General features: G+C 40.8%; 3 protein-coding genes across 8 annotated transcripts; 1 reads left to right on the forward strand and 2 right to left on the reverse strand.

Moving 5' to 3' along the window:
* The first annotated feature begins 33,814 nt into the window (after positions 1–33,814).
* SQSTM1 (sequestosome 1) lies at positions 33,815–40,564 on the forward strand. Of its 4 annotated transcripts, none has more exons than XM_075210022.1 (8): positions 33,815–34,100; positions 35,387–35,482; positions 35,780–36,009; positions 36,394–36,553; positions 37,243–37,338; positions 37,844–38,055; positions 38,849–39,035; positions 39,685–40,564. In XM_075210022.1, the coding sequence occupies exons 1-8, from the start codon at positions 33,914–33,916 to the stop codon at positions 39,840–39,842; spliced, it is 1,326 nt and encodes a 441-aa protein (XP_075066123.1). In that variant the 5' UTR covers positions 33,815–33,913; the 3' UTR covers positions 39,843–40,564. The 4 variants fall into 4 exon arrangements, with proteins under 4 accessions (XP_075066123.1, XP_075066122.1, XP_075066125.1 ...); XM_075210021.1 differs by having other exon boundaries at positions 33,818–34,100; positions 38,846–39,035; XM_075210024.1 differs by having other exon boundaries at positions 33,818–34,100; positions 35,780–35,994.
* MRNIP (MRN complex interacting protein) lies at positions 40,324–54,559 on the reverse strand. 2 transcript variants are annotated; one of them, XM_075210027.1, is made up of 7 exons: positions 54,455–54,559; positions 54,074–54,133; positions 51,361–51,458; positions 49,051–49,126; positions 47,068–47,186; positions 46,406–46,502; positions 40,324–41,788 (listed from the first exon to the last, which is right to left on the reverse strand). In XM_075210027.1, exons 1-7 carry the CDS (start codon positions 54,479–54,481, stop codon positions 41,336–41,338), a joined length of 930 nt encoding a protein of 309 aa, XP_075066128.1. In that variant the 5' UTR covers positions 54,482–54,559; the 3' UTR covers positions 40,324–41,335. The 2 variants fall into 2 exon arrangements, with proteins under 2 accessions (XP_075066128.1, XP_075066127.1); XM_075210026.1 differs by lacking the exon at positions 54,455–54,559 and adding an exon at positions 54,238–54,408.
* Positions 54,560–63,692: 9,133 nt separating this feature from the next.
* On the reverse strand, positions 63,693–121,492 carry TBC1D9B (TBC1 domain family member 9B). Of its 2 annotated transcripts, XM_075210028.1 has the most exons (22): positions 121,218–121,492; positions 112,458–112,568; positions 109,204–109,322; positions 106,775–107,003; positions 104,915–105,173; positions 102,872–103,079; positions 99,963–100,193; positions 99,258–99,407; positions 98,548–98,698; positions 97,804–98,018; positions 96,572–96,689; positions 94,969–95,254; positions 88,010–88,139; positions 87,778–87,876; positions 85,213–85,281; positions 84,441–84,681; positions 79,758–79,823; positions 72,834–72,905; positions 71,606–71,656; positions 71,042–71,101; positions 68,085–68,191; positions 63,693–67,256 (listed from the first exon to the last, which is right to left on the reverse strand). In XM_075210028.1, exons 1-22 carry the CDS (start codon positions 121,333–121,335, stop codon positions 66,558–66,560), a joined length of 3,789 nt encoding a protein of 1,262 aa, XP_075066129.1. In that variant the 5' UTR covers positions 121,336–121,492; the 3' UTR covers positions 63,693–66,557. The 2 variants fall into 2 exon arrangements, with proteins under 2 accessions (XP_075066129.1, XP_075066130.1); XM_075210029.1 differs by lacking the exon at positions 71,606–71,656 and having other exon boundaries at positions 121,218–121,491.
* Between the last annotated feature and the right edge of the window lie 1,140 nt (positions 121,493–122,632).

The raw sequence follows: 122,632 nt of genomic DNA on the forward strand, positions 1-122,632 counted from the left end.
GGAGCAGCACAAGAGAAGCCTTGTAGGCAGGAGTGAGAGGTGGGATTGGACATGGTTGCACAGGGGAAAAATAGATACTGGGAAATTGTAGAAAAAGGTGAGGAGATACATGTGATAATAGGGGCAAAGAGACACAGACACATAAAGGGGGCGAAGGAAAGGACAGACACCCACAATGCGAAGACAAAGAGACACAAACACAAAGGGTATAGAGGTGGGGTTAGAGGGTGCACATCGTATGTATATAAAAAAGCTGTGCACTGTCTATATATGGCATTGTGCAATCCTTTGGGCAGAGGAATGGAGGTGGTCCTGCTGGTGCCACCTATGCGGTCACCCTGACTGACTGTGCCTTCAGCAGCTAGTGTGTATTACAGAACTGGCAGAGCCCCAGAAACAAAAATATACATATAGCAGCCCTGGGAGGTAGTGCAGCTCTAAAACCAACATTTTAAGAATATCACCAGCCCCAGCTTACATACAACCCTGACGGATTATACAGATCATACAAAGCTTTAAATACCGGAGACCAAAAACTTCATAATAATCAATATCAATAACAAGTTTATTCTGACTTATAAAGTAAAGCAAAATAGATATAACTGTATATTTCAATATCTCAATATATCAGTTAAGTTCAGTGCTAAATAACCATTATAAAAATGAGCTAATCAGTTAATTCTATTCCTTAGTGTTTGCTCATATATAAAAAGAATGACATTTCCAGATGGTTTTTGTGGAGTATATTACAGTCCTCTTTTTTTTTAAGTTACCTTACCTGTTGTATGCTCCAGGCTTCCTCCTTCAGACACTGCAGGCTGTCCTCAGCAGCATATAGGTCCACCCTGCCATGTACTTGGCACTGGAACGCCGGCTCCCTCACTTTTTTTAAAAATCGGTGCCCAGTTCCTGGACCGTGTCCTCTGTAACTCTCCCCCCCCACTCGCGGCTGCACGCGCAATCGCGGGTGCGCCACCTGCTGGACAAAAAAAAAGTACTTTTTGTTTTTACGCTGCTTGCCCCGGCCCATTTAGCCATCGGCCGTTTTGGCATTTGCCAGAAGTGCCAGATGGCCAGTCCGGCCCTGAAGTGAAGTATGTAAAGAAGTTACAAACCACTCTTGTCTTTAATCATAAACAAGTTGTTGACTCCCTCCACAACGAACCAGATGCAATGTCATACCTTGCCGCTCTGAGATTTGTTCCTTATTAAAAAGTTCCTGAGGAGAGGAGCACTTCACCCGAGGTGGGAAGGACCATACCAGGTACAATTGACTACACCTATAGACGTAAAGGTAGAAGGTAAAGTTGCTTGGATTCATGGATCGCATTGCAAAAGGATAATAAAAGAACAAAAGGGAAGTACTGACAGGTCTGATCACACCCCAATCCCCACACTACCATTTAACAAGGAGACCATAATAACGCCTGGTCTATGTATCACTACCTAAGACGGAATAGAGTACTCTCTACCCATGAAGATGAAATTTGTTATTCTGATTACAATGCTGGTTACTTCTGCAGCATGGACTGAGACTGGACTGAGTACACCAGCTTCATTTTTCTACTTTAAATGTGACTAATCAGGCTGATTCTAGGGTGTGTACTCATCTACCTACCACTGCAGAAAGGGCTATTCCATTGTATGGTATTCTTGTAGCGTTAGAAGAAATTATGGTTAATAATGGCATAATCCATTTCAGGAATACTATCTTATGCGATGCAAAATTATATTAGACTGGCAGGCAAATTGGGGATAGCTAGCATATGTGGACAGTTTAAGCGTCCAGTGGGTGGGGAATATAGATATAAATTTCAAAATATTATTAGAGATGTCAGATTAAAAGACAAAAAGGTAGGTTATTCCAATTGCTCACAAGCTAACATTTGGTATAGGGCATCTGAGAAAAATAATGACCAACTTTCATTTGATTCTAACATGACCTGTAGGTGGAAGAATGATGACAATTATACATGTAATTTTACACAATATCCAGACCTAGATAGATGGATGGATGGATGAATGCAGGAATAGCAGTAGGATGGGGTATGGCATATATACTTCCTAGAGGATTATATTTTGTATGTGGGAGGAGAACCAATCATTGCTACCACCTGGTGCAAATGGAACCTGTTATTTAGATAAGGTAATACCTGGAACAGTGATAAGAAAAACACTTGAAGAGATTCCTAGAAATATCCATGAACATTTGTTAACCAGATGTGATATAGTTTTCAAAACTAAATATAAACAATTTCTGTTCTCTTTGTTTCCACAAGGAGATATAGGAATACTATGTGATAGACTTCAAGAATATTCTCAAATATTAGATAAGATAGACCTTTGGATGGTTAGGTACAGGAATATCCCATATAATTACAGATTTTTATCCAATATATGGTTATTTTTTATTGTACTACACTTTATTATATATGCATTATTTAAAAAAAAGTATACCAATGACTTCCAGGATATGTAGAAAACCATATAATGTGAAAATTATTCCAGACTATATATGTATATGGAAGAAAATTTGAGAAGACAGGATGGTAGTGATTCCTTGTAGTGCTGTATGAAAAATTGTTGCAATCCTCTATGGGATTGTCCATGTACCCTTGTTTATACATCATCATAAGGCATTTGTTTTTTTTTTATTATATAATGTTATTAAGAGTGATCAAAGGGAAGAATAATGTGGAAGTCAACCTGATTGACAATATTGACTGTTTATAGTTAATATTGGGTAAATAAAGCAATACAATATACTTATATTTTAGTGAGATAAATAAATGTGTCCGATTCTGTTCAGAATTCAGCTGGATGGGTTCAAAAGTTGACATGGTCTGAACAGATGTATTCTTAGTGACAGAAGGACAAACTTATTTACCTTTAGGTTTAAAGGACAATGAGAAAGGTCAAGCAAAATAAGATGACGTGAGATATACGATGCCAGCACATATGTTTTAAACAAAGGTGATGTATGTTGTTTCTTTATCTCTGCACAAGTACACATTTATCTCTGCTTGAGAAGTGTCCATGTCTGATGTGAATGGAATAAAGACTTCTATTTACTTCAGAAGACTTTGTAAAGCTGGGTACACACTACACTGTTTTCATCCAATAATCGGCTCAAACTGCCGACATATGACCGCTCATTCAAAAGTCGGGTCAGTGTGTACAGTGACACGATGGTCGAAAGTCTGCCCACGTAGACGATTCTAACCTCATTTGGTTGGTCGTACCGTTTAATATTTTCGTTCCAATCTCGTTTCCGCTGTGCAATGTGTATAAACTTCCGACCAATCCACGGCAATCCTCCGATACTTCCTGGACCTGGGGGGGCGTGTGTATGTTAATTTTTATGTCAATCCCAGTCCCACGTGGTGCGGAATCCGCACATCAATGTGTTTTGTTTCGATGTATATTGCACCTGTCTGACTGCAGACCATTACACTTGTGTAAAGCACGTGTGTTATTACCCTTTGCGTCTATGTCGGCAATGTATTCATATTTACTCTTTATACACTTATACCTTTATAACCTATTAAATTTATATTAACTTTTATTAAACTATAATTGTGAATTACCCAGAATAAACCACACAGTGTTCAAGAAAGATTTTTATTGCAAGAAAAAGGTACAAAAATTGTAACACACACAGTTGTCTGTAAGATCCGCATGAGAAGTGAGCGCGCCCAAACCAATCACAGAGCTGAATACTGCAGAGTATTATTTTTAAGTTATTTTTAAAGGTGCTACTGGTTTGTGGCAGAACAGGTCTTGATGTCGTTTCTATTCCCTTTGATTTCGTTATCTACAAAACAAGGAAATAAAAAATGTTTATCATTTAACTTCTATATCTGTAATTTATAATCTACGACATAAATACTCTCATTTTCTCACCATTCACACTGCTCGAGATCAGTTTATATCTATATTTTGGTCCCTGTGGCGAAATCGCAATAGTAGCGGGCTTAACCTCCGAGCATTCTGGAAAACAGGCGCCATTTTGGTTATTATAACGGTACATGTATGTGCCCAAAACATTTAGTCTACACATGTTCACTAAAATACCTTCGTGTAGAACTTCTTTAGTATATTTTTCTTGCTCAATTTCTCCTTGTTTGCTAACATTAGTGGTATCAGTGGTATCTAAACAGGCCTTCTCACCGTTAAATCTTCGTTCTGACATAAAAAATTAGGTTATAAATTAGCATTTTCTATTGCTTTATGTGATACTACATCTACTACATCTACATCTACACTACAGGTACACTACATCTGCTACTGACCTTTTTTAATGTCGTTGTCGTCCTGGTCCAGTACTTTGACCATCATCTCCACCTCTCTTGGGCTCATTGGATTTGCTTTTTGCTCTTCTTGAGTATCTCCATCCCCCACCTTAACTTTTCCAACATTTTTTGGCCCGTCCAGCACCATCTCTGACTCTATCTCCGTCTCCGTCTCCATAGCTGCAACCCCCACTGGCACCTTCTCCTCACCCGCAACCCCCACTGACATCTTCTCCTCACCCGCAACCCCCACTGATACCTTCTCCTCACCCGCAACCCCCACTGACATCTTCTCCTCGCCCGCAACCCCCACTGACATCTTCTCCTCACCCGCAACCCCCACTGATACCTTCTCCTCACCCGCGACCCCCACTGACATCTTCTCCTCACCCGCAACCCCCACTGTCACTTTCTCACTCGCCATCTTCTGACGCTCCTCGGCGCCAAACAGGTTCCTCTGTCATTTTATACACTCGGACATGGGCCTTCGTTTCTGCTGTGGACCAATCAGCGATGACGCACGCCGAGAATGGAGCATTCCATTACATACGAAGGGGTTTTATTATTAGGGAATATTCATTGCATTCCACTTTAGCAGTTAAATGTTTTTCTAAATGTAATGTATATTACTAAACTTCTATTTTGTATAAATGAAGGGAGTTAACTATAGCTAAAGCTCTGCCCCTTTATGCTAATGTCTTCGGTATCTCGTACATTTCCCCGCAAATGTCGCTGCAGTGTGTACGAAATTAAAATCATTGCTCACGACAACATGGCTTTAAAAAGTCGCTAAAAGGACTTCCGCTCTTCCCTTTATCATTCTAAACAAGGCTAGTGTGTATGCAGTCCATGGACCGAGCGATCGGACCATCGATCACATGTAAAATCGCTCGGCATAAAAAGTTGGTCGAAATTTCTGTAGTGTGTACCCAGCTTAAGACTTGATGCCTTATCAGTTAATAGTTTTGTTTCATAATCTTTATTAATTGACAAATTTACTTACAAACAAAACGTATTTTATAACTAGATTTAATTACCCAAATTACTACATTTTGTACATGTAAATTACATATAAATAACCTATATTTTATTTATTATTGGATGTTACATATAACTATATTACAGGGAGAAATAAAAATATGGACTTAAGTCCAAATTTTATAACAATCTTTAAATAACATATTAACAAGTCTCTCAATCAATGTTATTTAATTTTGTAATCAGATAAGAAGATAGACCAACTGCAGAACCTGCCAGTGCAGCTATGTTTATAGTCTCAGTGCTTTGTTATATGAGTTTAGATTTGTTTCTATATTATATCTAGTTTCTAATATGACTTTTATCCTCTAAAAGACTTTTTATAAATATTATGGGCAAGGTGCAGTCAAACACCTTTTCAATCTAGTTGGAGCGGATGTCAAATTTCAGGGCATGAACAGGTAGAAAACTAACTCCACCTGGCTTGCAACATCCCTCTCCTCAGCCAATAGATTCTGGGGTGTGCGTCGTTAGGATTAGGAAATCTATTCTGAAGCCCCTCTGTCATTTCTTGGCTAGGAATTTTATACACCTTCAAGACCACCTGATTTTTCCATCATCTTCCATGTTCCTTTTCTTTTTGGACCTTGGGAACTTGCACTTCTGTAATTTATTTTCAAATGGACAACTGCTAGCCCTTTACTATCAGTCCAGCACAATTCATTTCACTTGTGTGCAATTAACCACTGGAACATTTACAAGGTAAGAGTCTCTCCAACTCTCACTTCTGCATATTGTGCTTCCAGCTCTACTATTGGATGATATACAGTATATATCATATAAAATATTAATATTAAATGTTAATTATATACAAAAAAGGAGAATCATATCATATAATCATCTAAAATTAAATTCTAAAGTTTCATTAAGCCCCCTGGATAAAGATTCCGTAATTTGAATATCTGTTATATCTCCTTTCACAGAGATCACGGAACCTATCCCTACCTCAAATATTCGGCTTAATATGTTCTATAATCATAACATTCAAATGAGTGGGATCTGCATTATGTACCTCCATATATTGTTTTGATACACTATGGGAGCTAAGTCATGAGCCAAGTTAAAAATGACATTTAAAATATCATGTAGTTCACAAAATAAAAGAAATATATTAAATGTATCTCTAACATCAAATCAAACCAGATTAAGAAGCAAATAAAAATTACTACTTATTAAAAAAAGGACCACATTTTAAATAATGTCATCTTTGACAAACCAAAGATTATTTTTAAAAAGAACAGAAATTTGAAGAACATGCTCATTCCAAGTTTTTTGTTAAAAAACAAGAACCTATCTTCCTCTTTGGGTTTTTAGAAAAACCCAAGGGGAATTATAGCTGTAATAAAACAAGATGTACTATGTGTATGTAAACACATGAATAATACATATAAACAAGTTACTTAATTTGTATCAAGAGAAAGTTTTGTATCACTGGTTCTTTTAACTGCGATTCAATGTATGTAATATATGTTCTACACTGCCCTCGTGGCCTTCAATATGTCGGTAGGACGACTAGAGCACTAGAGCACCGAAAGTCAGGTTTATGGAACATAGATGAAATGTTATCAATAGACTTAGCTACCATAGTGTATCAAAACACTATATGGAGGTACATAATGCAGATCACACACATTTGGATGTTATGATTACAGAACATATTAAGATGACTGTTTCTAGGTGGGGACAGGATCCGTAATCTCTGTGAAAGGATTTTCAAATTCGGGACACTTTATCTATGTCACGGACTTACCTGATCCCCGCCGCTCCGTCCAGCCGCACTTCCTCATTCAGGACCATGTGACCGCACCTGGAGGCGGTCACATGACCACAACCCTAGAGGCGGGGATTTTGAATCTCCTTCAGTATAAAAACCTCACTCTGACACTCGCTGAGTGTCAGAGCAACACTTACCTGTTCCTGGCTCCTGCTCTTCGTGGATTGCAGTGTCTTCCAGTTTCCAGTGTCTCCTGTGTGCTGATCTCTGCCTGTTTGACTTCCCTGGCTCTCCTATCCCTGTGTACCGACCCGGCTTGCTGACCATTCTCCTATTCTTGTGACCCGTGTACCGAACCTGGCTTGTTGACTCCGAGTTGCCTTCTGATTCTGCCTGACTCCATTCCTGTGTACCGAACCGGCTTGCTTGACTCCGCTTCCACCGCTTCACTCCGCTGTACTACATCTTGAGGTGAACCTGGGGACCGCGACCTGCGACTCCTGGCAGCAAAGCCCACCCCGCCTTGCGGCGGTTCTTGCTGAACACCGGGGAGATCGTTAGACTCCGCACCTCAGGTAAGCCAGTGCTAATCAAGATTAGTAATATAGTATCCAGAATCTGTTACAATCTAAAATGACATTCTAAAATTTCATTAAGCCCCTCTGGATAATCATACAATATGATTTTCCTTTTTTTTGTATATATTTAAGAAGATTTAATATTATCACTATATATATATATATATATATATATATATATATATCCATATATATATCATCCACGCAGTCATCATCTCCTGCCTCGATTATTGTAACCTCCTCCTCACTGGCCTTCCCCACTCCCGTCTCTCCCCCCTCCGCTCTATACTCAATGCCGCTGCAAGACTCATCTTCCTCTCACGCTGCTCCTCCTCTGCCTCCCCTCTCTGCCTTGCCTTACACTGGCTCCCCTTCCCCTACAGAATCTTTTTCAAACTCCTCACCACCACTTACAAGGCTCTCTCCAACTCTACTGCCCCTTATATCTCTAACCTCCTCTAAATTCACACTCCTGCCCGCTCCCTGCGCTCGGCCAACGACCGCCGCCTATCCTCCACTCTTATCACCTCTTCCCACTCCAGAATCCAAGACTTTTCCCGTGCAGCCCCCCTTCACTGGAACGACCTCCCTCGTTCCATCCGTCTCTCTCCTACTCTGTGCTCCTTGAAATGTGCACTCAAAACTCACCACTTCCTCAAAGCCTACCAACCATCCACTTAACCCCCATCTCCTCCCTTTAGCTCGTCCTCCCTTCTCTTCTCTTGCCTCAACTGGCTCCTCTTGTGCCTGGTCTGTTTACCCTTCCTTAGGATGTAAGCTCGTATGAGCAGGGCCCCCTCCCCTCCTGTCTCCATACCTGTTCTTCCGCTCCGTCTTTACTGCATATGACTGGCCGGAGTTTCTGAAGTATTAGTACTTTTTGTTCATTGTTCTGTATGGTTTCACCCTGTATAGTCTACTGTTAGTACTGTGTGCGGCGCTGCGGATACCTTGTGGCGCCTAACAAATAAACGATCATAATAATAATAACAATAATATATCTATCATCATCATCATTTATTTAAATAGTGCCACTCCGCAGCGCTGTACAGAGAACTCATTCACATCAGTCCCTGCCCCATTGGAGCTTACAGTCTAAATTCCCTATTATAGACACACACACAGACAGAGAGAGGAAGAGAGAGAGACTAGGGTCAATTTAGCAGCCAATTAACCTACCAGCATGTTTTTGGAGTGTGGGAGGAAACCGGAGCACCCGGGGGAAACTCACGCAAACACAGGGAGAACATGCAAACTCCACACAAATAAGGCCATGGTCGGGAATCGAACTCATGACCCCAGTGCTGTGAGGCAGAAGTGCTAACCACTAGGCCACTGTGCTAAGCACGTAATTGCGGCCACAAATCCTAATTGCATACCGCCCCTTGGACCTCAGTGTTTAGTCACTCTAATTGCCTGAGTAAAATAAGTGCCAACAGCGTTTGAAAAGCATTTTAGTGCATGTGTGATAGTATCTCAAAACTAAAACCTACCTATTATGTGAAGGTAATTAGAATATAGAAACAATGAGTTCCTGAAGCTAAAACACATGATAGCATAAAACTCCAATGCACACCCACCAGCTGTCCTGTTATTTTATATTTTGTGGAGGAGTTCTGATATCTTGTGTAAAGCGGAGAGCCTACCAATTTGTGGCCAAAGGTGTACCCCAAGGGGGGTTGGTCGAGTAAATAGAGACAAATCTAGATGAGAAGGTTTGGCCTGGTTAGATTTATGGCATTGCCGCAAGTGCCACCATTTCTTCCATTTAGTATTTAAAGGACAGCACATGTTTCCATGACAACCAGCCATAAGAATAAGCAGTTCCGACTAACTCATTGTTACTGGAACCCGTGGTAGGTGGAAAATGGAGGATATCAATTATATGAATATTTGTTAGCCAATGGGGAACATAGAAAAAAAGTTTAGTAAAAGTTGAGTTAATCTTTAAGTTTATATAAAGTTTACACTCCCTGTTTAGCACAAAACTTTTTGTAATCTGAATAAAACTGTTGCTGTCCACATCAGGAAAACAAGTTTGAGGCTTAAAGATTTCACAAAAGATCTGACTCACCCCCAGAGATCTTCGCCAGGATGCTAAAAGGTTGCTATGACATTTAGTTTCCCTAGTAACAAGAGCTATGCTGTGAAATATCTGCGGGGGGGGGGGGGGGGGGGGGATAGATTAAAAAAAGCATGTAAAATTCTGAAGAACAAAATGCCTCATTGAAATTTCATTAAAGCCACAACCAGATTGATGGTTAAACAAACACAATGGAATACTTTGGAATGTTTCATATTTGTATACATTTAAATAATATGTTACATTGCCCATGCTACATGGTAAATATTTTTTCTTAGCCCACCTTACTTTCTTTTACCATAATTAAATAAAATAGTCAATGTCCTAAAATAAAACAGCATTAACAAATTCTCACTTGCCAGTGTATAAGATGTTTAAAATGGCATCTAAGGGCCTGATTCATTAAGGAAAGTTAAGCAAAAAATTGAGTAAGTTTTCTTACTCAAGTTTTCTGGACAAAACCATGTTACAATGCAAGTGGTGCAAATTAGTTTATTATTTGGCATATAAGGAAAATACTGTCAGTTTTTTCATGTAGCACACAAATACTTGATAGCTTATTTGTACACTGAAATTTAAAGCTGATCTAAGACCCCAAATATAAATCTGCCATCACATTTTAAATTTACCTCCCACTTGAATGCAGCATGGTTTTGCCTTAATTACTTATGCTTAACGTTCCTTAATGAATCAGGTCCTAACTGATTTTCATTTACATGCCTGAGTTCCTGAGAGTTTTTTAAACAGGGTGCCCAAGAAATAGGGAGTCAATATACAGGAAGCATTGGTTTGTAATTCAATCAAATTTGGCAATTTGAGGGCCTCAAACTTGTTAACCATGTGACGGTGAGTTTTGGGGTGGATCGATTTGGGTTCGACTGCTGCGGCCAATTTCACTGTCTGTTTCCAGCTCACACTTAAAACAAGAAAACATTAAAATAAACTATAAAATGTTTTCTGCTCAATCTTAAATGGCTACATTTTAGAATATATATATTTTAAATGTGAACAGTAAACATTGCTGTGTTCCAGTTTGTAGTTCGGTTTTGCCATTCCAAAAAAAAAAAAAAGATAAAAATATCCAGCCATTTAAGATTGAACATAGTTGTTCCTGTTTGTTTTGCTGAAACTTAGCTACATGTTTTAGTCTATCCAAAGTATGAGAATTTATCCCAATTGGGGAGCTTTAGCGCTGTTTCAACAAACTTGATCGAGAACCACAAATTTGAGCATCTATAGTCACCAAGGTGAAGCTATACATACAAGGTTGAGGGGTTTGGAAATCATTTATATGTAAGGACTAAACCTGGGTACACACTACAGGGTTTTTGTCCAATAATCGGCTCAGCCAGCCGACATACGACCGCTCGTTCGAAAGACGGGTCAGTGTGTGCAGTGACACGATGGTCGAAAGTCTGCCCAAATGGATGATTGTCGCCTCATTTGGTTGGTTGTACTGTTCAATATTTTCATTCAAATCTCCTTTCCGTTGTGTAGTGTGCATAAACTTCCGACCAATCCACGACAATCCTCCGATACTTTCTCGACCTGGGGAGCGTGTGTATGTAAATTTGTGACGCCTGTACCAGTCCCACATGGTGCGGTATCCGCACATCACTGACTTGTGTTTTGTATAGATGTGTACTGCACCTGTCTGGCTGCAGACCATTACACTTGTGTAAAGCACGTGTGTTATTACCCTTTGCATCTATGTTGGGAATCTATTCATATTTACCCTTTATAAACTTATACCTTTATAAACCATTAAACTTATAAAGTCATATTAACCTTTATTAACTAATATTTGTAAAATAACCAGAATAAACCACACAGTGTTCATGCAACAGTTTTATTGCAGGAAAAAAAGTACAATTTTTTTTATTACAGAATATGGCAAGTGCAAAAAATTAGTATTACACTTTAAAGGTGCTGGTGGTTTGTGGCAGAACAGTTCCAAACAGCATACACATTTCAACAAAATTTTTCTCAAGGTTTTTAATTTTTTTCTTGATGTCGCTTGGGTTTCTATTCCCTTTGATTTCTTTACCTACGAAACAAGGAAATAAAAAATGTTTACCATTAAACTATATCTGTAATTTATATCCAACGCCAGAAATACTCTCATTTCCGCACCTTGCACACTGCTCGAGATCAGTTTATGTTGCGGTCCCTGTGCCGCAATTGCAATAATAGCAGCTTAACCTCCATATATTCTGGAAAACAGGTGCCATTTTAGTTATTACAACGTACAGGTATGTGCCCAAAGCATTTAGTTGTCTATACATGTTCACTGAAATACCTTTCTGTATAACTTCTTTCATAGCTTGTTATTCAAAATCAATTTTTTCCTTGTTTGATAACAGGTGTTACATTAGTGATATCAGTGGTATCTAAACAGGCCTTCTCACCGTTAATTCTTCGTTCTGACAAAAAACAATCTATGTTACAAATTAGGCGTTTACATTGCTTGGTGTGAAACTAGAATGAAATAAAGTCTTTCAAACAGGTACACTACATGTGCTACTGCCCTTTTTTAATGTCGTAGTCGTACTGGTCCAGTACTTTTACCATCATTTCCACCTCTCTTGGGCTCATTGGATTGCTCTTTGCTCTTCTTGAGCATCTCCATCCCCCACCTTAACTTTTTCAACATTTTTTGGCCCGTCCAGCACCATCTCTGACTCAATCTCCTTCTCCATAGCTGAAACCCCCACTGACACCTTCTCCTCACCCGCAACCCCCACTGACACCTTCTCCTCACCTGCAACCCCCACTGACACCTTCTTCTCACCCGCAACCCCCACTGACACCTTCTCCTCACCCGCAACCCCCACTGACACCTTCTCCTCACCTGCAACCCCCACTGACACCTTCTTCTCACCCGCAACCCCCACTGACACCTTCTCCTCACCCGCAACCCCCACTGACACCTTCTCCTCACCCGCAACCCCCACTGACACCTTCTCCTCACCTGCAACCCCCACTGACACCTTCTTCTCACCCGCAACCCCCACTGACACCTTCTCCTCACCCGCAACCCCCACTGACACCTTCTCCTCACCCGCAACCCCCACTGACACCTTATCCTCACCCGCAACCCCCACTGACACCTTCTCCTCACCCGCAACCCCCACTGACACCTTCTTCTCACCCGCAACCCCCACTGACACCTTCTCCTCACCCGCAACCCCCACTGACACCTTCTCCTCACCCGCAACCCCCACTGACACCTTCTCCTCACCCGTAACCCCCACTGACACCTTCTCCTCACTCGCCATCTTCTCACGCTCCCCTGCACCAGACAGGCTCCTGTCATTTTATACACCCAGACATGGGCGTTCGTTTCTGCTGTGGACCAATCAGCGATGATGCCCGCAGAGAATGGAGCATTCCATTACACACAAAGGGATTTTATTATTAGGGAATAATTATTGCATTGCACTTTACCAGTTAAATGTTTTTTCTAAATTTTATGTATGTTACTAAACTTCTATTTTATAGGAAAGAATGAAGAGACAGTGTTTTCTTCTCTTTTTTCATGCAGCTTTGGGTGTTAACTATAGTGAAAGCTCTGCCCCTTTATGCTACTGTCTTTGGTATATCGTTACATTTCCCGCAAATGTTGCTTCAGTGTGTACGAAATTAAAATTATTGCTCACGACAACATGGCTGTAAAGAGACGTTCGCTCTTCCCTTTATCGTCCTAAACAAGGCTAGTGTGTATGCAGTCCATGGACCGAGCGGTCGGACCATCGATCGCATGTAAAATGGATCGGCATAAAAATTTGGTGGAAAATTCTATAGATTGTACCTAGCTTAAGATGTTTTCTAATGGATTTCAGTTCCCTGTTAATCTCATGGGAATACATATGTAAAAGGTATAGTAAAAACTGTCATTTTTCCTTTTTTTGCCAAATGCTACATCACATTTTTGTCCTCAGACTACATAGAACAATAAACAGTTTTATTAGGGGGAATGTGCATCGCCCCCTAATGGCCATAAGTAATGTTTTGCTGCTTTTTCTTACTTTCCTTTAGACAATATTTCTTGATTTGTGGCAACTGATATAATTTGCCCTAAACACTCCAGCGGTTCCAACAGCAGAGATCATAGTAGTAACATTTTGTTAAATAGCTTAGGATGATTCAATTGGGTTTATTGCACTAGCAAAAGTAACCCGGCCATCTCTATTGTAGTTTCCATGGTCAGTAATCCTGTGTTCTGCCTACTCTCCAGGAGGTGGCAGCAGACTGCTGGGACAGGCTTTCTGCAATTTATATAAGCTCTTGCAGGTCACAAGCAGGAAGTGTCTGCATTCCCTCTTTGGTGAACATTTTATAAAAATGGAGGCATCTGAAAATGTACTTAAATGATTTTGATTATTGTGTTTACAATTTCACATCGTATTCTATTAAAAAGTCTGGATGAAGGATGCAAATGCCATTTTTTTTCTTTAACATTTTTCCTTTATTTTCATAAGAAAATAGAATCTTTATAATTGTTTTCTATTCTGACAGGATATTTTCTTACTTTTTATATTTGGAGTGCTGATTCAGTTGCAAAAAGTGTGTAAAAAATGCCTAAATGTAAACAGCTACATGTATATACTGTTCATTAATCTACCAATTCCCTTTCACATTTAACCTATTAGCATAAGAAGAGGCAGATGTAGAGGAAACATTGGCATACAAGGCTATTGAACACAGAGTAAAAAGATATAAACAGCTGATGATGATGCACAGTTCTAAACGCACATTAAGACCAAATTTCCAATCTTCTTTTATAGAATAGACCCCAATAATTGCAGTCGTTCCATGTTAAAAATTCACAAGTTTAATATGTTTGAAATAGGATCTAGTAGCTGGAGCCTTAGGCTATACAAGTTTAAAAAATAACTGTAGCATCCTAAAACAATGAAGACTGACCTATTGTGTGTCGAGTTATTGAGATATTTAACCTCTTGACCAATGCTTTGTAACCTTGCTGTATTCTATTGTCTTGAACTGTATAAAACACTGTGGGCTTGATTCATTAAGGAAAGGAAAGCAAAGTAAATGAGTAACTTTGCACCTTGGCAAAACCATGCTGCATTGGAGGGGGATGTCAATTTAAAATGTGGCGGCAGGTTTATAGTTGCGGTAGGGCATGTCCTAGTTCAACTTTAAGTTTCAGTGTACAAATAAGCGATCAAGTATTTGTGTGCTACATAAAAAAACAGACAGCATTTAACTTATGTGCAAAGTAATAAACTAATTTGCACCCCTTGCATTGTAACATGGTTTTGTCTAGGATTAGATGTACGCTTTTTTTTTTGCTCTCCTTATTGAATCAGGCCCTGTGTCTGCAGTCTGTGACTGCTAGTAGGCATTCTGGATTGAAGCTGCTGTGCTAGGTATCTATAAAAAGGTAACATACTTTCTCCAATAAGTCAGATAAGATAAATTTATTATAACATTACATCGAAAAAGAAAAAAATTCAAATGATGTCAATCATCATCATCTACTTATTTATATAGCGCCACTAATTCCGCTGTGCTGTACAGAGTACTAACATCAGTCCCTGCCCCATTGGAGCTTACAATGTAAATCCTCTAACATAAACACACACACACAGACCGAGGCAGGGCCGGACTGGCCATCTGGCGCTTCTAGCAAATGCCAGAAGGGCCGATGGCTAGATGGGTTGGTCCGCATGCCCGCTGAGCAGCAGCACCCTGCACGCTGCTCGGCGGTGGGAGAGTCAGTGACTGCGCCTATGCAAGTAATCACCTGGGACGGCACCATGTGACAGGTGCCGTCCCAGGTGATTACTTGCATAGGCGGCAGTCACTGACTCTACATTCACTGACCAGCGGGCAGGAAGGAGGTGCTGCTGCTCGGGATCTGATGTAACAAGGTAAGTAGGAGCGGCACCACAAAGGAGCACTCTCTGTTCAACTTCCTACCAACCTCATCCTTCGATCCCTCTGAATCTGTGTATGGACTTTACTCACCCGCAAGTATTGCGAGGGGCTGCGCACCCTCTGTCATCTTCAACTGACTATATTTTAATATTTTTTATTTTATCGTTTACCAATCGTTTTTTAGTATAGATCTATCCTTGAGGTTTACTATTGGACTTTATGTCTTATGTTTATGTTTTAGATTTTTCTATATGTTTGATTTTAGCAAGCATCTCTCACTATTATTGTCTTGCTATTAATAAATTGCTATTGATTATTTTCTTATGCGTATCATATCACTAGCTTGTGGTCAGTGTTGACGCATTATCATTCATATCCTATTTTCAGCCATATGGTGAGGATTTTCATAGTTTCATTCTGACAAACATCTGTTATACTATTGACTTGCTATTAATAGATTGATTATCCTCACATATATGTTTTTTTCTGTGTTACAAGGTAAGTGTCTGTGTGGCTATAGTGTGTGTCTGTGTGGCCCCATGTGGCTATAGAGTGCGTCTGTGTGGCCCCATGTGGCTATAGTGTGGCCCCATGTAGCTATAGTGTGGGTGTGTGGCCCCATGTGGCTATAGTGTGCGTGTGTGGCCCCATGTTGCTATAGTGTGCGTGTGTGGCCCCATGTTCCTATAGTGTGCGTGTGTGGCCCCATGTTGCTATAGTGTGCATGTGTGGTCCCATGTTGCTATAGTGTGCGTTGTGTGTTTGGTCATGTTCATATAGTGTGCGTGGGTGTGTTTGGTCATGTTCATAAAGTGCGCGTGTGTATGCGCACGCAATATTTTAATATAGCGTGTGTGTGTGCGCGTAGTATTTTAATATAATATGTGATAGAAGGGAGGATCTTAATATAGTGTGGGAGGTAGGCTATTTAATGGTGCAGTGTAGGTGGGGGCTAATTATTTAAGGTGAGGTGAAGGAACCTTTAATTTAATGCTCGGGTGGTTTAGGGCTATCAATTGAATATGGGGCTGATTTTGGGGAGGAGGGCAATTTATTAAATGTGAATATGAATTATTTATTGCCGAGGATGGTTGTAGAAGATGGCTATATTTATTAAACGTTAATGCTATTTAATTTATTGCTGGGACTGTTTGGAGGGAGGGAAATATGTTTTGAGTAAATGGGTATACTGTTAATTTAATGTTGGGGCTGGTTGGAGGGAAATAGGTCTACTTATTAAATATGAATATTATTATTGTGGGGACTGGAGGGAGGCCTAATTATAAAACATGAGTGCTACTGTTTTAACACCGGGGCTGGTTGGAGTTTTCTAACTCTCATGTACACATTTTTTTTTTCAAAATAGGGCATCCAATATTCCAGGATCAAGACAAGAATGAACTGAGCTAAAGAAATCAGCTTCTACAAGTGGTGAAAGTGACCAAGACAGGTAGGACAGAGCAGGATAGTCTTCCAACTGTCCTGAATCTGGTGGGGCATTCCTGAATTTGGGTAACTGTCTCACTTAGTCAGGATTTGGTCTGACTACAAGGACAGTTGGGAGGTATGTTTCGCTTCACAACGTACTGCTTGTGAAGGCAGAGCTGTGTGCTTCTGAAATGTCTAAAATGATAACCATGTTACATAATTGGGGCCCTGCTGTCTTAAATACCCTGGTCCCCCTGATCCTAAATCCCAGTTCCCTCTGGTTAGGGGAAGGGAACTGATAGCTGCTCCCAGTTCCCGGACAGGACACAGACTGCTGAGCAAGCTGAGGAGCTCTAATTATCACCAGAGACAAAGAGCTTCCCTGCTCACTCTACAGGAAGTTCCCACCATGATGGATGCCAGTAGCTCCAGAAGCATAGATAAGTACAGTGGGCTGGGGGTGTCATAATGTGCCTGGGGGTATGTCGTGATGTGGCTGGGAGGGCATGATAAATGTAATGTTTTATTATAATGTATGTATCAATGCTCTATGTTGGCCACACCCACAACACAATATGGTCACGCTCTTTTCGGCGCCGGTGGGCCTGTGTACTTTAAATGCCAGGGCTGATTTTTAGTCCCAGTCCGGCCCTGGGCCGAGGGCATTTTAATAGTAGCCAATTTACCTACCATTATGTTTTTGGAGTGTGGGAGGAAACCAGAGCACCTGGAGGAAACCCACGTAAACACAGGGATAACATACAAACTCCATAATGTTGCGTAAAAATGTATTCTTTACAATTCAGAACTCCCAAAGTCAGGGAAATTATGATTATCTATCCACACATCTTTCTGGTATAGGTGTCTTCCCAACACATACACTATAACATTATGTATATATATATATATATATATATATATATATATATATAAAAAAGATGAAAGAGGACATTCTACAAAATGAGAGCTAGAATCTTATTGGTTGCTATAGGCAACATCTCCACTTTTTCAAACCTGCAGCTTGATAAATTTACCACCAAGGTGGAAAGTTTTGGCTCACTTTGCTCTGGTGATTAGGTTCCTTTCTTGGATTCTTGTTTGGCTCCATTACTATACTGTACTACACTATTGTGCGCCTCCTCTTTCATCTTTTCTAGATTTTTTATCCTGCTACACCGCTTGGTTCGGAGGATTGGCAGCCGCCCTCACAGGGGAAGTGTCACACATGAAGGAACCAGTTCAAGTTATTGGACTATATTAATATATTTTTTACTGGTGTATTGTCCTAGCGCCATTTGTATCTATTTTGTATATATATATATATATATATATAAAAACACACTATATATAAGTATAACCAAAACCCTTACATAGGTAATGAGATAAATACAATAAATAACCTTCTATAAAGCCACAGATTAACAGATTCACAGATTTTTGTAATAGTAATTGCTGCTCTTTTCTTTGGGATAACTGTGTATCAATTTCCTTAGTTGTAAAAAAAACTAAATAAAAGAGCACATATCACTTAAACCAAATAAAAATACAACCATAAATATATTAAAATTCAAAAAACATTTTATTAAAAACATATCCTAACAGCACTGGGGTCATGAGTTCAATTCCCGACCGTGGCCTTACCTGGGTAGGGTTTGTATATTCTCCCTGTGTTTGCGTGGGTTTCCTCCGGGTGCTGCAGTTTCCTCCCACACTCCAAAAAACATACTAGTAGGTTGGCTCTTATCAAACTGACCCTAGTCTGTGTATATGTTAGTGAATTTAGATTGTAAGCTCCAATGGGGCAGGGACTGATGTGAGTGAGTTCTCTGTACAGCGCTGCGGAATTAGTGGCGCTATATAATTAATTGTTGATAATGATATAATATTTTATATTATTTTTTATTGTAATATGAAGTTTGTTCAGTATATGTTTTTAATAAAATGTTTTTACAATTTACTACATTTTTTCTCCCTTACTGTTCAAATCCACAGAACTGTTGGTAGCTTACTAAAGCTGTATGAAAAGAACGAGTAAAATAATGTCCTTGTGGATCAGGTAAGTCGAACAGGGGATATTGGGCTATAGCAACCCACCACCCAAGAGTACTCTTGGTGGTAAATTTATCAAGCTGCAGGTTTGAAAAAGTGGAGATGTTGCCTATAGCAACCAATAAGATTCTAGCTCTCATTTTGTAGAATGTACTAAATAAATGATGACTAGAATCTGATTGGTTGCTATAGGCAACATCTCCACTTTCTCAAACCAGGAGTTTGATAAATTTACCCCCTGTTATTCTATTCCTGCCCTCTTCAAAACTGAGACATACAGAGAAGTGGAGGATAGAGATTGATACCAAAAAGGTGTTCTGGCCCTAATCAATGGCACCTTTAAAAAGTGAGCAAAAGGAAGGCTCCGAGCCTGGATGGTTTCACTCTAGACTATTTCTCCTTCCAACCCGAGCTGTTTAACTCAGCCACTAAAGATACGTTCCTTCTGGCAGAAATGCTTGAGGCGCAAATTGTCCCCATTCCAAAACCTGGAAAGGATCCCTCGCATTGTCACAACTATTGGCCTATAGCGCTTCTCAACTTAGATCTTAAAATATTTACTAGATTGATTGCCAATCGATTAAATCATATCCTATCGCAGTTAATCCACTTAGACTAGGTGGGATTTGTACCTGGGAGACAGGCCCCAGATAATACAAGGAGGGTTCTGAACATTTTAGAGACCCACTCAGCTAGCTCTATTCCCTTACTATTATTGTCACTGGACGCAGAGAATTCACTGGGAATATATGGCTTCTGCCCTCGCTAAATTTGGCTTTGGAGGCTCTTTCCTTCAAGCCATAGCTACTTTGTACACTACCCCCTCGGCCAAGTTCTTCAGCAATGGGTTCTTCTCCTCAGCCTTCCTGATTTCTAACGGCACCAAACAAGGCTGCCCTCTCTCCCCTCTGATCTTCGCTCTGGCTATAGAATTACTGGCTGCTAAGATCAGACTGGCTAAAGATCTGGAGGGCACTGTCATTGGTAATTATCACTACAAGATTTGTCTTTTTGCTGATGATGTACTTCTATTTATCATGAATCCCGAGTCCTCTATACCTGCTGTATCTTGAATCCTGCAAGAATACTCAGAAGTATTGTATTTTAAGCTAAATACTGTTAGAAGAGAGGTTTTGGGGGTGGCCCTCAAGCAGGACGCTCTGAAGTCTCTAAAATCACTTTATAAATTTCAGTGGTGTTCCCTTCACATGACATATCTAGGCATACGTATATCTATGGACCCTAATCTAGTTATCGAGTGTAATTACCAGCCACTATTGGAACAGTTTGATAAGCTTACAAAGTCATGGGCAAACTTTGAGATATCTTGGATGGGTAGAGTGGCAGCACTAAAGATGATGTTGTTCCCGAAGATCCTGTATCTGTTTCGCTCCATCCCCTATATAGTTCCTATGTCCCTCCTCAAGAAGTTTTACACCATTGCGTTTAACTTCATCTGGAATAATAGGAGTCCTAGGCTCTCTAGAGAACGAATGTTTAGATCTAAAATGAGAGGAGGCTTAGTGACTCCTAAAATAGAAACCTATTTTGGATCAGCTTAGAGATTGTCAGGCTTCTCCTTCATCAAAAAAAAACTTGGGTAGACATTGAACAACATAGTTCCTCTCCATTCCCACTAGCAGACCTCTTATGACTGGACAAGCCTAGTAGACAAAATCCAGTAACTACACTTAGAAGTGTCAGAGACTCACTTACCGCTTGGGACAAGATGATGACCCTCTTACTGGTCTACCACCTCCCCTCCGCTAGTCTCTCTACAATTGCACTTTCACAACTGATTCCAGATCTGCACCTTGACCTATGGTATAGGCAGGGTGCTAGGCGAGTGCAGGACCTTTTGGAAGGAGGGTCTCTTCCCCCCTTCTCTCAACTACAAACCAAGTATGACATCCCTGTCCGTGATTTCTATAAATATCTTCAAGTCAGGCACTGGATACAAACACGTCCCTCACACCCACCGGCGCTGAGACCGACCCTCCCTGGTATCTAGTTGTCCCTCTCCCCTGTTTCCCATGCAGGCTGCATCTCTTCATGGTACCGGCTACTCTTAACTCCTATTGATAATCGTGATTTACTGATTCAAACTATCTGGGAATCTGAGCTAGATATTACTGTTTCAGCTGATGTCTGGGACAAAGTCTTCCAAAACATATATAAGATGTCAAAGTGTATTAACCACTCGGAAATGTTGATTAAACTTGTTCACAGGTTGTATCTTACCCCGTATAAGCTCCATAAAATCTGCCCATCAGAATCCAAATACTGTTGGAGGAGTTGCAGAGAAACTGGTACGCTTATGCACATTTTTTAGTCGTGCCCCAAACTTCAGCCATTGTGGGTTGAAATTTCACAGGTTTCCAAAATTAATATTTTTCCTTCTTCCGTTATGCCACTATTACATCTATATCCTCAACATCTCCAACGTCACAATCATTATGTCATTGGACACATACTTATTGCAATAGCACAGAATTGGAAATCCCCTTTAATTCCAGCTCTTTCCAAAATCATCACTAAAGTGCAACATAGCTACTAGATGGAAACTATAAGTCTTAAATATTCTACAGTGGTTTCCTCCCCATTGATTAAATGGTTCATATGGTATGAGTATTTTACAGAGCATAGACCAGTGTCTGAATTTTGAGCACTGTTGAGAGGTTCTTGAATTGCACACTTGGGTCAGATCCATCTGTACGCTTTTTGTATTCGTACAGGCTCCTGTCTTGTCTCTGCCACCCCCCCCCCCTTCCCCCCACATTTGTCCTCTCCTTCGTCTGTCCCTCCAGCTGTTTTTGGTGTAAGTGCCTTGTGATATAAGCTGTGTTTTTATTATTACTTTTTACTTTTACTTCATTTGATTGTCTAGGCAGTGCTGATTGATCATTATACTTGACCTTCTGATTTGTAACCTGTATTCACTGCTATGTTCTTCTAAAAACTCTATAAAAACCTTTTAAGTTAAAAAAAAAAGTGAGCAAAAGAAAAATCATTTAGCTCAATTTTTTTTTTTTACAGTTAATTTTATGCATTGGTTTAAAATTGCCCCATCCTAATTAGGGTGCTTGTTAATGTTCTAAGAAAGGGATAGGCCAGTGGTTAAATACACTGACTGAACAACAACGACATTGAGAGACTTGCTACAGATCTTGGTTTGAATCCAAGAGTCATCTGCCTCTGACCTTGGACAAGTCACTTTATCTCTCTGTGTTCCAGTCACCAAAATTAGATGAGTATTAAAGTTTCACAGAGCAACAAACTAAATACAGATAACAGACTCTAGCTTTAATACCTTTATATAACTGCTTCAATGAGAGTATGAAGCGAGTCTAAGAAAAAAAAGAGATAATAAGATATCAAAACAACAAAAACTCAAAAGAACAAAAACTTGTGTTTCCTTCTAGAGAGGCTGCCATATGAACCAATGCAGATTGTCCGTTGCTGTGCAAAAAATAGAAGGATTAAAATCAATTGTTTAATTACCTTAAATTATAATATATAGAAAACATCCTGCATGGTTTTGCATTTGACACCACATTGTCATAGTCAAATAGATCCAGGTATATGAGGGAGTTTGGATGCCAAAGTTAAATATATACATTGAGCGGGGGAAAATGCTACGTACAATGCTTAGTATAAGTTAAAATAAATAAATAAAATATTTCTCTTGGCATTGTTAGGACAATGGACGCAAAACACTAATTGAAGGTGGTCTGCAATCCCCCAATAACAAAAATGGTCTGAAAAGAAAATATGCAATAGTGTATAAGGGTCCAAATAACATTATGAATCATGAATAAATATATAAATACCAAAATTTATTCTGATAACATCAATAACCACAATCAATAGTGGCAGAACATCACTATCATGTATAATATAACATAATATAACATTAAAATAAAAAATAAAATAAATATATATATAATAAAATATATATATAATAAAAATGATGTGTGAAAATACCAAATTTGTTCATGTGGCTTTAGGAATCCAAGCCCCCATATAACTTGCTCAAAAGCAGTCATTCAGTTGGTTGGAACCGGCAATCCAAAAGATATATAGAAGTAGTTATGTTGCACTGTTGGCAAATATAATCAACAAATATGATCAACGGCGTTGTGCAGTGATAATGAAGGCATCAGCTTCCCCAACATTAAATTACCGTAATGAAACTGTACAATGGATAGTCACTTGCTTTCTTACCAGATGCTTGGAAATTTGATCCTTGGATAAATGGAGAAAGTGATAAACAGATATAGCAATATGATCCTTGAGACAAACTCCGCAGCCGTGGGGAGGAAGATCGTGAACAGATTCCTCTGGCAACAATGAAAACAAAAATTAGTCCCTACCACTTGTAGGGAGTGCCGCTGTCTGGGTGGAAATGATAGCTGTAACTTTACAATCAGGTGATTTCACCAGTTAGGTAGAACTGACTGGCCTTACACTTGTGTTTGAGATGACAGGAAACCACCCGATATCAGAGCATGAATGAGATCCTCTTCCAATACAGTATAGCCACACATGCATCACATACTATCACACAGAACTTTACCAACGCGTTTCATCGCCACTGTGCGATTTCCTCAGAGACATAATGTTACAGATTCTGGATTTCCTTTTAAACCATATTAATTTCTAATTAGCCATTCATCTTTAACACGTTAAGTTTAACATCTTCTGAATTTAGAATTAAGGAAAGAGTTTTTGAGAATGCTAATATGATTATTGCCCAAAAAATCAGGAATTCATAAAGATAAAAATAAAAACAAGAAAAAAAGTTAAGGGCAAGGTTAGCAGTAAAAATAAAGGTATAAAACAGGAATCCAAAACTATGGGTGTATTCAATTTGTCTAATAAGACATTGCCAAAAGCATAAATAGATCTACTTGGTAGGGGTTGGAGTTTTGCGCCATCTGCTGAACCCAATTTGTTTGAATTGTTCACAGAATTAAATAATAAAGGGGAGGCATAGTAGTCCAAAATTTGTTGGATTATAAGAAAGAAGCTTTCCAACAATTGAATAATAAAATTTTCCACAAGAAACTAGATACTAATCCCTGTGAAACATATAAATCAGAAATGAAAAACTTGTTAGACCTCGCCGTGGCCGATGGTGTAATCTCGAGAGAGGAATATAGTTTTTTATTCACTTGTTACCCTATCACACCAATTTTTTACCACCTTCCTAAAATTCATAAACATTTATTGAATCCACCAGGGCGTCTTATAATTTCGGGTAATGGCTCTTTAACGGTTAATCTGTCTAGTTATGTAGATTTTTATTTACAGCCATTGGTGTCCAAGCTGCGCTCATATATACGTGATTCTACCCACCTTTTAAATTTGTTACGTGATATTGTTTGGAAAGAAAAAGTTGCCTTCCTTACATTAGATGTCGAATCCCTGTATACTAACATTTCACACAATAAAGGCCTTCAGGTCATTAAAAAGTTTTCAGTTGGACAAACGGAGCTTTCCGTTAAACACCAAAGGTTCATTATTAACTCCATATCGTTCATTTTGACACATAACCACTTTTTGTTTGATGGGGATCACTATTTACAAGTGATGGGTACGGCCATGGGGACGAGGTTTGCATCGAGTTACGCTAACCTATACGTGGGTGACCTTGAGGAATCCCTAGTTTAGGGAAGCAGATTCGGTGCGGACCTCATTCTCTATGGCCGGTACATAGATGATCTTTTTTTCATTTGGAAAGGGGGTGAATTGAGGGCACTAGATTTTGTTGATTTTCTTAATACTAATGATTATAATTTAAAGTTTACTCATAAGTATCATTCCACACATATGGAGTTTCTCTATTTGTCTCTCTCGGCCACGGAGGGGTCGATCTCTACATCCACCTTCTTTAAAAAGGTGTAGCAATTATTTACATTACTCTAGTAGCCACCATCCAAAGTGGAGGCAAAACATCCCTAAGGGACAGTTCATGCACTTGCCCAGGAGCTGTTCCGATTATGAAATTTTTTTACAACAGGCAGAGATCTTGTCTAAGAATTTTTGGGATTGTGGGTATCCTTGTTATCTCATAAATAAAGCCCTGGGTGAAGTCAAGGACATGGACAGGAAGTCTTTATTGATTTATAATAAAGAGAAATATAATGAAGATGTTCCTGGTTTAGTTGGATGTCGAGTCGCTACATTTGAGGAGATGAAATATGAAAATCAAGGCTATTAATCTATCTCTGACAGTGCAGTCCAATTCCAGAACTCTGGTTCCATTCCGGTTACTTTTCCAGAATACGTACAAATCTCACCCAAGACACTGCAAAAACTTTAATTCATGCACTCATCATCTCCTGCATTGACTATTGCAATTCCCTCCTTAATGGTCTTCCCCGAATCAGACTCTCATCCCTACAATCCATTTTGCATGCACGGCTATATTGATTTTCCTTGCAAATTGTTCTTCCTCGGCTGATCCACTCTGTCAGTCTCTACATTGGTTTTCTGTTTTTTACCGAATCCAATATAAAATACTTCTACTAACATACATCAAGGCAATCAACAAAACTGCACCAACATCTCCTCACTTGTCTGAACATATCTCCCAACTCAACACTTTCTTTTTGCACAAGATCTGCGTCTTTCATCTGCACTCATTACCTGCTCCCATTTCCGGTTACAGGACTTTTTCGGGCTGCACCCACTTTGTGGAATACCCTCCCTCACACAGTAATTTCCCCTAGTCTTCAAACCTTCAAGCGGTCTCCAAAAACACAGCTCTTCAGGCAAGCTTATAATATTCCTCTACCACCCTCTTAACCTCCCTAGCTTACCCTATAACCACCCTTAACACAGTTAACACAAGACAACAACCCTTTGAACAACACTGCTATGTGACTGGATCATATGGCCCACTAAGCACCTTTTACTTTTGCAATATGGCTGGACCAATATGCAATATGTAGCACTTAATCTCATGTATCAAACTCCCATTGTACCATAGATTCTAAGCTTGTGAGCAGGGCCCTCTTACCTCTCTGTCTGTCTGTATTACCCAGTGTTGTTTTATTACTGTGTTATTGCTGGCGCTATATAAATAAATGTTGATGATGATGATGACTGCAATGCATGATGTCATTGCTTCCTTTTCATTTATTCCTGTATAATGAGGGAGGCAGTGATAGTGGAATTAGAAGTAATGCAAGGGAAATCTTCCATATTTTAACCTTATTTCCATCCTCGTTGGCGTGATCATCATACAATCCAGGAGTGATGAGTAGTGATCCGGTCATTCACTATCCAATGACTGTGTGCTTCAAGGAGCTTGCTGGCTGTGACAGGTAGTATGGACTGTGCTGTGAGTGAACTGGAGGGTGTCTGGCTATTGGTTGGATTTTGAGGATCCCACCAATTTAAAGGTGTCTTTTTAGCCTTTATTACCAATATATCGCCTCCTATGCCGTAGAGAGTGATACCTGATAGCATGCTCACCTCGCCTCATGGCAGGAACACCCACCAACTCTATCAGTGCTTTTGTATAAGCTTCAGTGTGCATCTGTGAAAGCTACAGAAACTGAAAACAGCATTGGTTCCCCAGCGGTTTTTCTTTCTCCAGAATCTCCTAGGACTGAGCATTCATAATTGCATGTAGAGAAACAGAGGAGGCAGTGTCAGATAAAGTTAATATTATGTAGCCAGTAGTGATTATTTTACAAAAATGCACAAAGATTTATGTTTATTTTAACAATGTTCCCACTCAGTGATAACAGTCACCCAGGAGAGGAGCAACCTTTGATCAAAACAGGGACTGGAATTTTGCAATCCTCAAACAAACATCATGTAAAGAGATCAACGGAAAGAGACTATCTGGGATTGTGCAGTATATCAGACCAGACAGTGAGGTGTGTGAAAAAGATGAATGTATTTAACTTCTCACAAGGTTAAACTTGCCTGTGATTCAGCTAGTGCAGGGTCCAGATAAGACCACTGAAGCAGCAGGGTTTAATTGTTTTACGTTTCAGTAGAGACACATAGAAGTGAATGGCAAGCACTGTTTCCCCATCATGTGTGGCCTTTTAGCAGTTGATGTGCAGCATTATAACATGCTGCTGAAGTATGCAGTACCAGAATCAGGGTCATGGGGGGGGCTCAAGCTGAAAACTGGACCGGGCTAATTGGCTAGTAGTGCTGTGGAGGTGTGGTTAGCATTGTGAAGTGTGTGGCTAGCACCTAACAAACTCTGTCTGCCCTACAACCACCTAGATCAATGAGGGGCAATGTGAAATAGCTGGAGGGCCACCTACAGAGGAAGGAGGGAGATTCCAGTGCACTCAATTCAGGACCAGCTGCTGGCTGAGTGGGACAGCAACAACAGACCCCAAAAATAAGGACCTGTACTTCTGGAATTGGGACAGTAGGAGTGGAAAAAATCACTTATTGCTGCAATTTGCCAATAAATAAGGGTTAATTTACCACTTTACCGGGCCTGTACCTGTATATATGCGTGTTCATGAGTTGCCTTGCAAGCTTGCCCATTTGCAATGAAACTGAAAGCCCAGATTTGAGCTAAAGTGGAAAAAAATGTTAAAGTAAAGGTTAAATAATAAATTACATGTATTAAAAAAATTACACAATAATAATTTTTTGATGATGCTGAGCTGGTAATGAGAGAACAGGTTTTACAGATGTACAAGTACTGCCGTGATACTTGTTAAACCGGCTTTCCCATGCAAAGGAAAATCATACTGCCGGTGGCGATTACCTTTTCATATATAGGGCAAGGAAAAAAATAACTATCACCAATGAAAACAGGAGTTTCAACCATTATTATATTAGTCACATAACAACACTTATTGTTGTTCAAATAAACTAGGTCCTGCAAAGGAAATAGTTATTTCCCTGGCAACGCTCAGCAAAAATGTGTATTTAAATTCCCCTACATATTTCTCTGCCACTAAACATTGTGCCTGCTTTCTGCTCTAGGGGTGCTAAGCATTTAAACACCTTAACTTAAGTTTAGTGCTTTAAAAGCTCTAGGCCAGGCCTGTCCAACCTGCGGCCCTCCAGATGTTGTGAAACTACAAGTCCCAGCATGCCCTTCCAGCTATCAACAGGTTGTCTACTGGCAAAGCATGCTGGGGCTTGTAGTTTCACAACACCTGGAGGGCCGCAGGTTGGACAGGCCTGCTCTAGGCACACCCCCGGGGGATGTGGCCACACCCACATCTGGTGTGGCCATACCCCCTTCCCGCTGCTGAAGAGACAAACATTGGGAGGTATGCATCTCATATTGCTTCATCTGCTGCCATCCCGTCATTTCCTATGTGCCTATACCATCACCATATCATTCCATCTTCCCCTATATTAGATCAGGTTTCCAAAATCATTCCACCTCCATCCTATAGTATTTATTCTACCCACATCTCTCTCTCGTCTACCATAAAAATATTCTACCCAATATTGTTCCATTGTTCCCTCCCCAATTTATCAACATTTTTTTTTTTATTTGATTTCATATAGTTAACATGTTAAGAATTATCTCCATAGCTTTAAACTTAAAATATTAATGTAGTTAGTAAATTATATTTACTATGCTAACTATACATTGTTTATAATCATAACATAGTAACCAGTAATAATAATACATAGTTTTTAATCCTATCATAGCAACCAGTGAGAATCAGTGGCTCACGCAGGGGGGGTTTTCTGGGTCTGCAGAAACCCCCCCTCCGCTAACTAAGTGCCCACCATAGCGGCACTGTACTATACAGCAGCCGTGGCGCTGTCAAAGAAGCGTCCGTGGCGGTGCTGTATTGTGCGGGCTCATGTGCAGCAGCTCTCTCGCGTGTTTTGTTTTTTTTGGGTCAGGGGGGTAAACCCCCACCCCTGACAATCCTGCGTGCGCCCCTGATAATAATACAAATTTTATAATCCAATCACTTCAATCAGTGATGATAATATATTTAGTTTATAATCCCATCATAGCAACTAGTACAATTAGTTCAAGATAAAGAGGTGCTTGATACAAAATGCAAAACCAAGTTGCCCTAGAGGGGGAAAGCGCACTGCAAATAAATTTGCTTCCTTATAAATAGTTCTAATGGATAGTGGCCTCAATGTTATGATTTCCTCCGAAATGCGTCATTTTGGCCCCAACCCGTGGCTTGATGAAGCTATTGCGGGAATTTACTGCAAGGGGCATATCTAAAATGAAGTGATTAGCAGCCCCATCATCCTCTTCATCATCAACACCATCATCATCAATATTTATTTATATAGTGCCAACATATTCCGTAGCGCTTCAGTTCCACTTGCCAGTCCCCGGAGGGGAGATCTCAAAGTGGGCAAGTATGGATCACACAAAAGAATTATAAAAAAGATGGATTTCATTTGTGTAACTTTCTGTCCAAAAGCTGATGAAACTAACAGCAACCAATCCAGGCTACATGAAACTTGTAGATAATGATATGTCTTTGGAAAGAGGCTCTGGCATGATCATGACTCATAGACACCTGACCTAGTCTGTATAAACACTGTACAGGAAATGCATTACATTTGCTGTTGTCTGTAGGAATCATTATATAAGTCAAACACGTGTACAAAATAATGAGGTCATGGAACTGAGGCCTACCATGACTCAGGTAATCTGCCTAAAGATGCTGACTGTGACTGCTGACAATGTACACTATTTAACAAATGCCATGACACTATGGGGTCTATATATGAAAAGGTGAAAAGCTATATTTCTGGCAATCAAAGGCCCACGCCGGCAGAGATTCAGCCGGCCTATTTACCAAGGATTGTGGCGTTACATGTACTCCAGCAATCCTCTTTTACAGAAAATATCAATAGTAAAAAAAATGTTTTATTTAAAGAAGATATTTTTAAATCTGAATAAGGGAATATATATATTTTTTTAATATATTTGTTTGACATGCATGAACTGGCCCTCTGCTGCGTCGGCGAAATTTTATTGGTAAATTGTAACGATAAAAGATTTTCTATCGCTGCAATAAGTGGTGAAGGAGAATCTGTGTTATCAACACTTAATAATATATAGGGGCCAATGAGTTACGTCTATACACTAGTTTTTGGAAGTTCTAGTTAATAGAGAGCAAAATATAATATAATATCAAATATATTTATTTTTCACTTAGTATTATGCTGTTTTTTTGTTTTTTTTATAAATCTGGAGAGTTAAATAAAGCAATAAAAAACTGATCCCCCCATTCATGCCCAGTGACAAAGTTCTGAAATATCTCTAAGGGTCATGTTACCCTCTTGTAGTATTTGTATTACATATTTTATAGCTGTGTCAGGGTCAGTTAGTTCCATTGATAAAAGGGTCAAGACTGTGATCTGTTGCTTTTTCCTACTCATGAAACTGCACTTGATGTGATGATATAATTTGATCCTGCTCACTCCCAGGCAGGAATCTTACTGGCTAGGACTCAGTACTGTATGTCAGCTAAGACATGAGAATGACATGACAAATACAGGCTGAAATAATAACACAGGGCCAGCCTGTTGCATAAATGTTGCCTGAAGTGATCATGGGAGTGTCACATGATTCTGACAATACCGAGAGGGCCCTTCTAGGGGGTTCCGAGTTCTTAAACTTTCCTATTGTTGAGTCATCCTAGTGAACTTGTATAATAAAACTTTCACGAGAGCCATTACGTAGCAACAGTTGATAGTCGAGGCCTAACAAACATGACTAAGTAGTGTAAACTGTCACTGTCATTCCACACAGTAAAACCTCCATTTTTAAAGATTTTATATATTTTTCTTAAAGTTGGTTTCACAAGAGAATATGGTTCAGAATGAATTTCAAATAAAAACAATGCTACTGTCACAGGTACGATTAATTCCGTATACGTAATTTCTGTTTTATTACACAGTATCTGAAATTACAACGCAGAACTCATTAAAAATATTAATTAAAGAAAACTCCAGTGCCTTCTCTTTCTTTAAATGCCATAAGTGCTTAGCTCACCACTGGCTACCATATGTATGTGAACATCCATTTCCTATCTAGCATCAGGGCTGCCAAGAAGAATTCAGGGCCCGGGTACAACAAATTCATGGGGCCCCCCCTCATAGTCAAATAAGCCCCAAAAATTTTTTGCGCCGCCTTACGGCGGCACAAAAAAAATTTAGGTCTATGGTCATGCATTCAGGGGCGTAGCTAGCCAAACGGCGGTGCAAAAATTTTGGGAGGTGTGGTCATGCATTTTGGGGCGTGGCAAACGTGCCATTGGGGCGTGGCTAACATAAAAACCACTAGGCTCTCAATTCGCCGGAGCGTCACATATGTTCAAGCACTCCTGACTTTCAGGACATCTACCACCACAGTGTAGTATACAAACAATGCAGTGTGTACACAAACAGTTCAGTCTTGGCCTACACCTTACATTGGGCACAACATTCACCAAAAATTGGTATTGTCCCTACTAGAATCACAACATTTCACATACTGTCCTGCTCTCTCCTACCTGTTCTTCTCACTTTCTCCACCTGTGGCTGCATGTTTCTTTAGTTGCGGCTTGTCTGGATCCTGGAATGCTGGGGGCCCTATTTGGAAAAAAATAGCTACATTTAGATAATTCCAAACAACCCTGGCGTTAAATCAATACCATCCACGATTAATAATTAGGCCTTCCTCCAGCTCCAATATTACAATAATGTGCCCCTTCATCATCGCCATGCCTTATGATCACACTGTGCCCTCCATGCTGTTTTTGCCCCCTTCATCTGGCTCCCCTTCATCAGACTATACTATGCTGCTCCCCCCCTTTTTCAATCCCACTGTGCCATGCCTCCCCCCCCTTTGTAACCCCACTGTGCCATGCTGCCCACCATTTTTTAACCCCACTGTGCCATGCTGACCCCTGTTTATTAACCCCACTGTGCCATACTGCCCCGTTTTTTAACCCATCTGTGCCCCTCTCATTTTTTCACCCCCTCTGTCATGCTGCCCCCCCCCCCGTTTTTAACCCCTCTGACATGCTGCTTTCCCATTTTTTAACCCCTCTGTGCTCCCCCTCAATTTTTAACCCCTCTGACATGCTGCTTTCCCATTTTTTAACCCCTCTGTGCCCCCACTCATTTTTTAACCCCTCTGACATGCTGCTTCCCCGTTTTTTAACCCCTCTGTGCTCCCCCTCATTTTTTAACCCTTCTGACATGCTGCTTCCCCGTTTTTAACCCCTCTGACATGCTGCTTCCCCGTTTTTAACCCCTTTGACATGCTGCTTTCCCGTTTTTAACCCCTTTGACATGCTGCTTTCCCGTTTTTTAACCCCTCTGTGCTCCCCCTTATTTTTTAACCCCTCTGTCATGCTGCCCCCCCGTTTTTTAACCCCTTTGTGCCCCCCTCGTTTTCCTCCCTTCACTTACCTTTTCTCCTCTCTTGGTCTTCTCTGCTGCTCTGTGCTCCATTGCTCCAGACTGACTGAATGCTGGGCATGACATGATGACATCACACCCAGCATTCAGACAGTCTGAATAGAGCACAGAGCAGCAGAGAGGAGGGATGCCGGCTCCGCGATCAGGTGAGTATGTTTTGTTTTTTTTTTAAACTAGCCTGCTCCCCCCACCAACGACCGAGCCCCCCCCCCCCCCCCTGCCAAAAAAAAAAAAAAAAAAAAAAAGAAAAGGAAAAAAAACGTTTTGAAAAAAAATATTTGAAAATTAAAAAAAATCAGCAGCGCAAGGGCCCGGGCCGGGCCCCCTGACATGCCGGGCCCGGGTAATTAGTACCCGCTCCCCCCCCCTCTCGGCGGCCCTGTCTAGCATACCTACATGGTTGGGAGTAGATAGGAAGGTTGGTATTTTTCCAGAAAAAAATAACAACCTGGAGCCTGATTCATTAAGGATCTTAACTTAAGAAACTTCTTATTTCAGTCTCCTGGACAAAACCATGTTTCAATGCAAGGGGTGCAAATTAGCAAATTATGTTTTGCACATAGGTTAAATACTGACTGTTTTTTCATGTAGCACACAAATATCAACTTTCAATTTCAGTGTACAAATAAGCTATCAAGTATTTGTGTGCTACATGAAAAAACAGTCAGCGCACAGGCGGCCGCATCACATGACACGCAATGCAGCCGCGTCATCAATGACGCGACCACATCGCGTGTCATGTGATGTGGCCGCCTGTGCGCCCCCCGGGCTGAGATTTGCCAGCCCGCGCCTGACTCCCTCCTCATCCAGGTCTGCCATGTTTTGTTAATATTTGGAGCGCATGGTTGGGGTTAAAGCTTAGTGACCCGTGAGGCCACCTGTTGCCCACTACTGTACTATGCTCTATTTCCCCACTGTACTGCGCTGCATACAAATAAAATATTAATAAAACACTGTCCACTATACTTTGTCACAAATATTACAAACAGAGGTGAATGGTGAATGGATGTAACATGAGACAGATGTATATGGATTCACATAAATTTATTCTTGATCTTTCTAGAACCTGATGTGTCCCTCACTCAACCCCCAGCTATAAAAAAATCTCCCTTTGTTTTGCCAGCTCATTGTGACGTCACAGAACAGTGGGGGCGCGGCTAAGGATATTATCAGGAACTAGTGGGCGTGGCGAACTCAGTATGGCAATACAATACATGGTGGGCGTGGCTACAAGCCGGGCCCTTCACAGACTGACAGGTGGGAGGAGCCAGCAGCCCTTCTCAGGCGGTGGGTGGGGACTTTCCCAGGATCGTGTTTATATACACGCGGCTGCGTCACTGAGGCAGTCACAGGATCGTGCTGTGTACGGATAGGACGAGAATTCCAAGTGCGACATCAGCCGAGAGGACAGGATCAGATACTCGCAGCCATGTCGGTGACGGTGAAGGCTTACCTGCTGGGCAAGGACGAGAACCAGAAGGAGATCCGCCGCTTCACCCTGCAGCTGGGCAGCGGGCTGTTCGATGCCCCGGCCCCCAGCTGTGAGCGGCTCATCAAGAAGGTGGCAGAAGTCTTCCCAGGCCTGAGAGCCGGCGGCTTCCAGATGCTGTACAGAGGTGAGCAGGTCCCAGATCATAATATAGTGTATTTCTCTATGAGTCTATGTACTGACATAGGTGCAACCTGCACAGTGCACAGACCTGTAGGAAACATCACTCTGTATATCTTGGTATCTCTTGTACTAGGCTAATCATTGCTGTGGGCTCCTACACTAGTCACATATGTTCTTAAATGTCCCCTAAGGGCTATACCTGTTACTGAACACCATAAGATTGCCACCATTCTATGCAATGTATGTTTGATTACTTTTTCATCATCCTCTTTCCAAACCTTCACTACTACAGATCCACTAGAACAGGTTGTTAAAATGTCATGTACAATTTTTTTTTCTCTGATATTTGATTTAAATAGCTGATGGATTTCATAGGCTGTTCAACCTGTAAATGTAATGTTCTTATAAGGCACTGGTATTATTTATCATTACTGTAGGTGTATGTTGAAGGTGGGGAGCTTTATAAAAGCCTGCTGTTCAAGTGTTGTTTATGCAGAGGGCTGCCAGTGTGTTATTACTGTATGATTGGGGCCTCAAGGCTATTAAATGATCAAATAATGTCTATAGAGGTTTAGTGTAAATAAAAACCACATTTAACACTTGGTTGGACAGTCCTGTTTTAAAGATAAAAAGGTTTCAGGTTTTGTTCGAGGGAATTAATAAAAATACAATGACATCCAGCCAGTGGAATGTGCCCTTTGCAGTTTGTTTATGCATTACTTGGGTTTGGCAAAGGTGAAGTAGGAGTGATCTAGAGCAAAGGTAATCCCTTTAGAGTGGGGGTGGGACTGACTGCTGTCACTAAGGGTAATAATAGTATGTGGCTGCAATTGGAATTCCTTTAAAATAAAAACAGACAACAGCATATATTTGCTGGACCCTTAGTACAGATAAGTAATGAGATGTTTAAACTTGTGTTAATAAGTTAACACCTTCAGGCTGGTGCAAAAACATTACATCTAAACCACTGCTGATCTCAACTTTGTTTTTTTTTTTCTCCACCTATAAGCAAGCAGTCTTATTTAAAAGTACACATTGGGACATTATTGTATATTGTTTGGCATTTTGCTGGTTAAAAAACAGATTTTCTTAATTCATATGAATCCACAGCTGGTTTGGAGTCACTAAGGTCCCCTTTGGTTGTGTAGGATACTGCGCTGGTTTGACAACTAGTCTGTCATGCTGTCAGAGCTATGGTCACACTGCCATAGTTTGAATGAAGTATTTTTTGTCTCTCCTTTTCTATGTTTTGTTTGCACAGCTGTATCTTATATACACTTGTGTTTTCAGATGAAGAAGGAGATCTGGTTGCCTTTTCTACTGATGAAGAACTGAAAATGGGTCTTGATATGATCAATGAAAGTGTTTTCCGTCTCTACATTAAAGGTATGTACAATATTCGACTGAGAAAAAGTAAGTTTTAGGTTATGTCTTCATTCTGAACAATGTCATGGTGATTTTTAGACAAGATCATTGTCTGTTGTGGAATATCCTGTGCTGGACCTAATTACTGTGCTTAGCAAATGAGTTTGATCTCTAGACTAATATAAACTGATATTATACTTTGCCTGCCGAAACTTTTAGATTTGATGACCTATCGTTCATTAAACATTGTTTAAAATCCTTTTAGTCCTCTATGCTGCTATCAACTGGTTCTCATTATTTTTATAACTCAATTCCTAGAAAGGAGAGAGCTTAAGCGTGACCATCGCTCACATTGTGGGCAAGAAAACGCCCAGAACGTGGTGCATCCCAACGTGACCTGTGATGGGTGTGACTCTCCTGTGGTGGGGAACAGGTACAAGTGCCTGATTTGTCCGGATTATGACCTGTGCAGCACCTGCGAGGGAAAAGGAATTCACCAGGAGCACAACATGATTATGTTCCCAACGCCTATTGTAAGCAGCCACTCAGTACGTTGTAATGTATATTGTATGGTAATACACAACTATTATGCTGAATTCAAGAGGTGTTGGATTAGACTGTCGTGTTAAAAAATAAAATAAAAATAATAATAAAAAAATATATATATATAATTACACAAACATTTCATTTTCTCAGCTGTAAGATGATGTCCTTTGACACGTTTTACTAAAGAATTGCTTTCTATCCCCCTCCCCCTTTTTTTTTTTTTTTTTCCCCAGCCATGTCTCGTACATCATTAGACAGTATCTTGTTGCCCTGTGGCTGATGGCAAATTTAATAAAATTACTGCAAACAGTATTGGACATTGACATACACAATGAACCATTCCTATGTATGTTTGGAGTGTTATATAATGTATTTTTCATCTCCAGCCCTTCCCTCGTGGCTGCTGGTTCCGCAAGAAGCACCACGGAATGCCACCTTTTCCTTGGATGCATGACTGGGGTTTCCCCGGCAGAGGATACACTTGCTCAAACTCTCAGCAGACACCAGGAAGTGCTGCCCCACAGAATCAGACTGCATCAGAGGAAGGTAAATGCTTTATATGCTGGAATCTTTACTAATGTAGAAACAACCACTGACTGAGAATTGCAACTGTTGTGTGCTATACTAGTTCCTGAGTCTTAAAGCTGTGAACATACCACCTGCAATAGTATAAGGCTAGTCGGACGTGTGGTGCTATAGTTATCATATTTCAAACAAGTCTACAGTTTGTATTAGTTGTGGAGCATTGTATAGCTGTACTATAAAGCTTGTTTAGTGGTATATATAGTGTGAAGGTGGGCTAAGAAAGAGTGGTTAGCATTGAAGGCAACTGAAACCATGAACACTATGAAATAGATTCAGTAAAACAGAAAAGGAGAGGTGTTGCCCATAGCATTAGAGTCTAGCTGTCATTTATCTAGTACATTGTAGAAAATCTAGAATCTGGTTGCTATGGGCAACACCGCCACTCTTCCTTTTTAGAAGGCTTAGTAAATCTACCCTCTCGGATTACAAATACAAGGGATCTCTTTAATAAAGTGTTAAGGGGACAGATTGTTCTGTCACCTATCACTATCAACAACCCATGGAACACTTCTGCATTTTCAAGGTGAACTTAAACACCACTAGGTAACATTTCAAATGTTGAAACTTGTTGACTTCCTTAACAGCTAAGTTTAAACTTTGTACACATGCTTAGTACTCAAAAGGAACTTTTTTTTTCCCCCCTCCCATAGGACCATCTGGCAGTTCCTCGCAGCCATGCGAAAATCCTAATGTTTCCTTCTTGCAGAATATTGGAGAGAGTGTGGCAGCCATGTTGAGCCCTCTGGGTAAGTGTTCCCTTAGCATGAGGTGTACTTTCTTATAATTGGGATGGAGTACCCTCTCTGCCCACCAGTCCAGGTCTAACCATGCAATTTTATTTACACTGAAAAAATGCCTTTTTAAAAACGTTATCAAGTGATTGTTATCTAATCATACATAAGTGTCCTTTAGTATACCTTGAGGTCAGACTGGCACAGTGGGAGTTTTTAAATATATTTACCTCTGTTCAAGTTGTACCTTGCAGCCTATTTCTGGGTTTAACCTGCATTCCTATAAATATTGGTTATCGATTCATTAGTAAAGCAGAAAGTGTATCAGCAATGTCACAGCTTCCTAGCAAGCATTGTTTAAGCTAAAAAAGAAGTAGCTGCTTCCACAGAATGCAGGTTACAGGTACGTTAAATCTTTCAACTGTGCTGCTGGCCACAGTGAGCAATGTAATTTGCAGACATCAAGGAATTATGGGCATAAAATCTTATCCAGTATTGTAACACTTTGTTATCCTCGCAGGGATTGATGTGGACATAGATGTTGAACATGGGGGCAAGCGCAGCAAGGTCACAACTCCGCAACCACAAGATTCTCAACCAAATAGCTCCTCATCCCAAAACCCTCAGACCAACAACGGCCAATCTGAAGAGAACGTTGACTGCATGGACACAGACCACATTAATAAACGGATGAAAGATGTATCTTTAAATTCATCTGCACAATGCGACAATGTGAGTTACCTTATTAGCTGTGTAAATGGGATGCATACTGTATGCTTTACCTCCTGGCTTTTATATATTAGGAGTTTGGAAGGCCATGTAGAAATCACATCACTGCCCATAATGTCAAACAAGCTTTCTGCCAAAGTTGGTTATTGCTGCATAACTAATAGGACAGAGAGAACTCATCTGATACATTTAACACGGTGGCCTTGGATCACTGTTTCTGAGATTATGTGGCATCTAGACTGCATGACCAGTACTTACACTCAAACATGGATTTTATAATCTGTGATGCTGTATCACTTCTTAAAGTGGTGTGTTCATTGTGATCCTTTTGCACTAAATTCCTCAAAAGCTATTTGGTCTATATTGTATAAAATGTAGCTTACAGAATTGGGTTAGTAGACTTTAGGAGGATTAAAAATGAACAGCATTGATTTTAGTGTTTCTGGAGACTTATCCAATATTAAATAAATGTATCTTAATGCTTTTCAAAATGGCCATTATCTCAAAACAAAGATATCTTCTAAAAAGATGTACAGAAAGGTTGCAGCATTGTACATAGAATTGTTAAGAAACAAGTTAACTGGCCAAGTTATTGTAAAGGCTGCCTTGACCAGGGTCTCCTGTAAGTCTGTGTGATGGTTATATAATAAGCAGACTTAACCAGTGAGTTAATTATTCTATCAAGCCCTAATGGGATTGCAGTATTTGTTCACAGCTTCAAAAGGTACTATCCTGTGTACTGCCATTCCCAAAACATCACGTGAGATATATAATTACATTTTTATGTCTTCAGCAGGAACAAAGTGAACACAGCGGCAGTGCTACAGGCGGTGATGACGATTGGACTCACGTCTCCCCCAAAGAAGTAGACCCAGCCACTGGTGAGCTACAGACAGACGAGCCGTGTCCTTTAGACCCAAGCAGACCCACACATGTACCCACAGGTCTAAGAGAAGCTGCTCTCTATCCACATCTCCCTGCAGGTAATCATATTAAATATACTTCTGAGTAAGCTGCAGCACGTCATAAGCAACCTTTCTAGACGTATATTCTAAGCACTCGCTCGCTGCATTTTGGTTGCAGCGCATTCACCACTAGTGGAACATACATACAGTATTGGGGAAAAAAAAGGTGAGGCTTCAGGCACTTGTTGCTCGCCAGGTGTGGAACTGTAAGTCCCAGCATGTAAAGGTTTGTGAATCCACAACAGTTGGCTGAACATGGGCTTTCTACTTCTGATGTAGATGATTAGATGGATTGTTTCCTTTGGCCACTACAACAAAACAGAACTGACCAATCACCTTTCAATAGTGGTAGAATTCTGACACATCGACAGTGCAATATACTTATCACCATCTTTGGATTTCTGTATAGGGGTTTGACATTTTGCATAACAGCATTACTAACTATATGTTAACAACTGTTGAGGAAATATTATTCTGCTTTAACATTAAATACATTGTGATGTCACAGCTTCTAAACGTTCCACGCAGGGTGGTCTTTAAGTGCCACCTACTTCAGTGACCTCATTTTACAGAGAGCATAGCTGACACAGCCACGTTTGTTTAAACATAGTCTTTTAGTAATACTGTGTGTGCTTTTAGTGATGTGGCTTGTTTATTACTCTTACAGAAGCAGACCCTCAGCTTATTGAATCTCTATCACAAATGCTGTCTATGGGGTTCACAGACGAAGAAGGTTGGCTCACACGGCTTCTGCAAGCAAAGCAGTACGACATCGGGGCTGCCCTTGACACCATGCAGTCTGTGCGGCATATTCCTCGCCCATAACGTCAATATTTGTGTTTTATTGTTTATAACTGCCTCCTTATATTTCTCTGAACTTACTAGTATGATTAATTGTTGATTATACACTGTAGGAAATCCTGTCTATTAAGGCCAAACTAGGCCGTAGTGTAGCGTTTCCTCTAATAACGCCTGCTTTTAATATGAGAAACCACTGTTGTATTAATTGGCTAACATAGGAACACTGTACAGTAGCTGTTTCCCACCTGCCTTAAGGCAATAGTAGACTTAAATGGCCAATGGAACTAGAAGTCCCAGCATGCACTGATGAAACTTCTGCAGCAGTTAAACCCAAAGGAGACTGATTTTATGAGAAAATGTATATTGTCCCAATAGAAAGAAAAAACGGCCTGTGGTTGAATAAGTAAGAATGAGAAAAGGGAGTTTATAAATTACCATCTCCACCTAAACGTACGAATTTTGATTAGTTTTGCACAACAATTTTAAATGTACTGGAATGTTAAAGATTTTAAATGTTAATAAATCTAAAAATAGCTGTAAGCAGGAATAATCAACATATATTTGTCTACATATTGAACTAGCTTATGAACCCTCTCTTGATTGTTCTTGTCACATCTAGAACTATAGACAGATTTCCACAGTGCTAGTTTGTTGAGGACCTGTCTGTATGAATGACGTGAATATTCTGTAATACTCTAAATGTGTCAGACAACTTGCAATTAAAGCTTTCTGAGCATTACAAATTTGCTTTTCGTTTCCTTCTTCCCCAGGGGATTTAGTGTATATTCTGTATCAATGGTTACTAGACCTAAAGGCAGCCACTCTGCTATGTCAGTCAAACCCCAAAGTTTAATAGAAACTTGATTGTTTCAAAGAAGTCTAATATCCAGAAGGACACAATACTCCCACTACATCAATCCCCATTCATAAACGGTGTGGGGAGCTTACAGGGGACTCTTCAACAGATGGGCCACAGGTTGTCTAAACAGAACATTAAAATATGGACAATACTACAAAAAGACAGTTTAATCCTATTAAATCTATTTCCACCATGCTGTGGTCTAACCTGGCTTAAATCTTTATGTATTTTTTTTTTTTTTTATATCTAGCATAGTGGAATAAATATCTTGCACTCTTCATCTGTACAATAAACTTCATACATGTAGGGACTACACCTGTACAATAAACTGTAAATACATGCAACATTTTTGTAAAGTGAGACTGAATAACATATACATAACTAATTACACATTCACAGGTAATTGTAGGGACACAATCATCAATGTATAGTTTGCCTTTATATTTACCAGTAAAAAATAATAAAACAAGGCAACATGCTCTCTCCCCCATCTTAATGTATGAGGTGAACTAATATTCCAGAGAATTCATCACATTAAGAACCAGGCACATCACCGATGCCTCAGTTCTGTCCTAGTGAATTGTTAGGCTGCATTGTCATTGTGGGTTAACCATTGGTGCACTTTACTCTTGAAGGAGAGTTTAGGATGATATTGGTATTAATAGTTATCATCAAAATCTTCATCAGTGTGGAAGATATTAGACTGAGTGAAGGGTTTTGACAGCGAGCTAGAAGCACCAGCTCTAAGGTCGACCGAGTACAGACCAGTCTCTTGCACAGAGGTACAGACTTTATGGGCAAGGAATGTATCTGTCTCACTAAGCTGATCACTAGCAGATAACCAAGCTGGCCCTTTATTGTTCTCAAGAGTCCTTCTATTTAATGCAGTGTCTCTTTCCAGATCTTCCTTATGGAAACTGGGAATACTGGAGATGTTCTCTTCAGACTTTTCCTCAGGTTTGTTGATGGAAAGAAACCTCTGCCATCTAGATTGGGACTGTATCACCGGTAATGTGTGCACCACGGTTTTTTCATTACATTTTGAAGAACCCAAATCCTCAATTTTCATACAGGAAGGCTGAATGGCTCCTGTTGTAGATACACTCGCGCCCTAGAATACATCAAATACATGAATAAAAGAAAACAAAACAATAACCTCCCACTCAGCATCCACCTTGCTGTGGCTTAGTCCACCACATACGTGTCCTCACTCTAGTTTACCTGCTCCCTTAGCATTTTCATTACAAACCCAGAACCATACAATCAACTCACATGACTCCCAACTCGAGGCATTGCCCCCTTATTGAATAACCCACATCCATCCTGGTGTCACTCCCACCCAGTTCTCTGAATGGACGTGACATTAAATTCCTCAATGATCTGGCCCCCACTCAACTTTTCCTGACATTTTGCAGATGTTCAAACCCATTTCATATCCCTACTTCTAGCAATGCCTATAACACAGGCACTTTTATGACACCATGCGTCACGTTCACCCCGATATACACCAATCCTCTGTACTTGTGTCCTTTTGCACACACAGGTCCTTTTCCAAAGCCTCATCTTCACTTTCTACCGCTTAATAATGAAACAACAGTTCCTCCAAAGACCCACGTGAGATTAAATGGGAGGAGAATATGGGGGAGATTGTTGACCCTGAGGATTGGGCTACAATTAGACTTATTCTCTCTTTAAACTTCAATTTGTGCTAAGATTAGTGAGAATGCTCGCAAGATATACTACCCCTGCTATCTTGTTCCTCACAAGCTCCATGTAATTTTTCCCCTCTTTGTTGGTGTCACTGTGGTAATGAAGGTACTCTGTCCTAAATTGGCCGAAAATAACTCCTCTTTGGCAGGAAATACACAGCTTAATTATTAGTATCACTGTCATAATTATCCCGGACTCTTTATCCTACTCTTCCTTACCCCATCCCAGATATTCCTAAACACACACAAAAACGAATCACTTACATAAATAAAGCCACGAAGGGCCAGATTGCCTTATAATGGAAAAATCCAGAACCATTCTCCATTATGAATAAGATCTGTCAGGTCTATCGCATGGAATTTAATTTTAGCATCATCCATAGCACTCCCAATATATTTTCTTGCCTTTCGGGCCCCTGGACTGAATACTACGAGGCCTCCCCTCTATTACCCTATTCCTCACTACTTTGTTTATCGCTCCTGCAGTGACCTCCCCCTAACAGAAACAAGATAAAAGAAACTTTAAGAAGCTCAGTGTAAAACTATAAAGAGGATGTTTACTTGGAGACATTATCCCTACAGGCTGCACCATAAGTAAACACTGAATCTGACTTACAGGAACCTGTGTGTGTTTTATTTTGGAGGTGGATTCTCTATTAATGTATTTTTGCACTCTTCAGGCTAATACCTCTACCTACTGTATATAACCAAGTATTCTAGCTTTTCTCACAGCTTGCAGACACCTCTTGCTTACCTTCATATGATATTAACACACAACTGAGGAAAAGGACCTTGGCGTTGGTTTCATAACATCACCATTCATTCTGTATTCTGTGTGTGCCACATGCATTATACTGCATTTTGATTACATTGAAGGTTTCATCTCCCCTATTGTCTCTAAATCACTATGCATTTGTTTTAAACCTTCTGGATTATCAAACCTGTCACAAAACTGTATCCAGGGCTGCCAAGAGGAATTCAGGGCCCGGGTACAACAAACTCATGGGGCCCCCCCATAGTTGAGTAAGCCCTAAAAAATTTTTGCGCCGCCTAACGGCGCAAAAAACACGACGCGGGTTTGGTCATACATTCAGGGGCGTGTCAATGCGCCATTGGGGCGTGGCTAGCCTAACGACGGTGCAAAAATTTTCGGGAATGTGGTCATACATTTGGGGCCGTGGCAATGCACCGTTGGGCGCATAGCTAGCACATCAAAATCACTAGGTCCTGAATTCACCACAGCGTCACATATGTCCAAGCACTCCTGACTTTTAAGACATCCAGCACCACAGTGTAGTATACAAAGAATGCAGTGTGTACACAAACAGTTCAGTCTTGGCCTGCGCCCACTGGGCTCACCAAACATTGGCATTGTCCCTACTAGAATCACAACATTTCACACACTATGCTGCTCTGTCCTACCTGTTCTCACTTTCTCCACCCGAGGCTGCTGGTTTCTTTAGTTGTGGCTTGCCTGGATCTTGGAATGTAGAAGGACCTATTTGGGAAAAAAATGGCTACATTTAGAAAATTTCAGTCAGACGCAGCGTTAAATCAATAGCACCCACGATTAATAATTAGGCCTTCCTCCAGCCCCAACATTAAAATAATAGAATTCACATGTAATAAATAAACCTATTTCCCGTCATGCAAACAGCCTAGCAATACCTATTTCCCGCAACCATCACTGCCATTAAATAATTCATAGTCACATTTAATAAATAGACCTCATCCTCCCCAAACTCACCTCCACATTCAATAGGCCCCAAATCACCCCATCTTAAATTAATAATCCCCACTATTAAATTGCCTCACCATCACCCTACAAACAAAATAGCGCCCATTAATTAGCCACCACCTACCGCACACACACTACATTGCAACAAGCCCCATCACAACTACACTGCGCCCTCCATGCTGCTTTCCCCCCTTTTTATTCACTCTGTGCCTCTTTGCCCCTTTTTTTTATAACTCTGTGCCTCTCTGCCGGTTTTCCTCCTCTGTGCCTCTCTGCCCCTCTTTTCCTCCTCTGTGCCTCTCTGCCCCTCTTTTCCTCCTCTGTGCCTCTCTGCCCCTCTTTTCCTCCTCTGTGCCTCTCTGCCCCTCTTTTCCTCCTCTGTGCCTCTCTGCCCCTCTTTTCCTCCTCTGTGCCTCTCTGCCCCTCTGTGCCCCTCTTTTCCTCCTCTGTGCCCCTCTTTTCCTCCTCTGTGCCCCTCTTTTCCTCCTCTGTGCCCCTCTTTTCCTCCTCTGTGCCCCTCTTTTCCTCCTCTGTGCCCCTCTTTTCCTCCTCTGTGCCCCTCTTTTCCTCCTCTGTGCCCCTCTTTTCCTCCTCTGTGCCTCTCTTTTCCTCCTCTGTGCCCCCTTTTCCTCCTCTGTGCCTCTCTTTTCCTCCTCTGTGCCTCTCTTTTCCTCCTCTGTGCCCCTCTTTTCCTCCTCTGTGCCCCTCTTTTCCTCCTCTCTGCCCCTCTTTTCCTCCTCTGTGCCTCTCTTTTCCTCCTCTGTGCCCCTCTTTTCCTCCTCTGTGCCTCTCTTTTCCTCCTCTGTGCCTCTCTTTTCCTCCTCTGTGCCTCTCCTTTCCTCCTCTGTGCCTCTCTTTTCCTCCTCTGTGCCTCTCTTTTCCTCCTCTGTGCCTCTCTTTTCCTCCTCTGTCCCTCTCTTTTCCTCCTCTGTGCCTCTCAGTTTCTTTCCTTACCTTTTGTCAGCTTCTTTCTTTTCTTCTCTTCTCTTCTGTCTTCTCTTCTTTCTTCTTCTTTGGTCTTGTCAGGCTGCGGCGCTCCTCACTGACTGACTGCCGGGCGTGACTTGATGACGTCACGCCCGACAGTCAGTGTGAATGGAGAAGACAGGAGAGGAGGGACGCGGCGCCGCGGTCACGTGAGTATTGATTTTTTTTTTTTTTTTTTTTTATTTCTTATAGCTCCCCCCACCAACGCCCCCCCCCCCCCTCCCCCTACCCCGCGGGAATTTTTTTTTTAAAAAAATAAAAATACGCAAAATACAAAAAAATAAAATAAAAAATAAAAAATGACAAAAAATAGCAGCAAGGGCCCGGCCCGGGCCCCCTGGCATGGCCGGGCCCGGGTAAAATGTACCCGCTCCCCCCCCCTCTCGGCGGCCCTGACTGTATCAGCTACAAAAAAAAAAAAACCTTCTTTTGTAGACCATAAGGATCGTCACAAATGAACGTACAAAACAGAACCCCTAACTGATCCCTGGGGTACTCTTTATCTAATCTTACACCACTACCTCCTGTCCTTTAACCAAACCACCTTCCCTCTCCCTGTCCCTGTCGGAGTCAAAACCATGGATTTCAATTTTCTGAATTCACTTTATCTAAATAAGTTATATCCACTCTGATCTATAACTTTAAATACTGATTGTCAAATAAATCTAGTGGTTTTTTTTTGTTTTTTTTTAAATCTTCCTGCAACAAATCTTTGCTGCCTCGGGTCTTGCAAATTACTTGCTCACAAGTAATAAGTAAAAATAACATTTATTATTGACTATTTGTGAAGTGATTCCAATATTAATCTGAGACTCAAAGTTTGATCATACTCTTCCCAACTGCTTTTTTCTTTATAGTAGTTGGAACAATCATCTGGAATTATACCTGTCTGCAACCATGGGTTAAAAAGTTTGGTTCAAAACCAGAGAAAAAATAAGAATGCGCTCTGTATATACCATATTAGATATGGTACCAGGTGCATGGCAATGTAAATGTCCATATATGTATATAAAAAAAAAAAAGAAAGTTGTCAGCGATTTTCCTCAACACTGCAGATCTGTGTGTGTCTAACAAAATGAAAACATGAGGTATTAGTTCATATTTTGATCAAAACATTTAAACTTGCATCCCAGTGTCAAGAGCACCTCATTATATGCAGGTCCTACACTGACCTATATGCTTGTTTTAGATACCATTAAAATGCAGTCAAAATCAGATGCACTCACCTCCCAGGTATATGGTTTACATCTAGCCCTATTAACCTATTTTATATAATATGCTCATCGACACAAACCTCACAGATTCTGTTTTTCTTTGGAATGTTTTCTACCACTCCTTTGGTATTCTGGTCATCCAATCCACAGCCATATTGTAAAATCTTCTTACGTTTCCTAAAGTAAAAAAAGAGCACACGTCGTACAAATATTAGGATTTCACATTTCAGAGCTGTAGAAAACATTTATGAAGATAGTTATTATAGTTAAAGTGTGTTAAGTCTCAAATGTCATCTAATGACAACCTCAGAACTGCTTCATAGGACCAATCACTAAGTGTATTATTCTACCCTGCCAAGTGTGAGACAGGCTAAGTTAATGCAGGAGTTGGCCACAAGCTTATTTGATTTCTGATAAAAAAAAAAAAAAAAGGTTTTTGTAACTCAATTAAAAAATGGTTAATAAAAACAAAAAGAAGGAAATTTAAAAAAAAAAAAGTTGCAAAACACAGTCTATTCTACCCCCTCTCCCAATTGCTAGGACTCAGTAGTATATAAGTCCTATACTACATCTCTCTGCCTTATTAATTATTATCATTTATATGGCACCAATCATATTGCACAGGGATGTACAGAGACTATGTCATCATTCACAACAATCCCTGCCCCATTGGAACTTAAAATCTAGATCCTCCACCATACATACTAGGATCCAATTTTTCATTCAGTTAAAAGATTATGACCTGATAGTTGATGGTGTAATTTTCTGCTGGTCAGTATCAATCTGGCTCTCTTCCTCCTCGCACGCGTTGTCACTCTTTTCCTCCAGATATTTATTCCAGCGGCTCATGGTCACCCTTTCCTGGGAGCATCGTATTTTTTGTTTAAATAAATCAAAGATCAAATAAACTAGTACTTAAATTAACGCGCTGTTCTCCGCTCTCCTGCGCACACTAGTACACAGCATGGATCCCCTCTTCTGCTTGGGCTGGCCTCACTACAGTTGTCAAAACCACCCCCTTTAACTTTCAATTAATCGGGCAAGGGTTTTGACAACCCTGAACAAAGCCTGCCCAGGAAAGAGAATTGTATGCTAGGAGCATTGACACGTCTGTGGAACCCCCGAATCACAGGTAAGTAAAGCTTTGTGTTTTACATCATATGCAACACAATTAAGGAAATATTTATCCAAGTGCCATTAAACACATAAGTGAACTGTTGTAATTACCTTGACATTCTTATTGTGAAGCTATATTGGCAAGGGTCAGATAGTAACATAGTTGATGAGGTTGAAAAAAAAAGACACCAGTCCATCAAGTTCATCCTATTTTGGATCTCTTGCGATCCTGCACTTATATTTGAAATTGATCCAGAGTAAGCAACCGCCAATCTGTTTCAATTGTCAAAAATCCCCCCAGACCCAATATTGCAGTCCTATTTTACCCTATATTCACTACTATCCTTAATTTTAATTAACAGTCATATTCCTGGATACACTTTTCCGCTAAAAATTTATCTAACCCTTTCTTACACATATCTATTGAATCTGCCATCACAACCTTCCCTGGCAATGAATTCCATATTTTGACTGCCCTTACTGTAAAGAACCCCTTCCTTTGTTGGTTGTGAAATTTCCTCTCCTCTAACCTTAGGGGATGACCACGTGTCCTGTGTATAGTCCTTGGGGTAAAAAGTTCCCATGAAAGTTCTCTGTATTGACCCCCTAATGCATTTGTACATAGTAATCATATCTCCTCTTAGACGCCTCTTTTGTAAAGTAAACATGCCTAAACTGGCTAACCTTTCCTCATAACTTAAAGACTCCATACACTTTATCAATTTTGTCGCCCTTCTCTGAACCCTTTCTAGTTCCAAATTATCTTTTTTATAGAGTGGTGCCCAGAACTGTACTGCATATTCAAGATACAACTGCTTTACTAGAATGTGTGATAAATCTGTATCTTTGATGTAATATGTATTTATGGGTTATTCACTTATGGCGTGTATTGACCTGTAGTGACCAGAATTTTGATTTAATTGTCTAACTTAGATCAATAAAATTCCTGATTGCTCAATAAGGGTTACCATTCTAAATAATAACGGTGGTTGAGAGTCATAGAACAGTTATAGTTTAGATTTATTTGGGCAGCCTATGTAGTTGAGCGTGGACAGAGGAATACGTATAGTAAGGTGTAGCATTATTTGTGTAATAACCTCATCTAAAAACCGGGATATTTTAATAAAAAATGCCAAGTATTGTGGTTTAGTACATTCTAACAAACCTTCATAATGCTGTTCAAGTTTTTACTTAAGGCATTACCATAAAGTCGTACAAGAGGAGATATAACTGCATTCAGGAATGCTGCAGATATTTGGATATAATTTTGCTATAACTAGAACACCTTGCATCAGCAAGGTTCATTGGATTATAGGATACAGTTATATTGTTAGAAATCCTGTGGTTATAATGTATCGTTGATTTTTGTTTATTTGATTAAGAACAAAATGATAGTAATAATTGATATCCTTTATTTCTATCAAAATGCAGTTTAGCAAATAAATTATTATGGTAGAAATATAGTAATGACCTGGTGACAGGTTATCTCCAGAGCAATGAATAAAAAAGAAAAAAAACAAGACACACAAACCAAACAAAAGTAAGGTATAATGGAATACTAAGTAACCCATGGAAAATCAAATACTGATATAGCCGAGAGGTAAATTACCTGCGAAATCCCCAGTCTTTGCTGTGTGTTGTCATCATCAACATCACTACCGGAGATTGCATTTTGGCAGCTATGCCTGCAAAGGAATACATGGCAATGTGATATAAATGTAATCTGTATAGAGCTCGTGCCCAGCAATCATAGAATGGAATAAGAACCATTATCAAACAGCATTAGCAAGTCTTGTCTGGTCATCAGAGAACAATGTACAGGGCAAACTGTACAGTACATGGGCCACAGAATACAGATACAGATAATAGTAAACAAGTACACTGGCTGATTTAGGAAGCAAAGGCAAATATGTATCAGTTTACACTTCAAGTAAACCGAAGTTAGGTGCTAGCAATCACTGTTATGGTTTGTCCAGCCTTGGAGGAGGATTGCATAACATCATTACAACTCTTTTACTTTAACTCAACAGCTTTTACTCTAGGTATAATTGTTATATCAAGCAAACAAATATACTGCACACAGATCAATATCTATATATGGATATGGATAACTATTCAACAAAACTGGATCATAGAACATGATAAGATAAGTCTATGACACTACAGACATAGAACATCACACTTACCCAATATGGCCAGACTACTAGGCATGATAATATATGGGGTAATGTACCGCCCTACTGTAAATTACAAGGATATTATAAGTCAAAGAGTTCATTGACAATATGCACACGGCACACAGGCAGACTGCTTTTATAAAGTACATGGTTGTCCAAGGTAACTTGTAATATCCATAATAATTTACTGTAGGGTTACTTAATTATATTACACAGACATAGGAGACTACACCTGCCAGCATGACCTGACCACAGAACAGGATTATAACATAATTGTACGTCATTTTTAAAACTCATCCTTAATACAATTTAATATATACAGGATAAGAACAATGCAGTCAGCAAACAAGGGAAATAGTTCAGAACAAAAATCTAAAGATACAAATCTTTAGCACTGTGAAACACAAATATGTCTTGAAATACTAATGTCCATCCATATCTTTTGCTACAATGTAAAGGGGGTTTAAGCTGGATTGTGCCATTAATGACAAAGCAGATGCTGCAATCTTCAGAGCAGGAGATCTCCATCTGTCCATGTCGACTCAATAGCTTAGATGGATTAAAGCATCTGATTGGGTTAGCACTTCTGCCTCACACCACTGGGGTCATGAGTTCAATTCCCGACTATGGCCTTATCTGTGTGGAGTTTGTATGTTCTCCCCGTGTTTGCGTGGGTTTCCTCCGGGTGCTCTGGTTTCCTCCCACACTCCAAAAATATATTGGTAGGTTAATTGGCTGCTATAAAATTTAGTCTGTCTCTCTCTGTCTGTGTGTGTATATATTAGGGAATTTAGACTACAAGCCCCAATGGGGCAGGGACTGATATGAATGAGGTCTCTGTACAGCGCTGCGGAATTAGTGGCGCTATATAAATAGATGATAATGATTGGTTGACCACAGCTCCTAGCTAGCCAGGTGCAACTTTCACAGTAACTCTTGTTTTCCAGCTCCTCATCTTCTCTGTCTTGGCTGGAAACTGTTACAACTGGTTCACAGTGTTTAGTGTTCCAAGGCAAAGCGTTACAGAAGTCCGAGTCCTGCTCCTATTTGAGTGAGCACAGCTCTGGGTGGTATAATAGCACAGTGTGTTATAATGCTGTGCTTGGGAATTCTAAGCACCAGTAACCAGTATTAGTTTGTGGCAGATCCAGTGGACAGGGGACTATACACATTTTTTCTGCGACTATAGAAGGAAACAATATACTTAAAACTGTAAACACAATGCATCAGTGATGTTACTGGTTCCCAGTGAAGTTATTATTAATATCACCATGTAATTAAAATGACAACATTGTTATATAAGCAGAAAAGCCGGGATATAGTGAAAATGTGTAATATCCAAACAGGGCCCCAACATTCCAGGATCTAGGCAAGCAGCAACTGAGCTTAAGGCACAACCAGCAACAGGTAGCGAAAGCCTCAAGAACGGGTAGGAGAAAGCAGGCCAGTCTGCCAACTGTCCTAATTCTGTTGGCGCAGTTCCGAATTTGTGCGACTGTCCTGCTCAGTCAGGATTTTGGGAAGTATGTCACACTTCACTGGTTATGAAGGGAGAGCTGCATTCACCTAACAGGAGTGCACGCCACATTGCACATGTATTTTAAGGGGATGGTTAAGAGTTGGAGAGCAGCAGTCTCATATGACAGCCACGCCCCTTGCATGCTGGTCATGCCCACTATGCAGAGCGGAAACCCCCCTCCAGATATCCTGCATTTGCCCCTGGGATCATATACTGAACTCACCCAGCTGTGCTACTAGCTGCCTCCCCCACTTCACCCTGAAGGAGGTTCAACTTCTGGACATGGTGTCTGCAGTCTGCTCCAGAGCCTTGACCAAAAACCTATAATCAGATTGAAATATAGAGAAATGAATACATGTAAAAATACTTTATAGGAAAATTACAGCATAAATACACAGCTGGTTTATGTAACATGAAATCTTGGGCCTCATTTAGGGTTAAGAGGAAAGCAAAAACAGGAGTACATTTTCACCTTGGCAAAACCATGTTACATTGAACGGGGGCTGGATTTGAAATATTTAGACTTGGGAAGGGGCGTGCAATGGCTCAACTCTAAATTCCAGTGTAAAATAAAGATGTCAAGTATTTGTGTACCGCATGCAAAAAGCCGCCAGCATTGTCCATACATGCAAATATAAATAAATGTATTTGCATCCCTTGCATTGCAACATGTTTTGTCCAGGTGCCAGTGCACTCGTTTTTTGCATTGCTAATTCTAAGTGAGGCCCTTTGTAACAATCTACAGACCTGGATAAAGTGCTGCCTCATTATAGCAACAACCTTCCTTACCACTTATAAATCTGTAAGAAAGCAATCTTTTTTTTCTTTTTTTAAAGGAAATCATTGTTAGAACAACAGTTGTGGTGTATGTCTCCCCTGTTTACACCCTAGTTTGTGGGATAAACCAAACATATTCGGAATGTAAAGATGTTTTATACCTCCTGATGATCATCATCATCAGCTATTTATATAGCTCCACCAGCAGCGCTGTACAGAAAACTCATTCACATCAGTCCCTGCCCCATTGGAGCTTACAACTTAAATCCCCTAACTTACACAGACAGACAGACAGACAGACAGACAGGCAGACAGACAGGCAGACAGAGACTAAGGACAATTTAATAGCAGCCAATTAACCTACCAGTATGTTTTTGGAGTGTGGGAGGAAACCAGAGCACCCAGAGGAAACCCACGCAAACACAGGGAGCACATACAAACTTCACACAGATAAGGCCATGGTTGGGAATCAAACTCATGACCCTAGTGCTCTTAGGCAGAAGTGTTAACCACTAAGCCGCTGTGCTGCCCATTATAATGCATTGGAGTATAGCTGCCACCCTGCAACTTTTACTATATACATTTTCTTTACTAATTTTCAGTCATCGGGCAGAATTGTTTATTTTTGTTGCCAATGGTTAAGACAAAACTTCGCTATGCTCTCTGCTATTAAATGCCATTGTATCCATAGAGTAACTTCTTAGATAAAATCAATGTATTTAGGGTATGAGGGTATGTACAAGGCAATAAATATACGTGAAGGGTGAAAACTTCTTTAAAGGTCTATATAACCAGCGGCAATGCTTTTCAAGGTCCCCCACTCTGCTCATGTGAAACACGGACTCCCTCATATTCTCAGAAGAGCAGAACGAGCGGAGGCAGGCATTGGTGGGTTCAACCCCCTGTGACACCTATTGTTCTACACGATTAAATATATTTAAAACCATATATGTAAACCCACAAAAACAGGCTTCAGACTACTGCTGTTGCAATACAGAATGGACAACCTGCAAACAAAATCAGATTTTGTTCATGACAGGTGGATTGTGAAGGAAAGCTTCTGAAAAGCTGAACAGTCACCTCACAAGTTAAAAATAGGGTAAGAAAATGCATTGTTAATCTACAGTTATAGGTTTGGTAGGGGTGTGAAATATTTTGCATAAAAACACACTACATGTTAAAAAGGTTTGAGATCTTGGTCATATTGCTGTTTACTAAGGGTAGTTCAAGTTAGTATATTGGGTTCATTAACACTTAAGATCTTTGCATCTTCTTAAAATTAAATCAGGTTTAAAATATACCAACAATTGTGCATTATTCACTAACAGGCTTCCGGCTTTACGCTAACAAAGGAGTCCAGTGAGGGTATAAATAACTTTTTCAGGCAAGGCGGATTTTAAAATAATGTCTACAAGACACAGCATTCCATGCAATAAATTATTTGTAAGAGCAAATAAATGAATACAGTACAACAAAAAATACAGTAATAGAACCCCATGTAAGTGGCATCTAGTCATACATGAATGGTACTGTTGTGTATATAAGTAATGGTAATGTAAATATTCTGCCGTTTATATTTATAAATACAGTGTTATATCTAAAGAGATATATTTGGTAGGAAGTCTTCTGTTGCAAATGTGTTTGTTGGCCTATATCACAGGCTAGATGTGGAATGGACAGGAACTCCTGCATGTATTAGCTGGTAGACAGCTATACACGTTCAGAAACTGGGGGACATTAATAAAAACTGAGCCACAAACATAAAAAAACAAATGCTGTAACCCATGACAACTAAACAGATTGAAACATGATTGGCTGCTTACAGCACCTATTTTGTGTGAAACAGTTCTCATAAATTAATCAGGGATTCGTTTCATTTATGAAAGGCATTGGCTGTCTTCACAAAGATTTACCTATAAAACCTGATTTTAAATGATATTTTGGGCATAACCAGTGTCAGCCCTGTGAGACTTTAGAAAATCAATGTTGCCCCATCAACTGCCAATGTGAAGTAGAAAAGGTGAAAGGATGCACCCTGCAAAACAGATGCTAGAAAATAGAATATAGATTTAACTCCTATATAAAAAAAAAAAAAAAAAAAAAAAAAAAAAAGTTACAATTCTGCCCCAGACAATATTTGCAAAAAAATAATAACTGACCTTTAGCAATGATTGCTTTTCTCCACAGAGCTTACAAGCCCATTTCTTGCTCTTTTTAACCTAAGGGGGAGGCATAAAGTTACAAAATATAACGCAGTTAAGATAATATTTGGAGTTACATACAGAAACAATTGTCCAAGTCATGCAGCCACACAGACCGGTACCTGGTGCACCTGGAAGATCTGACAGGAGAAACATCGGAGAACCTGAAACTCCTGCACCATAATGATAACATGTATAACATGCAGAGCAGGAAGCTGTGCAGTCAGCAGCTCACCCAGCACTTCCCGCCTGTACACAGCATGGCCGGGATCACACACAGGCAGCCCGGGGAGTCAGGCTGTCAGTCTCAGTACTAGTGTCAGCTGACTTCTTCCTCACCGTCTGCTCACATGCAAAATGGTGCATAGTTTCTGACTAAAAAGACTGTTGAATAAGAAAGTAAACTTTATATTACATAAATCAGTAACGGGCAATAGACGATATTTCAGCGCTGTTTTGTTTGTAGCCTTAACTACAACTCACACAAACTGCACATCCAGCAGGTTAAAGCTTGTGTATATATACAGGAAATGAACACATATAGGGGTCATTGTAAAGGTGCTTTTACAGATACAAACCTATATATTGTTAAATTATATCAGCAATTTAAACAGCAAACAAACCCTTAACTGAATGGTAGAAGTTCTTCCCCTGAAAACCCTTTCAACCTTGATAGGATTATTATTGAGTACCATGCTTGTCCTGAAGCCATACAAATGTGCAAGTGATCAATTTGACCCTATTAAATAAAAAAAATATACCAAATGTGTGTTTCAAAATGATTGCCAAGCACCAACAAAATCCAACCCCACCGAACAGACTTGTGTGTAAAACCAGTAGAGCCAGCATTGTAGCTAGAGATGTTCACCGAACCCAGTGTTCTAGTTTTGGTTTCGGATCTGGATTAACTTCGTGTTTTGGTTTTGGCAAAACCGCCCTTGCATGTTTTGGTTTTGGATCTCTATTTTTTTCTAAAATCCCTATTTATTTATTTTTGCTAAAATCACGTAATTTTGCTTTTTTTCCCCACCTACATTATTATTAAGCTCGATAACACTAATTTCAAGTCATTTGCAATTTTGACCATCTCACAGGTCACAATATTATTTTCATACACTTTCAAACAAAGACTGCAGCGACCTGGCTGGATGCTAAGCGACAGAGCAATGACACAAACACACGACAGTTCATAGCACCATCTAGGAAACATTGGCACACAGCATTGGCAGAAAAGAAAAGTGGTGCAAGATGGAATTATCCTTGGATTATGAAATTAGTTATGGTTCACTTCACCGCGCCACCTGTTTCTTGGATAACTTTGGTAATTCTACAGTTAATACATGGCAACAAGCGCCTCGTTGGAGGAATGGAACAGCCATGCAAATTCAGTGCCCAGATACTGACAGGAATTCTTAGTCCATAACTCGACTCTTAGTGGATGCTGTCCATAAATACATTATATGACAATACTATTTTTATACTAGTACCATACAGTCATATATAATATTGAAATGTTTTTTAGTGTTTTTAAGACACAAAATAAAACACTACTTTGCAGGAATCTATGACCCGCAAATTGTGTTTCATCTAGCAATAGGATTGCCTCCTAAAACAGCTGGTGGGCTAGGTAGTAAGACTCTAATCTTCACTATAGGCAGAGTAAAGCTGGATACACACCTATGCAATCTTACTTCAGATGCAGTCTCTGATTTTACCAACAACTGAAAGTTCCGAAGAGCATGTCAGTTCATATGTACACAGCTATATGATTTACCGTCAGATCTAAGATCTGCATCTCTCATAACTATTTGCTGAAAATATTATGACTCCATACACACTCTACAGATACCTCCCTACCCTGCAGCAATATGTAAACCTAATTTAAATAATGGTCTGAACCTCAACGCACACAGACACACACACAAACATCCGGGAAGAGGAAATAACATCATCGTCATTCATTGCTTTGTATATAGTTTACATTCGGTTCTCTCCCTGCAGAACTGTACACTCTGTAGATTTTATTGTTTATAATAAGCCTACACTGTAAAAGAAAATTTCATGCTTGTTTGCTTGTCACCATGGCGACCATAATAAACCGGGGAGAAAAAGGCAAAGAAAGAATTGCAATTGTTCCTGAGCAGGGAGTCCTTTTCTCATATGCCATTGCTGCAGGAGATACCGAAGTATAATCTTGATGACGTCAGGAATTTCCTGTGGATGGATGACCCTACTTTCCAGGAGCTGCTGCAACTGCTCACCCCACTCATAAAAAGGAGGACACATATTTCAGGAGACCTATATCTGCAGAGCAGAGACTGGTTGGTACCATGAGATTTTTGGCTACTGGAAGGACATTGGCTGATGTCAAGTAGAGCACAACTATTTCACCTCAAGCTGTCAGGTCATCATAGATAGATTTTAAACAATTTTTCTTATTAACATATATATCTGAACTTATTGACATATCAAAGAAAACACAAATGTATATATCTAAGACCTATAAATAAAGGGAAGTCAAACTTTAAAAAAACATTGCATAAAATAGAGGGTGAAAACTTCTTTAAAGTCAAAGATGCTTATAGTGGTACTGTTCAACATTTTCCAAAGATGAAGGGCTTCCATTATATTGCAGTATACTGACACTGCTTCTTGGTGTGGAAGTCCTATAGACATAAGAGGTAGTGGAGCATCTTTATATTGATGTTGCCTGTGGGGAGGTAACGGTAAATGAGGGGAATGATCAAGCCTATAGAAGTCTTGTACATGTCTTGGTGGGAACTCTGTCATAACCGTGTACTTGGTGAATTCCACTCTGTTAGTCCTATAAAGGACCTCCATAATTAATAATTCGGCCTCTGCCCTGTTTTCAGCATCCAAGCGTATTTTTGCTATGGCTGGACACAAAAGATCACACTCGTCATCTTCTTTTTCCATCAGCCTGATTGGTTGAGTCCAGTATCCGACAAGTCATGACTTCTGTGTTGTCTGCCTCCTATGGCTGGGTGGGAGCTGGCATCTCCACAGTATCCTCCACCACATCGGAAATCCCCTTCTGAAAGAACGCAGATGGCTGTTTAATAAAAATATAAAGTCAAATAGTTAATATGATAACAATAGATGCATGTATTGATTTAACATTGCAACAATCTTACTTTTTTAGTTCCCATCAAAGGTTGAGGAATGGCAAATTTCTGAAGAATCTAAGAAATGTGAAATTCTCCAAACTGTGGTGTGGCCATAGATGGAAATTGTCAGAATTATGCCACCCTCTAAAACAGGTTCCTATTTCTACAATTACAAGGAATTATTCAGTATTTTCCTGATGGCCATAGTGGATGCAAAATATGAATTCATCTTTGTTGACTTCTCAGTGCATTCAAATGTCAAAGAATTTAAATGAAAGGTAATGCAATTAAGAAGGCAATACACATGCAAAATAATAAATAAAACCAACACACCATTACAGCATTAATACATACTGTAAGAAAGTTAAGCATTCACAGGAATCCGACACAGATATGCTCAACCATTTATAAGCAGTTGTGTCACACGCCGGTCCCATAGTTATGTGTCGGCGCTGTGACTTTCCCTTTAAGAACCATGATTCTGCTTGCTTCTGCCTCAGAGACATTACTTTCACAGGTGTTCCTGGCTACTGTGATCTGGACCTCCTCCTGAACCTCATTGGTCCTGGAGCACTATATTAACCTCCCATGGTTATGGGCTCATTGCCTGTTCTTCGTGTTACTCTGATTACATTTGGATGTGGCTGTATAACGCTCCTTCCGTGTGTCCGTTACCTAACGCTGGACTGAACTCCCTACTGCTGTTCACCTGCAAACTCCTCGCTGCTGTTCAGCTGCAAGCTGCAAACTCCTCACTGCTGTTCACCTGCAAGTTATAACTTCTTACCGCTGTTCATCTGCACGCTGAATGGGTATCGTGAGTTGTTGCTAAACCTGTGCTTTATCTATTGGTTTACTTTACTGCTGGCTGGCTAAGATCGCAGCATCTCACTGTTAGAGCTACTATCAAGTTACCTGTCATCTGTAGTTCCACGTCTGACACGGGTTATCCTTACTCTGCTGTTACCTGGTTACTGGACTGTTATTGTGAACTACTTGTTGTGCCGGTGGCTAGTACTTGGGCTCAAGTTGCGTGTCTCTGTTCAGTTGCTCCATACAGCGAACTTACCATTGCAGTTACAACGATCCTACTACCTGTAGTTCCACGTATGATTCAGATACTACTCACGTCTCTGCTACTTCTAGGCAACATTCTACTGCACGTGTCAGTGTTCATCCAAGTCCTTGGATGATGTTTAACGCTTACTGCTTTACTTAATAAGAATCAGCGATTCCAGTACCACCTGCTATGTTGAGTCATCTCTACTCTCGGATCAGCTAAAGTTGTATATACTACTCTGTTTGGACTGTAAGCTGTACCAGTGATTTACATTCATCTGCTGTGTGGTTCTCTATTGGATCCTAGTGTTCTTGTTTATCATCACTGCATTGAACTGTATATCATCTCATCCCATGCTGTTGCCAAGGGTTACCGACTATGAAGTAGCATATGTGATTAATATCTGCATTACAACGAATTGCCATGTATTCATCTTTGCCAATATATATACCTATTCCTGTTGTACCAACATTCAATACACTACGTTGCAGCACTACTTTCTCCTGTGTTATTATTTGATGCTTGTAAGCCGTGAACTTATCCTGTGAATATCATTGTATTCTGCCTCCACCATCCTCGATAGTGAGGCAAGTGATCTGCAAAAAACCTCAGAGCCGTGACAAGTTGTCAGAATGGTAAACAGTTCCAACGCTGGTTCAGCAATCATATCCAGTAACAGTACACAAAAATCCCCACCACCTACATCTGGCTAGACATTACTTTCCTGTCTGCAAGCCGGCCACTTACTGGCATTGGTGGTCCCACCCACACATAGTGTTTTTATCTTCCACCCCAAGCACTACAACAAATCACAGCAAACCAATCGCACCCATGTGGATCCTAGGGAACCTTTAACCCTGTCTGCATCCTGCTGCTGCAGACTAGCTGTGTTTTTAACAGTTCCCTTATAGTGGAACTCTCTTTGCCATATACCCCTCCCTTTAGCATCACCAATCGTCGTGGCGCTGACATTGCGGATAGCGCATCCCGGCGCGAAAGGGTGTCTGCATTTCCTGCACAACCGTGTTTACCAACAGGGATTGTGGCTCCTCCCTATCATGCCAATGTTTCAGCAAGTTGACATATGTCTGAATAGGTTTTCTCATGCCTTCCTGCCTGACTTTATAATTAACAGGCCCCACAGCCTCAATCACCTCATATGGCCCCTGCCAATGGGTGAAGAGCTTACTCTCTTGTGTGGGTACCAGGACCAGAACTTTGTCACCTGGTTGGAAAGCTCTAACTACAGCTGACTTATCGTAGTTTCTTTTTTGTCTCGCCTGTGCCTCATGCATATGTCGTTGTACCAAAGGGGTGATCGTCCCTAACCTGTCATACAACTGAGACACAAACTGGATCACATTGGGTTCTCTTGGACTCTGTTGCTCCCAGCCCTCCTTGAGAACATCCAGAATGCCCCTAGGCTGCCTGCAATACAACAATTCGAAGGGCCTGAACCTGGTAGATGCTTGACGCACCTCCCTCACTGCGAGCATTAAATAGGGTAATAGCACATCCCAATCCCGTTTTTCCTACACTACTGCCTTCCTCACCAAATGCAGGGCTGCCGAGAGGGGGGGGAGGGGGCGGGTACTAATTACCCGGGACAATAGCAGCATGACACAGAGGGGTTAAAAAACAAGGGACAAGCAGTATGGCACAGAGGGGTTAAAGAAAGGAAGGAGAAATGCAGAGAGGCACAGGGGGTTAAAGAAAGTAGGGACAATAGCAGCATGGCACAGGGGGTTAAAGAAAAGAGGGACAAGCAGCATGGCATAGGAGGTTAAAGAAAGGAGGGACAATAGCAGCATGGCCCAGAGGGGTTAAAAAACAAGGGACAAGCAGCATGGCACAGAGGGGTTAAAGAAAGGAAGGAGAAATGCAGAGAGGCACAGGGGGTTAAAGAAAGGAAGGACAATAGCAGCATGGCACAGGGGGTTAAAGAAAAGAGGGACAAGCAGCATGGCATAGGAGGTTAAAGAAAGGAGGGACAATAGCAGCATGGCACAGAGGGGTTAAAGAAAGGAAGGAGAAATGCAGAGAGGCACAGGGGGTTAAAGAAAGGAAGGACAATAGCAGCATGGCACAGGGGGTTAAAGAAAAGAGGGACAAAAGCAGCATGGCACAGGGGGTTAAAGAGGGACAAGCAGCATGGCACAGGGGGATGAAGAAAGGGGCAAAGGCAGCATGGAGGGCGCAGTGTGATCATAAGGGGGCATAGTATGGTGATGATAAAGGGGCACAGTAATGTGTGTGATGGCACGGAGCTTTTGGCAATGTAGTGTGTGTGAGGTAGATGGTGGCTAATTAATGGGTGCTATTTTGTTTGCGGGGTAATGGGAATACTATTTTAATGTTGGGGCTGGAGGAAGGCCTAATTATTAATCATGGATGTTATTGATTTAACGGTGGGGCTGACTGTAATTTTCTAAATGTAGCCATTTTTTTCCAAATAGGTCCTCCAACATTCCAGGATCCGGACAAGCCGCAACTAAAGAAACCAGAAGCCACATGTGGTAAAAGTGAGAAGAACAGGTAGGACAGAGCAGCATAGTGTGTGAAATGTTGTGATTCTAGTAGGGACAATGCCAATGTTTGGTGAGTGTTTGGTGAGCCCAGTGGGCGCAGGCCAAGACTGAACTGTTTCTGTACACACTGCATTCTTCCTATACTACACAAGGGTGCTAGATGTCCTGAAAGTCAGGAGTGCTTGGGCAAATGTCACGGTCCAGGGAATTCAGGACCTAGTGATTTTATTGTGCTAGCCACGCCCCAATGGCGCATTGCCACGCCCCCAATTGTGTGACCATACCTATGAAATTATTTTTTTTTGCTTACTCAACTATAAGGGGGGGCCCCTTCCTCTTGGCAGCCCTGACCAAATGTCTGAGTGTTCTATTAAAACGTTACACTAACCAGTCAGTCTGCGGGTGATATACTGATGTGTATAACGTTTCTACTTATAACAACCGGTACAGCTTTTTCATTAGACGGGACATAAAGGGAGCACCCTGATCAGTCAAGATTTCTTTGGGGATACCCAACCTGGTACAATACAGAAGTTCTTTTGCTATTGTACTGAACTTTATATTGCGCAAAGGTATAGCCTCGGGATACCTGGTGGCATAGTGCACTATTACCAATACATACTGATGGCCGCGGGCCGACTTCTCTAATGGGCCTACCAAATTTATACCAATACGCTCAAAGGGGGTCTGCACCATAGGGTTGAGAAAAAGCGGGGCCCGATAGTTTGGCTTTGGACAGGTTCTCTGACATAAAGGACACGTCTGGCAAAACCTTTTTATTGCCTTGTACGCTCCTGGCCAATAGAACCTGAGCAATATCCGCTCCCATGTTTTATCTTCCCCCAAGTGCCCCCCACACAGATGTGTATGTGCAGCTTTGAGAACAAGTGATGTATGGATTTGTGGTACTAACAATTGCTCTACAATTTAACCCTGTACATTAGCAACTCTATGCAACAGATCATTATTTACCATATAATAGGCAATACGTTCTGCAGGCTTGTTAGCCTTCTTTACCCCATTAATCTCAACCACATTTTTATAGACATTAGCTAAGGCAACATCTCCCAGTTGGTCTCGGCCAAAGTCTCTTAGTGGAAACGAGTTAGACAATCCTACCCAATCTGAGTCCTCATTGGGTGGCGTAACCCCTTTACCCGAGGTCTCGCCAACGAACGATGCCAGAATCTGGTTCTGCATTGGTACTTGTGCAGCTCTCCTTTGTCTATGCTCCCACCTCTTAGGAGGTCTATTTTCCTGAATTGTCTGGTTCAGGTTTCGTAGTAGATCCTGGCACTTTCCATTTTCTGTTTCCTCAAGCTCCTCCATCAAGGCTGGACTTTCAACCGGTGGTTTAATTGCCGACGTGTCCAGCTGGATTCGCTCCTGGAGGATCTGCTTGAACAGCGGAAAGTCTCTGCCCAGGATTAAAGCGTATGGCAGTGTTTTGGGGCAACGGCCGCTACCACTGTTACTGTCTCTCCATTCACAGTAACAGGCAAGAGTTCTGTCATATTCCTCTGCAGTCCCATGGACATAGAGTACCTTCATTTTGGGCAGATTATGTGTCAGTTTCTCTGGTAATATGGAGCTGGAAACCAAGGACAGTTCACTACCCAAATCTACCAGAACCAGCACCAGATGGTGATTCACAAACACAGTCACGCAGGACTTCCCAGTAACCGGTCTCATTGTACAGCAGCTCGGATAGGTTGATTGTGTGCGCGCTAGTGAACAATCCATAGGCTCTACTAACGTTGGGCACTGAGCCCTCAAGTGTCCAGGCTTGTTGCACTCGAAGCAGATTGGACTTAATGCAGGGTTGGCTGCCTTTTTATCAAGCAATCTCTCCTCACCAACATCCGGTCCATTGTTCCATATGCCAAATTTTGACCGAGGCACAAACTTTGGAGCGGACAACGGAGGTTTGGGCATATGCTGCAAGGCGCTGTATCTCTCCACTACAGTAGCCAATTCCTCATATAACTGAGGATCCGCCTGCAGTGCATACCTTCGAAGCCCTTGGTCCATACCCTGGATACAGTGGTCAATGGCCAGAATTTCAATCATTCTGCCCGTAGTATTCTTTTCTGGCTGCAACCACTTCTTTAGTGTTCTACCAAGTTCAGCAAGCCGAGTCCGAACCGATATATCTTTGGAGAGTCTCCAGTCATAATTTCGTTGGGCCTCCCCTGCTCTGGTGACTCCAACCCTCGCTAAGATGGCCGTATTCAGCCGCCAGCCTGGTCCTCATCTAGGTCTATATAGGTTCGCTGCGCTTCTCCTGAAAAATAGGGAGCCAGGTATTCGGACCAAGACCCAGGTGGTATTGGTTAAATTGCTGACATTTGGTCCTTTGGGAGGGGGTATTGGTGAATATGGATGAAATTGGTGCGTTGGCAGGTATTTGTAAAAATTGCTTAAATGTGGTCATTTGGGGGGTATTGGTGAATATGGATGAAATTTGGTCTTTTGGAGGATATTGGGGGGGGGGGGGGGGTGTATTGGTGAAAGTTGCTGAAATTTGGACCTTTTATGCTGTACTGCTTTAGTTTGTTAGTTCACCTGCATTGAAGTAGTGTGGCATTTAAATGGTTTAGCCTTGCTTGACTGTCCCAATAACTTCTTAAAATGTGAATAACACCAATACATTTTTTCCTCGGTCCATGATTTTCTTGGCAATAAACCAAGAAAAATTATTCTGTAATTTTTTTTAAAGTACAGATAACATTGTATTGTTTTGTCTTCTCCCTCATTACCGTGTGTACTGCAAGTGAAAGACCAAATAGTGCATAGTATATGTAAATATATATTTGGTAGTTACAGAGCTACAAAGCCAGAAAACTTGGAGAAAAAAGCCCTTTGCAGAATTTAGTATATTTTATTGAATATGTGACAAAACAGATGTTTAAAAAGGTACATATGATTTCGTTTAAGATTTAAAAAAATAATAATAAATTAGGTCATAATCAGAGACACCACCTAGAGTATATATAAACACAACAGGGCTTATATACACAATATACTTTGTGACAGGAAAGCGGATCGGGACAAGTTATCTGCAGGAAACATGAGGAATTTCTGTTAGAGGCAGTAAAGCAACATACAGTATTTAAGCCATTTATCGGAGAACATGTACACCGAAGATAATAATAAATAGCTTGTAAACGCTCAACATTTTCATGAGTCACTTTATCCAAAATTCAAATTACTAATGCAGCCTATAACAGTCAGAGATGTATGTGTAATATATATATATTTTTACACATTTATTTGTGAATGTAATGAGAAGTCCTTTATACTGGATCTAGTATTTTTTTTTTTCTTGTTGTTTTAGCAAATATATCATAACTGATTAAGTAAAAGTTTCCATACCATATTTAAGATAGTTATAAGTATACTTGGAAAGTATGGGAAATTATTCATTATTAAAGTATACTCTTTCTCCCTGACTGTAAGCCACTAGAAGAACCCATGGAATCTTTCAGTGTCTAAAACGGCTGATTAGAGTTCTAATGCTGTTGCAACAAGATGAAATACAAATGTCAAACATATAGTAAGATTATGAACACTGGTGCCCAGGTAAATGCAAAAATAGAAAACAATATCTATACTATAACCACCTAGAGTATATATAAACACAACATGGTTTATATACAGAGTATACTTTGACAGGAAGACAGATCAGGACACATTATCTGCAGGAAGCGTGAGGAATTTCTGTTAGAGGCAGAAAAGCAACATACAATAGTTAAGCCATCGGAGGACGGTATCTTACTAGAAAAATGATAGATTTGTAGTGGTTGCTATGGGTAACAGCATCTGTTATTCAGTTACCTGTGCACCAGTTTTCAGAAATGTCTTCGTTTACGTGCTGCCAATGTGTAGGAACTTTTACATATCTATAGTGAGCTTTGCACAATCCGTTTTACAAGGGAGCCACTTCTATTTCACATATTTTTTTCCAACACTTCATAAATCACAAAACTGGCAGGCGACTTCAGTCTCAATATGCCATTAATCATAATATTTAAATTGAATATTGAAACTAAATTTGTCTGGTAATTTTGCTTTTCATGGATGTTTGGTTAATTAGCTCTTACTGATCACAACTACTATCTTGTACAAACTGTGTACTAGAGTGTCTTTTTCTAATTCTATCAAAAGCTAGTTAAAGTTGACCAATCATCTTCATACAGTGGAGGCAGTCATTTTGTCACTTCACTAGCAACTTGTGAAATCACTGAGGTATGTCACTTCCTAGATCCTAGTCAACGGACAGGCTGAATACATACCACCCAACATTTGGGTAGGCGGCGTTGGGATGGTGGGTGTGGAAGCGAGAATGGGGCAGTCTAATGCTTCAAAAACATCTTCAGTGTGGTGCGCACCAAACCTGTTCCTCGCTGCTCTGCCGTGCAGAGCAGCAGTCAACAGAATACTTCACAACTTTCCCACCCGCGGGACAAAGCTGTCTGGGTCGGGACGGTTGGGTGGGATGTGAATATTAGATCATCTGCTATCATTATGCTTCACTTTCAAAGTTCCACTGAAAAAATAGATTTGTATTTCTATAGTTGGCAGTTAAATTAGTGAATGTTTGTGGTAGAGGTGGAATGTCACATTTAAATGTAGACGTTGTCATTAAAGATTTTATTTTGCTTCGGCTACTGAAGTGCAGCTGTTCTGTTTCAATTAACTTGGTTTGTACAATGGTTAGTGAGCATACATATTAGTGTGAAACTGATCCGAGTATAAGCAGATAGACTATATTCTGCAGTCACAACCTCTAAGAGCGGGCCCTTATACTTTTTTTTTTTTTTCCAACTCTGACTTCCATCTTGTTTCAGATATATAGCAGTGAGAGGTTGGTTGTGCATTAGAATGTGGCGCATTCTAGAATTATACTGTAATGTAATCAAATCATAAACATGAAAAAATGGGGAAAAAAAACAGTTGAAATGTTTTAAATACAAGACTGACTTGATAGCAGCATAGTGTATTCTGCCAAAAGAATGGCTATATCTAGTGTGTATATATAAGTAGTTAATGGGCCAAGGAGAGAAAACATCATTGGAGATTCACAATTATACAGGTGGCAATCATGAAGATAGAAAATAAATAAGTGCAGGAAGATATACATCAACAAACATGATTCAAAGAACATAAAATACATTTGGAATTAAAATAATTTTTTTTTTGTAGGATACTGTTCAGTATACCGATATATTGCACATTAGCTACAAGCCTATGGCATGGTATGTGTTAGCTACACCATAGTAGCTGAAATGAGATTTGTACTGTACATTACTCAGGCACCAAGCAGAGAGCAATCAGAAGTAAAGGCATCCGTTATCCCATCTTACTGCAGTGCGGCACCCCTAAGCCAGGTAATGTAGCTATTTTTTCCAATACAACACAGGAGAAACTTGCTAGTAACAGCAAAGCAAACGTACGCCGTTGTGTGGTCAGAACAAGTGCCAACATGTGCAGTATGAACAGGGAAGCATGCAGAGGTGTAGGCTAGAACTGAAAGGTTCCAAATGCAATTCTGTTACTTTGAAGCTCAAGGTTATCTCATCAAGCAATGTTTTCCTACAGCTTACAATATCTACTGATGGGAGATGAAAACAATCTGGAACTAAGAAGAGCATGAAAAGTTGTCATGTCTGTTTCAAAAGAGGTTTAGATCTAATGCCGTCCTCCAAATAATTTAGGGCCACATCTCAGCCTGAGACAGAAGACATTTCATGCTCGCTGGAGGAGCTGATTTGTCTTTCAACTTTCTTCTGCTTCATCTTCTGAACAATGTCCACTTTCTTCTCAAAATAGCTGACCAGGGCCTGCTCAGTCAGCATGGAAGCCAGAATCTGTTCAAAGGAGATCGACCACTCTGCATCGATGGTGCTGCCGTACTTGGGGGTGGCGTTGCCAGCTTCACATCCAACTAACACTGTATCATCTGCAATATCCTCACACTGAAGTGAGCTGGCACTGACCATGGAGTAGGAGGAGACTGATGTGTCATCCTTGGTTTCATCATCGGAGGTTGGCTGGGTGGAAGGGCTGTTTCTTTCGTCACTTCCTCCTTCCTTTCCAAGTTTTTTTAGGTCATCTTGGGTGAGTACTGCCTGAGAGTTGCTGGGAACTGGGATAGGTCTCGTAGACTGATCTTGCTCTGTGGCACTTGGCTGTCTGTTCTCCAAGCCCAAGGTCTGCTCCTCCTCTTCGTTAGAGGGTTCTCCGGTTATACTTGTTTGTCCATCCTCAGTGTTCCTGAGGGGAGGATTAGAAAACTTTTTCCCCACCTCACCGATACGCAACAGGAGACTTGCAACTGTGGCTATTGCATGGTACAGTTCTTGTTCAACTGGATCCTCGCTGAACATGTTGTAGAAGGTCTTGCATAGCTCGATGAACTGTTCCTATGATAACATAAAAATATTAATGGTTAGGGCCTAAAAAAACTATAGCATAGACCTGTAAACAAACAGTCATTAAATCCCTATTTAAAACCCAAACTACTATCTTGATATTGAATGTCATCTCTCCATTATGATGTAGATTCCACCACAATACCAGGTGCATCCTCCCAACCTCTCATGCTACTTGCTTTTGATAGATCTCGTCCCTTGTATTAAACTCCTAAACCGTTATTTTAGTTGATCCACATAACAGACATGTAAACAATCCTGAAAACCGTAGGATTTAGTAGAAACATATTTACATTTTATGAAACAGGATACTGTTTTAAGACAAGGGATGTAGTAGACTAAAGAACTACATAGTTTATTTTCTTCTGGCATAGAAAGCTCCAACAAACTCTATGGTTTGTTATAAAATCTGCGTCAAATCGAACTGGATTGTGGTGGCAAATTAGGGAAATGTAATCTGTAATGGAACATGCACTTCTTGCCGGTCAAGACCTAGGAGCACAATATTTTCCACCAACATTGGTAACTGTTATTACAGTCAGGAGATGACCACACACCCACCAATAGTGATCACCATCCATCTATTAACAAGGCCGATAATGATTGTATTTTTTTGATAAGATCGCTGCCAGGCATTGTAGACATTGTGGTGCTATATACACATTGTGATAACTGCCTGGCATCAGCTGCAATATCTCAGTGTGTATAATCAGCATAGATGTTAAAGCAAGACACCACTGATAACAAAAATAACTAATAATTCTATACAAGGCAGTAGTGACTTTTGCTTCAGTAGCCTGGAGAACGGATATCCCTCACCTGATTCATCTTGGGCATGTCCTTAATGGTCTCCTTCTTCTGTTCCTTCTCGCTAGCCCACATACGCAGGTAATACTTGTAGTCTGGAGCACTGGCTGTTTTCTCCTCTAAAATATCCCAAAAATTATTATTGTTTTTTTTATACAAGTAATGAGATTATATAATGTCCGTCCTCTTCCTACAATCCAACAAATGTCATGTGTATGACAGGAGGGTGTGACAGGAGCCACATATATTTTCTATACCATCATGCAAACAATACCTTAAATATTTAGCAGTATGACAATTCAGCATAGATGAAGATATTCAATTAATAAGACACAAAAGAATTTGGGAAGAGATTCTCAAACTGGTTTGATGAATCCATTCTAAAATTCTAAAGACTAACTGAATTTCTTGAATTTTAGATCAATTAGAAGAATATAGCTAAAGTCGAGAGTCGAACATGTTCAACCAAAGTCTAGCCAGTTTGTACATGTGCAAGCTAAATTGGATACATTTTGATAAACATCGAAAATTGAGTACCAAATGGTAAACTTCACACGCAGTACTGTTTGAGGTTTGATTTAATAAAAAAATAATGTTAAACACTTTTTCATCAATTAAAAATATTTAAATTAGTGTTTTAATAAAAAAAAGAAAACAATAAACGAAGTGCGTAATATCTTTGTAAGAAGTAACTTTTTTTTCTAATCCATTTTTTTATTGCTTATAATAAACTGGGAAAATAACATCTAATGACTGCTTGTGCGATGCTTATTTGATTCTTCTCTCAGGTAGGGGTATCCATGAATATCTTCTTACCCATTTATTTTATATTTTAATGTGAGTGTAATTCCAGATTGTAATAAATTATGTTTTAGAAAAAACAATATTGTTTTGATATGTACCCTCGTCAGGTTTAAGAAGGATCACTACGCTTATAAGTTTTAGACTAAACTAATTTGATCTCCGTGTAATTACATGGGTTAACGCTCCTCTTTCCTATATTCTGATGCATAAAACAATGAGTAGAATATTTTCCTGTTCCCCTCCCCATCCCTAAAACCTTTCCTTCCCCCATTGTTCGTCCCCCTCCTCCCCCTGAAAAATAAAAACAAACAACATTTTTCTTTTCCATGAATAACATACCGGATTTTAGATAATTTATCTAAGTCTTTCTTACTATTGTGTGTAATCATTTGAGTTTCATATGTATACAGTATGTTTATACATTCTCTTGGTATGTTTCAAACTCATTGTTTTGTTTTGAAAAAAACCCCTAATAAAAATTACTTTAAAAAAAAACCACAAAAAAAACCAAAAACAATATTACGCTAGGAATCCTCCTTTGTCTTTTAATTTTGGGTATAATATGGACAACAACTCTGAGGGAAGACACTTTTGACGCAAAGGCCACTGAGTGATCCATATAAAGAAACCATTATGGGCTTTATTCAAGAATTGCTCCGGTAAGTGACCACAAGGGGGACACGTGTGAATTCAATATCCTCACCTGCACATATCTATAAGGCTAATAAGAGAAGACCTTCTAGTAAGCTCTCACTCCACAAGGATATCAAAAATACTTTTAATGTCCAATTTTTTTAACTTTTTTTTTTTTTTCTTTAATTCAACTTCTCGGTTTATATAGGTTGCATTATGTTTTTTTTGTCTGTTTTATATTTTCTATGGAATTATAAGTTATTGGATAAAGATTAAGGGGACCTCAAATTGTACATCGTCAGAAACTACATTGCACCAAAACTGAAGTATACTTTTTATACCTTCATTTTCAATCTTGAATTTGTGAGGCAACAGCGCTGAATAATTTCCAAAATTCTAAATTCCTCAATCCAAAATATCTATAAATACCGTACAGAATGACATTGCATAACAATATCAAATATATAAACAGTTTAATGAACAAATATTATAAAACACAACCATAATGTGCAGTTATTGACAATGTGACTGCTCGCAGGTATAATTCAATCGGCTCGCTCCCACTATTGATTTCAAAGCATAAGGAGAATCAGTCCACCTACCCCATAGGCTTCCACATTTTAATATATGTTTTCTACTAGTGTAAACAAATCTTTCATATCCCGCTGTTTTATTAATCAATTTAATCCAATCTTGAATATTTGGACTTTCAGGAACCATCCACAACCTGGCTATACAGACCTTACCTAACGTATATAAATTTGTTATAATAAATAGATTGACACAACAGTATATATATCTTTCAGTTTTAGTCAAGTATATATATGTGCAGTAAACAAATGAATCGTTCGTTAATATTTCTCCAAGTTGTTAGCAATCAGGTTGAGATCTGAAACTTGCAATATGAAATAACTAATTCAGCGAGAGAACAGTTAAATGCTATTTATGTTGCGCCTTCAAGCTGGCCACACAGATTGTCACATTTCATTTGGCCACCTTTCGACTGCAATTTCTGCCACGCCCGGTAATAATCCTGATGCTCAGCCAATCATTACCAAGGATTGTAGTTGTTTTCGGTCTCTGAGTACCAGACGGTTGACATGAGGGCGTGTGGGTTGGTGCTCCTTGATGACATTTATAAATGTCACAAAATTATTAGGACCTCCCTATTAGCAAAAGTGCCGTGGAGTGGCGGGTGGCTTTAACATACATTTGCAAATGTGTGCAACTAAGACTTTTGCATTTTTATCTACAGTAGAAATGGCAGATCTGTTGCTGGCTATAGCAGTGTGCTGGGGGAAAAAAAAATTGTGTGTTTGTTCCTTTTAGGATAACCCCACCCTTTCAAGCACCTGCTATGGCCTATAAATTGATTGAGCAGCTTCCACTTCTGTATTTATAAATGTCAGTCTGTGGTATGGTACCTCCTGATGTGATGTCTGTAAACGTTGTTGTGTTAAGGGATTAAGGATAATCTGAAAATAGTCAAATATGTAACAAAAAAAAAAAAAAGAAGAAGAAGGTATACATACCTTTTTTATCCTGTGAGTCCCCATTCTCAACTGTAGATTCACAGCCTTGTCCGTCAGAGTCTGAAAACAAAATACGGCTGTTAGAAAACTGAAAAGAACATCACTATCCCTCTTCGAGAACACCTGTCTCCTATGCACAGTGTAGACACCCATTTGTGGGTTGAATTAATATGCATCCTATCATTTCACTAAGAAGCAGTGATATCCCCTATGGCAATAGAGAAGTAACCCATGTTGCGATCTGAACCAATATGCACGGCAATGCAGCCTGTCGATTCATTGGCCACCAGCAGCAGCCTCATCAGTTACACATGTTGGTGCAGACACCAGAATAGACGCCTCTACTCTACATAGGCAACAGGTGCTCTTTAACCCCGAAAAGTACATTCAGTCTAACAAAGGACTGTACAATCCACTCTGGTTAACAGATGGGAGAAAATCAAAATGAACGGTCGCATTATACTTAATTTCGGTGATGAAGACATCTGTGCCTGCACGGTGGTAAATCGGTTTATTTACACACTTACAGGGGTGCTCTATTCCCACACAAAGTAAAAAACTAACCTGGGAACTCACTCTGGAGAATAAGATCCAACTCGGAGAGATAGGGAGATACTGCAGTCAGAAACAGAGGGGAAAAAGTTGAGGGCAGCAGGAAAAGGAAAAGAAAGAGAGGTGAAAGAGGAGAAAAGATCGGAAATTAAATAAAGGCAACTTCCATGAAGGAACTGCACGAAGAGGAACTTCATCTGATGACGGAAGAAGGGAAACTCAGCCTCACCTAAACCTGCCGCTCCATAACTCAGTGGATGGTGGATATAGTGCAGAGTTTATTTGTGACTTGGTTGTGCTCGAACACTAGATACATATTGTCTCTTGTGTAGTTACAGCCATATATTTATCCAAAACACAGTTAACAGGACAATAAAGACCACACACCAGTCTTAACCAACTGCTTTGGTGAAACATGCACACAAAGAAATGGTCTTATGAGGTTATGGATTTCTATATGAAGTCAAACCAGTTAGGACAGACTAAATACTGTAAACATAAGCTCACATTCTCTGTCTTATCCCAAGGACCAAGTGACCACAGGTTACCATATTATCAAGTGAGACTGGAAGATGACTGCTGGTTTTAGAAAGACCTCAGATATTGGTCCTATCTGACAAAGCTTCAAGCAGAGACTAATGAACACTGAGTCAAAGTCCATTTAAATAATGCCCCTTTTGCGTAATGATTTATTTAAAGTAAACCTTATAATATGCTAGGTGCTTAAATTGTGCCTAGCAATGGGAAATATATATGCTAGACATAATTGTATGTTATCTCTCTGTGCAGGCTATGAAACTACCTCTGATATCTTTGCCTGATCTCCATTTATCTGCACGCTACCATATTTTCAGACCTTTCAGCACAATGATGCCCTATGCACAATAACCTCTCACATACCCTTACCCTTTGGCCCAGCCCTCCTACAAGATATTGTATTGTGAGGGAATTATCACACCAGAATTATATTGACAATAGAGCTCTGGAAGGAGGTAAACAATAACTAAGAAACAAATTGCTCAGCAATGAATGTTAAGCTCTGTAAGAAGACTTACTAGCATCATGATAGAAACTAGGTAACGCCTTATATTATGGATACTTTAAACATATCAATATTTAGGGTAGAATGTATAAAAGTAAAGTGAAGGAGTCATTTTAAATGAGCATTGTGCAAAAATAGGAATATTTTTAAGCTTTAAATCCCATGCATTTGTCATCACATAGCACAAAGTAGACTTACTTTCTGGAGATACGTCCTCAGTGAAGAAATTTGTGGCTTCTAGGGCAGATTCTGTTTCCTCCGGACTGAGAGCTAGAAGAAAGAGAGATAGAAGAAAATGAGGAACTTAGACTAGTTTGAGTAGATGGATGACAATTACAGTAATAGATGGGTTCTCGATCATAAAACAGCACCTCTGTAATCCCACCTGAATGTGGTAAAAAAGGCAACAACCACCAGGGGGTATATTTACTAAACTGCGGTTTTAAAAAAAGTGGAGATGTTGCCTATAGCAACCAATCAGATTCTAGATGTCGTTTTGTAGAATGTACTAAATAAATAACAGCTAGAATCTAACTGGATGCCATAGGCAACATCTCCACCTTTTCAAACCCACAGCTTGATAAATTTACCCCCAGGAGTGAATATAACATATGCTAAAAGTTTATTGATAAAAGATTATATATATTTTGACACCAATTGAGTATTATGTGTATGAACTCCTGCATATAATTTCTGTATAAATAGTGAGTGGTTATTATTATCTTTTATTTATAAGGCTGCTGCGAAAGGTCAGCAGCAATGTACATGACCTTTACAGTGGTGTACAATACACAGCAATGTTCCATAATACATTACAAAACAACATTTTTTGTACTTACCGTTAAATGTCTCTCTCTTAACACAGTTGGGGGACACTGCTCAACATAGAATATAGAGGGCGCTGTGTGGAGTTAGGCGCTAAAAAGACCTGTTTGGCCTGCTCCCTACCCCTCTATGCCCCCTCTCACTGGAGATATTAGTTATTTATCTTACAAGGCCACAAGATATGTGCAACACAATTAACAGAACACTTATGAACCGTTAGAAATAACAAACAAGGGTGGGATCGCAGTGTCCCGCAACTGTGTTAAGAGAAAGACAATTTACGGTAAATACAAAAATGTTGTTTTCTCTTGCACATACAGTTGGGGGACACTGCTCACAATGGGGACGTTCCAAAGCTGCCCCTCATGGGTGGGAACACGTAGCCCGAGCTGCGCGTAAAACTTTTCAGCCAAAACTGGTGTCTTTGGAGGCAAAGACATGAAAACAATAAAATTTAGTGAACGTGTGGATAGACGACCATGTGGCTGCCCGATCCAACTGCTCGACTGAGGCCCCGTGCTCTGCTGCCCAGGAAGTACCAACCGATCTAGTGGAGTGAGCCGTGAGGCCTTCAGGAACCAGAGACCCCTGAGAAACATAGGCCTGCCTAATAGTAGCCGTTATCCATATGGCTATAGTTTGCTTCGTGTTTTTGAGCATCATACAGAATCACGAGACTGTCTGTTTTGCGAACTAAAGATGAGCGATCCACATAGATCCGTAAGGCTCTGACCACATCCAATTCCGTCAGAGAGCCCTGACTGTTGGATGAAGGATCTCTAGACAACGTCAGGATAACTATATCCTGGTTTATATGAAATTTAGATGAGAGGGGTCAGTGTCTGACTCAGGCAGAGTCCTCAAGACAGGCCTGTCGTCATGAAAAACCAAGAAGGGAGCTCTTGACGAAGAAATTGGCAACAAAAAAGCAACTTTCCAAGTGAGAAACTTGAAGGAAATAGATTCCAGCGGTTCAAACTGCGGTTTCTGTAATGCAGTTAGGACCAAGTTTAGGTCCCAAGGAGCCACAAAGGGTGGCTGAACATGTCCCCTTGGAGAAATGTCTGTACCTCTGGTAGCAGACGCCTCTGAAAAATAAATTGACAGGACAAACACCTGTACCTTAAGGGATGCCAGCCGCAAGCCCTTATCCAGACTGTCCTGAAGGAATGCTAATACTGTGGCTAAGCGGAAGAGGTTAACACACTTTTCTGTTCACACCAACCTATATATGTCTTCCAGACACAATGGTAATTTCTGAAAGATGTTGGTTTTCTAGCCTTTATCATTGTTTGAATTACCCTATCCGAGAGACCCTTAAGTCGGAGGATTAAGGTTTCAACCTCCAGGCCGTCACCTCCGACCCTGGCTGAACAGATCTTTCCTGAGAGGAAGTTTCTAAGGTGCGTCTTTTGTCATGGCGAGAAGATCCGCGTACCATGGTCTTCTTGGCCAACAAGGTGCCAGAAGAATGACCTTGACTCATTCGTGTCTGATCTTCTTTAATACCTGGGGTAACATCGATATTGGGGGGAAAATGTAAACCAAACTGAACCTCCAAGGAACAGTCATGGCATCCACTAGGTACGCTTGGGGATCCCGCGACCTGGCACAATATTTGGTGACTTAACAATTCAACCGAGAGGCCATCAGGTCCACCTCCCTTTGACCCCACCTTTGCACAATAAGTGATAAAATCTCTGGGTTGAGGTACTTCTCTCCCAAGTGAATGGTATGGCGACTCAGGTAATCTGCTTCCCGTTTGTCCACTCTTGATCTTAATACCGTTGAGATAACAGGAACCCACTGTTCCGCCTACACTATGATCTTGCTCACCTCCTTCATGGCCAGAAGACTTCAGGTTCCCCCATGGTGGTTAATATGCCACAGCCGTGGCATTGTGGATTGAATTCGAATGGATCTGTTTTTTCAATCGGGACTGTGCTTGGACCAACACCTTGAAGACCGCCCTTAATTCCAGTACATTGATGGACAACTTCTTCTCCTTTGAGGACCACCCCCCAGCCTGACAGGCTGGCATCCGTTGTCACAATGGTCCAATCCCATACTGAAAATGGTCTTCCCTAATTGATATTCCCTGCTCGCGTCCGCCACATCAAGGTTCTCGTGACAGGTGAAGGAACTGGGATTCTAAATGGGGATTTGACCTTTTCCACTTGGAAAGGAGCTCTTGCTGGAAGAGGCGGGAATGGAATCTCACAAATTGCACTGCCTCGAAGCACGACACCATGCGTCCCATCATCTTCATGCACTGAAGGAAAAACACACGCGCCAGGGGCAACAGAAGTTTTACCTTTTGTTGCATGGTCCGAATTTTTTCTAGGAGCAAAAAGACTGGCAACTAGTGACGAACAAAAGGCCCAATAAAATCATGTGTTGAGTGAGCACTAGTCTGGATTTTTTTGAAGTTTATAATCCAGCCGTGAGACTGCAAGGTCTTTGCAGTCAGATGCAGATGGGACCTCAGCAAGACACCGAATCTGCCTTGAACAGGAGATCGTCCCAGTACGGAAGAACAGTTACTCCTTGCTGATGTAAGACTGCAGCCATAACTGCGATGACTTTCACAAATACCCATGCGCTGTTGCCAGACCAAAGGGCAGAGCCTGGAATTGAAAGGGAGATTGGTCTATCGCAAACCTGAGGAGGTTGTGATGTCCCTGCAATATTGGCATATAAAGGTAAGCATCCTTGTTGTTTAAGGATGCTAAAAACTCGCTCTGTTCCGTTGAATTTATTACTGAACGGATTGATTCCATGCAGAAACTGGGAACCCTCAAGTGAGCATTGAGGAACTTTTAGTTTAGAATGGGAAGGTATGAGAGATCTGGTTTTTGTACCAGGAAAAGATGCAAGTAAAACCTCAGCCCCCGTGGGGTGCTGAGGTTCTACCGTCTGTGTACAGTTCTACCCAGGCGTCTGTGGTAGAACTGTACCATTGGTCCCAGAACATCAAGAGACGGGGCCCCACCACTGTACTTCTGGAAGCGGGGGGGTAGTCATGCAAGTTGCTGTCCAAGCCTGCCTACCTCGCTGTGCCCCTCCCCGAGGTACTGAGGGAATGACCTCTGGTGGAGGTGCCTCTGGATCTACCTGCAAAACGAAAGGAGCGAAACGCCTACCTTTCGCCTTGGGAGCGCACTTCATCCCCAGTGGCCTGAGAGATGAATGTTTCTAAGGGAGGACCGAATAATCCTGAGGCATCATATGGTAATGCCTCCAAGGCCTTTTTGGATTCTGCTTCCACCTCCCACAATCTCAACCACAGGGTGCATCTAGCTGCCACTGCCAGGGAGAAGGTCCGGGATAATACCTGTACTGCATCTCCCAAATAATTGGTCGCCTCCTTAATGTGGTCGGCCAAGGATGACAGTTCAGCTTTAGGAATTCACAACTAAAGGCCATCACTGAGGGAAGAGACCCACTTTTCCACTGCTTTAATCATCCATGCTGCCTCCGCGATGGGACGGAGGGAAGCCCCTGAAGCCAAATATATGGATTTCAGGATTTCCTCACACTTTCTATCAATGACATCTTATAAGTTAGCAGCACTGGGTAGAGGAATAATGCTTGATTTTGCTAAAAGCGCAATAGGAGCATCCACGCTGGGGTGATATTCCCATGACACCATTTCAGAGTCTGGAAACAGATAATCGAGGCAAAACCTTCTGGGAATCAGATATCTACTATCAAGTTTTATTCTGGCCTCTTGCCAAATCTCTGACAATTGTGGTAAGGATGGAAAATAAATTGTTTGTTTCTTTGTTTGTTTAAACATGGATACCTGAGGTCACCTGTTCTTCCTAGGAAATGTTTAAGCACCTGTCTTACCGCTAGAATGAGGTCCTCCACTCCTTGCCTTTTGGGGGAATCATCCTCCCAGGCAGATAACTCCTCAATGTCTGAGTCTTCAACAAGTTCACCATCCTCCATAAGAGAGGGGTCAGTGTCTGACTCTGGCAGCTCTTGGGCCTGGGATTGAACCTGGTGTTTTCGCTGCCTACCTGAGGAAGACGACCAATATTCTTTCCAGGGAAAAGAAACTTTGACCAGACCTTGTACAGATCTTGTACAGATCTTTCCAGGTTTTGCATCCAGGTAGGTGCAATGGCCAACACTGCGAAGCCTGTCCCGAGGGAGGTGCGTCCGCAGACCGAGTCCCTAGGGCAAGAGATTTAGGATTGTCAAAACCTACCATCCCAGACCGTATGGAGTCTCTCTTTAGCTCCACAATAGAGATTGCCAGTTCCCTGGCCCAGGCTGGCTCCTTCACGCCGGAGGCCTTCCCAGACGAGCGTTGGCCCAGGTCCTCAGCCTTGTAAGTCACGCATAGGGTATCCGGGTCTAACCGTCAACAAGGTAACTTTGTTTGGCACTTTGAACAAGAAAAATATGACACCAAAGTGGTACCGGCAGCCTTGGACTTGGAACTAGTCGCTCTTTCTGACATGATGACACCGCAGAAAGGAGAGAGAAAATACATAACACACTTTGAATAATACAGCCTGACAGTATTTCACACACACACACACACACACACACACACACACACACTGACTTTTGTGTCAGAAAAGTCAGTAACACAGATTATAGTATATCAGCACACAGGAATATATATATTGTGAGTATGTGTCTGAGTTAGTGCACACCATATAAAAGAAAGGGGGAGCTGTACCTATATAGGAAATTATAACTACACTCAATCACAGGCAAAAAGTACGAGATTCACTCAGCCAGAGAATTGCAAAGTTTTTCTCTCAGGACAACTGTGACAGGCACCGCAGAGGCTGTGAGCAGTGTGAAATGGCTGCTGCTGTGAGAAAAGCCCGGGAAGGAGTGTCTCCTCTCATTAGAAGTACCTACTCCCGTTCACAAAATGGTGTCTGTATCAGTCACAGAAAAACTGGTAGGAGCTGTGTGCCCAGAGCTCCCTGCCAGTGAACTGCCCCACAACTTGGTACCTGGCCCCTCTCGCTGTCCGTCCTCAACGGTGCTGTGGTGCACAGGTGCGGGCAGAGACTGCTGGCAGCTCCGTCTCAACCCAACTTGAAACGGGAGACTGGAGCTGCCTACTCCAGTGGCACCAAAATAAAATCGGATATTTCCGGTAAGAGGGGGCATAGAGGAGAAGGGAGCAGGCCAAATAGGTCTTTTTAGTGCCTAACTCCACACAGTGCCCTCAATACCCCATGGTGAGCAGTGTCCCCCAATTGTATGTGCAAGAGAAAATATATTATTAAACTAACCATGATTATACAAAGACATCTACTAATTAACCGACTACACACAGATGATCTGCATTACCAAGTTAAGTTATTTATGGGACAGAGAGTAATACCACGTTCATAGACCTAAAAAATACGGGATATTGCCTGGACGATCCCCAACGACCTGAGGTCGTGATTTAGGGTGATCAGGGGTCCCTGCATATACCTGGTTCTTACGATTCAGGAATTAGACACCAAGACATTTGCAGGGTTACACCCGGGTACGTCCTGGGTAGCCGTCAGTGTGTGAATGATGCAACCCGGATTTTTCAAGAGTTATGGTAAGAGTGATGGTAATGTCCAATGTAAAGTATTCCTGGGCTCAAGGGCTTGGGAAGCAGAGGGTGATGCAATAGTAGGAGAACACTAGGAAAGAGTTCCCTGCTCATCAGAGCTTACATCCTAGAGGAAAGGGGAGGACACAAGTAGGGTGGTACTGATTGGGGTAGTAGCAGAGGCAAAGGAGTTAGGAGGGCTGATAGGCTTGAATAATGATTTCTGATGTCAGCACTTTAGTGTTTATTAGGAAAACTTGTCTATTATAATGAATAATGTATACCTGATGGTAAACTATTACAGATATAAGTAGTCCAAAATGCCTCACTGGCTTCCAATATTCATATCATTTATAGTAGGCAGTGCATTATCCCATACATACAAACCTTTGAAGTATGCTGTATCAGCCCTGGTTATTGCAGCCATTTCTGCTGTATTCTGAACTCGGACTAATGCCCAATTACTCTCAGATCACCTCACATAAATCAAACACAGCAACAATGGTTATATTACGAATATTAAGCTTCAAACCGATATTTTGCCAACAATTATATATACAATAAAGTCTGCAAAACAAGGCTCATAAAAGACAGACGCATAGCACATGACCCTTAAAATATTACAAAAGCCGACACATCATCCTCACCTCTGCCTTCACACCAAACACATATACATAAGCTTTCTTTACATGTACCAGACTAACTGAAATTAAAGCTAAACATTCCTTACTCACCAGGAGGGAGGTGCAGCTTGTAGAGAAATTTCAGCTTCTCTGTCATGTCGCCATGATACATACCACCTGATACAGGAACAGGAGATGACATTAGTTTCTCATGGCGGAACACATGAAGACTTGTGCTACAATTCTCATGATACCTGTAGTACGGATGGAATGTTAGCACCTACTACCATCAATCTACTTACCCATATCCTGCACTAGTGCATATAGAAGGCAAACATATACAAGCAGTCCAAAACTGTGCATAATTTGATTCTGATCAACAGGACTCTTAGTTGCCACACAAAAGCACACAGGCTAGGTTAGATATGAGTGAAGCTGTGGAAAACATTTTGGCAAATAATAACAAACAGTTTTGCAGAGCTGCTTTTTGGCAATGCAATCTTAGAGTTCTGCTTTTGGGTTTCCATTTTGAGGAATAGGCATTACACACTCTATTTGTGAATTTGAAGTACACAAAATTGATATAATCTATAGCAGTGTTTCCCAAACCCAGTCCTCAGGGCTCCCTATCAGTGCATGTTTTCCATATCTCTCAGCTGGAGCACAGGTGTAATCATTACTGACTGACACATTTTGAAAGATCCACAGGTGGTATAATTATATCACTTGTGACCTGGAAAACCTGCACTGTTCGGGGTCCCTGAGGACTGGGTTTGGGAAACACTGGTCTATAGAACTGGAACGATGACAGTCAGTTTAATCTTATCTGTGATGTGGTTGGGGTCAGAGTAGCAATAGGACTAGCACAGCAAAGCATTACAAGAGTAAGAAGTACAGATGCTAAAATTCATACGATTGATTTTGATGGTATACCAGAATTAGTATTACTAGTACTGGTAATTTATTTTCTCCTGCCCACTGGCTAACATACATCTATTGATCACTGTGAGAATTGCTATGCATTGTCTCCTAACAACATATAAATGGGTGTTTGTGATCAGTTGCACTTACTAGTTAATAATTTAATAATGTCAGTTCATGACAACAGGCACAACTGCAGCATAGATGCGCAGCAGCTTTAAGTCATAATTAATTTTGATTTGGGCGACAGAATTAATATTACTATTATTGAATTTTTCAAGAATATTTAAAAGCATGCAGAAACAAAACTGATTTTGGTGAAAACACAGACCTAGTACATGGCTGTTTAGAGAAGTCATCGATTAAAATTTAAGCAATCAAAAGCTGCTGCACTGGTACTTTGAGCAGTCGTACCAGAAATCTATTGTAACCTTGATAAGATAGAAAATATTCATGCCAAAATGAGCCACACAAGTTCCGTGGAACAAGTGGACTTACACATTGGTGGCGTTAAAAGACTGAAGAGCAACTCCCCCCTGCACCATTAGCAGCAGCACCTGAAAGTCAGGACATAATACCCTCATGTCATGTGCCTGTTGACAAAAGCTCAGGAGCCCCAACAACAGCAGAATAACTAATACAAACAGTACTAAGTACGAACAGTACTTGTCTATGATTAAAAAAAAATGTTAACACCATTGGCAGGTGAAAGTGTTCAATTACTCAATTTGCACTAATGTAGGTCTGGCCAACCTTTAGCTCCCCAGTGTTGTGACACTAAGTCCCAGCATACCCTGACAGATATCACCTGGTTATCTACTGGCAAAGCATGCTGGGCTTGTAGCTTCACAACACCTTGAGAGCCACTGTTTGGCCAGGCCTGTGCTAATGGAAGGTTCTGATTCGAAACACAACAATGGGTTTGAGGCAGAGGCAGAACAGGAAGGAGCAGATACAGTTTATTTACACTTGAATATAGATGTTGTAAGTGGGGGGTGGTGATGGATCATTTAATTTGAAATTCTCTCCACTCTCTCGTTATCACTGAAGATGATAGTCTCCTCTATTCCCTCAGTATACTGTATCCCCCACCAATGCAGTGCTGCTTGGTGGGAAGATGATATTATTACTGCTGTTGCCTTGCCTGACACCAGTGATTAGGTCAATGAGAAATTAGCTAGCCTTGAAGTCAAGTAATAATCATAGATATCTCTAATCCTGATAGATATTTCTAATCCTGATTGATCCTCTCTCCGCCATCTCCTCCTGGATGTCGGAGCGCTTTCTCAAAATCAACATTTCCAAAACTGAACTCATTGTCTTTCCTCCTCCCAACCATCCATTCCACCATGATCTCTCCATTGTCGTTAACAACACTACCATCTCCTCTGTCACCCAACTCCGCTGCTTGGGTGTCACCCTTGACTCCTCTCTCTCTCTCTTTTGCCCCCCACATTCATTCCCTTGCCCAAGCCTGTCGCTTCCAACTACGCAACATCGCCCGCATCCGTCCCTTTCTCTCTCAGGAGGCCACCAAAACCATCATACACGCACTCATCATCTCCCGCCTGGATTACTGCAACCTCCTCCTCACCGCCTCCCCAACTCTCGTCTCCCCCCCCCCTCCGCTCTATTCTCAACGCGGCCGCAAGACTCATCTACCTCTCATGCCGCTCCTCCTCTGCCTCCCCTCTCTGCCTTGCCCTTCACTGGCTCCCCTTCCCCTACAGAATTCTTTTCAAACTCCTCACCACCACTTACAAGGCTCTCTCCCACTCTACTGCCCCTTATATCTCCAACCCCCTCTCCATTCACACTCCCGCCCGCTCCCTGCGCTCGGCCAATGACCGTCGCCTCTCCTCCACTCTGATCACCTCTTCCCATTCCAGAATCCAGGACTTTTCCCGTGCAGCCCCCCTTCACTGGAATGACCTCCCTCGCTCCATCCGCCTCTCTCCTACTCTGTGCTCCTTCAAAGGTGCACTCAAAACTGACCTCTTTCTCAAAGCCTACCAACCATCCACTTAACCCCCATCTCCTCCACTCATTCTCCCCTCTCTCCCATTGCCTCAACTGGCTCCTCTTGTGCCTGGTCTGTCAACCCTCCTTTAGGATGTAAGCTCGTATGAGCAGGGCCCTCTTCCCTCCTGTCTCCTTACCCGTTCTTCTGCTCCATGCTTATTGCAGCAGCCTGCCTGGAGTGTCTGAAGTATTGGTATTTTTGTTTATTGTTCTGTACTGTTTCACCCTGTATAGTCTACGGTTTGTACGGTGTACGGCGCTGCGGAAATCTTGTAGCGCCTAACAAATAAATGATAATAAATAAATAAATAATAAATTGTTAGGGATGTGGAGGACGGGATCAGCAAGAGAAATAGTTGTAGCTGCAAAGAGTGTTATTGAAACAACCTATGCAATCTTTTATAAAGAAAAGCAAGTACAGCCAAGTCAATGGCAAAGTTCTCTATTTCTCAGCATATGGTAAGAAGTGGGTCAGCTCCTGTGGGTGCGGTATTAGAGAGGTTGGATTCAGAGGTATCAATGGAAGCATCAGGTTTAATTTGATTTCACTATAAAATCGGTACAATATGCTTGGTGAATTTGTCAATAGTGTTCTTCTGAAAATTATTAATGATACAACCATTTATAAAAGGTGTATATTCTCACTTTATTTTCTGCATACTTATAGCATTACGCCTTTGATATTTTTCATGTTTTAATTTGTTAAATCCTAGAATAAAATTGGATTTATTCCGACTCCTCTAAAACACTCCACTTGATATCCCTCCTCAACCGGCTACCTTCCCCCCCTCCCCCCACTTCTCTATTTCTTGCTCTGCTTTCTTTCTCTTCTATTGGCGGTCTGCCACACCGCCTCCTAATCTATTTTGCCCACTTTTCTCTGACTGGCCTCCTTTCTGTTTCTTTCTTCTTCTATCCCTATATCTAAAATTTGGTCAATCTCAATATTCTCATTATGATACACAATGTTTGTATTAGTCCCTGAATATGTATAACCTGATTGTAACAGATTTTGTCTTGGACTGATGCTCATTATTGACCTTCTCAAAAATAAAACTTTAAAAAAAAAATAAATTGGATTTATTCAGGAATTCTTACCACTGATCAAGACAAAATACTGGAATGTCAAATAAAATACAAATGAAAAGAAACCAAACGTTTGGACTTTCCTTTAATTAATTACAAAAGTGGGGGTGATAATGCTGAAAAGTGATCTGTTCGTTTTTAATTTTCTTCCCAGCGCCTATTCCCAAGGCTGATATCCTTCAGGATACCACCCACATACTGTACTTAAATGTGTAAAGCACATTGTTGCTGGCACACAAAATCTGCACTCACTTTATTCCATCCTATACAGCTGGAAACATGTTCTATACACTTCAAGTTAGGAAAAAATAAAACTTGCAAGCTGAAAATGGAGGGTTTTTTTTTATTTCTACATTTTGTTGATTTCTTTCTGGCACTATGGCTGTTATTTCCAGCCTAATGCCGGTTACACTCTAATAAAATTAGGAAATAGGCACATTGTTTAAGAAAGACGCCAAGTGACGAAAGTCATTGTTGCTGGTTTGTGGAGCTAAAGGGTAACTGCAATTTTTCCTATTGTTAACACACTAGATCAATCTATTTAGAAGTTTAAGTCAGGGATGAAGCTTTAAATGAGGATGACCGTGGAACCTGATGAACACTTTGGGTAAAAAAAAAAAAAAAAAAAAAAAGAAAATATATAAAAATATCCACTAGCTAAAAAAACTGGTATTGTCACCTTATGAGCCTAGGTCTGTGCTATAGATACTATCGCAATATGAGGTTTATGTATAAGATGTGAGAAAACTTTCTAGAAATACTTACCAAGCCCAGTTACAAACTCCTTAAAGTTTATTAGCGAGTCTTTGTTACTATCCAACAAGCGGAAAATACGGGCAGCCAGGATGGAGATGTGCTGGCCAAAAGACCAAGGTGTGAGCTGGACAAACAGCTCCTGGAACTGGTCTAGGTCAATGCGGTATTGTTCCAGGTAAGGCAGGCTGGGGTCGTGGCGACTGCTGGATGCACGGCTTCCTCCCCAGTAACAGCTCATTAAATGCTGAGCCTGAGTAGGAAATAAATACTGTTATAAACACCTGAGTAATGTTAGTTATACTGCTGATTATATATAGGACATTGCTCTATGACTATATTACACAAATACTATACACATACTAGACCAGTGATATATATATCTCCATGCGTTATAGGATCTAAACAATTAGCCCTGCCTACAAACCGTTAGGTTCTGCCCATGAACTATCCCTGCAATAAAACAATATGTGGATGGTTGCAGTGAAAGAGAGGGGGAGGCCTCACCCCCTACACTAACCCCTTTATTAACACAAATGTAGGTATGCTCTCCATGACACCTGCTTAATGAAAGAAGGGGCCCTGAGAAACGCAAATAGGGATATACTACTGTTCCCAGGAAGCCTCTGCATTGGCAGCTGAGTGAGTTTCAGGAAACCAGAAGTCAAGTAGGCCAAGACCATGGGCTCAATTTGAAATCACACTATGTGAAGTTAGTTTTCCACATATAATGGCACATGAATAAATAGTGTCACACAGACATGTTCAGACGTAAAACTCTAACCTTGAACAGGACGTACAAATCTTCCAGCTCTTCCATGGAGAAACCGAGATCGGTAGAGATGGATCTAACCTAATAGACAAGAATCAAGTATAAGGTATAAAGACTTACAGATTGTAGTGTGTGTAACCATTACCATTAAGAAAATATATACAGGTATGGGATATTTTATTCATAGTCTTGGTATCCAGGGAGTTCAAAAACCAGAAGTAAATAGTACACCATTACATAATGTCCTATACAAGTACATGACCGTCACAATCACTGTGAGGAGCACTGCTACATAAGATATAAAGGAAGGGGATGCAAGGTGCAGAAAAGGAAAATTCCAAGCATTTAGGTTAAAAATAAAAGACCCCAGACCTGTAAAATACATACATCGGCTGTTAAACCTAAAAATAGCCATTTATTCTACATGGTCAAATCCGCATACTTTTTCATAACAGTTGCTGTATAAATTAGAAAATCGGGACCATCATGAAAAAATTATTTTCGCGATCGGGTCCATATTTGATTTGACTTCTTTCTGGTAGTGGTTGAAGTTCAGGAAACTCTCGTTACAGCTAGGTCAGTAATTAAATAATCCAGTACTAACATAATACAATCACAAGAGAAGTTCCTTTATACACTCATGGGGACTTCAAAACTGTGATATACTTCACGGGATCAAGGAACACATAAAATTTTACTACTGAAAAAGAAGTACAATTCTACCAGCTCTTCCATTCTAACAATACTACGGAGACAATTTTTTATGCATAAACTCAAATTCAAGCACAGAGTAAACTTGAAGATTATAGGGATATCTAGGAGCCAATCGGTGAGAAACGTTGTGAACGTACCTTAAAATGTATATATTTTACATTTAATGTTAAATATTTTATTAATGTTAACTTACTGTTTAGATCTAATGGGCAGGGGTCTTATGGAACCATCATTAAATATGGAGGGACCACAGAGTTTTCAGCTTGGGGAGCCCATATGTTTAGAACCAACCCTTATCTCAGATTAGGACCATCAGTAATATCCCCTGTGCTTTTCAGTACAGGTCTGGTAGCCACTAACAAAGGTGCCGATCCTGCCCCGAGATGCCTACAGTGGGGTTATCATTATAGCAGGAGGGCCCCAAACTGCTGGTTCCCTGTTATAGTGACGATCAGCCTGGGTTGCCTAGTGCTGGAACTAGTTATAGAGTTTGTAGGGCTGGGACTGATGATCACTATAATTGGTAAATCAGCAGTGTGGTGTTAGGATGTTATAATGACAACCAGCTTCCAAACTAGTTAGTGCAGGACTGGTAACTAGACTAGAGCTTACCAGCCCTGAACTAAAAGGCAATGGTGGTCTGGATACTGAACGAATGGGACTTACAGAGCAGCAACTTTGCCACTGCCTACATAATAGACAAAGGGTCCATAAGACCCCTGTCCATGACGTGTAAAAGAGCAAGTTAGAAAGAAGTAGAAAATTGAGCTAAATATGCACTCGTCTTCCACTTGTTATAAAACTAAATTCTAGTACAATGCTATGAAAAAGAAAAGAAGAAGAAGAGTGAACAGGAAGCATTGTATAGAACACAGCAACCTGTCTCTCTCCTGGTACATGTCTCAGTATCCAGGGCCTTGTAACTCCACAACAGCTGAAGAACCACAAGAGGCCTATTGTTCCTTCCAGTAACATCGAGCAGCCAATGGGGCAGCCACCAGTGACCGCCCATGTTATGAGCATCCCGGCAGCAGGACGAGGGGGCAGTGCAGGAAACAAGCAGCTACCTTTGTGTGATAAGGATGATCGCTATCCATACCGTGGTTCATAAACCCCAGGGACAGCTATGGCTGCTCTCTGCTAATCTCTGATAACGGGTGAAAGAAAGGAGAATGTATTGAGGTCATGGCCTCACTGTACCCGCCTTCCCTATTCACTGAACTGGGCCCTGTACTAAACCTATCTCCTATATTATAATGGAAAGTTGCAGCAAGACCATTTAAGCTACTGCTAGAAGTGGTACAGGACAGTATCCAGGGAGTAAAACATATTAAAACACAAAATCATATAATATGTTCAAACAAAATAACTTTTTTGTGCAATTTATTTCTTATAAAACATAAATCAAGACTATAGGGTCCCTTTAAATGTATGACACTGCTTCAATTTGGAGATCCCTCCCTGGAAACATCCAGTGGGTGAAATAAGCTTGAAACTGAAATAACTCTGAAACACACTGCTTGTCCAAGCTTAAAAAGACTTCTGCTCAGCCAGAAAAGCGGCTAGTGACACAATAATGATAATGTGACACAGCTGTTAGACACTGCAGCAGAAAGACTGTTTGGCATCATTTATTTAAAGATTTGTTCCAGTTTAAAAATTAATTTTACCAACTAACTTCCTTTACCAATAATAGCACTTGAGAGGGGGTCCCTCCCTGGAACTCCCACCATTCTCTGTATTTAGCAGGATCCCAGGACTTACATATAGCACTGATTGATTTTTAAAGTGGAAAACATTTAAATATTTCCTCTGTCCACACCTCCTTGGTATTTTAAGCCAGGAATATTCATTTTCTCTTACCACACTTCTCTTTGCTGAATCCTCCAAGGACTGTATCACCTTAAGTCTCTGCTTAAACCGCATCTGCTCAATGTCGTCAGCTCTCAGACTGCTGAATTTCTAGTAAAAGAAGAGAGGTAAATCTAGTCACAGTGCTCAGAAGGACACAGGGAACAGAACACCCGCGGCCACTGAACAATACAAACAATTCTGATAACGGACTTTAAATGTTGTGTTATTTAATCAATATTACCTCATATGATGCCTTGATGAGTTCAAAAATATCAACCTCCATGGGAGGGTCATCCCCACTAGTGAGAAGGGCGTGCAAGTGAGGGATCGGAGGTGACACACTCTGCTTGTTTACTACATTGTCCAGATATCTAGAAGGATAGAGCAGAGAAGAACCATGATATGACATATAAGTACTTGCACAATCCTAAGTACTAAGTTCAACACCAACCTAACTCCAGACCATTCTATCCATCACCTCCTCTTCCTTCGCCTTCCATCCCCATTTTCTCCCAGTAGGTCCTACCGTCTCTCACCACCCCTCCCTCTAGAATGTAAGCTCTCGCAGGTAGGGTCCTCTACCTATTGTCCCATGTCTGTCTACTGTCCGACTCACTTGTACGTCCTGTCATGTCTTCTCTGCACTCTGTGTGAGTCCCCATAGCACTACTTACACTCATCTGTGCTATTTATGTGTATTACCTAATCTATTTGTTACATGCTTCTGTATGCGGCGCTACCGAATCTGTGGCACCTTATAAATAAATATATAATACTAACTTATTTTGCAATTGGCTCATTACATTTCGCGCCTATTTGCCCTACGTCTACACTATTTTGTGGCTAGCCCCCTATACAATTACTAATATATCATAAATGAAATTTGCATGCTTTGTTAAGCATTTTATTTATTCATAACAGTGCACAAAATACACATATTTTATTTTCATTTTTCAGGTATGTTTATATTATTACATTTTATTTATTTATTTTTACAAGCACTGACTGATCCCAGACACCTGAACTAATAAGATGACATTGGGGGTACCGACTGCAAAACTTCAAAGCACAGAACCACAGACAGAACAGAAATTGTGGATATGAAATGCTAGTGGTCAATCTTAAACCTTGTATTACGTCTATGTGCTGAATCAACACTGCAGCCATTTTTTTTTATCCAGACCGAATGCTGTGTTGGACATAAACCATTTTGTGTGCATATGTTTAATGTACATCTTGCTGGAGACTGTGTCCATAGATTATCTAAGACCTGACAAAGGTTAGGAAACACTGCACTATATTGTAAGACATTAATGGTCGAATCTGCTACACTTGGTAACATTTATTTAAAGCTATTTTTATGTACATGGCTGCAGTATATATTGGCGTTAGGTAAATAAACTATTATAATGTTATTGTAAAACAGGATTTATACTTACGATAAATCTTTTTCTCTGAGTCCATCTGGGGGACACTCCTTAACCATAGGGGTTGAGTCGGGGGGAGGAGTCTGGCACCCAAAGAGTTAACTTTTTTCAGCTGACAGCATATCACCCCCGCCAATTCCCACATACCTCAGTTTGATTACAAAAGCCATTAGGAAGATAGGCCAATCAACCAAGACACACCACTCAACAGAGGGGGGAGTGGAGACAAAACAACGAAAAGACGGGGGGGGGGGGGGGGGGGGGGAATCAGAGTGTCCCCCAGATGGACTCCGAGAAAAAGATTTATCGTAAGTATAAATCCCGTTTTATCTTTCATCCATCTGGGGGACACTCCTTAACCATGGGGACTTACAAAAGCAATCCCTCTGAAGGGTGGGACCGCTCTGATCTCCTTGCACGCAGAACACTACGGCCAAAGGAGGCGACCCTAGACGCAAATATATTAAATTGGTAGAATTTCGTAAAGGTATGGACCGAGGACCAGGTGGCTGCTCTGCACAGCTGGTCCGCCGTGGCTCCATTACGAGCCGCCCAAGACGCCCCAACCGACCGGGTAGAATGGGCAACAATACGTTTCGGCACAGGGAGATTAATACGGACATAAGCCTCCCTGATAGTCAGGGTAAGCCATCTGGCAATAGTTTGCTTAGATGCTGGCCATCCCCGTTTGGAAAAGTCAAACAACACAAATAGAGACTCTGTCTTACGCATCTTTGCAGATCTCTTAACATATATACGTAATGCCCTCACTACGTGCAAATATTTATTTGTATTTGTTCCAGGAGTCTGAGGGTCCTCTCTCTACGGGACCCTGTAGGGCAGGTTTTACCTGCAGCCCCAAGGCCTTGCTAGGACGTCCCTTACCAGTGGATCCCTTGTTCTTGCGCAGAACTCTGGGACTTCCCTGTCTTTTGTTCGGTTCTTGTCCAGCAAACACCAGCTGAGGACCTACCTCCTCCACTGGTACCTCGAACACGGGAATGCTCCTCTGGGGTGGGACCCTGCCCAGGGTAAGGTCGCGAAAGAGGTCACCATCTTTCCCAGCAGCTTCAAAGACCTGGCTACTGACAGCCTCTTGTCTGACAGGATCATGCCTGTCCATTCCATCTAGGACAGGGTTGTCCAACCTTTTAGCTTCCCTGGGCCACATTGGAAGACGACGAGTTGGTTTGGGCCGCACATAAAATACACTAACGCTAATGATAGCTGATCATCCAAAAAAACATAGAAAACATAGTTAACATATTAAACTTACTTGGAAATGAAGTTAGTAAGAGTTAGGAAACCTGTTGCAGAATCTCTTTCTGCACCCATGAATCATTTTTTTTATTGACCAGTTTGAAATGGTCACCGATATAGATAGCATCAGGAGGACTAATAGAAATCTAAAGAGATTTAAAGATAGGGTGGCGGAAAAAATGGCTCATGGAGCAGCCTCCGATGAGGGTAACAGTGGGTGATAATTTCACCCTACTCAGCACTGCACATTTAAAATGGTTTAAAATATTAAAAATACAATCATCTCTTAATATTTATATTAGATACATACAGAGAACACAGCTAGTTCATAATTGCATGGTGCAGAAAGTCCAAATTCAGAGTAACAACAATAAGATACTGGATAATCTTTCACTGCTGCTGATAGTTCGCGCGGGTGACTCCTCTGTGCTGCGCTACGCAATGGATGTTGGGTGTGATGACATCACCCCCGACATTCACTGCGAGCACCGCACGGAGGAGGAGACCAGGGAGGGAGCCGGAGCGCCAGCTGACGTGACCACAAGGTAAGTATTTTCTTTTTTTTTTGCAGGATATTTTTTTCATCAACAGCGCTGCCCCCTTGCCACACCCACTGGGCCACATTTGCAGGCGGGCTGGGCCGCATGCGGCCCGCGGGTTGGACAACCCTGATCTAGGACCTCAACTTGTCCTGTGTAGACAACCTTCTGCTGCGTACCAAGTCCCCTCACTAGTCTCAAGAAACTCATTCTTGCACAAGGGATTCTCTGTGACCCTTTCAGACTCTAGAAGTTCGGTCATAGACTGAACAACTCGTCTAGCCTTAGCACCCTGAATGGGTGCGACTAAAACCTTTTCCCTTACTGGAAATTCTAAGCCTGTATAGCTTCGTCTGAACGAAGCAAATCGACAGCCCTGAGCTCTTTCTAATTTGACAGAAGCCAGCGAGGTAATTTTTTTCAAAACCTGAGGTGATCTGGTCCCATTAATTCTATCACGATATTCTGGACCTACTCGTCTACCAAGGACCCTGTCTGCTGCCGGGCAAACCCAAGCAGCCGTCCTCCCACCCCACCCTCTGGAACCAGAGGTGGGTGGTAGTCATGCTGCTGGTCTATCCGGCAGCTTGGCGGAAGAAGCTCTCCGCGCCACAGGGGCAAATGATGACCTTCCCCTACGGGACTGTCTCCTGGATTCCACGGCCCCTGGACTGGTAGTCTGGCCTCTGCCCGACCCGCCCCCGTAAGGAGGCTGTCTGAAAGAACTAAACCTAGGCCTAGCCCTAGGTCTTGGAGTTTTTACAGGCAAGGAGGTCTTCTTGCCCCCTGAAGCCTGTAAAATCCAGGAGTCTAATTCTGGACCAAATAACATCCCACCCGTATACGGGATGGATTCTAATGATCGTTTAGACTCTGAATCCGCATTCCAAGCCCTTAACCATAACGCCCTTCTAGCTACTACAGCTGCAGCTGAAATAGACGAAGCTATGGAGGCCGAATTATGGGCCGCTTCATATACATAGCCTGCTGCCTCCCTTAGCTGCATTGCCAGAGGCAGTAAATCTGAATCCTGCAAGGCAGACTAACTGCTCTGCCCAGACTTCCATGGCCCTAGCTACCCAGGTAGAGGACAATGCTGGCCTGAGGCTAATACCGGCGGCCGAGAAGATCGACTTCAGCAGGGATTCTAATTTCTTGTCAGTCGCGTCCTGTAAGGTCGCTGACCCGGGTACAGGGGACGAACCAATCTCGCCACAGGTGTATCTACCTTTGCCACCTGTTCCCAACGGGTCATATCCTCCTCCTGAAGGGGATACAATACGCCAAACTTCCTTGGCATAGAGAACCTTTTATCTGGATATTTCCAAGAGGCCTCTACAATATCCCTCAACTCAACTGAGGGAGGGAAACTGACCACCTGCTTAGAAGCCTTCTTAAAGAGGTAGCGGTCCAAGGACTTTGTCTCCTCTACTTCAGCAAACCCCAGGGTCTGACGAACTGCTCTTACCAGGTCGTCCATACCCTGGTGCCTAGAGTTTCCTTCTGACTCTATAATGGACACATCTGAATCGTCCAACAATTCCCCCTCCTCCTCTGAGGAACTCTCAGAGTCTGACACTGACCACAGCGCTTTAGCTGTTTGTCTACGTCTTTTAACACTACGCTTGTGTCTGGGGTTCTCCAGTAGATGGGTAAGCCGGTCCAGGCTTTTAGCCACCGCTGACCAACCCACCTCTCCCATCTGGGAAACCCCCGGGAGGGCTGGGGAGGGAAATACACCGACCCCTGGGGAAAATGACTCATCTGTCATTCCTACTGTTATACCCTGAGAAACCACAGATGTAGCTGGGATCTCAACTGGTTTAGATAACAGATTTACAAGGGTATTAACTCCCTGTGTTAAGGCAGCCGCCCACTCAGGAGGATCTACCGTTATGGTGGAGGTGTCTATAGGCTGTTTCACAGGAGATACAGTGCAGGCTGCACAGAGCCCCCCCCTGATCCAGCCGTTCATTTGTTAGTTTAACATTACATTTTGAACAGACATTATGTTTGGTACGTGTTGTTTTGCTTTTATCTGCCATCACAAGATAAGAAAAACTAAATCACGTTTCAAAATTCACAAACACTTCTCCAATAATTATCAGAAAATACAGATTAGGTTATATTAACATATCATAGTATTTCTGATTTAAATAAGACAGGCTTGGAGAACTTTATAGTTTTCTCATAAACAACAGTTCTCTCAACACATCATTGTCTTATAATATACATGTCTACACATGCACACACATACACACAGAAGAAATAAAAGTGATACTCAGCGGAGAAGATATGTGTCAACAGTGCACTTCTCTTCAAATGACTGCTGCAACTGTCCTCCTTTTGAAGCTTGGCGCCAAAAAGGCATCTTCCACGTGCTCACTCAGCAGGGGAGGGGAAGAGGTGCTTCTCAACACATTCCCCTACCACTGGAATCTCCTTCTGTGTCTCTGCTAACAGCGATTCCCCCATTCTACTTAGGCGAAATCCTGTTGCTTTATCTTTCTCACATTTTGCTACCACACCGCAAAATACAGGTACATATTTATCTATGAACCAGTCAAAAGATAGTATTTCTGTTCCTTTTCCTCTATATAGAGAGTATAAGATATAATTAGTCAAGATGAAAGGCTGCAGCAGGTTTTTCAGTAATGACTGCAATTAGCACAGAACACCTGGGCCCATTTAGCATTACATTTGGAACAGACAATATGTTTGGCATGCCCAAACACTTCCACAACCTTTATCAGAAAATACAGACTAGGTTATTTAACATATCATAGTATTTCTGATTAAATAAGACAGGTTTGGAGAACTTTATAGTTTTCCTCAAACACAGTTCTCTCAACACCTCATAGTCTTATAATACACATGCATACACAGAAGAAACAAAGTGATACTTAGCGTGGAAGATATGTGTCAACGGTGCACTTCTCTCCAAATGACTGTTGCATCTGTCCTCCTTTTGAACTTTGGCGCCAAAAGGGATCTTCCAAGTGCTCACTCAGCAGGGGGGGGGGGGGGGAGCGGTGTTCCTCAAACACATTCCCCTTCTACTGGCTCTCCTTCTGTGTTGTTTACTTTAACAGCGTTTTGTCCTTTCTCTTATATTAGGGGAAAACCTGTAAGAATGTGTTCCCCGCTAGCGCTATTCAAAGCACGCCATCCTCAAGAATTCACTGCCCTCCCCATGGGAGGAGGAACTTGGTATACTCCAGCTGGCTTCCGGGGAACCTCAGCAGTAAAGGCGCTCTCTGCCTAATGGCAGCGCCCGTCCTGCATCAGCGGGGAGAGTCTCTTGCCGACTGCTTCCCGCTGTGAGAAGCGCTTCTTACCTCTCTGTCAGCGGGGCCGCCCCCCCTGGCAGGCGCTTCTCCCACAAGTCAGCTCCGTTTACACGGAGCCTCTCGCCACTGTCAAAAGAAAAAAAACTGCAAAAGAAAAGGAAAAAACCTATAACCAGTGAACCCTGGTTCACTGTCTCTCTTGGAGCTCTTCAGGTGCAACCTTCTTCCAAGGGCACCCAATTCAAACTGAGGTATGTGGGAATTGGCGGGGGTGATATGCTGTCAGCTGAAAAAAGTTAACTCTTTGGGTGCCAGACTCCTCCCCCCGGCTCAACCCCCATGGTTAAGGAGTGTCCCCCTGATGGAAAGAGAAATATATTTTCCAGTTGCATGATGTATTGTGTAATTTTATCCACATCTGTATTTATAAATATGCACGATGACCAATATTTAGTTTCTGCAGATGTGAACAGAGTCATGATCTAGATAAAATCAATAGGGTCAACGAAAGCCGTAACCGCATCAAAATTGGCACCGGCCAATTTGTAGGAGAAAGTATCTCAGTTAAGCCTCAGGAAGTATCTTAGTTAAGAACTCAGACAACAATTACGTTACAACTTTTAATTACAAATACATGTACACTTCCCTGTAACCAAACACTGTATATTATAGTGTAATTTTTACCTTCCCAGTACAGTCATGGCTTCTCCTTCATCGCTGGAGTTTAACAGGCTTTCCATGTTGGCCTCTAGGACAGCCAAGGACAACTGTAGAATCAGCTTGATCCCCTCATAGAAAAAGCAGTCTACCACCACCACCGCACTCGCAAAAGGCATGACACTGAGGAACAAGGTGAGGAACCAGGACAGGGAAATGGTGGAGATGACGCCCAGTTCTTGCATCTTCTCAGAGAGCTCGGCCAGGCACTCCCGTGTCAGCTCCTCAAACACTCCCTGGTCCACCAAGGCTCCTGGACACCAAGAGACACAAGCTATTAGTAACTAGGGACATTCCCCACAAGAGCAGAGCACGTTTGTTCAAGATTCTTTTTAAGGAGTCTATTTTGCATTTTCTGAACAAGATAACTAAATTATACACATATTACCTGCAGCCCAGCACGTCCTGACACGATCAAACTGCCCGGTTGCAGTTAATGGAACAATTACTTAGAATGACTTAGACTGCCTTTTTGTACTTACTGTTAAATCCCTTTCTCTTGTAGTTCATTGGGGGGCACAAGACAATGAATATAGACCCTGCCACCAGGAGGTTGGACACTATGGGAGAACAACTAACTCCTGCAGGCCATACTCTATGTATAACCTCAGGCCTTCAGCTAATTCCACAGCTAAAGAGAACAACTTAACCGATTTGCACAGGTGGGAAACACTATACACTATACAAGAAAGATATTTAATGTTGAGTAAAATAAAACTCTCATGTGTTGCACTGGGAGAGACAGGACAATGGAATATGTCAGAGCAGTCAACCTGAGAGCTGCGTTAGAAATGGAAAAAGCTCATTAAACCACTGCAGCTTGCTGCACAAGACGGCATGTGCTAAAGCCAACGAATGGACTTTGTGCATTGAAGACCACATTGCCACCTGGCACAGCTGTTCCAGACTAGCTTAACTCTGAAAAGCCCAGGATGTGCACACTGCCTGGGCAGATAGGGTTGTGACACTGAGACTGCTCTGATGGAATACACTGTAACAATAAGCCAACGAATCCAACATGAGACAGCCAACAATGGGGAGTACAACAAAACAACAACCATTATATAATGCAGGACGGGGGAAAAAGGACAAGCTGGAAGCAGACAAACTTGTGCACGGGAACATAAGCGCGATGTACAGAGGAGTAGGAGGAGACATAGAAACCAGGCAGTAGGTGGTGCACAGGAGTGCCCATGAGAGCTTACAATCTAAACTTCTGAACCACTGAAGTTCTTTGCACAGGATACGCACCGTTCTATTACTTTAGGGGACAGGTTTAATTTAAAGATTCTGGATGCGTTTGAAATGTGTGACCCATGCCAATCATATCCTGATAAATTTTAGAAAATGAAAGCAAATGTCTGATTGGTTGCAATGACTTACATCACTTTTATTTATTTGCAACAGTTTTCTTAAATGCCCCCAACTATGTGGAGTGCCCCTGTAGTGATCTCCATAGCAACATGTTACTAGCAATAAGTTATGAGAGAAAAGGGAAATATACATGCAAATACACACAGCTAGAAGAGTCTGAAAGAGCTGGAAGTGATGCTAATTATTGCTGACTTACCCACTACTCGTGTGTTGTAATAATCTGGAAGCATCCGCTCACACAGCGAAACCAGCAGCCAGAACGCCTCTTCCTCATTGCAGTACAGGAGTAGCACCGAGGTCACTATATTCATGGCCTACAAAAGAACAAACACCCTTAAAGTATAACTGTTATTAAATAAATTACTGTTTTACATAATACTAAACAACATTACGTTATACTGGATATAAGCGTTGGAAGTTAATACTTTAATACCACCAAATTATGTAGAAATGACACCAACATGCCCCAGGGCCCCATTCTCTCATGGGGCACAACAGACAATGGTTGAACCATGCGACAGCATTTGTCCAGGAACAGATGCCGCCAGGGTTGTTAACGCTGCAGCTACTGCTGCCTTAACCGCCCCAGAGGCACATGGTCCTGGGCATGACTGTAAGCAAAGAATCCCGGCTCCAGAAGCATCGCAGTGTTAATACGTCTTGTTCGTGAAGCTTAAGGGAGCCGGGGGTCTCTCTGCATGCAGTGCGGGAAGAGAAGAGAGAAGAAATAAGAGAGCAGCCCTAAAGTAAGTATATCATCAAGGGGGCACTATTGTTAATTACAATCATCAAGGGGGCACTATTGTTATTTACAATCATCAAGGGGGCACTATTGTTAATTACAATCATCAAGGGGGCACTATTATTAATTATAATCATCACGGGGGCACTATTATTAATTACAATCATCACGGGGGCACTATTATTAAATACAATCATCACAGGGCACTATTATTAATTACAATCATCACAGGGCACTATTATTAATTACAATCATCACGGGGGCACTTATTAATTACAATCATCACGGGGGCACTATTATTAATTACAATCATCACAGGGGCACTATTATTAATTACAATCATCACGGGGGCACTATTATTAATTACAATCATCACAGGGGCACTAATATTAATTACAATCATCACAGGGGCACTATTATTAATTACAATCATCACAGGGGCACTAATATTAATTACAATCATCACAGGGGCACTATTATTAATTACAATCATCACGGGGACACTATTATTAATTACAATCATCAAGAGGGCACTATTATTAATTACAATCATCAAGAGGGCACTGTTATTAAGATCATCAAGGCGACACTATTATTAAGATTATCAAGGGAGGTCAGTCTAAGCGATCTTAATAGTACATGACTGCCTTTAGAGCATTACATAAACGTTGATATTACAAGGATACCTGGCAATATCCAATGTTGGGGTTACGGAAAGCATACGCCGTCAGTACACGGCGTAGCGCCGCGATGCCGAGCTCATTCTGGAACGCGGGGTGTTCAGGCATGGAGCGATGGAGGTCACGTTCTATCTCGTCTGTCGCCAGGTTACACTTTCCTGTGGATTTCTCCACAAGGTCGGTGTAATAGCCGGGGTGTGTCGCCATCTCATTTGATGCCCCTAAAGAAACAAGATTTAAATAAATAAAACTCTTGGGAAATAGAAGAATTGATATATTTTCGTTTCTCTTTCTCGTTTCCCTCCACAGCAGCAGACACTAATCCTCAGGTCAGCAAGTACATAAGTTTAGCTCCTCCCACCCTCTGCCGCCTCCTATATTAGAAGATAAAGGATACAATTTTTGATTCCTAGCTATTTTCCTTCTTACCCCTTCTTGTATTTAAACCAAACAAGATATTCTAAAATACGCAAATTGACCTCTATTCTTTTCAAAGGACAAATGAAGACTTGTGAAACATCCTGTACAATTCCTCCATTATACATATAATGGCTCTTTAACAAAGATGGATATCCAAAGTGCTGCATTTGCATGAAACGTAAGCAAGTGAGCAGAGCCAACATGGCGTGAGCCGCCCGATAACCCCCGGGATTCACTCTGCTTAATCTGCAGCTGCCCATCAGTATATACCACTATATACCATTCAACATGCAATCCTAGAGAAGCAAGTCCCTGGAGTGCCAGGCTTACCTGAGAACAAGAGCCAAAGCTCTCCCCGTAAATTCTCCGGAATGCCGTTCAGCACCAGCTGCCGTGTCTTAGATGTTCGGTACATACACATCCCGCGGCCATACTCAAAAAAATGAATGTTCCAAGACTCCTCCTTCATTTTCTCCTTGGTCTAGAGAAGAAGAAACTCTACATATGTTGGCATATAAACCAGAACCAATATACATACAAAGAGAGTAATTTAGTAATGAAACTTTAAATGTATTTTCTTTTCATTGTTTGATCAAATCAATTTGCTAATTAGTAACCCAAAATAGCTCTCAGCTGAAGAGTAATATCTGTCAACGCCACCATTTTTTTTAAACTTCTGCAAAAACAGACTGAACAATTATTGCATATTGTTATAGTTGTTCGTACATTTGTTACGTGTCGACAGAGAAAAACACGTAGTAACAATATTCCAGAAACCAGGATTTGCAGAAGTTTATTTCCTTTGCATTAAAATGAGCAACTGTACACAAGACTTCAAATGGGGAGCACCTTGGGTGTTACGGGTTACAATGACATTAGAGGTGTGAACCCAGAGCTGAGCATCTCACACTACAATACATATTTGTTCCAGTAATCTTAATTGTATTTATTTTTACCCAATTTTTTTATACATTCTATTCAAAGCTTTAACTTAACAAAGAGGACCTGTTTAATCCAATTATAGAACAGATATCTATTACCAATTTCAATTCCAGACTCAGGTCTTCTGAGGTATCTCTTGGGAAGAGTTTTAGGAGTCCATGAGAGGTCGTAGGGGCTTCTTCACTGCTGGGCTTCTGAAGAATGTTGGAACCATCGTCAGTAGGACTACTGGAAGGAAGCTTTACTATCTACCAGAAAAAGAGTAACACAGAAACAACAACATCTTTAATTGATAAAACTAGCTGCACAATCCCAATTCCCTGCTTCAAACGACTGATTCACTTAACTGCGGACAAACTTCTGCATCCCCCTTCTAACACCAACCGTGTCAGTGAACCACTATGTGGCCATAAATTTGCACTGTTCTAGTGCGATAAAGTTGTTTAAAAATGTACTTAGGTTGAGAGATCTTTTAACTAAATAAATCGGAATCCCTAATAATATACTTTTCTTAATACAAATATTAAAATTATCCCTTATTACTGCGTACCAGAAAATATTTCAACACATATTGAGGGATATTTAAAAAATACTGGTGCACAGGATAAATGTTCTGTAACCCATAATAGATAAACATAGATGTGTTTTGGCCACAGATTACAAAAAAAACGTAGAAACAAATCTTGATATAAATCATAGTTGGGTGTCGGGTTCATTTTAATATAAGTAGTTTTTTTTTTTTTTAGATCTATTGTTCCTTTAAAGATTCTATAAAAATGAGAAAGTAGCAGACTCCTGTGCACCTCATATGCGTTATTCCCACTACTTCCTTTCCTTGCGGCGTCTCGGTGATTCCCGCCATTGTCTCCTCCGGCTTTCTGTAGTGATGTCTTCTGTAGGAAATCTGAGATGCGTTGAACCAGAAAGTTCCTGTCTTTTAGATTGGCAAACAGAAAAGTCATTTTCCCCTTAGTGCTGATGGATAAAGGACTGGGCAGCACACTGGAACTATCGGCCTTCTCCACTATGGTTACCTGTGGTTCAGACAAATTGTACATTACAAACTAGAAGGATTCATTTTTGAGCTGGTAATCATTACTATCAGAGAAATACTCTGTATAATCACAGGAGGACTATGCTGGTGTACAGCAAAATATAACCAATATAACAACATTTTCCAGTAGACACGGTTTAAGCTTTTGAAGAATAGAACCTTTTCAGTGACTATCAGTCTTCAGTACTGAAACCGGCATTCTGCTTAGTAATGTATCTATTCCTGACCAGACCATACACGGTGTACAAGACTACAGGAAGTGTCTGTATCTAGCCAAGCGTTTAATGGTTTCATAGAAAGCATTCTATACAAGGTTAGTGTAGCATTAAATTGCCTAGTTGATGTTGAGGAAAACCTTTATAGTCGATATCTCCGTTCCTACCAATACTCGTTCTGGTTCAAACTATTGTTTTCTCATTATCATAAGGTATATGAAAGGGTCTAGCTATAAGTGATGCCATATAATTTGTTGGTATATCCAAGAGTTACCGACAACATTATAAGAGTTACATACCCTTCTTGCTTATGGTAACCACACTGAGATGAAATTGGAGCATAATATTGGGCTGCACGGTGGCTTAGTAGTTAGCACTTCTGCCTTACAGCACTGGGGTTATGAGTTCAATTCCCGACCATGACCTTATCTGTGAGGAGTTTGTATGTTCTCCCCGTGTTTCCGGGTGCTCCGGTTTCCTCCCACACTCCAAAAACATACTGGTAGTTTAACTTGCTGATAACAAATTGTCTGTGTGTGTGTTAGGGAATTTAGACTGTAAGCTCCAATGGATCAGGGACTGATGTGAATGAGTTCTCTGTACAGCGCAGCGGAATTAGTGGCGCTATATAAATAGATGGTGATGATGATGATAATATTCCAGGATATAAAGTGGGATATGCTCACATTATTTAGTCAGTTCATTTATATTATAATTCTTCTAACTCTGCAATCCTATTCCATATATGTTATTTAAGAAATAGTTTTAGTTAACTCTATATACAGACATGGACAGATTTGTTGGTGCCCTGCTACAAAAAAAGAAGAACCCATACTTTTTTCGGAAATAATTGGAGACTGAGAAAAGTAATTGGCTTCCATTATTGTTTATTCCATATTTAATGATGGGGCCCTTAACCTTGTATTTTGTTGCACAACTTTTAACAGCAATCACTGCAGTCAAGCAATTGCTGTAGCTCTCATTGAGACTTCTGTACCTGCCAACAGGTAGACTGCCCCACTCTTCCTGAGCAAACTGCTCCAGCTGTCTCAGGTTTGATGGGTGACTTCTCCAGACTGTATGTTTCAGCTCTCTCCATAGATGTTCGATAGGACTCAGATCAGGGCTCATAAAAAGCCACTTCAGAATAGTCCAATGTTTTGTTCTTATCCATTCTTGGGTGCTTTTAGCTGTGTTTTTGGGTCTTCATCCTATTGGAGGACCCACGACTTGTGACTGAGGCAGAGCTTTCTGACAGTGGGCAGTAGTATGTGTCGCTGCAGAATGCCTTGATAGTCTTGAGGCTTCATTGTGCCCTGCAGAGATTCAGGGCACTCCGTGCCAGATGCAGCGAAGTAGCCCCAAAACATAACTGAGCCTCCTCCACAGTAGGTATGGGGGGTTCTTTTCTTTGAAGACTTCATTTTTTCACCTGTGGACATAGAGCCGATATGACTTATCAAAAAGCTCAGTTTTGACTCATCTGTCCAAAAGGACATTCTCCTAGAAGTATTGTGGCTTGTAAATTTTAGCAAATTCCAGACTGGCTTTTTTATGTTGTTCTTTCAAAAATGGAGTCCTCCTGGGTCTTCCTCTGTGGGGTACACGGTCACTCAAAAAGCGTTGGATGGTTAAACACTGCCGTACATTCTCACTATCCTTCTGTTTAATCTGGGGTCACTCCCCGTGTTTGCGTGGGTTTCCTCCCACACTCCAAAAACATACTGGTAGGCTAATTGGCTGCTAACAAATTGACCTTAGTCTGTGTGTGTGTGTGTGTGTGTCTGTCTGTGTGTGTGTTAGGGAATTTAGACTGTAAGCCCCAATGGAGCAGGGATTGATGTGAGTGAGTTCTCTGTACAGCGCTGCGGAATTATTAGCGCTATATAAATGGAGATGATGATGAATGAGCCTGTAAGGGTACCAACATACTTGTCCATGTCTGTATTCTTACGGAATATTAAATAGAACCTACTTTATTTATCTTGCTTTATGGAAAAAAAAAAGAAAAGATATGGCTGAAAAACACAATAAATCAGAGTTGTTTATTTTCATTGCCCTGGGATGCCACAAAATTGTTTTCTGGATAATACTGTAATGAAAAAGCACAGCGGAGCTGTGCCGGATCCAAGGGCAACAGAGTTTAAAACTTCTCTGCCTGATGATATAAATACAAAAGCATCTAAAGATCTGTCTATATATTCACTGATGTTAGAGGTTTTGGTAATTTTACCATTTTATAGTCTATTTGAATACAATTTACGCCCTTCATTTGATGGGATCTGTTTTGGGTCAAATGAGTTATATGTGGCAGCCTCATTACCGAAAACATCCTTGCTCATTTTGTCCTAAGCATAGACTTATTTGAGCTTTTATCTATATACATGAGATCATTAAATCTATTACGGATTCCAAAAAGTCATGATACCCATGTCAGAATTACCTCACGGAGGGGTATGATTAGGTGACAAGCCTCCTCTTCCTTGCTGGCAAAGCAGATGTAGTTATTGGAAACAAACATTTGACCGGGGATATGCATCTTGGCAAATGGAGTCCACAATGTGCAGTCTGTGTGTCCATCCAGCCGTTCGTCTCTAGGAAGTCGGAAAGTGGCCCGGTACTGTTCATTCTTTGCCCTGGCGTCCAGGTCTCTGACAAGATAAACAGGACACTAGTGAGATATTCAAGTTTATGAAAAGAAAACACAGGATGTAGATTCAATACCATGACTAATCACGTAAAGGGAACTGCTATTGTTCAAGTTTTTATACTATACCAGTGTTGGCTAATCAGCGACACTCCAAGTGTTGTGAAACTACAAGTCCCAGCATACCCTTCCAGCAATAAGCTGCTATATATTGGCAAAGCATGCTGGGATTTGTAGTTTCACAACACCTGGAGTGTCACAGGTTAGCCAACGCTGGACTATACCGTGGCCGGGACACCTTCCCCCACGACCTGCACATGCTGCAAGATAAGTTTTATTAAAAGTGCCTATAATAACGTAGACACATTTGGAAAGTAATAATGAAGGAATGTATTTAATGCTTCAAAACATGTTTTCCCAAAGTTAAAAATAGAAATGTATGTTTAAAAGTAATAAAAAACTCACACCCTGGGGATATATTTACTAAACTGCGGGTTTGAAAAAGTAGAGCGTCTGCCTATAGCAACCAATCAGATTCTAGCTATTATTTATTTAGTATATTCTACAAAATGACAGCTAGAATCTGATTGGTTGCTATAGGCAACATCTCCAATTTTTCAAACCCGCAGCTTGATAAATTTACCCCCCTGGAGTCCAGTAAGTACATGGCAGGTCCCAGAGTGTTGGGCTTCCTTCTCCGCTTCAGAGTGCTGGGGATACGAGAAGGTAGCGGGGGAACCCCATTGTAGCTCTGTGTAGTGTTCACAAACGTGTGTGAGGGGTTCGACCTTTCCTGCAGCAGTGTCAGAGGGATTCTAAGGAATCCCAATGGTGCACTGCCAACTGAATGTCCCAGGGATCTAAGCACCGCAGCCAAGCTCAAAGAGCTCAGCCTGCAGCAGTGAGGTCTGGGTACTATCCTCTTAGAGCACCAGAACTTGGGGACCCAAATCTTGTAAATTTAAATATTAAGGGGCATAGTCAATTAAGACAGCAGATCGTGGCTGTGCACATAAAGTGTCAATACAGTACCGTAACTTACCTATGGGATGCAAAGAGAAATCTGCGATGTTGCGTTAACGGGAATTGTGCATCTGCCATCCTAATTGAATATGACCCTAAAGCTCCTAGCACAGACTTATGACCCAGGCTGATTGACGTGAAAGATAAAGGGACAGCAGAATGGATTTCGGCTTGTTAATCACATATGCGCATACATATGACTGCATTTATGGGCACAAAATGGCCATAAATGCAGTCATATGTGCAGCCCCATGTACAGTATGCGCTTAACATCGATCACATTCAAGAGGTTGCTGTATATAGCAGCTCGTTTGAAGACGTATTTATGAACAAATAAACATCATTATTCTTAAAGATCCTGCTCTGTTCCTGCAAGAAACTTATAGCGGATGTATTACTGTAACCTACAGTAAAGAACTAACATTCATGCTCGGGCTGTCTTGTGCTGAACATAGCGTCCTTAGTCAACATTTAAATTACTACCCAGCAGTTCTGGTGCAAAGTAAATGCCCAGGAGGATCTAATATAGGTAAATAAGCTCTGCAGCAGCTACATACACCATGAGAAGCAGACAGTTCCGTGGCAGTACAGGGGCTTGGTGGTGGCAGCGTATATTTTCCTACAAGTGGAAGCACCACATTAGTGCTCAATGACCTGTGAGTGTCTGATGGGTAAGGGGCAGCAATAGATCAAAAACAGCAGGATGCCGAAAGGGAAAGGAACCCCAAAGCAAATCTGTAAATCCCTCCCCCCTGACACAATGGCAAAGTGAGCCCATCCCGTCACATATGCCATTGGCCAGTACAAAATGAACACCTTTTCAGAGCAGAGATGTTTTTGAGTGAACGTGTGGGTTTTGGCAGATTTCGGTCCTCCAGGAAGCCCTCGTTGTCCAGGAGCTGTCTCATGGCAATGTTGGCTAGCTGTTCCATCAACTTGAAGGTCTCACTGATGTTAAGGAACATGGAGAAAAAGTATTCGTTGTCACGTGTGCTGACTTTGATGCATTCTGGGAAAAGTAGAGTTGCGTTCTTCTCGAGCTGAGTAACATCAAGCCACTGGATAATCAGAGTCACTAAAAAGAAGAACAGTTATATTTACGAATAAAAACCATCATATCTGAGTAATGTAATTAGACAACCTAATAGTAATTGCTTTAGTCCAGTAAACAAAAATATTGTCAGGAACAGTCTGTTTTTGTTAGTTTGTTGTTGATCAAGAATCCACCACCAAAACAACCTACATTTCTAAATATTTTTTAGAAGGTCATTTAAACTCCTTCCTTTTTTAATAAAATGGTCTTTCAACACATTTTATTACATGAAAATATGAGAAGACAACAACTGTTTATAACTGTTGTGGAACTTAACTTTACAAAGACTTGGAACAACTACTGTGAAGAGGAAGTCAATTTAGCACTCATTTTATATATGTGTTGTTAAACAAAAGAATAACTTCCGCAGCACCAACATATTCTGTGCTGCTGTATAAAAGTCTGGTGTCGCACAAGCTTTTCACTCCATAGAAATTTTGAAGAACTTTGTTCTGTAGCTGTTTTTTTCCTGAGTGCTTTTCCTGCTGCAATAAAATGATACCTGCAAAGCTCTACCTGGTCTATGAGCAGCTTTCAGTAATTGTTTAATTGCTCGTGTAGCAAATACAGCAGAAATAGCGTATATATTTATAAAGAAATTTTTTTTGCATGAGATGGTTTCCTGCTGGCCCAAAACACTGCTTACATCTCCCTAATAGCTACCAGACCAATGCACTTTGGCAGAAGTCTAGATACACAGGCACGAAGTAAGGCACATGCCATCATTAAAGGATTCTGCACTGTACATCTGCCATTTTGTCAGTCCCAATGGCGGAAAGGGAGCAAAAGGCAGAAGAGCTTGTTTTGAAATGTGGGACAGCCTTATATATGTGTAATAATGAACTCTGTCTGAAGCGGTTAGCACTAGTCACCCAAGTCGTTTATGTCCAACGTGACAGCTATTGGAGGAGAATTTTTAAAAGGACAGATGGGTGGAACAGGAGGGATAAATAAAAGAGACAGAGGGGCAGATTCAATTGGCCACAAGGTGCTGCTGGACATTGCTTAGATGACCGGCTGCGCACATTGCCGCCCAATATGGGAAGGAATCTCTGCTCATTTTCTCCTCGCATATCTATGGAACGTGAAGGAAAATGAGCAGAGATTTTAGTAAAACATTGAAACGATACATCTCCGCAGACTGTTCAGCTCCTCGCGCCAAATCGAATCCCTCCACAATTAATTCAGCACCATGCGTCTCTGGAATGGTCCACAGAGACAGATTGTGGCAATATGGAGACTGAAATCTCCACTGATTTTTCTTTCTTACCCCCATAGAGGTGCCAGAAAAAATTAACAGATATCCCTTATCATAATGGCCAGCAGGGAGCACCGTATATCAAGGGGATGTCTGGCAGCACTTTGAGGCCAAAAGCATCTCCCCCTAAGGGTACAAAAACAGCACAGTGCAAGAAAAAGGCAGTAATAACGTAAAATCAAAGTGAGAACACAATCAGTACCACAACAAACACCAGATTATGTGTAAAACCTCATGTAATCAGGTTTGGCCAAGTCACAGTTTGATGGAATAACTTGAAATGTGCATTCTGTTTCAGTTGTAATGGGTACGAGTGACGTCTCACCTTCTTTTCCTAACAAGAAGGAATAGAAGCAGAGATGATTGACAGACAGGTAGAGCCAGCCTTGTCGGGGAACCCGCCCCTTCCAGTAGCTGCAGGAGTAATAGTTTACCAGCTTCTCCCCCTCAGGCATCCCAAACTGCTTCCGCATTTTCATTTCCGCCTCCTTGAACTTCCCAGGGTCCTCTTCATCCTTGGGCAGAAGGCTCTTGTTCTCCTCGGCAATGATACCCTTCCATTAAAAAAAAAAAAGTTACGTAGTTGTTCATAAACTGCATTCAAATAGCTTTGTATAGGTATGATGTGTGTTTTGAATTGTTCCATGTCAATCAAAGCTTTCTGCTGATTGACGATTCTACTGGATACTGCAATTTTACACTCTTAGGGCCTGATTCATTAAGGATCTCAACTGAAGAAACTTCTTATTTAAGTCTCCTGGACAAAACCATGTTACAATGCAAGGGGTGCAAATTAGTATTCTGTTTTGCACATAAGTTAAATACTGACTGTTTTTTCATGTAGCACACAAATATCAACTTTACATTTCAGTGTACAAATAAGCTATTAAGTATTTGTGTGCTACATGAAAAAACAGTCAGTATTTAATTTATGTGCAAAACAGAATACTAATTTGCACCCCTTGCATTGTAACATGGTTTTGTCCAGGAGACTTAAATAAGAAGTTTCTTAAGTTAAGATCCTTAATGAATCAGGCCCTTAGTGAATAACTAACCTAAATAAAAATTGACAGCAATGCTATTAATGTGCTCTACAAGAAATTAATACTACTGAAGCTAGTATTACACTATAATCAATGCTGACTTGTTTATGAACGGTCAAACATTAAAACAAAGCATTTATTTTATTGTGCCTTTTTTTCTTGGTACGTGCACAGGAAATGTACATAGTGAGTCTTGTAAACTGTACATCACATGTGCATAGCTTGTAGGTCTTAAGATGAACTTCTTTGGGAAGTTAAATTCACTGGCAAACCACAAGCTGAAGAGAGAGAAACTGAGATATATGCGAGATACATCCTTACTCGCATTCTTCACCTTCCTCAATTACAGAAGCAGGACATGCACTAAAACAAGTGACACTAGAAAATAATATTATGATAAAGAGCATCCACGTTCTACCCACATAACAAGCAGTTGTTATGTGAGCTGAAACAATATCCATCAGAATGCAGTCTGTTAGCTCACCACAAACCAGGGAAATAACTCACTGTGTATAGGTGAAAGGTACACTAACATTTAAAGGAGTATACCCTTTCCATTTCACACTTACCAACACATAAGTAGTATTGAAAAATGAGTACAATAGGCATTCTGACCCTAGTGAAACACTAATATATATATCTTCATAGGACTCTGCTAGAAAGATATTCTTAATTTTTTTTTAGAATCGTATCCTTTTAAAATAAATTCAGGTATAATAAATAATCCCATGCACATTTTAATTGTCCAATTTTAAAAGTCAATTTAGCTTGAAAATTGAAGGCGGATGCACGAGTATTTTCTTGAAGAGTATTGGTAGAGAGTGGAAGAGAGTTATATTGAAGAGAGTGGTTAGCACTTCTGCTTTACAGCACTGGGGTCATGAGTTCGATTCCCGACCATGGCCTTATCTGTGTGGAGTTTGTATGTTCTCCTCGTGTTTGCGTGGGTTTCCTCCAGGTGCTCTGGTTTCCTCCCACACTCCAAAAACATACTAGTAGGTTAACTGGCTGCTATTAGATTGACCCTAGTCTCTCCCTGTCTGAGTGTGTGTGTTAAGGAATTTAGACTGTAAGCTCTATTGGGACAGGGACTGATATAAAAGAGTTCTCTGTACAGCGCTGCAGGATTAGTGGCGCTATATAAATAGATGATGATGACGATAAGAAAAAATTAACAGTAATTCATTAGTTTTAAGACACAGGAAAAACATCCTTGAGCAGCAATACATTTGGTTGTTTTAGTGAATGTGCTCAGTTCACCTCTCACTTTTTTAGAGGATATCTACAGAAAAACTGTGAGGCATAAAATACTCGTATGTTCACAGACTACATATTTTCAAAAGATCACCAAGCCGAGAGATAAACCAATCAAAATATAGGTTTGCAAATGTTCCCATACTACAACAAACTATAAGATGCACACGTGATCTACAAACAGAGGAGGCAAACATTTTGTTAGCTGAATGGAGCCAATCACCTCATTAGCAATCATCATTGAGGAACGAGACACAAAGTTTTAGCGCAGCCCACAAAAGACTGCCCCACTGTTTGTAAGAGCTAGGTACAATTTACACTTTTGTTTGCAATAAAATGCTCTCTGACGTCAGCCATCTTAGGCTCTCATTGGCTCCCCTCTGTGACTTCAATAAGCAGACAGAATATCTTGTAGGCTTAGACAAAAGAATAGTAAACTGGCAACATTAGGCCTTACATGGATTTTCCCTTTGACGAAGGTAGTGATGTCGTCCTCATTGTCAAAGATTGAGAGAGTCTGCAGCAGATTATTCTCCAGCCATTCCCAGTGTTCAGTGATTTCCTTCCGTGAGGATCCTAAAGTGAAAGGTGTATTACAATCTACCAAAATCACACACCAAATTACATATAATCACTCCCCTGTACATTAACTTACTTTATTTTAGTTTTATTTATGAGTCAGATGTGAGAGGAAAGTTAATCAGAGCTGCAGCCAGCCAATGGGAGGTTAACAATCTGTCCCACTTTACTACCATCACATATCATATTACTTAGACCATTGCTGAGGGACCTTACAGGATCCCTAAACCTAAAATACTAGTTACTTCAAATAAAATACAAATACCATTCCCAAATATAAATGTAAAGTGCACATAGATTGACATAACTGGAGATAATAGACATGGTTCCTACATATTGTTCACTGGTGTCGGCCATTTTATGCAAAAAATGGCTGACCGCAGTGTCTTTTATTGACATTGCTGACAGGAAGTCTGGTGTGTTCAGGGAAACATCTCACCCCCCAGGAACATAAACCTTATCCTAAATATCTTCAGTTCTGATAAGCTCCTGAAGTGTTTACACATATATATTTGAACATTATAAATAGCTCTTTTCTATACACCATTTACAAAGGGCTATTGGGCATGCACTCTTCTGCATGTAATCAGAAGAGACCTGACTATTTGGACGTGGCATTGAAGTACGGCTGTCAAGGTGTGTCATTTACTACCAGACAATTCTAGTCACATGACTGAAGCTACTTTACTCGGGGCAATTCAGAGAAGTGAAGACAGAATTTATGGTGACAAATCAAACTAAGGTGTGGCCATATCAAATAATCAAAAAGACAGTGAGGTAGACAGCACTGGCATAAACTATTCTCACTCAAATGTGGACATCTGTGTTAAAAGCTATTTTCATGTCTTTGTGCAGATATCCCCATAAGTAAATTTTTCGGTGCCTAAACACAGGACCATTTTTCAAATGACAACCGACAGGTTATCTGCGCCTCTGAATAAAGGAAAATAATTAGATTTTTACAATGCCTATGTCTGAGAGAGAGCACTGCACTACAGCGAGAGCACTGCACTACAGCGAGAGCACTGCACTACAGCGAGAGCACTGCACTACAGCGAGAGCACTGCACTACAGCGAGAGCACTGCACTACAGCGAGAGCACTGCACTACAGCGAGAGCACTGCACTACAGCGAGAGCACTGCACTACAGCGAGAGCACTGCACTACAGCGAGAGCAATGCACTACAGCGAGAGCAATGCACTACAGCGAGAGCAATGCACTACAGTGCTTTAGCCAATTCAAAGACTTTACTGTCTGCAAAAACTGTCTCACTTCCCTGACTATATCTCTAATCTCTCATCCACCAATGGGCATATGGCTGCTGGAAAAGAAAAGAGGAAGGAAGTTGCAGATGTAAAAAAAAAAAGAAGATGCAGACAAAGCAGAGAGAGAATAGAAAAACACAATATTCGTGCAACCTACATGCAGCATAAGAGATAAGTCCACATAAAAACTCTGCTATCACTGAAAACTCGATAGATTAAGAAAAAGGTGGTAACTCAAAAAAAAAAAAAAAAAAATCACAGGCAAAAACTGACAACTACTACTAATAATATAATAACTCATTGGGGGAGATGAATTTACTTGTGCTTTTTGCAAGTCGTCGATATTCGCCAACTTTGCCTTTAAAGCTATTGACAGTTTAAACTCCCCCTGCAAAGTCGCCGAATATTGTCGACTTGCAAAAAGCGCAAGTTAATATATTTACCGTCTCTATGTGACCGAGAATATCTGAATAACTACTTATATAAAACATTACGGATATTCACAAAATCATCACAGTCTACTATATGTAAGAATTTTTAGCATAATGGCAAGATTAACACAAGGTTTAAACTGTACCCATTACCTGCACACAGTGGTCTCTAATATCCATGAGACCGCAGCCTATCAATTCACTAGGAACTGTTAATGGACTGATTCAGTCCACAAAACAGGTACCTCCATTGTGTGCAGGCGACAGTATTACAATCACAGTGTTGTTTATTTCGTTGTTATTAATGTCCTCCCTTTTAGTGTAGATGTCACTGTTGCCACAATCAGGCACTTTTAACTTTTATGGTCTAACTTGACAGATAAAAGCCAACTGCTGACTGGTTGCCGCGGTTTAGTCCAAACTCGTACATAAGTGGTTAGCACTTCTGTCTCACAGCACTGGGGTCATGAGTTTATTTCCCGACCATGGCCTTATCTGTGAGGAGTTTGTATGTTCTCCCCGTGTTTGCGTGGGTTTCCTCCGGGTGCTCCGGTTTCCTCCCACAGCCCAAAAAACATTCTAGTAGGTTAATTGGCTGCTATCAAAATTGACCTTAGTCTCTCTGTCTGTATGTGTGTGTGTGTGTGTGTGTGTGTATTAGGGAATTAAGACTGTAAGCTCCAATGGGGCAGGGACTGACGTGAATGAGTTCTCTGTACAGCGCTGCGGAATTAGTGGTGCTATATAAATAGCTGATTATGATATACAACCTGCAATTGGTTGCCAATTGTCCAATAAGAGGCATACTATAATAAATATAATGTACCTAAAGTTGATAAGAGTGTCAATTTCATTTACGTCAGATAACAGGATTGTCAGAGAGACATTCATTATATACGGGGAGGTGTGCACAACGAGGCCAATGAATTGGGTCAGTGTCATCATGATGCAAAATGTCAATTGTGAATTTTTTAATGGTTTAAAATATCATCATCATCATCATTTATTTATATAGCGCCACTAATTCCGCAGCGCTGTACAGAGAACTCATTCACATCAGTCCCTGCCCCATTGGAGCTTACAGTCTAAATTCCCTAATATAGACACACACTCACACACAGACACAGACACAGACAGACAAGAGGGAGACTAGGGTCAATTTTGATAGCAGCCAATTAACCTACCAGTATGTTTTTGGAGTGTGGGAGGAAACCGGAGCACCCGGAGGAAACCCACGCAAACACAGGGAGAACATACAAACTCCACACAGATAAGGCCATGCTCGGGAATCGAACTCATGACCCCAGTGCTGTGAGGCAGAAGTGCTAACCACTAGGCCACATTTTCCTAAATAATAAACATAAATAACAATTCAGGCACTCCCCCTGTTTATTGTACATAATCCATAGTCTGACAGTGTTTCAGTCACACCTACCACAGGCCACTGTCCAGTAGATCTGCGATTCCTGGGTCTGATGTAATATCCTGTACGGGGCCACACGGGCACTTGAATCCAGTACAACATCCAACGTCCCCACCAACAAGCCTAGAGAACGTGACAGTAAACCGTGTAAATACAATAACTGTTAATGGCTCCGAGTCATCTGTGATTATCATGTGACTATGATGTAATTTGCAAAGCAGAAGGCATGTGACTGTCCACAAAACAGTTAAGATAACAATACACAAATTTATTACAGAGGTCACATATCCAGTCTCCTGTGGTCATGTCTAACATTCTGTTAATTATTAAAAAAAAAAATGGCTTTGAGTATCCACTACAGCTTTATGTTAGGTTTGATATTTGCACCATTTTCTCAGCATTTACAGAAATATTTGACTCATTTTACCACTAATATTATTACAATCAGTTGTCGAGGGGATATTTAGAAGTGGCGGTAAGAAAAAATGTAATGGGAATGTAAGTGAATGGAATTTAGTTTGACACTGAATGCAGTAGGAGAAGTGGCGGTATGGCAGACATTTTGTTACATAGAACCAACATATTCCACACTGCCACAGAAGAAGCTACTTATCTGATTTCAAAGTACACCTGTCTCAGGCATGGCGTGACCGTTTACGTAAGTGTATTGTAAATTAACTCCCGTCTGGCATTATATGGTACATATCCTGAGGATAAGAGTTGTCAAATTGCATTCCCTATGTTCCCACTTTCCTGGCCAAAGCAACGGCACTAGTGGGAAAACAGATATACTGGAGAAGATTCAATGGGGAGTATTCAATTGATGGCGGGATTGCCGCAAAGCCCGCGCTCAAAAAATATTACCATTAATACGGTAATATTGCGCGTAAATACCATTAATACGGTAATTTACTCGCTGGATTTCAGCTTGCGGCTCAGGGAGCCGCGAGCTGAAATTCAGCGAGATATTACCGTATTAACGGTAATATTTTGGGAGCGCGGGCTTTGCGGCAATCCCGCCGTCAATTGAATACCCCCCTATGTATGGAACAAGATGGCAGACCATGGGTGGCTGGAGGCACGAGGATGGGACACTGCTGGTATCCTCGGACGAACTTCTCCGAACACTGACAGCTATTTCAATGTCAAACCAGAATTACAGATAAAATAGATGGTTAAAGGTTTTTATTTGGTAGTATATTTAATACAATCAGAAGCAGGGGCTGGCTGGGCTGGGGTCCGGTCCCATAGTGGGCTACCGTGGGCTGGGACACTGGGCTACTTGGAATTTATTTCCTTTAAAATGTTCCCAATAGCCTGCTGAGCAAAGTCTTGCACCACACAGGATAACATTTTCCAGCCAGCCCCTGATCAGAAGCACTAATATCGCTTTCCAGCTCCTTTATTCATAAATTGCGCACCAATTAAAAGCTAAACTGTAATACAAACAATACAATTTAAACATATAAACACCACATATACATTGGAGCGATGGAATGTGTATAAATTATCCTACAGTGAAATAGGTTTGGATATCATACATCCTAGAGATGGACTTTAATTAAGTTTCAGATTCACTAATTATCTGTGGAGGCTGTCCCTAAGGACTTAATTACTACATTCCATGTGTTCAATCTATAGACATTTTGCTTCTACCAGTCTACTAGATATATGTAACACTTTTCAAGATCGCTGACATTCCTTGACAGTGGTGTATTTCAGAATTCATACTGGCATTTGCTAGTTAATGCATAAATGGATTTTATATATTTATTTCTTACTGTTTGTATTTAAAGTTAGTTTTTTTATTGGTACATCTTGTTGATATTCAATTTTTGATTAGAGGATCTGGACGCGATATAAGTGAGATATAAAGAGCTGGACGCTATATAAACGCTTCAATATTAGTAGAAATGGTCGTGGATTTTTGCAGGAAATCTTTACAGGAGCAGCAATCCTGCCCATCTCTCTCTTGTCTTCTTTTTGACATTACATTAAGTTAGAACTGTTTTGTTTATTAGGTGAGCACCTTCGACAATATTTTTTGGGCTTTTCAAATTTGTATTTTTTGGTAGACCTGCCAGTCTGAACTGAGGGCCTAAAAACTAGAAAATATTTTAGAACAGTGGAATTATCTAAGTGTTGTAGAAATGTTTTCTCCTCCACATTTGCGGTGGAATGGGCATAAGGTCTCCCCCAGACCTCTTCTGCCAAGACTACTAAACTTTTCAGAAGAGGACACTATATTCGACCAGGCAAGGGGAAAAAGCCCTTTAAGACAAGAGAACTCGGTTCTCCCCATATACCTGAATTTCTGGTTAAACCTCCAGAAGCAGAAGTGTCCACGATTCCAAACGGTCAAAAGGAAACTTAGGGAACTAGATCCCCTGCACTATCCACCTTTCCATCTAAACTGAAAGTAATGTAATACTTATATACACACTTCTTTCACTCCAAACATTCCATTAGACTGAAAAGTTCCCCAGGGCACAGAATGCTGAATCCTGAAAATTCAGAGTTGAGCAGCTTAATTTACTCTGCCTCTTATGCACATGGACATTCTATACTAAGTATTTTCAAACAAAGTCTCCCTGTCCTGCCCTGACATTGTGCTTAAGGAGGTGGCTCAGTGTTTCATCTGACATGTAATCCCGAAGCTGTATCGGGACTCTCCCTTTGCACATCCATACAAGGGAAATCAATGTTAATCTAGCTATTCTCTGGTTACCTAAAAGAGACAAGTAATAAACAATACCCACCCTTAGCCGAACATATGGGGGTGACACTGTTGTCCCATATTATCTGTTTAGCCCTGGTAACGTGCTACAACAAATACACTTATTGAGAGGCTGAAGGTCATTTAATTTGGTTCTATTTCACCTGAGAACATACTCCACCTAAATACTTTATTGAAGGTTTTCCTGTTACAGATCAAGTTTCCTTATAATATATAGGGAATATACTCACAGAATATGCCCAGTGTACATAATCCAGGAAAGAGAGTATAGCAACTCCTAATATATTACTTTATGCTCCTACTGAGACAATGTTCCAAATGATCTTTGGCTCCCTATAATGCTACATTGTGTATAGTATCTAGTTAATGCATATTGTACTGAGAAACAATACTGCCTCACATTGTCTACAAAACTGTGGCGATGTTTTGCTATTCGCACGATAGTGAAGAGAAGCTGGGGTTCATGTAATTGATCCTCTTCACTCAATGTCATATTCTACCTGAATCCTGCACCATATTTTTTTTTGTCCATAAAGAAAGTCTCTGTGCTTTATATTGGCAAATCCCTAGTGGAATTTGGTGCCTCATCTGGTACACATTCTGGCAGCTTTGGATTCTGTGTCTCTCCAAATATAAGGTGCAATGTTCAATGTGTCCACTGGGTAAAGAGAAGCGAAAATGCGTTTTCATCTGATGTTGCGAGAGGGGCAGTCTGGGCTGGGGGGCATCTACTCCCCGGGCTGGTCCCAGGGTGGGCTATCTTTGGCAGGGTCACTGGGCGAGGTGCTTTTTTTTCATTAAAATTTTACTAAAAGGCTGCGTAGTCGAGTCTGGCCCCCCCCCTCCCCGGTCAACAATTTGCCAGCCCTCTCCTGCGTAGTAAGCAGAGAGGCTTTGGAACGCCCCTCTGAGTTCTGTCTGCACTGCCGGTGTAAAAAACTGACGGTGTGGGGGGTATTCAATTAGAATTCACTGCGCTTGTAAAGTGCCATAGGGGTGCGCACAGAAATCCACAATGTTGCGTTACCGGGAGCCGCGTGGCCACGTGTAATTGCGGCCGGGAATACTAATTGAATATGCCCCCAAGTGTCCAGCAGCCATATTTGTTTGTCACTTACAGAGCTTTTAAAATGAGTTCATGATTTGTAGGAGGGTAGCTAAGGAAAATAGCTGAGGCAAAATCAGAAGCAGATGTTAAAAGTAATTAACTTGTTAAAGAAAAAGAAAATGTATGTGGGATTGCGGCTACACTAGCCGTTACATCTGTATATGTAAACAAGGCAGAGTACTTTCATATTGAGCGGTTATGATTTAGATGCTATAATGAATGAAGCCATCTCCCTGTATTGCACACGGAGTGAGAGGAAATCATTTTTTTCCTTTTCTACATTTTAACTTTTTAAAAACAAAAATAATGACAAGTTATTCTTTATTAGTTAAGTTTACCATCTCTGTTGCTTATTCACTTTAGAGTGAAAACACTACTTCTACATGAGTTGTGTAATGATCGCTGTAAACAATTGAATGTAATGGGGAAAATGAGGCTGTGTTCTTTTCATGTGGATAGTATTTATGGCTCAGTATACAGTGGGGGAATTCAATTGGACGGGTTACTGCAAAAAGTAACGTGCCCAAAGCATTTTGACATTCATCTTCTTCCGGTATAGCCATCCTGAGATGGAGCTATAAGTATTGCAGCCGTACATATACCGCAGCAATGATTAATAAATAGACTTCCCCATGGTTTGTAGGAAATTATTTGTAGCCCCTCATAACGTGGTCATACACTCTGGGATCCTGACAGCTAATTAGATCACTGAAGTCCAAACTTGCTACAAATTACAGCGTGTATCTACTTCCTCAATCTGTACCACCCTATTTGTGTCCTCCCATTAGGACATAAGCTCTCACGAGCTGGGCCCTCTGTCTTCGTGTTCTCCTTCTACCATTCCATCACCCTCTGTACCTTGTGGCCTGCTTCCCTAGCCCTGTTTTCTTGAGCTCAGGCCTAGATCACATTGGACGTTATGATCACGGTCCCGTAAATAACTTGAGTAATTAGCGGAAGTCTGGTCTTTGTTTGCTTTTTGTGTACTATGTTTGGATCATTGCTGTCTGTTTTTTTTTATACTATTGTAAACTTCATGTATGGTGTTGTAGACCTTTTGTGAACCTTATCAAAAAAAGATAATAATTCTCTAGCTGGAATATAAGGTTATAAGAGCTAAAAAGATCATTAGTTAATATAGTTAATAAGATCATTAGTTCTACTACTAGTTCTACAAGAGACAATCACAAGCTGTAATAAGTCTTAAAAAAAGAGGTTGGGTGGGATGGGCCTAGCTCCGTTTAACCACATTCATGGGGAAGATCCATATTCGTTTAGAGATCTGTGCAAATATATTTCTGTGAACTGTAAAGTGGGTGCCTGGCCAATAAAAATTTTACATTCCACAGCCATAATCCACAGTAACCATATAATCTACAGTAACTGGTTCATCTTTCAAGTCTCCACCTATCACAGTCTCTCCTCGTCCCAGCCGTACCACACCACAGGTGTATAGAAATGCCAGTCACCATTGTCTGCTTTACTATTGGTGGCTGATAATGCCTCTGACTGACAGTGGCCGCACACACAGTTCCCCACCACCAGCTAGAAGTGTTATTCCCCTATGTATCAGTTAATCCCCACACCTCTTAGAAAGTAAGATCATATGGACAGAGCCACCTTTACCTTCCATTTCATGTCATTGTATGTTATTTATCTGTATCATAAGCTACTTAATGTACAGCTCTGTGTAATTTGTTGGAGCTTTATAAATAAAAGATAATAATTATTATAATAATAATAATAAAACAACAAACTTTTTCTAACCTCAATGAAATGGAATACATAGCGTAATATCTGGCTATTCGTCCATATGGAGGGGGACTATAAAAATGATTAAGAAACATATGGATGGGTTCAGCCTCCCTGATTAAGTATACCGGTGGGGACTCTCAGCCCCACTCTTTATTAATATAAAACATTACTCCACTTTTTTGCCACAGTAATATTAACAGAAATGCAACCTTTGTTAAATTATACCAAGTACTGTAGAAATACACGTGTCCCAGACAGATTAAGAGATGTGTCTAAAGAGACGCCCTTATTGTCATTGGTTGATCAGGATATGCCTGAAGCCCCAATTTCCTTAGAGGAACTGAATAATTTTCAAATACAAAAAGGTCCTTGGACTTGACGGACTTCCACCTGAATTTTATAGGAAACATACAGACAGCCTGATACTACAAATGTTTGATGGGTTCGAGGAATTCTTCTCTTAACATATTTCTGCTTCAATGGTGGAATCCTACATATTGTTGCCTATATCAGATCTGACGGTTGACAAAGATCATGACAGTACTTTTAGCTACCTCACTAAACTAATCTAAAAAGTATGCTTGGCAAGTCTACATTCTTTAATAGGTTAATGAGAATATCCAAGGCCGTCTTGAACCCTGGAAGATGAATATTGGTTTTGCTAGGTGCTGCTAAAGCTATAAAGCCAATTGGGAACTTGTCCTCCACATGATTTAGATTGGAAAGATGCACCTTTTGCCGATCTGAGGGTGTCCTCTCGCCTCAGTGTAATTATGTGATATTAAGACAGTCATCGTTCACTGTTTGGCAGCCAAATCCTATAGATTATTTTGTTTGATCTATTAATATTTAATATAAAAATTAACTATGTCACAACAGAAAAAGATTTTGGTTAAAATTGAAGCCCAAAACATGACTGTTAAGAGAAGTAATTTAATAAAATTAAGCAATCAGCTCAAAAGGATGCAGCTGCCACAGCACTGGTACTGTGAGCAGTCAGTGCAGAATCCATCAAGCCTTGATGAGATATATGAGGAGGAGAATGCACATGCTGAAGTCAGCAACAAGATGACTTTATAGATTAATGACATTAAAAGACGGGGGGGGGGGGGGGTGCTCTTTGTTTGCTTAGCAGCAATAACACCTGAACATCAGAAAGATATAACGGCCTCGTGTACAATCCCTGTTGATGTTGACATAAACTCACAGGTACCAACTAATGCAGCATTCTGTCAAAAGGCAAGACATTAATGTGCCTGTTTCCCTAACACAAGAGGAAATCTTCCAGGCTTTATCTGGAATATTCTTCTAAACATATACTGTTCTCTCAGCAAAATAGTATTTTCTAACATTACAAAAAGAAGTGATCATTTTTTTTTTAGCAAGAGAGGAAGGAAGGTAGTTACATTTTCAACATTTTAATCTGAAGTTAGACATCTTATCTATTAGGTCCAGAAGTGTACTGAAAACTGAGGCCGTGTGGTTGTTATATGTATTAACATATTTAACGTAAATAAAAAACACTGGCCTGTAGAGGGCCCACTTCTTACTTCTGAAGTAAGAAGCTGTGCGGCAGGAGTCAGTCTGTGACAGCGCAAATCATGTCCCTTGGACCTCCTGGAGCCGAGGTCCAAAAAAGTAGGCAAGTACGAATGTATTTATAAATAAAGATTAATTGATAAAGAATCCCAGCTTAGCGAAGGGACACCCTGACATTGCAGTGGCCCAGTCTGAAGCCACAATGCACAGAATACCAGAAGATCTTGCTAGTGATTCTTAATCATTGTAGGGTTTGTATGCAAGCGCTCCTATACAGTAAACCTAATCTCTCTCTCTCCCATGACATGTGTCATAGAGAAATAATTAACAGAAAAGGATAAGTATGCTCACTTTACTTACAAATTTGTTTGGGGCGAAGACCTCATTTAGAAGAATATGTCTACAATAATAAAAGCAAAGGTTTAATCATACCAGAAATCCTTATGTTCTCACTTTCTAAGCGTGGGTGTCTTACTATGCTTCACTTTCACAGTTCAAAAACATATTTTTAAGTTAATTGGCCTTGTATTAAAATAAAATGTGTATGTGCGCAGTTGTGGTAGGGAATTCAATTGTAAGCTCCACTGGTGCAGGGGCCGATTTGAATGAATAAACATTCTTGGATTGTAAAGTGATTCGGAATATGTTGGCTCTATATAAAAGATAGTAATATCTCTTAAAAGACAAAAAAAAAACAAAGAGCAAAATATATTTCTACAGTCATACTGCTCATTTTAGTTAAATGAAACCTTCCCATAGAACAACATAGTATTACATACAAGCACACACACAATGTTACACATATATCATATACTTTCCATCATTGGAAATTAATTAAAGAATCCATGAATATGTATGTAAACGGATAACAGATTATGTAACAGACTTTCACAGAGTTTAGCGCTGTATATATATAGACCTACTTTAGCAGGCACAAATTAATGTGACAATTCTCACTATTTACAGAGCCCAGTTATAAGGAGTAGGTGGTCCTTACCCTTTTTTGGCAACCTTACAAATGCAGTGAATCAGCTTCCCAACCCAAGGTTTAGTATAGAATTAATGACTTACTTCCTTTTAATTATTTACTGTTTTTAACAAATAACAGTACACCACTGTTAAAATGTATTCACAAGTTAAGGACATACACAAAATATTATATTGAAAAACATTAATTAGTTGGTTGTACACACTATATAGTTTGCAAAGAAAGAATCATGGAGACTTGCTTGAAATGAAATGGAGAACTACATTTTAGGCAAATATTCGTAGGCTAAGAATATGATCTTATTGATATCTGTAGGCTAAGAATATGACCTTATTGCTATGGTGGCTTATTTTGGAGCCACAGAAGAATAGCAATGCATATTTAATATGACAATGGAGAGAGAACAACAGGCATAAAATAGACTGTTATGCAGATAATCTCTTTGTTTATAGACTGACAGAGATGAACTCAAAAAGTGCTCAAGCTGCAGGAGATTCCCCAGACCTGGTTATTATAATAGAAGAGACTGAGTGTAGATAACTTGTATCATTGGAATATTTAGGCTCATACAGAGCAACACAATAATAAAGGGCTACAACCATAGCAGCTGTCACTGCTCCCAATAGTCTACTCATCCCCCATCACCTGTCAGGCCTCCGCCTTTCCCGTGTCCCCGGCGCCGCTGCAGGATGAAGTAGGGGTTGGCTCGCTCGGTCACCCATAGCGCGTTGGCCAGCAGCACCTCCTCCGGGTTCAGCCACATCCTGGGCGGCCAGGCCTCGGAGTGCAGAAGCTCAACCCCCGGCCAGGTGCCGCTGCTTGGTCTCGGAGGGGTAGGTCGGTGCCCGGTGCTGGGCTCTGCTGCTGCTGCAGCCACCGCTCGCTGCTCGATCCGTAACGCAGGCCTAGGAGGCCGCTGATCAGGGATGTACAGCTCCCCCTGCTGGAAGTACCGCAGAATGACAGCTTGCTGAGTTTTGTTGTGTTTTATCTCATCGTGGTATTTGTATTGTTGTTGTCATATGCGCATAGGTAGTGTGTACTTCTAAAACATAATAATCGTTACTATCAGCCTCATCATCTTATTAAAAATATCTCTAATTGTAATAACCTAATCTAATTGTACAATAAAATCCTTCTAATTCTGCAGGGTAGATGCAGTTCTTAGCATCTATTGTTATTCTTTAGACTTTATGGGCCTGATACATTTAGGGAAGGAATGCAAAAAAAAAGAGTAACTTTGCACCTGGGCAAAACCATGTTGCATTGGAGGGGGACATAAATTTCAATGTGGGGACAGATTTATAGTTGGAGTAAGCCATGTCCTAGATCAATTTTAAATTTCAGTGTAAATATAAAGCTATCAAGTATTTGTGTGCTACATGAAAAATCAGCCAGTATTTAACTTACGTGCAAAACAATAATCTAATTTGCAACCCTTGCATTATAACATGGTTTGTCCAGAAAAAAAAGTAATCATTTTTTGCCTTACTTTACTCAATGAATCACGAAGTTTAATGATAATAATATATCTTGTGGTTTTGCCCACTGCTCTTATGCCCAGTGCATGCACACAACTTTCAAGCTTTATGTCCATCAACTGCGTCCACCTCATTCACTAGCACCATTTACCAACTCAAGTAAAGGTGCAGCTATATTGCTATCCCTAATCCACCCTCACTGGAGCTATCTGTCCATTAAATGTTTCCCCAAGTAGGCTCTGAGAACATGTTATCTTGACAGATAACATATATGAGTGTGTGCAGTCCATACAGTGCTATGCTTAGGCAGCAGTTACTAAGTAGTGGATTAGTGTGACTGAAGCACACTTCACAATCCAGTAATGTAGCTGCCAATTGTCCCTAAATCCCAGGCATACCCCAAGATTTGTCACTGGGGAGTTTTGTCTGAAAATATTGCTGGTTTTTCATTATTGGCTAAATGCAGTGTAATTTATCTTATTAGTTATACTGGTTGCAAGCCTTATGATGTTTTCTTATTCTCCAGACTTCATAAATGAATGTCTATTTAACAGGCGTATTTAAATGCAATAAATGGAA

Source organism: Mixophyes fleayi, chromosome 4 (assembly GCF_038048845.1).
Source record: "Mixophyes fleayi isolate aMixFle1 chromosome 4, aMixFle1.hap1, whole genome shotgun sequence".
Classification (NCBI taxonomy): Eukaryota; Metazoa; Chordata; class Amphibia; order Anura; family Limnodynastidae; genus Mixophyes; species Mixophyes fleayi.

Coding starts and splice junctions, on each gene's coding strand:
- SQSTM1 (XM_075210021.1), top strand. CDS start 33,914: ATGTCGGTGACGGTGAAGGCTTACCTGCTGGGCAAGGACGAGAACCAG. Junction 36,010..36,393: donor CTATTGTAAGCAGCCACTCA/GTACGTTGTAAT, acceptor TTTCATCTCCAG/CCCTTCCCTCGTGGCTGCTG. Junction 36,554..37,242: donor TCAGACTGCATCAGAGGAAG/GTAAATGCTTTA, acceptor CCCCTCCCATAG/GACCATCTGGCAGTTCCTCG.
- MRNIP (XM_075210026.1), bottom strand. CDS start 54,297: ATGGTGCAGGAGTTTCAGGTTCTCCGATGTTTCTCCTGTCAGATCTTC. Junction 54,134..54,237: donor AGATCTTCCAGGTGCACCAG/GTACCGGTCTGT, acceptor CCTCCCCCTTAG/GTTAAAAAGAGCAAGAAATG. Junction 41,789..46,405: donor AGAAAAACAGAATCTGTGAG/GTTTGTGTCGAT, acceptor GATGTATTCTAG/GGCGCGAGTGTATCTACAAC.
- TBC1D9B (XM_075210028.1), bottom strand. CDS start 121,335: ATGTGGCTGAACCCGGAGGAGGTGCTGCTGGCCAACGCGCTATGGGTG. Junction 109,323..112,457: donor CTACTGGACAGTGGCCTGTG/GTAGGTGTGACT, acceptor CTTTCACTTTAG/GATCCTCACGGAAGGAAATC. Junction 99,408..99,962: donor GTGGGAATAACGCATATGAG/GTGCACAGGAGT, acceptor TTTTTCTGGTAG/ATAGTAAAGCTTCCTTCCAG.